Source organism: Mustela lutreola, chromosome X (genome assembly GCF_030435805.1).
Source record: "Mustela lutreola isolate mMusLut2 chromosome X, mMusLut2.pri, whole genome shotgun sequence".
Classification (NCBI taxonomy): domain Eukaryota; kingdom Metazoa; phylum Chordata; class Mammalia; order Carnivora; family Mustelidae; genus Mustela; species Mustela lutreola.
In genome coordinates, this window is record NC_081308.1 from 117,218,207 (window position 1) to 117,362,385 (window position 144,179).

The following is a 144,179-nucleotide window of genomic DNA, read 5'->3' on the forward strand; positions in this document are numbered from 1 at the left end:
CTGCACAACCCACACCCATCCCTGAAAGAGGTGCGCGCAAGCCCGCGCTCTTAGACCCAGCAAGACCAGGCACTCCCAGCCTGGGCCAGCGGGAAAATCTCAGTGAGGATCACTGCTTGGAACCTCTCTGGTGATCTGGAGCTCCCAGACAGCCGCCGCTGCTGTGGTTTTGGGCACAAGCAGAAGATCCTGCGTCCCCAGGGACCGCGACTCGGGAACCTGCTCTGCCAGCGGCCAAGGGGGAATTTATATGGGCTCTGCAGCACCCACAGGGGACCAGGCTGAGGCTTCTCTCTGAGAGGGAGGTCAGGGTGCAGTTTGATTTCCTCTAAACCTACAAAAACCACCAAAAGCAGTCAAGGTGAGAGAAAAAAAAGTGAACAAATATAAAAACCTCCAGAGAACAAAAGCCTGAAAAAACCGGTTTCCTCAGAGCCCACCTCCTTGAGGGGGGTGGGAGGACTTAACTCAGGGAACATCATGGACTGAAAACCCATGTGGCAGGCCCCTCCCCCAGAAAACCAACCAGGAAAGAAAAAAGAAAAAGACTACAAGAGAACAACCATCACTACTTCATAGGACAACTTTTATTTTTAACTCGTTCCCATTATTCTGGTTCATTTTTTTTAATATAGATAATTTTTTAACCTATTTACCATCACAGTGAGATGTCTAGTACATCAAATTCCATAATAACTTCTAACCTGAACTTTTTGATACATACACCTGTTTTTCTTTGCATTTCTATTTTTTTACTTTTTTTAAATTTTAGTTTAGTTTAGTCTAGTTTATTCCTTTTTTATTTTTATTTTCTAATATTCATATAGAGTTAAACTTCAAGGTAACCCCCTTTCCCCAATTAATGCTACCCCTATAGGTAAAACAATTTTTAATCCCCCTTTATTTTAGGAAAGTTGAGTCTTTTAACAAAGATATCAAGATACATCCAGGAAGAATCAAAACAAACTTCCTCACCCACCCTGAGAATTTATAACCACTCTCCCATCTTTTTCTTCCACCAGTGTTTCTGTGTTTTTGTGTTTGTCCTGATAGTATACAAATCTTATACTTGGGGTTCTTTTTGATGACGTTCTTCCTTTATTTGCTTATATATATATTTTTTCTCTTGTCATATACTTTTATCAGTCTTTTTGTTTGTCTGTTTTTGTTTGTCTACTTCATAAATCTTACCTTGGGGCCCATTTAGGCTGAACCTTCTCTTTTATCTTCCCTTTTTTTCCTCTCTCTCTCTCTCTTTCTCTTTCTTTCTTTTTCTTTTCTTTTTTTCTCTTGTTTGGGTGGGGAATCCTGATTTCTCAGAAGTGCTCCAGGGTGCACCTTGACTGCACCATGGTCGATACATCCAGCTACATCCGTTCAGTCATCTCTCACCAAAATGACTAGGAGGAGGAATGCCCAACAGAAGAAAAATACAGAGGATGGGCCTTCTGCAGCAGAGCTAATAGCTATCAACATAGACAATATGTTGGAAAAAGAATTCAGGCTAACAATTATCCAGGCAATAGCTAGGTTGGAGAAAGTCATGGATGACAAACAGAATTGATTAGGGCAGAACTGAAAGCCACAAGGGATGAGGTTCACAATGCTCTCAATGAGTTCCAATCTAATCTAAATTCTCTAAAAACTAGGGTAACTGAGACAGAAGATAGAATTAGTGATCTGGAGGACAAACAGAGAGAAAGAATCAAGAGGAAGCCTGGAACAAACAGCTTGGAAGCCATGAAAACAGAATCAGGGAAACAAACAATGCCATGAAATGTTCCAACGTCAGAATTATTGGAATCCCTGAAGGGGAGGAGAATGAAAGAAGTCTAGAAGATATAGTGGAATGAGTTCATGAAAATTTTCCCAATCTCGTGAATGGAACCAGCGTTCATGTACTAGAGGCAGAACGGTCTCCCGCCAAGATTATAGATTCCAAAAAAAAAAAAAAAAAAAACCATCAAGGCACCTGATAGTCAAATTGAGGGATCATAACTGTAGATACAATCTCTTGAAAGCCGCTAGGAAAAAGAGGTTCCTTACTTACAGAGGAAAGCCCATCAGAATAACATCAGACCTGTCCACAGAGACCTGGCAAGCCAGAAAGGGCTGGCAAGATATATTCAGGACACTAACGGAGAAGAACATGCAGCCAAGAATATTTTATCCAGCAATACTGACATTCAAAATGGATAGAGAGATAAAGAGTTTCCAAGACCAGCAAGGCTTAAAAGACTATGCAACCACCAAGCCGAAACTGCAGGAAATATTAAGGGGGGTTCTATAAAAAATGAAAAATCCTTAGAATAGCATGGAACAGAAATATAGCGACAATCTAAAGAAAGAAAGACTTCAAAGGTAACACGATGTTAATAAAAGCATATCTATCAATAATCACTCTCAATGTGAATGGCCTAAATGTGCCCATAAAACAACACAGGGTTGCAGATTGGATAAAATGACAGGACCCATCTATATGTTGTCTACAAGAGAACCATTTTGAACCTAAAGATACACCCAGACTGAAAGTGAAGGGATGGAGAAGCATCTTTCATGCCAATGGGCCTCAAAAGAAGGCTGGGGTAGCAATTCTCATATCAGATAAATTAGATTTTAAACTAAAGACTGTAGTCAGAGATACAGAAGGACACTAAATAATTCTTAAAGGGACTATCCACCAAGATGATCTAACAATTGTAAATATCTATGCCCCCAATATGGGAGCAGCCAATTACTTAAGAAAACTGTTCATCAAGATAAAGAGTCATATTGATATGAATACACTAATCGTAGGAGATCTTAAGACGCCTCTCTCAGAAATAGACAGATCATCAAAGCAGAAAATCAATAAAGAAACAAGAGCATTGAATGACACATTGGACCAGATGGACCTCATAGATATATACAGAACATTCCACCCTAAAACAACAGAATACTCATTCTTCTCAAGTGCACATGGAACCTTCTCAAGAATAGACCACATACTGGGTCACAAATCAGGACTCAACTGATACCAAAAGACTGAGATTATTCCCTGCATATTCTCAGATCACAGTGCTTTGAAACTGGAGCTCAATCACAAGGAAAAGTTCAGAAGGAACTCAAACACCTGGAAACTAAAGACCACCTTGCTTAAGAATGCTTGGATCAACCAGGAGATCAAAGAAGAACATAAACAATTCATGGAAACCAATGAGAATGAAGACACTTCAGTCCAAAACCTATGGGATACAGCAAAGGCAGTCCTAAGGGGAAAATACATAGCCATCCAAGCCTCCCTCAAAAAAAAAAAAAATTGAAAAATCCAGAATACACCAGCTGTCTCTACACCTTAAAGCACTGGAGAATCAATGACAAATCAAACCAATGCCACACACAAGAAGGAAACAATCAAGATTAGAGCTGAGATCAATGAGGTAGAAACCAGAGATACAGTAGACCGTATCTATGAAACTAGAAGCTGGTTTGTGAAAGAATCAATAAGATTGATAAACCATTGGCCACACTAATAAAAAAGAAAAAAGAGAAAGCCCAAATTAATAAAATCATGAATTAAAAGGAAGTAGAACACCAAGGAAGTAGAAACAATAATCAGAAGTTATTATCAACAGTTATATGCTAATAAGCTAAGCAACCTAGATGAAATGGATGCATTCCTGGAAAACTATAAACTCCCAAAATTGAACCAGGAAGAAATTGACAACGTGAATAGACTGATATCTAGTAACGAAATTGAAGCAGTTATCAAAAGCCTCCCAAAAAACAAGAGCCCAGGACCTGACAGATTCCCTGGGGAATTCTACCAAACTTTCAAAGAAGAAATAACACCCATTCTCCTGAAGCTGTTTCAAAAAAATTAAGCAGAAGGAAAACTTCCAGACTCTTTGTATGAAGCCAGCATTACCCTGATCCCCAAACCAGGCAAAGACCCTACCAAAAAGGAGAATTTCAGACCAATATCACTGATGAATATGGATGCTAAGATTCTCAACAAGATCCTAGCAAACAGGATCCAACAGCACATTAAAAAGATTATCCACCATGACCAGGTGGGATTCATCCCTGGGCTACAAGGATGGTTCAACATTCGCAAATCAATCAATGTGATAGAGCAAATCAATAAGAGAAGAGAGAAGAACCACATGGTCCTCTCAATTGATGCAGAAAAAGCATTTGACAAAACCCAGGATCTGTTCCTGATTAAAACGCTTCAAAGTATAGGGATAGAGGGAACATTCCTGAACTTCATCAAATCTATCTATGGAAGACCCACAGCAAATATCATCCTCAATGGGAAAAAGCCTGCAGCTTTCCCATTGAGATCAGGAACACGACAAGGATGCCCACTCTCATCACTCTTGTTCAACATAGTATTAGAAGTCCTAGCAACAGCAATCAGATAACAAAGAGAAATAAAAGGTATCCAAATTGGCAATGAAGAAGTCAAACTCTCTCTCTTCGCAGATGACATGACTCTTTATATGGAAAATCCAAAAGACTCCACCCCCAAACTACTAGAACTCATACAGCAATTCAGTAACGTGGTAGGATACAAAGTCAATGTGCAGAAATCAATGGTTTTCTTATACACTAACAATGAAAATACAGAAAGGGAAATGAGAGAATTGATTCCATTTACTATAGCACCAAGAACCATAAGATACCTGGGAATAAACCTAACCAAAGAGGTAAAGGATCTGTACTCGAGGAACTACAGAACACTCATGAAAGAAATTGAAGAAGACACAAAAAGATGGAAGACCATTCCATGCTCTTGGATCGGAAGAATAAACATTGTTAAAATGTCTATACTGCCTAGAGCAATATATACTTTTAATGCCATTCTGATCAAAATTCCACTGATATTTTTCAAAGAGCTGGAGCAAATAATCCTAAAATTTGTATGGAACCAGAAGAGACTTTGAACCACTAAGGAAATGTTGAAAAACAAAAATAAAACTGGAGTCATCACGTTACCTGATTTCAAGCATTACTACAAAGCTGTGATCACCAAGACAGCATGGTACTGGCATAAAAACAGACACATAGACCAGTGGAACAGAGTAGAGTGCCCAGATATGGGCCCTCAACTCTATGGCCAAATAATCTTCGACAAAGCAGGAAAATATATACAGTGGAAAAAACAAGTCTCTTCAATAAATGGTGCTGGAAAAACTGGACAGCTACATGTAGAAGAATGAAACTTAACCATTCTCTTACACCATACACAAAGATAAACTCAAAACGGATAAAAGATCTCAATGTGTGACAGGAATCCATCAGAATCCTAGAGTTGAACATAGGCAGTAACCTCTTCGATATCAGCCACAGCAACTTCTTTCAAGATATGTCTCCAAAGGCAAAGGAAACAAAAGTGAAAATGAACTTTTGGGACTTTATCAAGATCAAAAGCTTCTGCACAGCAAAGGAAACAGTCAAGAAAACAGAGAGGCAACCCACGGAATGGGAGAAGATATTTGCAAATGACAGTACAGACAAAAGGTTGATATCCAGGATCTATAAAGAACTCCTCAAACTCAACACACACAAAACAGGCAATCATATCAAAAAATGGGCAGAAGATATGAACAGACACTTCTCCAATGAAGACATACAAATGGCTATCAGACACATAAAAAATGTGGAGAAAGGGGAACCCTCTTACACTGTTGGTGGGAATGCAAGTTGGTGCAGCCTCTTTGGAAAACAGTGTGGAGATTCTTCAAGAAATTAAAAATAGAGCTTCCCTATGATCCTGCAATTGCAGAGTAGAGGTTTTTGTTCCAAATGGAGAAATTTTATCAACAGGTGACCCAGCAATGATTCATTGAAATGGAACTTGAGACTGCCAGTTAACCATTGTGGATTATTCATATGTCTCAATCAACAGATATAAAGGGGGTTTCTGAACAGGCTGGATTGGTAGAATCTATCAAAGGAAATTGAGTTCTTGCTTAGGCAGTGGCCTAGAATAAGTATGTGTGGAATGTCTACCATACTTCCTAATATTCCCATGTTTTGTGGTTAAAGTATGTGGAAAATTACAATAACCCAAATCAGAAAGGACGTCTAAATGTCCAGATCCTTCAGTAAAGGATTAAGTGCCCCCACCACCAGGCCAAGCACCATGACCAGCTGAGTTGCAGTCTCAGGGCAAACAAAATAAAAAATGGGTAGGGGCACCATGTGGCTCAGTTGGTTGGTTAGCTGGTTCTTGTTTTTGGCTTAGGTCATGACTCAGGGTCCCGGGTTGGAGCCCCAGGTCAAGCTCAGTGCTCAGTGGGCAGTCTGCTTGAGGATTTCTCTCCCTCTCCCTCTGCCCCTTCCCCAACTCTCTCTCTGTCTCTCTCTCTCCGTCTGTCTCTCTTTCTCTCTCAAATAAATAAATAAATAAATCTTTTGAAAAGGAAGCTACTGTATTATCTTGATGAAAGTTCATGTCAGAGAAAACTATAGGGATAAAGAGAAATGGTTGGATTCAGGAATTTTTACAATATTTACAGGAGAAAAAGAAAAGGAAAAGCAGAAGAAAAGAATGGAAAGGGGTTACCAATAAGGAGAAGGAAACCAGTAGAGTATGGAGTTTGGGAAGCCAGGAATGTCTCCATGAAGGACAAACTGGACCCCTGTGTCCAGTGTGGCTGAGAAATTAATGGCAGCCTCACCCAAAGCCAGTGACCTTGATGGGAACTACTCCCTTGGCATGGAGGAGCCAGTGGCAGGCTGTCCTGGGTCAAGTCAGGTAGGGGAGGGGAGGATGGGCATCCTCACCATCTTCCAAGGACATGGCTGAGCCACCAGGGTGGGACACTCCCTCCCCTTACTCTCACTGACAGCAGTGCCATGCTCAGCATTCTCTTAGAAGGAAGAGAACTCGTGGGTTCTCCACGATGTTTGTTTGGCTTTCATCCCTGATAGCAGACTCCTCTGCTTTACCAGTCATTATTTCCTGAGAAGCATCAAGGAACAATTTCCATTAATGACAAAAATGCAACCATGCCCAAACTGCATTCTACATTTGTATAGGCAACATGCCTCTGAATCATTTATATGAGTTTTCCTAGGGGCCAAGGTTTACCATGCCTACAAACACTCTGTTCTAGTCAACCCAGCCTAATTTCCATCCAGTCTATGGGGAAAATGGAGGATGCTAACATAGAAGACTATGCTAAGTCAAACATGTTATAATCATAGTTAATCAGAGTGCTTAGGGAATGAGCAGCTCTCATCAACCAAAAGTGGATGAAAACATGATTACCTCTTTGAAGAAGTATAAACCAATATGTGTCAACTCATTAGGGGAAATAATTCCTCTTCTTTGTCCTCTTTTTAGGAAACCATTATAAACCTGTTAACAACAGCCGAGAAGACAATAGTGGAAAGAACAGGCCAAGACTTCTCCTGAACTTAGACATGAAAATCCTAAACAAAGATTAGCAAGTAATATACACTAGTACCTTGAAGGACATAGATCTTGTCTTATTGTGGATGTACAGTGCAGGAAGGCAATATTGGTTTGAAATTTGAAAGCAATATAATGTGTCAGATTAACAAACACAAAAAGGAAAAACTTTATGATGATTTTTATAAATAGGTTAAATTTCAGCACCTATTCATGATAAAACTACTAACAACTAAGAATACAAGGCAACTCCAATGTTTATAGCAGCAATGGCCACGGTCGCCAAACTGTGGAAAGAACCAAGATGCCTTTCAGCGGACAAATGGATAAGGAAGATGTGGTCCATATACACTATGGAGTGTTATGCCTCCATCAGAAAGGACAAATACTCAACTTTTGTAGCAACATGGACGGGACTGGAAGAGATTATGCTGAGTGAAATAAGTCAAGCAGAGAGAGTCGATTATCATATGGTTTCTCTTATTTGTGGAGCATAAGAAATAATACGGAGGACATTGGGAGATGAATAGGAGAAGGGAGTTGGGGGGGAAATTGGAAGGGGAGGTGAACCATGACAGACTATGGACTCTGAAAAACAATCTAAGGGTTTTGATGGGGCGGGGGGGGGAGGTTGGGGGAACCAGGTGGTCGGTGTTATGGAGGGCACGTATTGCATGGAGCACTGGCTGTGGTGCATAAACAATGAATTCTGTTACACTGAAAAGAAATTAAAAAAAAAAAAAGAATACAGGGCAACTTCCCTAATCTCACAGAGCACAGCTACAATAAACAAACAAACAACTATGCTTAATGATGAAATATCAAACAGATTTTCCCCAAGTTTGGAAAAAAGACAAGGATGTCCACTCTATATTAAATAATTTTACAAAGGTCCTAAAAAAGTGCAGTAGCACTAGGAAAGTATAATAGTTATAAAGTTTGGAAAGGAAGAAGTAAAACTGCCATTATTCACAAATGACATTATTCTGTATATAAAATATGCAAAAGAATATAAATTAGTGTTAGTAAGTGAATTAATAAAGTTATTAGATATAATACAAACCACTTTTTCTATTTCTGCAACAAATAATCAGAAAAACATTTTTAAATGCCATTAAAATAGTATCAGTTACATCAAATATCTAAACCTAACGAAATCTGTGCTAAAGCATGGCACAAAAAGTACAAAACATCACTGAAATTCAAAGCTCCAGGAAATGAGGAGAAATACTTCTTTGCATAGATTGAAAGACTCATTAGTAAGACACATTACTGTCGATTCTCCCCCAAATGATCTCTTCCAATCCCGCTTAAGATCTCATCATGTTACTTCCTTTTTTTTTTTTTTTTATTTCTTTTCAGCGTAACTTTTTTTTTTTAATTGACAAGCTGAGGGGTGCCTGGGTGGCTCAGTCGGTTGAGCATCTGACTCTTGATTTCAGCTGAGGTCATGAGATCCAGCCATGAGTCAGGCTCTGCACTCAGTGTGGACACGGCTTAAGTTCTTTCCCCTTGGGGCTCCTGGGTGGCTCAGTGGGTTGAAGCCTCTGCCTTCAGCTCAGGTCATGATCCTGGGGTCCTGGGATCAAACCCCGCATCGGGCTCTCTGCTCAGTGGGGAGCCTGCTTCCTCCTCTCTCTCTGCCTGCCTCTCTGCCTACTTGTGCTCTCTGTTTGTCTCTGTAAAATAAATAAATAAAATCTTTTAAAAAAAGATCTTTTCCCTCTGCCCCTCTCTCCACCTAGTGAGCACTCTCTCACTCTCCATCTAATTCTCTAAAATAAACAAATAAAATAAATCTTTAAAAAAGAAAACATAAAAGCTAATAGGAAAAAGTTACAAATATCAAAAAGCTTAGAATAGACAAAACAATCTTTTGGGAAAAGAACAAAGTTAGAAGACACACCCTAGTAGATATGAAGATTCACTTATAAAAACACTGTAATTCAAACAGTGTGGTCACAGAGCAAGGTAGGGCAAACACACCAGTAGAAGGACAAAGAATCTAGAAATGAATCTGGAAATCTAAAACAGCTTGATTTCTCATACAAGAACCCCTGCAAATCATTTTGGAAAGGAGACAGTGTTTTTAATAAGTCCACATAATATGTACAGGGGGAGAAAATGAACTTTTATTCTTACCTCATTTCATTCCATAAAACTTTATTAGAGATGAATGGGAGATCTAGTAGAAAACTTAGGATATTATCTTCACGGCTTTAAAGTAGGCAGAGATTTTTTTAACAAGGAGAAAAAAAAGCACTAACTAAAAAAAATAGTGTTTAGTTATATATAATTAAATTTAAAACTTCTGTTCATCAAAAAGATGCTATCAAGAGAAAGTAAAAGCAAAATAAATCTGTAGAAGAGACTCAAAATTATTTGCATCATTATAAATTATATACATAAATATATATTTATGTATAAATATATATTATATAAAAATATAGAGATATTATAAAGGACTCAAAATTATATCTATATAAAATTATATATATAATTGGATAAACATTTATATATAAAATACTCATATATTAATATATTTATAATGTCTGTCTAATAAGTAGAAATGACATGTAAATTGTCTATATTTAAATATATTAATCTGTATGTATAATTGGATATATATACCTCTCTCTCCAAAAATTGCTGGAATCTAGAACATATGTAGAACTCTATCAATGAAAAATTTACAATATAAGCAAAAGACCCGAAAAGGCACTTCAGAGAGACATACCCAAGTGGTCAATCCACGGCTTGAAGGTGCTCGACTTCATTAACCAACAGGGACATACAGCTTAGACATAATGAGAGGCCCCTGCACACCCACCAGACTGGCTGAGAGTCCCAACTGCCTGGATAGCAAGTGTCTAGAATGTGCTGTAGCTGGAGGTCTCATCCATTGCTGGACCCAGACTCCCATCTAGATTCCCCCGGCCATGGCTGAAAGGTTAGACAGAAGTCTTTCAAGGCTGAGATAAAGAAATCAAGGAAAATGCAACTGAGCAATCTGGCTTCAGTTGAAACAGGGGAATTCTGGCGATACAAGAAGCATGGACTGATGGAGAGTTTCTTTAAGATGTCGCTGTTTGAGCAACTCAGCCTTGACAACTTGACAACTCAGCCCCACAACTGAGACAGAGCAACCCAGTGACAGCACCTCCCCTCAAAGTGCACAAGAGCACCCAAATAAAACCTCACCCCAAAGACTGAGACAGACCACGCCATGAGGAATCTACCCTGTAAGGCAGAGACAGAGCCCCCCAAGGCCGGTTTCACTCTAGTCTTAAAGCATCGGAGGAACATCACCCCCATAGGAGGGGACAGAGCTCCAGGGAACTCTCCCCAGGACTACGAGTCCCCACCAGGGACCAGCAGAGCACCACGGAAGCCCAGGCCCACCATGGCTGAGACAGAGCACCCCAGGAAAATGCCCCCTCGTGCTGAGCTACACCCCAAGGCGAGTGTCTCGCAGGCTGAGGTAGAAGCCCTCAGGGACAGAAATCCGAGGGCTGAGCTGGTGCAGCCCAGGAAACATCCCCTCACAGAGCTTGAACCGAGAGCCAGGAACCACTCCCCCCGTCCCTCACATAGGACTGAGGGGATCACCCAAAGACATGTCCCCTCGCCAGTGCTGAGAGAATTACGTAAGCAGAGTCCCTCACAGAACTCAAGACACCACCAAGGACTGCCTCTTCTCCAACATGGCTGAGACAAGCTGCCCAGAAAATGCCTCCCCTGTGCTGAGGTCAGAACCTACCGGCATCTCTCCACAGAGCTGAGGTAGATCCCCCTCAGGAAGACACCGCAGCCAAGGGAGAGGCACCCCCAGGGCACAGAGAGAGCGCCAGGGAAAAAAAATCCACACTCCCAAGGTTAAAATCCTGACCTTGTTCCAGGCACCTGGAAACAAGAATGGCACTGAAGTTGTGGTGCCTCTCAGGTGGAACTTTCCAGAAATGTGCCCCCTGGCAGCGGCTGGAAACATGCCCCCTAGGTGGTCTGGGAGCGGTGAGCACAGACAGCTGTCCAGCCAGAAGGTTGATCTATTTATTATTACTGGCCCAGGGAGGTGGAAAGGCAGTTACAGGACTTGAGGTGCTCTGGCCACACTGCCCTGCAGCAGCCCGACCCCCCCGAGAAGCTGTGTGCGGTGGGGAACCAGGTGCTAGAGAAGCTTCATGCCCCCCAGGGGCCAGCTGTACCCGCTGCTCAGAACACAGAAAGCAAGTCTTCCCGGCCACGTCTCAGGTGTCCCTACAGGCAGAGCGCAGTTACATATGCCATGGGGAAAAAAATTATAGGAACTGGAACATTTTTCACATATCAGGCCAGAAGCGTGAGTTTGAAGGTGAGAGGTAAAAAATTAAAAAACCAAAATACTATATTCGCCAAAAAGGAAGAAGGTTATGGTTTTTAGAAATGCAACAAATGTTCATGAGGAAAAATTAAAAGCCTTTGTTAAGCAGAATCTCCAGCAGAAATCTACATTGTACATTATTCCTGGGGGAGAAACATTAGAAGTATTCCACATAAAATCAAAGCAAGACAGGATTTCCCACCACCACCCCTTCTGTCCAACACTCCCTACTGGAACTCCTACCCTGCACCTTCAGATAGTAAATGGCTGTTTGCTCAGCGCGAGCTCTCACACTGGTCAGTGATGGACGAGCCCGGGGGTGGAGTCACCGGGCACGTCAAATAGTGACAAGAGCCTGGGAAAGGAGATTTGCGGGGAGCTCCCATCAGGTTAGTCCCCTCCAGTGGCTGACTGTCGCTGGTGTTCCGAGCCACTGTGGACGCGAGGTCCTTGGTTTCAAGGCCACCGCAGTGCTGAGGAGGGGGCAGTGAGAACAGTGCTGGCGACAACAGCCCAAAGCTCCCCGTCTCTAGCGGGACGGAGCCATCTCTCTTGAGTGAAGGCTCTTCTGGTTGTTGCCAGGCTTGGGTTAACTAGCACGGTTCTGAAACCAGTTAATTAGACAGGATTTGCCCGTGTTCTTGCCTGTATGCTGGAGCGGATTTTCACAGGCCCTGCCTCCACCGACCCTGAAATGCCTCCTCCTATAGGCTACATAGTAAACTAAGTATAAAATCCAGTGCCTGAGACTGTAAATTATTTATGCTGTTTCTCTCTTGTTCTGGAAGGAAACTGGAATAGGCAGTGCCTGCATATCAGGAAGAACTCTCTAGAATCCAGGCTGCACGTATTGCTTCTCTAGCCAACTGGCTTTAGCGAAATCCACATGAGCGTATGCGAATCCCCATTCCGGGAGGCTATTTATTCATTTTTTAATTTTGTGTGACAAATTACCCCTCTCTTCTCGCAGGGTCCTGTAGCTCAGAAGTCTGAGTTCAGCCGAGCTGGGCTCTCGTCTGGAAGATCTGGGGTGGAACGCGGTTCCGAATTCATTCGCATCTTTGGTGGAAGTCAAGTCCTTTGTGCTATCAGACAGATGCTGCATTTCTCGCAGGTTGTTAGCAAGGGCTCAGTGTCACCTCTAGAGGTCACTCTCGGCCCTTTTCATGTGGCTCTGTTGTCTCCAAGGGAGCGATGACACATAAATTCTTAGGTTTCTAACTCCCTGGGCGCAGCCACCAGTTGGAGGACACTGATTCAAAGGCTCAGGAGGGCGGCTGGGCGCTCCCATTCATCCCACTACAAGGGTCAGATGATCAGTTCCATCTGCGAAGTCACTTTTGTCCTGTAATGTGGGAGAACACCAGAGGGCAAAGGTCATGGGGAACATCTTGGAATTCTCCTGAGCAAGAGAAAGAAGTGAAGGTCGCAGGACTCAGAGCCATGGGTTTGGGGCCACTTCCTCGTGCAAAGCCCTCATGGCTTCGGGACCTGCTTGGGCTGATCTTGCACACACCACTTCCATTTGGAAAAGGGTGCTTCTGTGCACACCCACGGCGATGACTTGGTGGGTCAGAGAGCACCCGGGTTAGGACGGACAGCTCAGGTGGCATGGGGACGAGGTGTCCCCTGGTCAAGCCTTCAGTCCTACTAAGGCCAGTAGTAAGCCCAGTGTTATTCCAAAGGACCAGAATGATGTTTTGGTTTGTGCTGGTTTTGGAGCCGGGGTCCTCTAATTTGTTCTGGTTTGGAGCCAGGGTCCTCTAATTATGGACAAATTTGATTATTTCTTGTCCCCAACAGACGGTCACCCTGGTAAAGGGATGCAGGCCCCTTTGGGTATGTGTGGGAGAAAGATAATAACAGAAACTTTTTTAGGGCGCTTCCTTAAGAAGCCTCCCCCTTCATACACGAGCTTTTGGATCTTTGACCAAGTCAGGTGTGGGATTTGGTTGATTCAGGGACTCTTGGTCAGAAGGGGAGTAAGCAGGTGTATGTGGGCAACACATGAGCTACTCCCATGTCAATACGCCCACATCCACTTACTTTGGTCAATGGAAACTACACCAAGTTAATTCATTCAGGACTGCTAATGGCCATGAACCTCGGTAGAGAAAGTTTGGGTCACCCATCAGGAAAAGGATCATCCTCAGAAAAAGTGCCTTTGAGGCTAAAAGAAGGTGGAATGTGGAAGAAGTAATCACATAATCATATGCAGAGAAAAAGGACTGTAATAATGGGTAATTACTTCTTTATATTCATAGGAATTTACTCACATAATATTAAGCAAATAATTTTGGTTTTGAAACCTTCTCATCCCCTTATCTTATAGCACAAGATGTTTTATTAAATTTTTTTCAGTATTTAAAGTACAATATATTAAATTGCGGGGTAAATCAGGTAGCCAAAGAATGAACAAGACAAGAAAATATAGGATTTAGTGCCCTCTTTTAGGGAAGGGTTAGGATTTTCTCAGTTGTAGGTGGGAGAGATTTGTGTCATGTTAGGCAGAAGTGTGACTTTGTCATCGTCTGTAGAGATTAAGTATGGTTTAAGGAGATAGGTATGGGTACCACAATGACAAGGGTATCACTCGTGTCAATGCATCAATTTGGCTAGGCCAAATTACATCACCCGCAATCCCCTTTCCGGGATGTATGTGGTTACAGTGTGCCACAGACAGATTCTTTGAAGATTGGGGATGGTGTCTGAGGGGAAGCAGCAGCCATTTTGTAGCTCCCACGTGTTGCTGTTGATTGGCTGATTCACCTTACCGGGGTGAAGTAGCAGCTGGCCCTGCAATTTCTCTTCTTTCCCCTGGATCTTCCTTCAGCAGCTCTATCTTCTGGGCCACATGTAGGCACTTATCTCCATGCAAAGGGCCCTCCTGGCGTCTGTGGGTTACCATCATCCCCAAGGTCAGAGGAAATGAGGATGAGTACATACTTCGATCTGTCCTTATGCATTCCAGATCATGTTTGTGGGTTCTGGCCTGTTTTTTACTTCCTTACCCTTAGCTGAGGTGACAACATCCTTATAGAGCCTGCTTAACTGCCTTCCACAGTTGTGTAAGGCCAATTTTCTTTAACAAATCTATCGTCTGTCTATCTATCCATCCATCCATTTATATAACCATCCATCTATTCCCCCTACTTTTTCTGCAGCTGGCTGAATGCTAAGGGGTGGGGGGGGGATGACCAAACCCTTATTAATTCCATTATACCACCTGCTTCTAGACTTGTGAGGTTTCCCTCTGTGCTGATATCTTGAACACTGTCCTGTTTTGAAATCCATCTTTTAAACTCACTCTGCTGTTAAGTTCAACATTTTGGGACCAAATGTGAATAAATACCATTGATGACAATGAGGGATGTTTTGAAGTCCAATTCTTATGACCTCTTCTTCATTTTTTAAAAGAAAATGGGGGGCACCACGTGGCTCAGTGAGTTAAAGCCTCTGCCTTCAGCTCAGGTCATGATCTCAGGGTCCTGGGATCAAGCCCCACATCAGGCTCTCTGCTCAGCGGGGAGTTTGCTTCCTCCTCTCTCTGTCTGCCTCTCTGCCTACTTGTGATCTCTCTCTCTCTCCGTCAAACAAATAAAAATAAAATCTTTTAAAAAAAAAAAAGAAAAAAAATGAAAGAAAATGGTATAATTTATTTTTCCATGAAGGAATGACAAATCATAAGAAAGATATAACTAGAAATTTCTCCAGCATTAATGAACTTGTGAAAAACCAGTAAGATGTGTTATTTTTACATATGTAAAATCGAAGTCTTTTTTATGTAAAATATGTGGATATTAATGAGAACACTACCAAATATAAACTTGTGTATAAACATGAAAGGAAAACCTCACTTTATCTTGTTTTTCTTTTAGTGTTTCTTAAAATTATTTATGTATTTATTTATTTTAAATTTAAAAATTGTTCACACTTAAGTTTTATAACACAATGATATATACACATATACATAGTGAAATGGTTATTACAGTCAAGCTAATGAACATCTGCATCTCCTCACATAATTATTTTGTGGGGAGGAGAGGTGAGAGCACCAAAAATCTATTCTTTCAGCAAATTGCCAGGATTTGACACAGTATTAACTGTCATCAGATCTCTAGACTGACTTATCCTATGTAACCCCAACTGTACCTTTTGACAAACTTGTCCCTCTTTTGGTGTTTTAAAAGCACAGAATGTGCAAGTCAGCCTGCACATGGTCTTCCATTCCTATCTGCCTGAGCTGCTCCAACATCATACCTGGAGACAATGTCCTTAAGGGACTGCTTGAGCCAGTTCTACGTAGCAACCAAGTACATTGGTTCATATACACTCGTATATGTGATATACACATATTAAAATCTCTCATTAGTTGTGCTTTTGAGGTTGAAGGCAACTAATACAGATTGGGGTACTGAGAATGGTTCCAAAGGAACAGAATCTTAACAGTGTGTTCTCTGAATTTGTACTGGTTTTCCTGGAATACATCTCTATTTAGACTGGAAAGGCTTTAATATCCTGTTTCCAATGGTAAAGTTGGCACTGTTAGTCCACTACGGGAAGTGGCAAAAATGCTACTCAAATGTTCACCTTTATTACCTATCATTAAGTGCCTATAAAAGATAAGTAAGTCTCTGGGTCACCAAGTATATGATATGTTAGAGTATTTTTGTCAAAATAAGGAGGATTATGAAGAAAAAAAATGGGGTATTATGGAGTTGATTTGTCATTTCTAAATGAACTTCAGAACTTGAGGAAAGAAAAGACTGAGCTCGGGACCTTACAGTCCCAGATCAAGGTCCAGATGAAGCACTTGAGAAGTCCTGTTACAGGCCTGAAAGAAATCGTTTTCTCTTGTAACCATGGGCGCAAAATTTGGGGAATCCAGATCCAAAGTTCAGTCTTTGAGTGGCTGAATTACAACACAAATTAAATTCACAACCTTGCAGGGTCTTTCTGTTAATATTAGGACACTGATTGGGAGACATAGGATGCTGGAAATTGGAGTGAAGATATACAGATGCATGCCGATAAGTCAGGTCCTCAAACCTCTGAATTACGTGAGGTGTCTTTGCCAGCAGAAGCAGCCCTTCCACTCCTACCTGGAGAGCTTATTTCCCTTTTGCCTGAATAAGCTCTAAGGGTCTCACCTGAAATGGTGGCCAGGCAAGGCCCTGCTAGTCTTCCTTTGTAGCTCTTACCATTGCCTCTCACTGCTCCTTAACATATACCTAGACTCGAAGGTCCAGGGGCCAAGACTGAGCGAAAAAACGAGACCCGTGGCAAGATGTGATAGTCACTAGAAGCACGTCACATCTTTTCCAAGAGATACACAGTAGCCTGGGGTAAATGTGTGGGAATGGCTCTGAAGGTTGGGGTAAGGACATGGAAGCAATATAATGCTGGATCTTGTTCACGTGCAAGTTCTTGTGTGGACACATGCTTCTGTGTCTCTTGAGTATGTACCTGGAAGTGAAGTTGCTGGCTATTTTGTAACTTGATGTGTTCTTTTTTTGATGAAATGCCAGCCTGTTCTGCCAAGATGCCACATCATTTCGCATTCCCACCAGCAATGTGGGAAGATTCCAATCTCTTCAGGCCGCTTGTTAAACACTTATTAACGGCTATCCCGGTGGGTGTGAAGTGGTATCTCATTGTGGTTTTCAGTCCCAGCTCCCTCTTGACTGGTATGTTGAGGATCTATTCACAGTTTAAGACTGTAAACATGAGGTCTGCATCGCATTGCTGGGTGTCGGCCAGGGGCCACGGTCAGCTCCTAGGTCCTCCTGCATATCTTCTCACCCTTCTCACATGGACCCTTCTACACTTTCAGAGTGGTAAAGCGTGGCAAATCCTTGACTTCCTCTTCTCCCTGACGGAGAGAGCTGCCTACCTTTAAAGGACTCACCTGCATGGATCAGGCCCAGCCGCAGGACATCTCAGGAACAGTGGATATAAAGAGTTTCTGTCAACTGCAAAAGCCCATCACAGGAGGTTACTGCCTGGGTGGGAGGGGGCTGCAGGGCCGTGGCCGCAGTGAGGACCAGGACGCGGGGGCACTGGAGGCCCAGGTCATGGAGCTGGGGTGCAGTAGGGCGCGGTTGTGGGATGTCTTCCCAGAGAGCCAGGACAGGACAGACCTTGAGCCCTGGCTCCCAGTGGCAGGGGCGATGGCCTCACTGCAGCTGCCGGGGGGGGGGGGCGGGGGGGGCGGGCTGAGACACATGGCGGGGGGGGGCAGGGTGTGGGCAAGCTGAGAACTTTAAGGGCGCAGCCCCCCACGAGCACACCCGGGGTGGGGGGGGTGGGGGGGATGGTGAGTCAGTGAGGGCAGATGTGGGTCCGGCGATGGCTGCATCCACTTCTCTCCGGTCCCGCAAGTGTCTGTCCTGGAGCCATCAGTCATTCCCAATGAGTCTCCAGGCAGTGATCCAGAAAGACTGCTGCAGAGACCTGAAGAATGCAGCTTTGAAGATGGGGTGCTTTCACGCCCAATATCCCCACTCCTTGGGCTACTGGGGGAGGGGCCAAGTTCTCCCAAACCAAACAGCGGTGGGGGAAGCTGCATTTTGTATGGGAAATGGCCAGAAATACTCAGGATGCTGCTGGACTTATGCTTATACTAGACAAGGATCACTACTTACCCTTGGGCTTTTAGCACATCTTCCAAAAGATGGGAGAATAAAAGCCACCAAGAATGTCCTAACTGTGGTGTTCTCTCTCTAGGGACCCAGACCCCCAGGGAGAAGTTTCTCTGGCACTGCTAACAAGCTAAAAATGAAAACTTGGGAGCACAATATAGGGCTGGCCTTGACCCAGGATGCATATTCGAAACTGAGTGAATGCAGACGATTTCTGTACTAATGATGATGATCACTGGGACAGGACAGTATTTGACAGTACCCTGGCTGCCAACACTCTGAAAAATGCGGTTCCTCAAGTTCCTAGCAATTTTCATGTGGAGACAGGTATGCAGCACGAGAAAACCTGTAGGCCATCCACCCAGAATTTTGTCCCCCTTGAATAATAACAAACAGCACATATTTCCAGAAACTCTATCAGTGAGAAGTTCATTATGGCAACCATTTTCCCCACCCAGAAAAGAAGGGTGGGGGTATATTAGGGACCATGAGTTCTGTAAAAGCTACAGTGAAAAATCACAATTACAAAAGCAAAAGTGATAGTCTTCTGTCAGATATTAGTCCAATCAGGATACATAATCGAATAAGAGGTTTTGGGAACTGGTTTCTGCTTTAATACAAAAAAGAAATGATTTTATAAAAGGTTTCCAAATATAAGTAAACTTTTCCAATTATATCTGATTAAGATTTAAAACTTGGGTTTTCATTTGGGGGGTTGTCTTTAATTTTTTAAACATTTTATTCATTTGAGAGTGAGAGAGAGAAACAAGCAGGGGGGAGGTGCAGAGGGAGAAGCAGGGAGCTCAATGCGGGGCTCGATCCCAGGACCCTGAGACCATGACCTGAGCCGAAGTCAGATGCTTAAATGAGAGCCACCCAGGTGCCCCAGGTGGGGGGTTGTATTTTAAAGTTCAACTCCCAACTGCTAAAGGCTATCATTGATGATAAGGGAGGGGAGGGAACACCTTATTAAATTTCTTCCCCTATCATTTTATCTGGAATTTTGTACACTCTTCCACTTTAAAAGCCTATTTTAAGTACAGGAAAATTTATATAAAATTGTCATAGCCGTAAAAAGTATTACAATGAAATTGTTAGAGTATGAATGGAGCATGCTGTTTCACTCTTGACACAGTTGCTTGGAAGGGATTGCTTGACTGCTTTTGGAACTCAAAAAATATGTTTTTTAACACCCTGTCAGAGAGCGTTATTTTCAGTATTACAGATTCCCGTATCATTGTGTTAAAATTTGCCTGTGCTTTGGGACCTTCCTAAAACATTCTCATTTGGAATATATTTGGAGGATAACAAAGTTTAAACATTGTTTTCACCTCAACAGTAGAAATACTGTTGTTTTATCCCTTAATGCTACCAAAATAAAATACTCATTTTTGCAGTAAAAACATCCCACAGCAGTACTCATACTAGTGTTTGAATAACCAGAAGACTGGAATATGTGGGGAGGGGCATAATTCGAATCCTGTCTCCCACACAGGCCAAAAGTGGACAGCAGATGCACTTTGGTCTCATCTGGGACTGCCCTGAAGGACACTGGTGAAAGGTAAACTTCCCAGAGGGAAAATTTTGAGCAGTGCATCTGCTTGTTCACTCTGCCTGGAGGAGAGCTTGCCAAAGGTATGAGTGTATAACCATGCATAGACCGTGTCTGAGTTATTAGCTGAATGGTCAGGCACTTTGAAAATACATGACTGAAAGTTTGTGACAAAAAGGTCTAGGGAAGAGGTATGTGGATACACCCAACTGAATAGACATATGATATGAAGATAAGTGTGTCCCATGGGTGATCAGCAAAGAAAACCTTACTAGGGCAGAAGTTTAGTAATCTGATGCCTAGGGATGCCTGGGTGGCTCAGTCGGTTAAGCTGCTGCTTTTGGCTCAGGTCATGATCCCAGAGTCCTGGGATAGTCCCGCATCGGGCTCCTTGCTCAGTGGGGAGGCTGCTTCTCTCTCTGCCTCTGCCTGCCACTCCGCTTGTTCATATTCTCTCTCTCTCTGACAAATAAATAAATAAAATTAAAATTAAATCTTAAGGGGCGCCTGGGTGGCTCAGTGGGTTAAGCCGCTGCCTTCGGCTCAGGTCATGATCTCAGGGTCCTGGGATCGAGTCCCACATCGGGCTCTCTGCTCAGCGGGGAGCCTGCTTCCTCCTCTCTCTCTCTGCCTGCCTACTTGTGATCTCTCTCTGTCAAATAAATAAAATATTTTTAAAAAATTAAATCTTAAAAAAATAATAATCTGATGGCTACGGGACCCATTGTGTAAATACCCATCAGGCTCTTCCCCAGCAGTCATGTCTGAACCCAGTGGGCTCAACAACTAGGTGGCCAAGTGGCAGGTTGGGATCACCAAAGCTGATCTCACTACAACCATTGTTGAGTGCCTGATCTGCCAGAAGCAGGAGCCACCATGGAGCCCCTGATATGGCTCCTGTGACTGATCAGCCAAATACCAGGTGGCAGGGGCTTCATGGTGGAGCACTTTTATTAAGGAAGGGGCCATGCTTTGTGCTTACTTAAATAGATACTCTGGATATGGATTTTCCTTCTCACCTATAGTGCTTTTTTTTTTTTTTAAAGATTTTATTTATTTGTCAGAGACAGAGGGAGAGAGAGCGAGCGAGCACAGGCAGACAGAGAGGCAGGCAGAAGCAGAGGGAGAAGCAGGCTCTCTGCCGAGCAAGGAGCCCGATGTGGGACTTGATCCCAGGACCCTGGGATCATGACCTGAGCCAAAGGCAGCTGCTTAACCAACTGAGCCACCCAGGCGTCCCCCACCTGTAGTGCTTTTGAGAAACCAATATTTGTAGGGGTGCCTGGGTGGCTCAGTGGGTTGAGCTTCTGCCTTCAGCTCAGGTCAGGATCTCAGGGTCCTGGGATCAAGCCCTGCATTGGGCTCTCTGCTCAGCGGGGAGCCTGCTTCCCCCTCTCTCTCTGCCTGCCTCTCTGCCTACTTGTGATCTGTCTCTTTGTCAAATAAATAAATAAAATCTTTAAAAAAAAAAAAGAAACAATATTTGTAGATTTGAAAAATACCTTATTCACCATCATGGTATTCCAAAGAGCATCATTTCTAAACAAGGAACCCATTTTATAGGAAATGAGTGCAGCTACTGAGCAATATTCATGGAGTTCACTGGTCTTAGGTTTCTCCTCATCCTGAAGTGGAATGGCATCTGGAAGACCTCACTTGTTTCTAGCTAAGTGGCAGTAACTTGAGGATCTGGGGTAGCTAAGCATTTACATGCATAGGTATATGGTACTGTTCCTCTTATCACATGGATTTATGGATCCTGCCATCAAGGTATGGAAACAGGAGTGCCTCTCCTCACTATTAACCCCAGCAAGACAATAGAAAATTTTTGCTTCCTTGCCCCATGACAAAAGATCTAGCTCTTCTGGGCTAGAGATATTCGTTCCAAAGAAAGAATGCTTTCACCAGGAAATAAAACAATGACTACATTGAATGGGAAGTTGAGTCTTCCAGCTGGGCACTTGGACTCCCCAGACTTCTCAATCAACAGGCGAAGAAGGGCTATACTGTACTGGCTGGGGTGACTGAACCTGACCATCAAAGGAAATTGAGTTTCTACTACCAAAGTGCTATGGAGGCATATGTCTGATATGTTTGGACAGCTTCTTGATAGTCCCGTGTTTTGTGATTAAAGTCAATGAACAATGCATGTCTATCACATCATCATGATGTACACTTTAAATATCCTCAGTGGGTTAAGCCTCTGCCTTCAGTTCAGGACATGATCTCAGGGTCCTGGGATCAAGTCCTGCATCAGGCTCTCTGATGGTCAGGGAGGCTGTTTCCTCCTCTCTCTCTCTCTCTCTCTCTCTCTGCCTGCCTCTCTGCCTACTTGTGATCTCTCTCTGCCAAATAAATAAATAAAATCTTTACAGAAAAAAAAAAAAAGAATGAAGGTTCAAAGGGCTCAGTCGGTTGAGCATCTGCTCTTGGTTTCAGCTCAGGTCATAATCTCAGGGTCATGAGACCAAGCCCCCATAGGGCTCTGCACTCAGCTCAAAGTCTGCTTGGGATTCTCTTTCACTCCTTCTCCCCCTCCCCTGCCCCGCTCTCCTGCACATGCCCATTCATGTTCTCTCTCATTAATGAATTAATTAATCCTCAAGGAAAAAAGAATGAAGGCTCAACTCCTCTTCCCAGGCAAAGAATCATGAGGAGCTGAGGAGCAGCAGAGGATAGCAATGGTGAAAGAAGGCACTTGTCAGTACCAGCAGTGTGACCTGCCGTAGACACTAGGACAGTAGTAGGATTTTGCCTGAAGAGTTAATTCCATACCCTTCCTCAAGTGGGAAAACAAATAAGAAAACAAACTATATTTTCAATGGATATTCTTAGGGCCAAAGCCAAATTTTACTGATGGAGAATCACAACATTAAAAAGTTCCATTGTTGGGGCTCCTGGGTGGCTCGACCGGTTAAGCATCTGCCTTCGGCTCAGGTCATCATACCAGGGCCCTGGGATCAAGCCCCACATAGGGCTCCCTGCTCAGTGGGAAGCCTGCTTCTCCCTCTCCCTCTGCCTGCCACTCTGCCTACTTGTGTGTTCTCTCTCTCTCTCTCTGTGTCAAATAAATAAATAAAAATAAAATCTTAAAAAAAAAAAAAAGTCCACTGCTTTTTCTTAACCTCCAGAAGGCAATTCCCTTGAAAGCCACATTCTAGGAAACCAGCAATATCCAACACCATTCTACAGCACAGCAAACTTGTCCTTGTTTCTCACAGATAGTTGTGATAACAGGCTGTTTTTGATGTAATTAACTTTGTTATGAAGATAGCAAAAATTACTTTTTCTAGTACCTTCTCAAGGTTGTGAATCTTTTTTTTAAATTGAAAATAAACAAAAATGTCATTAACCAAAAGATGCCTAAAACATCTATGTTGTGCAAGATGCTGTGGGGGATACAAAAAGGAGCTTACAGTGTACATAGGACTACAAAATGAATTTTCATGCAAAGTTGAAGGATACTAAATCAACACACAAAAATCAATTGCACTTCTGTACACTAACAATGAAAAATCTGAAATGAAAATGAAGAAGACAATTCCATTTATAATAGCATCAAAAAGAATAAAATACTTAGAAGGGTACCTGGGTGGTCCAGTAACTGAAACGTGCAACCCTTGGTTTCAGCTCAGGTCATGATCTCAGGGTCCTGGGATTGAGCCCTGTGTCAGGCTCTGAGCTCAGTGGGGATCCTGCTAGAAAATTTTCTCTCCTTTTCTATCTTCCTCTGTCCCTACCCTTGCCTGTGTGCTCATGCATGCACTCTCTAAAATAAATAATTAATTATTTTTAAAAAAGAATAAAATACTTAGAAATAAACCTAACAAAGAAAGTGAAACATGTGTACATTGAAAACTATAAAACATTGCTGAAACAGGGCACCTGGCTGGCCCAGTAAGTAGAGCAAGTGCCTCTTGATCTCAGGGTCGAGTTCAAGCCCCATGTCGGGTATAGAGTTTACTTTTTTAGGTATTTTTTTAAAGATTTTATTTATTTATTTGACAGAGAGAGAGAGAGAGATCACAAGTAGGCAGAGAGGCAGGCAGAGAAAGAAGGGGAAGCAGGCTCCCCAATAAGCAGAGAGCCCAATGCAGGACTCGGTCCCAGGACCCTGAGATCATGACCCAAGGTGAAGGCAGGTGGAGCCTGAGCCACCCAGGTGCCCCTAGAGTTTACTTTTAAAAAAATGCTGAAAAAAATTAAGATGATACAAATAAATGGAAAGACATTCCATGTCCATGGTTGGAAGATTTAATATTGGTAAGATTCTTGTACTACCCAAAGCAATCAACAATGTAATCCATACCAAAATTGCAACATTTTGTGCAGAAATAGAAAAATTCATCCTAAAATTCATATGGAATCTCAGGAGACAATGAATAGCCAAAACTATTTTGAAAAGTCAGAATCAAACTGGAAGACTCCCATTCCTGATTCTAAAATGTATTACAAAGCTTCAGTAATTAGAACAGTGTGGTAATAGCACACTGGGGGAAGGGGGTACCTGGCTCGTTCAGTCACTAGAGCATGTGATTCTTGATCTCAGGGTCATGAGTATGAGCTTCACACTAGGTTTAGAGCTTACTTTTAAGAAATTTTTTTTAAATGGTATGGGAGGGGCACCTGGGTGGCTTAGTGGATTAAGCCGCTGCCTTCAGTTCAGGTCATGATCCCAGGGTCCTGGGATTGAGCCCCGCCTCGGGCTCTCAGGTCTGCGGGGAGCCTGCTTCCTCCTCTCTCTCTGCCTGCATCTCTGCCTACTTGTGATCTCTGTCTGTCAAATAAATAAATAAAATAAATCTTTTAAAAAATGGTATGGGAAAAACTGGATACCCACATAAAAAAGAATAAAGTTGGGCCCTTATCTTATACCAAGAATAAAAATGAACTCAAGGGTGCCTGGGTGGCTCGGTGAGTTGGGCCTCTGCCTTTGGCTTAGGTCATGATCTCATGGTTCTGGGATAGAGGCCTGCATTGGGCTCTCTGCTCAGTGGGGAGCCTTCTTCCTCCTCCTCCTCTCTCTCTCTCTCTGCCTGCCTCTCTGCCTACTTGTGATCTCTCTTTCTCTATCAAATAAATAAATGAAATCTTTAAAAAATGAACTCAAAATGGATTAAAGACCTAAATGTAAGACCTAAAACTATAAAACTCCTGAAGCTAAACATAGGGGGAAAGCTTCATGACATTGGACTTGGCAATAATTTCCTTTTATAAAAGATTTATTTATTCATTTGAGAGAGTGTGTGTGTGTGTGCAGAGGGAGGGCCCAGAGGGAGAGAATCAGCAAGAAGACTCCCTACTGAGTGTGGAACCTGACTCAGGGTTCAGTCCATGACCCATAAGATCATGACTTGAGCCAAAACCAAGAGCAGGAGACTCAACAGAATGAGCCACCCAGATTCCCCAATAATTTCTTCACTGTAACACCAAAAGCCAAAACAGACTGTGCTGTATGTGGAGAAGGTATATGCAAGGGAGGGAGTTCAGGAGTTCAGTTTAAACACAAGGAATGGGTGGAGTTTTAAAAGTCTCTTAGACATGTGAGTGGAGATACCATGTATGCATTTGAATCTGAGTCTGGAGTTCAGGAGCAAGTTGTAATCTAGAGGTATCAGTTTGGGAGTTGATGAAATACCCATTGTCATATTTAAAGTTCCAAGACTATGTGGGATCATCTAGGGAGAGAGTATATTCAAGGAAAGAAGGCCCAGGATCTGGATTAGTGGCCATAGAGTATTTAGTAGTGGGAATGAAAAGAAACAAGTAGAAAAGGAAAATGAAAAAGAGTCCCAGTAAGGGAGGAAGAAATCAGGAAAATGTGGTTTCTGAAAGCCCAAGGTTTTCATGGAGGATTGAGTGAATGACTGTGTCAAATACTGCTGAGAAGTTAAAGACAACATATAGCCGACACTGGGGAACTGACAAGGACAGTTTCAGTGGAGCAGAGGAAGCAAAACCCGGATGACACTGGGTTAGAGGACGAACAGGAGGTGAGGACATGCAGAGAGCGAGTGCAGGCCCACTGTCCTGTTGAGTCCATCATCTCCTACTGCCACAGAGACGTGCTTCATCCTACCAACTCGTGCAGCAACTCCAAATGGTTGAAGCTTATTAGATTCTTTCCTTTCTACTGGCAAACATGCTCATAACTGTTTCTCAAAGACATAATTACCATCTTCCTTACTATTTCATTAACAGCAAGGCATCCTCTAACTTCTCTTACATGACAAAGGACTGTCGGGTTCTCCAGGATTTTTCATTTTGTTTTCAAGCCCTGAAGCAAACTCATCTGCTTCATTGGTCATCAGTCCCTAAAAAAAAAAGAAATTAAAAAAATTTTAAAAAATCAATCAACATACTCCATCACTGACAAAAATGCAACTGTTGCAAAGTTGGAAAGTCTGCCTATGTGTCTAAAATCATGCATTTGCATCATCAATATAAGTTTTGATCATGCAGCAAAAACTTACCATCCACCAAGAGATGTTCTATTCTCAGAAATGCAACTTAATTTTAATCCAGCCTAAGCGGAATGAGGAGGAAGTGAAAATACAAAGTGTTGTCCAGGGCACCTAGTGGCTTGGTCGGTTAAGCGACTGCCTTATGGCTCAGGTCCTGATCCTGGAGTCCCAGGATCGAGTTCCCCATTGAGCTCCCTGCTCAGCAGGGAGTCTGCTTCTCCCTCTGACTTTCCTCCTCTTGTGTTCTCTCTCTTTCTCTCTCTCTCTCTCTCTCATTCTCTCCCTCTCAAATAAATAAATAAAATCTTTTAAAAAAAAAGTTGTTGTCCAAAGTCAAATATAATAGAGCCATGATTCATCAAAATGTTTGGGGAATGAGTGGCTCTCATCAACCAAAAAGGAGCCAATTACACGATTACCCATTAAAGAAGTATAACCCACTCTGTGTCAACTCTCTTTAAGGGAAATCGTGTGTGTGTGTGTGTGTGTCTTTTTATGTTTTAAAGTCATCATTAATAAAATCAATTACCACTTACCTAATGCTACACATAGATAATGAAGGGTAGGATAGTTTGAAAGTGTAAGTCCCCAAACACAAGGAGATTCAAATATGTCCACCTAGGTGCCAGGCAGAGATGGGTGCTTTTCAATGTTGGAGGATACAGATCAGAAGTATAGAAGGTTATGTTTAAAAAGAAAAGGTTATATTTAAGCTGCTATCATGCAAGGATAATCAAAACTATGCCCCCTGTTATTCAAATAAAATCCCAAGAAACAATTTTTCATACAATTTGCATTTCCCACAGTAGAAGAGTACGAAGAGGGTAAAAGCATTTCGTTGAGCATTTACTATCTGCCAGGTATTATCCTAAATGGCTTACATGAACTCACTTAATCCTCTACAGAGCCCTGTGAACTAGGTCCGATGATCATCCTCTTTGTTATAAATAAGGAAACCAAAGCACAGAAAGATTAAGGGAAACTCTAACTGAAGACTGGGGTGAGGTGGAATACCATCAAGTCTAGTTTCTGTGAGACAAGGATTATTCCCTGTCCTGTGTCTTTGTATCAGTGACCTCTTCCACAAGTCCAGATATAACATATCTCTCCCATCCCCACCAGGGCTGTGATTGAACTCCAGAGAAGAGCCGCCCTTCAGGGCTTAGAAAGAACACCCAAGGAAAAGCACCACCCCTAGCACTGAGTCATGGCACCAAAGTTAGTATCCTCATCAGGACACCCAAGGAAAATCCCCCTACTGCATAGCTGAGATACAATGCCCATGGGAAATCCCCCTCACCCCGACATAAACACCCAAGAAAGAGTGCCACACCTGGGCTGAAATAGAACATCCAATGAAACGTCCTCTCCAGGACTTAGAGAGGGCTTAAGGGAAAAAAATCCACCCCCTCTAAAAGTACTGAAGTCCAGATCTTGTTGGAGAAGCTGAGCTATGACTCAGTGCATGGCAGAGGATTTCTGTGGTGCTGGAAACCCACCCTTTGGAATTAGAGCTGTAGAACCCAAGGCAGAATCCCTTTATCTAGGGCTGAGAGCAAACACTGAAGGGAAAGCCCCTCCCTTAACATAGCTGAGACAGACAGCCTTAGGAAACATCCTCTTGGTCTCCACTTGGACAGGGTGCTCAAGTAAAAACCCCCTCTCCATCTCTAAGACAGAGTCTCCAAGGATGAGCCCCCACCCCAGGGCAATATAAAACCCCCATAGAAGAGTTTCCCTTTACAGAGGTTAGATACAGAATCTAAGAAACAGCTCCAAACCCAGGGCTGAGATGAAGCAATCAGGAAAGGAACTCCCCACTGCATGGCAGATAAACAAGCAAGGAAAGACCCTTGCCCAACATAGCAGAGACAGGGAGCATTCAGGGGAAAGTCTTCCCCCAGGATGGAGTACCAAAGAAGAGATCCTCCTCGCTGGACTCAAATAAAGCCCCCTCATCAACACAACTGAGAGTGACCAAGGGAAAGTTCTCCCCCAGGCCTGAAAGAGTCACCCAAGAAAGACAGCCCCACATAGCTGAAGGCAGAGCACCCAAGGACTGGTCCCCCACCCCATGGCTGATCTATAGTACCCAAGGAAGAGCTCTCCTTCCCAGGGTTGAGAAAGATCAACCAGGGAATAGTACCACCCCCCTGGGCTGAGAATACCCAAGGAAGAACCCCTTCCAGAACAGAGAAAAAGTTCCCAAGGAAGGGTATTCCCATGCCAGGAGTTGTAATCCGTACCTTTTTGAGAGAGACTAGCAGCAACTCAGAGAATGGCAATCAAGCTCTGGTGCCACACCGGTGGAACTTTCTAGAAATCTGCTCTCTGACAGCTGCTGGAAATCTGTCTCAGGGGTATCTGAGGACGTTGCGCACAGAGCTGTCTCACCAGAAGCACTCTAATGCATTACTGCTTTGAAGGGTTTAAAGAGAAGCTGCTGGCCAAGGAGTGCCGCTGGCCACAATGCCCCGTATCAGCTGGGTACTAGAAAAGCTGTGTGGGGAGCAGAGCGTGGTGCTGGAGATGCCTCGTGCCCAGAAGGGGCCTGCTGTATCCGTAGCCCACAACCAGAGAGCAAAACTTTCCCCTGCGATGTCTCTGGCGCCCCCTACAGGCAAACTTCAGTAACAACTGCCACAAGAAAACAAAATTTAAATGAACCAGACAAATTCCAGAGATGGGGCCAAACGGGTGAATTGGGAGCTGAGAGGCAAGAAACCCATAACCAGTACGCTGTATCAACAAAGGAGCAAAGTCATATGATCATTCTAACCAATGCAAAAAAACATTGTAGAAAATGTAGAAAAGTGATAAAATGCAATAACTATTCATGAGGACAAAATCAAAAGTATTTGTTGAAGACTGAATCTACCAGAAATCTACAGTCCACATTATTCCTACTGGTGAAAATTAGAAGTATTCTTTGTAAGATCAAGAACAAGACAAGAGAGGTGCCTGGGTGGCTCAGTCGGTTGGGCATCCCACTCTTGATTTCAGCTCAGGTCATAATCTCATGGGTCATGAGATGGAGCCCTGAATCAGACTTCCCAGTCAGTGAGGAGTCTGCTTGAGCTTCTACCCCTCTGCTCCCTCCTCAAATAAATAAGTAAATCTTTAAAAACAAAATAAAAGAACAAGACAAGAATGTCCACTATCACCATCTCTCTTCAACACTGGACTACAAGAATCCCTAACTTGCACCCTGAGACAATAAAAGATAAATAAGTTATTTAGCTAAACTAAAAACTCAAAGTAGTCTATAGACAAAGAATTTAACAATGAAGCTAGGTGTAACATCAACACATAAAAATTGATTGTATTTCTATATAACAGCCACAAGAAATTCAGGAAAGTACACTTTTAATTTGTACATTTTTAATTTACTGTTAAAATTAGAAAAATTATATAAGGATAGATATATAAAGATAGAAATAGTAGTATGTATGGAATATATACACAACAGAGAGAGAGAGAGAGAGAGAGTGTGTGTGTGTGTGTGTGAGTATGGAATGAATGTAACTAAATGTGTATAAAGTCGATATGTAGATAATTATAAAATGTTATTGAAAGACATCAGAGAATAAATAGGAAACTCAGTGTCCACTTCCTCCACCACTTGATTTAATGTATAAATCTAGCACAATTATAATCTAAACCCCACAGGGGTTTTTATGAAACTTGAGGAGCTGATTCTAAAATTTACATGGAAAAGTAAATGCTCCAAAATAGCCAACACAAAGAACAAATTAGGGGGATCTGCCTTACTATCCCAAGCCTTACTAGCCTTTAGTAATAAAGACAGTGTGCTAGAGATGCAGAGGTATATACATTGAACAATGCAGAGACCAGAAAAATTCTCATGAATAGAAGGACATTTGATGCATTTCAGAGATGTCATTTCAGATCACTGGGAAAAGAACAGACTTTTTTCCTTTGTGTAATACATGGCACTGGGACAACTGGCAATCTTCATGAAAAATAATGCAATTGGGTTTCTTCTTCACACCATATATAAGAAATGAAACAATTTTAGATTAAGTACTTAAACATAAAAAACATGACTATGGAAGAAATTTGGAAGACTTCAAATTAGGAAAAGATTTCTTAAGGAAGACATAAATATTGCTAAACATAAAAGGTGGATACAATAGTATTGGCAATACTCTCATGTTTAAGTTTGATGGTAAGTTTACAAACATCCCTTTTATTAAGTTGCATCTTACATAAATGTCCTATATATTTTGGGGATGGAATTACCTTATAAAGTGTTTGACTGGGAAAAGAAAGACATACCAAGTATGGCAAAGAAGGAGGTTAGGGTCCTTAATAACCATGGAGGAAATAGGGGCACCTGGGTGCTTCATTTGGTTAAGTGACTGACGCTTTGTTCAAATCAGGTCATGATCTTAGAGCCATGAAATCTAGCCCCATGTTAGGCTCCACACTTTGGGCAGAGTCTGCTTGGTACTCTCTCTCCCTCTGCCCCTCCCCGCTGCTCTCTTTCTCTGTCTTGCTCTAAAATAAATAAATAAATCTTTAAAAAGAATAATCATGAAAGAAATAAATCCAACTTTTAGCAGAATTCTAGTCTTACTACCAAACCTGTGGTTTGAAGAAATTTTTATAAAAGTAGGGTTAACATTAAAGAAAATCATAAAAAACAAAAATCCTAGAAAGCTGTATTTTTTTTAATGGGCACCTGCTTCATCCCATGAATGCAAAGATGGGTCATCACTTAAAAAGCTATTCTTATAATTTACCACTTTAATACATAAAAGAAAAAATATATGATTATCTCAATATATACTGAAAAAGCATATGATAAAATTCAAGATTAATTCCTAAAATTTAAAAATGATAATAAAGAGTAAGACATAAGGTTAGCATACAAAAGTCAATTGCTTTCCTAAATACCAACAATTAAAATTGGAATTTGAAATTTATAAAACAATACCATTTGCAACACCACCAAAATAATGAATACATATAAATCAAACAAAATATGTACAGGATCTCTGTGTAAAACCAAAAATCTATATAACAAAGAGATACTCCATGTACACAAATTGGAAGATTCAGTATTAATAAGATTTCAATTCTAACATGATCTATAGATTCAAAGTAATTCCAATAAAAATCTTAGCAAGTTATTTTGTAGTTATTGACAAACAGGCTATGAAGATTATAAGGAAAGATGAAAGACCCTGAATAGCCAACACAATCCTGAAAAATAAGAACGAATATGGAGGACTCACACTACCCAATTTCAAGACTTAGTATAAAGCTACAGGAGTCAAGAGTATAGTATTGATGGAAGAGTATACATATAGATGAATGGAACAGAGCAGACAAAGCAGAAATTGAGCTACAAATATAGTCAACTCATTTTTGATAAAGAAGCAAAGCCAATTCAATGGAGAAAGCATAGTCTTTTCAACAAATGGTGTTGGAACAATTGGATGTTCATATGGAAAAAACGGAACCTAGACACAGATCTTATATCTTTCACAAAAATTAACTCAAAATAGATCATAGCCCTAAATATAAAGTGAAAAACAATGAAATTCTATTTTAAAAAAACATAGGAGAAAACCTAGATGATCTTGGGTTTGGAAATGAGCTTTTATTTTTTACATTTTTTTACTTTAAAATTTCAGTTAGTGAACATACATTGCAATATTGGTTTCAGGAGCAGAATTCAATGATTCACCACTTGCATGCAATACCCAGTGCTCATCATAAATGTCTTCCTTAATCCTCATCATCCATCTAGCCCATGCCCCACCTACCTCCCTCCATCAACCCTTAGTTCTTTCTCTATCATTAAGAGTCTTTAATGGTAGGGCACCCAGGTGGCTAGTTGCTTGAGCATCTGACCTTTGATTTCCACTCAGGTTATGATCTCAGAGTCCTGAGACTAAGCCCCACCTTGAGCCCCATATCAGTCTCCATGCTCAGCGGGGAGTCTGCTCAAAGATTCTCTCCCTCTGCCCCTCCCTCTGCTCTCTCTCGCTCTCTCTCTCTTTAAAATAAATAAATAAATCTTTGGAAAAAAGAGGCTCTTCTGGTTTGTTTCCCTCTCTCCCTTCGGAAATGAGCTTTTAAATTTAAAACCAAAAGCATGATTTATAAAAGAAATTTGCTAAGTTGGACTTCACTAAAATGAAAAACTTCACTGTGATAGACACTGTCATGAGAATGAAAAGATAAGCCACAGACTAGGAGAAAATACTTGAAAAACACACATCTGTATAAGACTTGTATTCAAAATCTACAAAAAACTCTTAAAACTCAACAATAAGAAAACACAACACAATTTGAAATCGGGAAAAAGATCCAAATAGATACTTTATCAAAAGACAAACACAGCTGACAAATAAGCATATGAAAAGATGCTCAACATCGTTTTCATTAGGGAACTGCAAATTAAAATGAGATATCATGGGACACCTGGGTGGCTCACCCAGTTAAGTGACTGACTTCTTGGTTTTGGCTCAGGTTGTGATCTTAGGGTCATGAGATCAAGCCCAGTGTCAGGCTCCACAGCTAGTGAGGAGTCTGCATGGGACTCTTTCCCTCTGTCCCTCCCTCTACTCTCTCTGTCAAATAAATAAATCTTTCTATAAATAAATAAATAAAATAGGATATCACCACACACCTAGTAGAATTGCTAAAACTTAAAACCTTACCATGCCAGCTACTGACAAGGATTCAGAGCAATAGGAACTCTCCTTCATTGTTGATGGGAATGCCAAATGGTATAGCTACTTTGCAAGACAGCTTGGCAATTTCTTAAAAAGCTGAACATAATCTTACCATATGACCCAGCAGTCATGTACCTTGTTATTTACCTAACTAATATGAATAATTATGTCCACACAAAAACATACATGCAAATGTTTAGAGCAGCTTTATTCATAATTGTCAAAAACTGGAGAAGTCCTTCAATAGATGATAGGTAAACAGACTGTGGAACATTCATTCAATGGACTATTACTCAGATATTTAAAACAATGAGCTAAGCCACAGACAGACATGGAGGAATCTTGAATGCATACTGCTAAGTAAAAGAAGCCAGTCTTAAAAGGCTACATAGTGCATGACTCCAGTTATATGACATTCTGGAAAAAGGCAAAATGATAAGACAGTAAAAAGACCAGTGGTAAACTGGGGCCCCAGTTGAACAGGTGAAGCACAGGGTATTTTAGAGCTATGAAATTCCTCTATATGATAATGTGATTGTGGATATATAACATGATGGATTTCTCAAAATCTGCTGAACTATAGGGCACAAAAAGTGAACCCTGGTGTATATAAATTTTTAGAAATCATTTAGGTGAGGGGAATCCCAGGGTAGAAGGCAGAATGTGACAAAGCAATCTAACTGTATTACAGATCTGTGAAGCTAACACACTGAAGGAGAGGGGGTAAATTTGGAAATAAGTGGGGTCTGTAAGTAAATGGCAACCCAACACATAATCACTGCTCTAGTTGGAAATGTTGTCTTCCATGGAAGAACAGGGTAATGTTTCTGAAACTGTATACTGGTTTGTAAGCAATTCAAGTGAGCAGGTAGCAGATGGTGGGAACCAGGTTTCTTAGTGTGGGAGTGGGAGTTTGCAGATCAGCAGGAGGGGTGGTTAGAAAGATTTATGTGGTGATGGATGGAACACCAGTATGAATTTGTGTTTCACTTAATAGAAATACAGAGGTTACATCCAGAAATATTTATATGTGTGTATATGCACAGGTTAGCACACACACATGTATTTTCTTACTCTGTCAGCTCAAAGGGCCTCGAAGCAACAAAACACTGGCAGCACTGGGCACAACTAGGGCCCAGATCCTGGTTTCAAGTACCATCCTTCTATAAGAGGAACTAGGTTCCCTGGAGAAAAGGCTGATTCCAGGACTGGGGAAGGAAGTATACACACAGAGCCTGGGACATCTTGTAGTGCCAGAAGGTGAGGAAGTGGTCAAATAAAACAAAAAAGTCCACAATAATGAGAGTATGTCAAAAGGATACAGGAGCCCAGTGAAAGAGCTCCCAATGTCCAAAACTGGAACAATTTCAACCTCAAAATAAAGTGGTTACATGATAACCTGAAGTATAAAAAAAAAAAAGTCCAGGGGCCCAAACTCATATAAATATATTGTTGAATAAATTAATAAGTGGGAAGGAGAAACATATTTCCTGTGCAGAAGAATGTCAAGTAATTGATGTAGATACTCCATCCTTGAGGAAGTGGACCATCATTCCCTACTCCCTAAGTGTAGGCTACGCATAGTGACTTCCTTCCAAAGAGTACAGTATGGAAATAGGGAAAAAAGAGTAGCTTTACAGTGGAGAAACTTGACAAACACTAACTTCGGTGATCAAAAATAACATCAACATAAGTAATGTTAATAAATATGTACCCTTGATAACAACAGCACACACAATCCTAGTATAAAATGGTAAAGATAGACAAATCCCAATAAAGGAACATTTTACCAAATACCTACCTGACCATTAGTCCTCAAAGCTGTCGAGATCAGGGCACCAGGGTGGCTCCATCGGTTGGGGTTAAGCTTCTGCCTTCATTCAGGTCATGATTCCAGGGTCCTGGGATTGAGCTCCGTGTTGCGTACCCTGTTCGGCAAGGAGTTTGCTTCTCTCTCTCTGGCTACTCCTCCCTCCAACTTGTGCTCACTCTCTCTCTCAAATAAAATCTTTAAAAAAAAAAAAAAAGAGCTGTGATCAGAACCAAGGACCGTGTAAGAAACTGTCACAGCCAAGAAAACCTAAGAAGACATCACAATTAAATGTGATGCAGTATCCTAGATGGAATCCTGGAACACAAAAAGGACATTAAGTAAAATCTGCAGAAACTTGAATAATAACTGTAGTTTATATATAATGTATCAATATTGGGTCCTTCCTTGCATCAAATGTCTCATGGTAACCTAAGATGTTAGCAGTAGGGGAAACTTAGTATGGGTTATATGAGAACTCTGCACCATCTTCCCAATTTTTCTGTAACTCTAAAACAGTTCTGGAAAATAAAGTTTATTTAGGAAATACCATTTTAAAAGAAGAGGTAGGGGGACCATCTAAAATTAGAGACTGGAGAGACACACTAACCAATGTAATTTGCAAACCTTGGTTGGGGTGGCTATGAAAGTCATTCTGGGGACACAAGGGGAAATTTGAATGTAATATTGGATGGTTCACCATTTTCTTCAGTGTGAAAATAGTATCGTGGTTAAATGGGAAATGTCCTCATCTTATAGGACAGTGCACTAACATATTTAGGGATGTCATGGTGTCACAAAGTGTTGATTATGAAATCCACACTTACCATGAACTATTCAGGAGGGGACAAAAGCACATTTGGAGATAACAAAAGCAAAAGTGGAAAAATGTTAGGAATGGTGACTAAATGAAAAGTATATTGGCATTCCTCATATTATTCTTTCACAATTTCCGTAAGTTGGAAATTTTTCAAAATAAAATTTTAGAAAAATATCAGTAGGATTCTAGGAATAGACAAAATGATACTAAGATCCCTCTGGAAATATAAACATACATGAATAACTAGAAAAAGTCCTGAAAATAATAATAATGCAGTATGGACTAGCAATGTAAAATATGAAAGTGTGCAGTAACTTAAAATAATTAAAAGACTGGTAATTTACATAACAGAGTGCAGAGCTCAGAAATAGATCTAAATATACACAGAAATTCAGTGTATGGATGAAGATGGCTTTTCAAATCAGTGTGGGGAGAAAAGTAAGAAAGTGGGGTTGGGATAACCAGATAGCCATTTGGGGAGAAAAATATTGAATCCTTACCTCACTCCTTCTACCTAAATAAAGTCCAAACGAACAAAGATTTAAAGGTTAAAAAAAAAAAACTTAAAAGTACTGGAAAAATACATTAAATTTATTCTTAAATGTAAAGAAGGACTTTTTAAGCAAGGCAGCAATCCCCAAAGCCATAAAGACTGATACGTTTAACTACATAAATAAGTAAATAAGTCTGAGGAAAATACTCTTAGACATATGACAATGGACCAATTTTCTTAGCTTACAAAGCACTCATACAAATCAATAAAAAACAATTCATCTAATAGAAAACAGAACATGACCACACAGTTCACAGAAAATGAAATGTAAGTAATCAATAAGCATGACGCAAGATATTGTTTATTCTGTTTCAGATGATCAAATGTTTAAAAGTTTAGTACCCAGTATCAGCATGGGCCTTGGAAATAATTGTTCTTACAAATTACATGTGGGAGAATAACTGGGCCAAGATTCCTGGAGAACAATTTGGCAATAACTACTTAATTGAAAATGAAAAATACCCTTTGATCCAGCAATTCTATTGCTAAGAATTAACTCCATGGGTATAATCTCATTATATGTGTAAGTATGCTCACTGCAATATGGTTTAGAAGTAATAAAATATTGAAAACCTGAGATCCCATCAGTGTTTCAACATTTGTAACACATTCCTATATTGGAATACCACACAGTCATTAAAAATAATGAGGTATTTCTGTATATTCTGATACAGAAAGATCTTATAAGACACAGGTAGCAAAAACAGCAAGGTACAGAAGAGTGTATACAGTGTGATTTCATTAACAAAAAGTTTTTAAAACTTGCGTTTGCTGGGAAATAATTTTTCCCCCAAATGAATATACAGGGCACTCTAAGCTGGTTACCTTTGGAGAGAGGCATTAGGCACGAGAGAGAAGGGGGCAAGTTTTAATGGCATGCCTTTCTGCACCATCTGATTTTTTTTGTTTTTGCCACATACGTATATCGTCTTTATTTTTCCTTTTTAAAATAATATTTGATTTGTAGGTTATTTTGAGATATTTCTAGGTAGATTTGAATATTGCTAGTGCTATTTTTCAAAATACTCCAAATAGGTGCCAAGTTTTACAAACCAGAACTTCCCCTTGGGTTTTCATCAGACTCTGGATTTGCCCGCTGATGCTTTTAATCATAATGATTTCCCGTTAAGTGTAAAGTTATAACAAATTTGTGATGGAATGATTGGGCACTGCCACTCAAGGACTGAAATTCTTATACCCCAAAGGTCCTTTGATAATTTATAAATATAAATGAGATTACACATTCTATTTCAACTCTAAAAAAAACCCATAAAATTGTAATTCGACTTTACACGTACAATAAAAAGTAAAGTATCCATTGAATTTAGTAGAACAGCATCACACTGGAAAAAAATACAGTCATAAAATTACCTCTTACATTTTTCTGGGGACAGAGAAGCAGAAGAAAATGAGATTTAAAAAACAAAAACAAAAACAAAAACCACTACCAAAAACAGGGTGAGACAATCATTTATTTATTGGACAGGGCAAGGCCATTTAAAGAGAGGAAACATATCCAAAAGAAGGTGTTTAGCTTGGTGTTACAGGCATCGATGTTCACAACAAACAACACTACTCAATACATCATGGAAACAGGCCACATACAACTAGGAAGATGCTGTCATGCCACTCAAAAATAAGCCACAGTGCTTAGGAAACAATCATTAGGGAGTTACAGAGCATCATGGTCTCCAATCCGCCGATCTGCATTTTCTGTGGCTGGGCCACTAGCCCATAGCATTTGGCTGGTTCCCTAGATATTAAAAAGTCTCTTCCTACATTTTAGAGAGCCGTCCAAGAGTGCACACTTCTGAATGTCACTAAAATGGCAGTCAACTGCAGGCTTAACTAGCTCACATCACTACATTTTTGGGGGGGGCGGGTGGGAAACTACTCTAGGTAGTCATGGACTGTCTCAAAGCATTATAAATAAAATTCTGAATTTAATCCATTTAGCACTGTTATGATGCACCCAAATCACCTTTAGTTCTATGGTACATATTGGAAAAAGAAAACAGAAATTCACTGGAGGAAACTGAAGAAGAAATTTGGGAAGCTCACCTGGCCCGAGGTATACAAGCTACTAGCAAAGTTAGACGCACCTGAAAACTATGTCAATTATCTGCCAAATCCTCAGGCATCATTTTTACTGGGACTTTCCTGACTGGGCAGGCAAAGATTTCCATATCTATTCTAGAGACTAGGCAAAATATTATAAAAAGTAGTATATCGTGAGTGCTTGGTTACAAGGGAAAACCATTCAGCCTAAGATTGATGAAGAAACGCGGTTAAGTGTCTGGCCCTCCCTACTCCCCATCTACTGATTTGACAAACCACTTCCTTCCTCAGCGATCCCAGTTCTCAAGGGGAGAAGTTCTCACTCCACACAGAACACAAAACTATACTTGGGAAGCCAGTCACTAAAGATCAGATATTGTACGAATCCATTCATAATAAATGACCAGAACAGGTGAATCGATAGAGGCAAAAAGTAGTTTAGTGGCTGCCCAGGGCTGGGAGGCACTGGGGCAGGGGGATAGGAGAGGCCCCCCGCTAAAGGGTACAGGGTTTCTTTTAGGGGTGATAGAAATGTCCTAAAATGCATTGTGGTAGTGGTTGCATCATTTCACAAATATATGACAAAACCACTGAACTGCACCCTTTAAATGGCTGCACTGAAGGTATGTGGATAATAAAAAAAGGAAGGCAGCCCCCAAAGAGAAGAGGCTCTTTCGAATCAAGTCATACCTGAGGAAATGGCAGGCAAGCCTGATGGGAGGAGCTTGTTTCTCATACAATATTTTGATTTAATTATCATCACATTAACCCCTGAATTCCATTTTTAACTCATTTCTAAATTATCTTAGGCTAATCAGCAGATTTCTAACTTTGTTCTCCATAGAGAGCAGAGTCAGTGTTCCACAGATTGGGTTGGCAAAACAAAACTAATCAACAGTAAAAGCTCAAGGACAAAAGAGTCTCATGCCTTGAGGCTATGTGTTACCCAGCAGAATAGAAGAGCGGAGGTCCATTTCTAATGGGAAAAATGCCATCAAGCAGAAGGGCATCTTACGACTCTTGCAGAAAGAGTATTGCTTTTCAAGTCTGCATAGTTATTCCCTTTGCACCTACACAATTCAAAGAAAGCAATGTTTTCATACCTGCACAGTTCAACAAAAGCAGCCTTCTCTACAAAGAAGCGTTCAGCTCCCTGCAGATCAAAGGGCTAGCCAAATTTCCAAAGCCAAAATTACTGTTTCTTTAAAAAAAAAAAAAAAAAAGTCTACTCTGTCTCCTCATCCTCATCTTCGGCAGCATCCAACAAAGATGGCAAAACTCTAAGCCGGCTAATGAATCCAAAGCTATAAAACAGTTTCTTAAATGACATTAATGGCTTTTCATTGAAGATACTAGTTCCAAATATTTAAAACATATTTGTCCCAATGCCTTTGAAGCCTACCTTTGATGAGAAGTTTCCTTTAGTTTTACTAATTTGCGAGTTTAGTATGCAATAAAATAACAGAGACTTTGAATAAGTTAAACTGGCTGATGACAAGTAATCAGTTTTCTTCAGTGATTACTATTCTACACAGGCAAGATAATTCATGAAATCATGAAGGGTCTTGTGGTCTATCTTCAACTAGTCCTTAACTACTTAATCAATTGGGGAAATTTCTGACAGAGAAATGAAGAGAACACAAGTAGCTTTATACCAAGTTGAATTTGTTAAATATATTTATGACAAAGAATTTCTGACACAAGAATTACTCACTGCACACAGAACCCCAGAGAAGTGATGAAACAAGACAGCCGATGTTAGAAGGTATATGGGAGTGGGGGTGGGGCAAGAAGTCATGAGAAATTGAAAACTGGCAAGCAGCTGCTGAAGCAGAGCCATTTTTTAGGGATCATAAGAAAAACTGATAAGCCACCATTTTGGTCTCTTTAGAGAAGTCCATTTGTTGTTAAAAACCAAAGACTTTTTAACTTTCATTCATGCTGCAAAATGCAGTAGTCACATTATTTCCAAAAGGATCCTAAAAACTCAAGTGCAAAAGAAATCTAAGAAAATAAATAATTACAAAATCATCAACATTTTTTCAAAGAAATGTGCTCAAAACAGTGACTTTTACAAAAGATAGGGTTTGTTTTAAATGGAAAAAAGAATTCTCTCTATGAAAGATCAGACTCATTTCACAGATAACTTATACTCCATTAATGATTTGATTGACAGTGTACGAACAAGGGCCATAGACTTTTTTTAATTAGGTCTGAAAGATCAATATAATATAAATACTGATGATGGGGGGAGTGTTTTATACCCCAAACTCCAATATTCCAGCTCTGTGTCCTGTCCTGTTATGATAATTTGTAAAAATCTTAACGACGCAGTGATTCAAGTTTTCGTAACTTCAATGATGTGTTCGAGGACAATGCATCTTGATTTGAAGAGTTTGCTGTATCCGAAGGCCGGAACAGTACTCGACCACGATGATTAAATACATAAAATGATGGGTGATTCCTTAATGTGTCAAATGTCCTTAAAAGAAAAAAAAAAGCATCCACTTTAGATACACCTGTACAAAAGCCTATTTGAAAACAAGCAGGCTTCTGACGAATTATGAATTTGCTATGGGTTATAGTCCTAACTAAGTTTAAATCCATGAGATCAGGCGACACATAGCGATCATACTGTGTCTCGTGTTTGTTTGTTTGTTTCTGTATAAGGAAAATAAGAAACCTGGAAAAGCAACATAAAGCTCTCAAATCTTTCAGCCACTCCTTCCAAGGTGCCTATGACTATAACACAAATAATCGCTCAGCTTTAATCACTTCTGTAAATCTTAACACTAACTAGCCCATGCCAAATAGTCTTTAAAAAAAAAAAACAGTACATAGATTGTACCCTTGATTATTTTCATTTGGCCCTCACTATTCAAGCAATACGATCATTTCACAGATCTGTTTCCAAGAATCTTTCAAGTACAACAACAAAAAAACCTCGTTTTGGCCCTTCTGTACCTACTGTTGTCCAAACTCATATATTTTGCTACCACCTACTAAATTTATATATTTTGCTACCACCTACTTAATGCCATTCTGTTTTACTTCTTTCTTTCCTGGCCCTTTGCCTATGATTCTTGGTAGACTCTTTGTAAGAACTATAGTGGGTGGTGATAGTAGAGTATCCTTTCTTCTTTCCCAGTGAGCTATGTATAGTCGAAAAAAGTTCACAAACACCTAAGTGTATGGCTTTTAGTACTGGTTTGTTTAAACACTATTTTCCTGCAAAAAAGAGAACTCTGGCTTGATAAAAACTCCAATCTCAAAGCCAGCCCACCTAAAATTCCAAGCATACTCCCACATATAACAGGAAGCCTGACATGTAACTATCTAAAATGTAAACTGAAAAGTAAAAGTACCAAGGGGGTGAGTTTCCTCTAACAAATAAATGTTTATTGTGAACCCTTCTGAGGACACACTGCAAAGGGTTAAAACTGCCAGGCTCAAGAAGGTAGGTAAAGTCCAGAGATGGAATTGAACAAAGCTAAAGAATAACTTTATGAAAGTAGGAAATACGGAAAAGAAAAGCAAGACAGGTTCAAGAAAATAGCTTAGAAGCAGCACAAGAGAAAACAGAAAACAGAATAACAAATATATTGTAATCCAAGAATAGGAAAGGGCCAGAGAGCAGTTTAGGTCACAGTCTAGGCTCAAGTGATAGAGAAAATGGACCAAAAACCCCTATTTTCCCAAAGACTAAGCTGGGACATGCAGATAAAAAGAGGGAAAAATGGAAGGGTGTGGGAGGGGAGGGAAGGAAAAAAGAACGGATGACAGGAAAACATTTCTGAGGGAGTATCTTCCTATTTACCTATTCCCTTCCACCCATCTAACCAATAAATAATTTTAAGCAAATATAACATGACCTCTGAGTCTAATGTCAATCATCTGTCATTCAACTTCCATTTTTCTGTCATATCAAGCACTGCCTCGATATTTTGACCTCATTATTCACACAAACTCCACCATCAAAATGTAAAAGCAAAATCAACTTTTATGTACCAGAAAACATACACTTGAAATTACATAAATGAAATAAAACCCTTATGAATCGAAATGCCTATGAAAAGGGAAAGACTTACTTATTTTTTAGTTCTGAAGTGGCATCCATGTCTTTAAATTCTCCTGCAATATGAACTATACCATAACAGGTAACTGCAAAGGCCAGAAGTGTCTGAAGAACTATCTGTGAGTATAAAGATTGAGATTATCAAATAACATAAAAATATTGTCATAAAAATTTACAATTTTCCCTCCATCTCTTTTTAGCCTCTGACAGGTATTTCTCCCAGATCCTATCAAGGAGTTAGTTCTCGCTTTAAATAATCTGAACTCAGACACAATAAACTCTTCCATAAATTCTGTGTATCAGTGGAAAAATACTTCTAGGTTTTGCTCCAATAGCAAACAGGTACTAAGCTATTCAGAACTCATTTACCAACTGTTACCTGCTTCCAAGAGCAACTAAGAATTTGTTAATGTATTATTGTTAAATATCATTGAGTATGAAAAAGAATACCCCTGGACCCACCACCCAGCTTAAAAAATAAAACTACCAGTACGTTTCAAGTCCCACGTGTCCCTCTCCAATTATATCCTTCACCAACCCCCTCAAAGTTAACTACTGTACTGAACTGCATATTAATCAATTCTTTAAGGCTTTTCTTTATAATTTTACCAGCTATGTATGTACCTCTAAAATGTGTATTGCTTACTTTTCCCCATTTTTGAATATTTTGGGAGATTCATCCCTGTTGTAGTATATCCTTGCAGTCATTCACTTTTACTGCGTTTTATATTTGATTATATGAAAATACCACAATTTATTTATTCCACTGCTGATGGCTCTGTGGGCTGTTTTCTGTGTGTTACTTTTACAATGACAATATAGATATCCTGCAGTAGGTCTCCTGGCACATGGGAGTAGAATCACTGGGGGAGGGTATACCCATGTTCAACTTCATTAGGTAATACCAAAATGTCTTCCAAAGAGGTTGTGCAAGCAAAAACTTGCAATATTTGATATTAACCAACTTGGGATTATAGACAGGCACATTTGATTTTGATTGTGATTTTTCTGTATTTTTCAAATTTCCCAATTTGTAAACAGAAGCAAGCTATATTAAACAGATATAAATGAGGGACACCTGGGTGGCTCAGCCGGTTAAGCATCTACGTTTGGCTCAGGTCATGATCCCAGGGTCCTGGGATCAAGTCCCACATGGAGCTCCCTGCTCAGCGGGGAGTCTGCTTCTCCCTCTGCCTGCTCTGCCTGCTGCTCCCCCTGCTTGTGCTCTCTCTCTCTGAAATAAATAAAATCTTTTAAAAATAATAGTTATAAATGGATATGTGTGTGGTGTGTGGGGGGTAACCTACCACACTGCAAAGGTGATAGGAGAGTGGCTTAATAGTCCCGCCCATCATAACTTTTACTACAGACAACTATAGTCAAAATTAGCCACAAGCTATTACTCTAACTTTCTAAATTAAAACTAACGTCACATGTTATACCAGCTTACACATTCCCACCACCAGTGTACCAAGACCTATTTCATATAATGCAATCACAGGCACCGTGAACAAGAATGTGGCAAATCTGTGAGTTATCATGAAGTTATGTCAAGATAAATAATGTTAAGTCATAAAAGGCTAATTATAAAACTATACATATATACATGTAGATAACTTTTTAAAAGAAAAACTCTTTTGATTAGGTGAAACTATACATAATGTAAATAAAGACTGCTGTTTATGCACAGGGGGTGAGCTGAACTACTGACATGCTCCAAACTGGTGGGAGTAGCAGCAGAACTGCTGAGCAGTGAGGTCACTTGTCATTTTTTATTTTATGGGGTCAGTTTTACTTTTTACACTTATGCTTGATTCTGTTATAAAGAAGTTACTATTTTGTCACTTAAAATCCATTCGAGATAAACAAAATGATGAGTGAAGTTCACAGTCATTTCAGCTTAAAAAAAAAAAAACTTCCTTGTTTTTCTTTACTTTTGTCACCTACATATATGTCCATAAACAATGTTTAGTTTTGCTTGTTCTTAGACTTTACATAAAAAGGAACTTTGCTAAGTAAAATAAAGTCAAATAATCAACTTTTTAAGTCCATCTCAGACTATGAACAGAACAACTTCTAGAATGACTACTTAAACTATAGGTCTAGAAACCAAACAGAAATCTTTTGTTTCCAAATCTTTGGGTTTACAATGAGTGACAAATAGTAAAGTAGTGAACAGATGTTACTTCATGTCTGGAAATTTTTTAAGAGAACAAGAACCAGCAAAAAATTATTATAAGCGATGTGGCTAATTTTTAAAATATATTTTAACGGAATATAAATGACCAACTTACATCTATTGGCAGTGATTCATCTTCCTTTTCTGTTAATCGCATATAAGAACGATCTATAAACCAGAAGCATACCATTAAGGAAATTGTAGCTCATTTTTCTTTCTTAAAATGCAAGCAAATCAATATACCAAAGAAACGGCTGACTTATATGCTACATAAAGTAATGCTAATCCCGGATTCCTCAAAAACCTCTATTTCCTAAGCCAGTCAGCCCGATCTTGAACTATTTTACTTTCATCATGACCTGCTTTGTCACCTTATAAAACACTGTAAGAGTGAAAGGTGAATAAGTAAGAGGAAGAAATACCTAAACGTATTTTTTTTCTTTCGGTACTATGGGAAAACTAGAATCCTCTGAAACTAACAGTTTCTTTCACTAAATGGTCAGAGAAATCACAGTTACTTAAAAACGAATAATCCTACAGAAAATCTCAACTCTGATACAGCACCGCCATCACGTAGTATGAATCAAGTAATATTGGTACAGACATGCTTTTTCCTGAGAGAGTATGTTGGGGCAGTGGTGGAACAGGAGAAGTTCCAGAACATCAATTTCTGCCTCTCTGATTAAATCATAATTCTGCTGCTGCCTTAGCCTCAGAAAGCAGCAAGGTATTAAAGAAAAGGACCAGGATTTGGAAGCTGATCAGCCGGGATCATAAAGCCAGCTCCTCTACTTCCTGTCACTCACTGACTTTATCTCATCAAACCTTAAGCCATTCTGGTGCATTGTAACATGTATCTCAATTTCAGACTGTTGAAATGTAGGAGTGGGAGTGGGAGTGTATCTTGGAATCAAAGAAATACAGTATCTTTCTACTGCCTGTCTGCAACAGTAAAGTGGGGGATAATGGGAAGATTACATTAGATACATGGTAGCCATTCTGCCATAACAAAGTTCATCCCAGCAAAGGTGAGCTTGCCGTAGCACAAAGGTGTGTTATCTGCAGCTACCATCTGACATGACACAATTAGCTTCAAAGGTAAGTATTAGTCTTTTTCCAACATGAGCATTATAAAGCGGTCCCACTGTAGGGACAAATGCCACAAGGCATTCTCATCTCATCAGAAACACAAAAACATAAAATCCTAATTCTAGAAAAACCTGGCACAATCCCTACTTAACAATATGCTGTTGACTTAAAGACCCAAATTGCTGTGAGTGAACATGCAGCCACTCTTAAAAGACAATGTGTTTAGAGACATTCCTAAGTTTTATCTTACAGGTTTAACATTAGGACCGGTGTAAAAGAAACATCAATCCAATACTAAAAATAGGTTTGGCTAACTTCCTACTGTCTGTTCAATTCCTAGCCAGCTTTCTTCTTTGCATGCAGCCTAATCTGATTCGAACAGTACCTCTAACCAGGCATTTCCTCATCTGTAAAATGAAGGGGTTGGACTTCAGTCATCTCCTTGCTCAAGTACTGTAAAATTTTACAGCTGAAGCCAACTGTAGAAAATGACGCAGTACTACACAGTATCCTGATCTCTAGGGTAGTGTTTCTCAAATGAATGTGTAGACAGATCTCCTGGGGATCTTATTAAAATGCAGATTAGGATTCAATAAACTCTGGGGCGGAACCTGAGTTTCTGCATTTCTAACAAGCTCCCAGGCAATTCCCTGGAGGCTGGTCTGCTGAACACCCTTGAGCAGCAAGGCTCTAAGGTATTTCCTTAACCCTCTGTCCCCCACCTCCCATCCCCAGCCTGTCTCCATGCATCCTGACATACTCTTAGCATAGCATCTATAGCACTTTATTGTGATTATTTATTGATTCCACTTGACTTTGAACTCCCTTAGGGCATCACTGTACCTCTGGCACCTAAGCACAGCGCTGTTTCAACTACTTACACAAAACTGAATTTCATAAAGCAGTGTAGCACACAGGCTCTAGAGTCAAACTATCTGTCTTTGAATCCTGGCCCCACCATCATCTCTGTCAGTTTGTGCAAATTTCCCAGCTATGCGTGTCTCAACTTCATCTTTCAAGAGTGATAACAACAGCTACCTCACAGGGCTTTTGGTAGGACTGAATTAGATAATACATGTAAAGCGCTTAGTTCAGTGCCTGGCACACAGTAAGCATTTAATAAGCGTTAGCTATAATATTGTTATCATTAAAGACTGGAGATTTGGAGAAACTGTCACAAAATATAGAAGACCGGGGAAACATGACAACCAAATGTAACATGATACCCTGCTTGATTTCTGGAACAGAAGACTTTATTGGAAAAACTGGTAAAACCCAAAAAAAAGTTTGACTTTAGTTAGTAGTATTATACCAATATCAGTTTCTTAGTTGTGACAATATACCATGGTAATAGATGTTACAATGCAGGACACTGGGTGGGGAGTATATAGTAACTGTACTATCTTTGCAACTTCTCTGCAAAATTTCAAAATAAAAATGTATTTAAAAAATAAAGCTGAGTTTCGATCAGACAAACGTCAATACATGTATGTAAAAAGTAGTTAAAATAACTGGATCATTTTAATTATACATAATAAACAAAAGGTTTTATCTTGAAAAAAATTAGAGCTTTGAAGGAATTCACATTTCATTTTCTACTTTATTCCTAAGATGGAAAGTAATCTAGCAAATGAATTAAGTTCAACTTTGAATTCACTTCCTTCATTTGACTAATTTATTGAGTACCTACTGTGGGAAAACATTGTGCTAGGCACGGAATCACAGCAATGAATAAAATGGGCTGCCCTTGTGGGCTCTACAATCTAAGACAGAGGTTAGCAAACTTTTCCTTAGAGTCAGATAATAGGGACGCCTGGGTGGCTCAGTGGGTTAAAGCCTCCGCCTTCGGCTTGGGTCATGATCCCAGGATCCTGGGATGGAGCCCCACTGTAGGGCTCTCTGCTCAGCAGGAAGCCTGCTTCCTTCTCTCTCTCTCTGCCTGCCTCTCTGCCTACCTTGTGATCTCTGTCAGGTGGATAGGTAAGATCTTAAAAAGAAAAAAGAGTCAGATAATAAGTATTTTGGGCTCTGCAGGCCATACTGTGTCTGTGTCAACTACTCAACTTCTCACTTAGAAAGGAGCCAGACAATACCTAAATGAATGGTGTAGCTGTCTATCAGGAAAACTTCATTGATGGACACTGAAACTTGGATTTTATGTAATTGTCATGGATCATGAAATGATATTCATTTGCTTTTTCCCCCAACAAATTAAAATGTGAAAACATTCTTAGCTCACTGCAAAAACAGGAGAGGCTGCATTTGGCCCACACACCAGTTTGCTGACCCCTGGCCTAGTAGAGAAGGAAGACCACAAAAAACAAATCAGCTGTCTCAAGGCAGCTATACCTCCTCTGCTAGACTCCAAGTTTCTTCTTGATGATACAATAGTATGTGTACGTTAAAGTAGTTTTACTTTATTCTTTTAAACTTCCCAGTGACTCTGTGACACAGAAAAAGCAGGAATTAAAATCCACCTCAATGAAGTCTCAGAGAAGGGACATGACTTGCCCAAGGTCACACAGATTTAGCGGTAAATCAAGTTTTTCAGAACCAGTCCTCCAGACTCCCAGTCCAGTGCTCTTTCTCCTGTAACACAGTGCCCCCATAAGGCAAAGGTCACTTAACTTCTCACTCTACCTGGACAGCCAGGAGCGCCCAAGATGTTGTCCACCTAGTTGTCATGGGACCATGAGCACCCGAAGTCTTCATTCTGACACTTTGCCTGCTCAGCCCCACGCTGGATCTGACATCACCTATCCCGCATTCCCCAAAAGACTGCCTTCCTGGTCACCCCGCAGCCGGAGAGACTCCCTCTTTGCCCACCCTGCAGTCAGCTCAGAGCCCTGTCTCCCAGACACCCTCTTCCCCTTCCACCCCTGCTGCACTCTCAGGTGCCCGTCTCCTCAAACTCAGACTCCGAGCCTTCCACCGGGGAGCCCCACGCCGCTTCTCGAAGTCACCCCCCAACTCTAAGGGCTCAAATGACCATTCCTGGGACACCCGGTCCGACACTCCCTCAGGGTGCTCCCACACACCGCCCCCGGAGTCCCACACAGGAGCGGTCGCTGTCCCCCCGGCACTTACGCTGCGCAGCGGAAAAGGCCGCGTGGGCTAGGGCAAAGAGGCCGACGCCCACCAGCCCCTTCCACAGTGACGGCGCCATGATTCCGGAGGAGCAGCAGCCCAACAAAAGAGGCGAAGGGCGGCGGAGCTGTTCCTTCTTCCACTGGCGGGTGTCCGCGCAGCGCAGAGAGATGACGTCACTGAACCCCTGGGCGCGAAGTGCCTCAGAGGTGGAAAAACCAAAGAGCCGTGAGAAAGCGGAAGCAGGAATGCCGGGAAGAAGGGGAAAGCGACACGGAATAAGGTCCGCGAGTGACCACGAGCCGAGCTTGCGTGCGCTGTCTCTCCGTGGGGGGCGGAGCTAAGCGGAGAGCGTACCGAAGGAGGCGAAAGCGGATCTATGGGGAAGCGGAGCGGAAGGGCGCCAGCGAATGAGCGCGGGCCGCGGGGCAAGGGGCGGGGCCTGAGGAGAGGCCCGGGCGGGGCTGAGGGGCGCGGCTCCGGGAGAGCTGGAGGCGGAGGTTCAAGGCTGGCGGTGCTGGGTCTCTACTCCTCGCTGGGGGGGTTTGTTTGTTTGCTTTGCTTTTCCCTCCAGCTGGGTCCTTTGTTTTCTGCCGGCCTGTCCAGTGCTTCAGCCCTCTGGGAGCCCACACTGCTGAAGGCGGCAAGGTTGTGAAAGCGAGGAGGCGGGTGGGGTGTAGAAGAGAACAACCCGGTATTTGGAACCCCAAGCACGTGGCACGCGTGGGATGCTCCGTAAAAGTTAGTTCCCTTCTCCTTACCTTCAAAAGGTCTTGAAGAAAGACTCGTGTCCGAAGGAGTGTGGTGTCACGCGGGAGGGTTTGTCCTGAAGAGAGCCAGTTTAGGGAGAAATGAAAGGGGAGGAATAAAGGACACGCAAAACGCCAGCCCATCTCGTCTGTCTCCGATCAGAAAAAAAGTGTACTCTCCCTCTTTGATTTGTCTTTGTCTGCTATCCCCTAAAATGCACACAGTCGTTAGTGAGATTCTCCCTTTCTTTCACTCTGCTCTCCTTTGGCGAGCTTACCTCTTCATTCCCACCCCTTCAGCTACCGTCGATAACACCGTAATTCCGAAGAGATATCTTGATCTCAAATGTCTCTCTTTGGCTCCAGACTTGGATTTCCAGACCCGCTAATCGCTTACTTCTATCCTGTGGCACTTCGAACTTAATATGGCCAAGACGGAATTCATCCATTTTTCCAAACTCTGCACGGACTCCTCCTGTGCCCCCTGACTCATAGGCACAGCGTTGTAAGCAGCATGTCACAAGGTAAATGCCCTCAGTCCTGTCAGGATTCTACTTTTGAGCTGCATCAATTTTGCTAACTCTCATATACTCAAACAGAGTTTGCTAACTCTCATACACTCAAAGGACACGCCTTTTAAATTTGCAATCTTACCATTCCTGGCCCGCTTAGCCTGCTCTATCTCTGTATCACCCTCTGAAATATTCTATAATTTACCTGTTTATTATGTTTGTTGTGTTATTATTGTTCACTTTTTCTCTTCCCCCATTGGAATGTAAGTTCCAAGAGGACAAATATTATGTTCATTATTTTTCTCTGCGCCCACTCCAATTCTTTCACCTCTAAGCCAAGATTTGACACGGTACTCAATCAGTGTCAAGTACAGTGTAATGTATTCCTTACAAATGTAGGCGTATTTATAAACCACACAATCAGGAAGAACCAGGAAATAATCTTCCTGTACTTGACAGGAAAGTGCTTCCTTCACCCCAGGAAGTGGCAAAATAGAAAAGGTAGTTGACCAGAAAAAAAAAAAAAAGTCTTAACCCTTGGGTTTAGCTTTGATAATGGTCGAATTTAAAATAGCCTTTCAGATATCTTATTAAATTATCTCTGCTAATATTAATTTATTCAAAGCAGAAAAATCATTAGGTTTCTTAAGGGAGCTGAGGTCTGGTTCCTTTCCTTTGAAAAGATGAGGTTACAGAAAAAAGAGAGAGCCGGTAAGAAATCTGGTATTTCTATAAGCCACCATACATTATCCTAGTCATCAGGGTAGTGGGCAAGCATTGAATTTTGTTTTGTCCACTACAGGCTAAGATACATGCCCCTATTCTCTTCTTTTGAATATCTTACCCATGTGCAGAATGCAAAAGAAACTAGGCTAGTTTCGCATTTTCTAGAAATAAATGGCTAACTCCTATTCAGGGAGTGGGATTTTAATGGTCTCATCTGTAGATTTTAACATGAAGGGAAGCCAAGGTATTCATTCAGAGTCATAGTTACCAAAGATTGTATCATTCAAATAAGTACCTTGGGTCCAGTCACACATTGTTTTCTAGGTTGGAGTTCATTCCAAAGGTGCAAGGTACAGCTAGGGGCAGCACTGTTTTCATGAGTTTTTAGAACAGAAGTCAAACTTCATGTGAAAGAACACTTAAATTCCTAGGTGACCCCAAAAGTGCCTTTAGTTTTCCTAAAGAAACAGTCATTTTCCATATGCACAGAGGATACATGGTGTGGATTTGTTAAAGGCGGGGATAATGATCTCTGAAGCATTTCCAACCCAGATGTTATTTATGAAGGCGCATCACGTCTTCCCAGGATAGTCTGTTGAATAGAGAAAGCACTGCATTCCCAAATTATCTTCAAGTTAATTAATTTGGTTACATGCCACCCAACTAGGCGAGTGACTTCATACATCACTCAGTTGTGCCTCCATTTCCCACACACATTCTCCCTCTTTCCAGCACGCTCTGTCCTTTCCTACCTAGTTCAAAAACCTACTTTCCCTAGGAATACGTTGCTGTTATAGGTATGTGTAAAGGAACATATCTACTGTAGGTACTAAACCTTTCTTCAAACTATTTATACTTATTTCAACCTCCCTGGGTAAGTAATTCTAGAATTTTACTACCTGCTGGGTAGACTAGTATTTTCAACATTTATATTGAAATTGCATCATCTCTTTTTTATTTTTTTACAAAAATGGTGTGTGTTTGTGTAAGAAGTTCAAACAATGAAACCATGTATCCCTCTTTTTTTTTTTTTTTTTTTCTTTGTATCCCTCTTAATGTATTAAGTGGCCCCTTGGCATCTGGCGTTTTGAATCTTCGCGTTTTGAATCTCAGTAAATAAGACTGTGGTTACTTGATTCATATCTTTGAAGACTTGTTTACTGAAAGATTTATACTCCTGTGATTAAAAGTATATGCTTTAGAAACAGATGGGGTTTGAATCCTGGCTTCTCCTTTACTATCTGGGAGATTGGGCAAGTTATTTAACTTAACTGTGCCTCAATTTCCTCATCTGTAAAGTGGAGATAATAATAGTACTTACCTGGTAAGATTGTTCTTAGGATTGAGGGAGACAACACATACAAGTTGTTTAGAATAATCCCACTTGGGGTAGGAAGGGTGCTCCTACTGGCTGGCTCAGTCGGTGGAGCATACGACTCTTGATCTCCAGGTTGTGAGTTCGAGCCCTATGTTGGGGGTGGAGATTACTTCAAAAAAATAAAATCTTAAATAAAAAGAATAACCTCACATGGTGAGTACTCAGTAAATGTTAGCCATTATCATTCCTGCTGCTGCTTCTGTAGAGTCTTCTAGCAATTTTTCCAGACTAAAGGAGCTCTTTATCCCTTTGGTCTTTCTTAAAACATCAGTAGCTTCTCCCCTTTGTTTATTTTAATTGCTCTTCTCTGGGCCATTTCTAGATCTACTAATATCTCTCTTGGGGTTTCATTACCACATCTGCACAAAGTATCCTAGGTTACTTGTCTGGGGCTAAAATGATTATTTATTTCAAGTAGCCTTGACACTGAAAATGACACCAAAAGTCTAATTTGCTGTTTTAGCACATTGAGCTGATAAGTTCAGGAAGTGAACGTAAAACTCTAGCACTGTACTGTGTCCTAACTAATACTGGGGGCTTTTTGTTGTTGTTATTGTTGTTTGTTTGTTTGTTTTAGAGAGGGAGCGAGAATGTGCAAGCATGCACATGGTGGGGGGGAAGGATGAAGAGGGAAAGGGAGAGAGAATCCCAGGCCAACTTTACTAAGCAGAGGGCCAGACACAGGGCTGAATCTCAGGACCCTAATATCATGACCTGAGCCAAAACCCAGAGTGGGATGTTTAACTGACTGAACCACCCAGGCATCCCGCCAACTGATATTTGTGACCTATTCTTCCTCTCACTTTTTTTTTTTTTTTTTTTAAGCAGGCTCCACACCCAGCATGGAACACAATGCGGGGCCTGAACCCACGACCCTGAGATCAAGACCTGAGCTGAGATCAAGAGTCTGATGCTTAAACAACACTTAACCAACTGAACTACCTAGGTTCCCCCTCCCACTTCTTGAATATAGACATTCCTTATACCACTGCCTTAAAGCTGGGTCTCTTTCTACCTTCTGTTCTTTGGAGAACACATGAACTCCTATAACTTCAATATTGCCTATATAGCTCCCACATCTTTCACTGATCCTGATTTCACACCTGAATTGCAGACCCTCCACTTGGATATCCCACCAGTCCCTTAAATCCAACCAGTCCAGAGCCAAGCTGTACCTCCTGCCTCCCATTTTTTTTTAAAGATTTTATTTATTTATTTGACAGAGAGAAATCACAAGTAGATGGAGAGGCAGGCAGAGAGAGAGAGAGGGAAGCAGGCTCTCCGCCGAGCAGAGAGCCCGATGCGGGACTCGATCCCAGGACTCTGAGATCATGACCTGAGCCGAAGGCAGCGGCTTAACCCACTGAGCCACCCAGGCGCCCCCTGCCTCCCATTTTTAAAAAAAAGTTTTATTTATTTATTTTTTGGACAGAGAGAACACAAGCAGGCAGAGAGGCAGGTGGGGCGAGGGGAGCAGGATTCCCGCTGAGCAGAGAGCCCGATGCGGGGCTCGATCCCAGGACCCTGAGATCATGACCTGAGCCCAAGGCAGAGGTTTAACACTGAGCCACCCCGGCACCCCATGACTCCCATTTTAATGTTATTAACACCCCTACATTTTCAGGTTGCACAGGTTTAAAACTTTGGTGTAGTCTTCTAATTGCTTTTTCTCAAGCATTCCCCATCAGTTTCCATGACAGGTTAGTCCTACCTCTGCATGGGCTGCTGAACCCCACCTCCCTTCTCCCTTTTCCATTCCTACTGCATCCAGTCAGTTAAGGCCTCCTATTTTAACCCCCCTACCTTTTTTTTTTTAACTTTTCTAACCTCTTAATCAGCCTCCCCTACTACCCATCTATCTGCATTTCATTCATCCCCCTTTCTGCTGCCAAATTAACATCGGGGAAGTTTTGACCAGGGAAATGAATGAGTTAAAAATGTCTGCAGCATAAAGACCTTCCACAGTATGGCCTCAACTTTGCTTTCTGGCCTTTCCCCCATTTCAGGAGCCAGTTAGTTCAGTGTTTATCAAGCATCTCCAGTGAGCCAAGGACTGTGCTAACCACTGGGCTAAACTTATCTCCACTTATCAGTGATCAGGTATTTACTGAGCACTTACTATGTGCCCAGTACTGGAAAGTCCTCTTTCAGTTTAATCCTTGAACTGAGTCTGTGCTCCTAAGAGAATTTAATGTCATCTGCAAACATGGAGATTTCTTTGGCCCTCAGTTAAATTTGAGAGGCATTCACTGATGCTCAGATGTATTACATTTTTTTAAAAAGATTTTATTTATTTGACAGACAGAAAGAGAGAGCACACAAGCAGGGGCGTGGCAGGCAGAGGCAGAAGGAGAAGCAGGCTCCCCGCTAAGCAGGGAGCCTGATCTGGGGCTCGATCCCAGGACCCTGGGATCATGACCTGAGCTGAAGGCAGACAGTAAACTGACTGAGCCATCCAGGGGCCCCTTAGATGTGTTTTATTGAATACCTCTTTGGATTAGACCTTATGCTACATGCTGTCAGTAAAGAAATAAGTAATGCCCGATTCCTACCCTCAGAATATCTATCCATGACCTGCAGAGTAACAAACATGTAAATCAAGCATGACAGTATTTCAGGAGGGCTAAAAGAAAGAGTTGCCCAGTGGGCTGTGGGAGCTCATACAAAGGGCCCCAAACTCAGCCTGAGGGCATGGAAAGCTTAGTGACCTCTCTACTGAGTTTTGTCAGAGGAGCAGAGGTTAGGTGAGGAAAGGGCTGAAGGACATCCGAGCAGAGGGAGCACATGGAAAGGTACATACACGTATGAAACCACGTGAAGCATTCACGAACCCACAGAGTTCAGAATGGCTGAAGCAAATGATATTTGGGGGAGAAGGGTGGGCTATGAGGGGAAGAAACGGTAAGGAATCGGGGCTCAGGGAGCGTCACGGGTCAGGCCAAGTCACCAGAACTGATGACAGTGGGGTCACTGGAGGTTTTGGAGCAGGGCTGTGCTATATATAATCAGATTTGTGCTTCAAAAAGATCCCTCTAGTAGAAGTGTGGGAGGACAGTTGGTAGAGGCCAAGGCAGAAGTCAGCAAACCTTTCCCGTAAGGGACCAGCCAGTAAATAGTTTAGGCTATTTGCAGATTCTACAGTCTATTTGGCAGCTACTTAACTGTGCCTTGTAGTGCAAAAGCCACCACAGACCATTAGTAAACAAATGGGCACAGCCGTGTCCAATAAACCTTTACTGATGGACACTGATATGTGAATTTCACATCATTTTCAAGTGTCACAAAATGTTCTTTTGACTTTTGTACAGCCATTACAAAAAATGTATAAAACATTCCTAGTTTCAGGCCGTACCGAAATGGGTGCAGACTGGATTCCACTGGCTGTACGTTGCTAATCTCTGGACTAGCAGATGGGAGTGTAGAGAATGTAGGCAGCTCTTTGGAGAAGTTCATTTCTGATGGGGAGACAAAACTAATGTAGTAGTGGAGGCAGGTATAGACAGTGGCCCGTTTCTCCAAAGAGATCTGGAAATGGTTTTGGAGAACAGGAAGAGACAGTCGGCCAGTGTTGTAAGAAATGAGTCATGGGGATAAAAGGCACAGCACAGGAAATATAGTCAGGAGTATTGTAATAGTGTCACATGGTGAGAGATGACAGCTACCCTTGCGGTGAACACAGCATAACGTAGAGACTTGTGGAATCGCTATGTGGCACTCCTAAAACTGATCATGTGACACTGTATGTCCACTAGACTTCAATTAAAAGAAAGCTAGTGGACAAGGAGCCATTGAAGTTGGTGGAGGGAGATGATGGTTGGAGTAGATCCTGGAAGAGGCAAGTAGGAGGTGATGGAATGCAGAGCACAGATTGCAATGTATGTTTCATAAAGGAAGAGGAAACATATCTTTCACTGAGCTTGGAAGGGAGGAAGAAAGGAGGGGCCCCCACAGGATGGCTAAGTAGGTGGCAGGGTAAGGAAGGTGAGGACAATTTTCTTGAGGATCTTGATTTTCGTACGAAAAAGGAGACAAGGCTCAAATTCCAGGTGATTTATCAGTATGGACATTGAATCAGCCGGGATGAAGGCAGGGCTGGGGCGGGGGATGGATGCTGTGACCCAGATGCCCACATCCTCCGTGAATGTACAGGAGAGACGAGGAAATCATCAGGGGACAAGGAATGGAGAGTGTTAGGGCTTAAAATGAGGGCTGGAGGAACAAGGAGCTTGGAACAACAGTGGGGAAGTGAGCTGAATGGCAACCTCTTCAGGCCACAGGATACAGGGCGGGAGTTGCATGTAGGTATTGTCTGTGTGTAAGGGGGATGGTGACACAGCACCGCCTGAAACAGCCACAGAGCACGTGATGTCCTGAGTGAAATTCAGGTAGCTGCTAAAGGAGGACATCTTGGGGACATCAATGCAGCAACTGGTTTGGGTTGAGCGAGGGGTACATTCTCAGGGGAGCCAAAACTCATGGGGATTGGCCCACTTGGTAGAGTTATTGCCCCGTCAGGATTCCTCCCAGAACTGTGTTATAAAGAGGTGTCTGGGTGGTGGTGGTGGTGGGGTAGCTGCTAGGTCACCGGGGCCTGTGGACAGAAGTAAAGTCTGTTGCTTGAAAATATTTGCTTACTGGTCAGGCAAGCAATCTCTGACTTCGAGTTTTTTTTTTTTTTTTTAATTCCAAACACTCAGAGACTGAAAAATGATTTTGTTCTGAGGCAAAACAACCTGAGAGTAGGTGGTTAGGCCTGAAGAAACAGGTAAATGAATTCGGTGGGTCTTCTGGGGTGATCAAGCTAGGTCTGGGGAGGGGGCAGTGGGGAGACTGGGAAGGATCTTCACCTGGGTTTCTGTGTGCACAGGGCAGTGTGGTTAGGCTGGAGGCAGGGTATAGGGGACAGGCAGGCATGAGATTTCTTGGGAAAGTGCAGATAGTCCCAGGTACTAATAGGAGAAAATGGGCTTCACAACCCCTGGGACAGTTCCTGACCTGCTAGGGACAGAATTTGGAGTTGAACAACCTGTTCTAGGTCTTTTTTTTTCCTTAAGCTCACTATCCTCACAGAACTTAAAGAGATTAAAATGAAGAGCCGGTTAACAGGAGGGAATCCAGAATGGGGTAGCTTGGAGTTACCTGGATGTTATTTGTCTTAGCAAGGGGGTGATATAGCATTTAAGAATCAGGAATTCTAGGCAGAATGATAGGAATTGGATTGATAGTACCATTGATAGTATGCAAAATTTGAGAAGGAATTCATGTTTGTAAGGGAGAATCGAGCTCACTTCAAAGCAGTTCTAGTTTTTGAGCTTGGTAGGTCCTTAAACAGGATGTGATCAGTATCCCACCGCTAGAGGCCTGAAGGAAGAGTGACAGGTCAGGGCTGGGATTTGTAGTGCATTCATGTAGAGGTAGAAATGAAAGTCCAGAGAGAACAAAAAGCCCACACAGACTAAAATGTGATTTGATGACAAGTATGGAGAAAATAGGAAGCCACTGTTCTCCAAGAGGTGAGAACTGTGAATCTCTCCGTTTGGGTATGAGGCGTGGAGAGGCTGAGTAGAGAAAATACTCTTGGAGGAAGAGAGATGAGAGATGGTGTCAAAGGTGACTTCCCAGCTGGGGAAATCTGCATTGTAACAGCAGGAAGAAAGGAGCAAGGAGAGAAGGAGAAATGCACCACATCTCAAAAGATTTCCTCTTTAGGAAGGAGAGGAGTGGTTTGAAGCTTGGGTAAGTTTGAGCACACACTGAATCTTCTTTGCGAGACGAACGAGTGTCTCTGTATAGGTTCCTGATGTGAGAAGATGACGTGGGTGGTTTACATATAAGGAAAACCGAACGTACAGACACACTCATATTCCTTGCCTTTGAGTCAATTCTTTCATGAACTACTACAGTGTTGTTTTTTTCCCAGTGAGGACAGAACAAGGAGAATCCGATTTAAATTACAGAGATGGAGTTCTAGGCGTCCCCCAAGGGGACAGCTTCTTATCCAGTTAAGAGACACTGGGGGACAATATTGAGATGGGTTATGAAAGCTCGATTCCGCTGAGAGCTCTAAGAATAGGACCAAAGTAGACCTAGCCCGATCCGCCTCTGCTTGATTAAGCCGAGCTGAGGTTTCTTTTCCAGAAAGCCGTGGGCTGGATGCGACAGCCTTTCGTTCCCTGGAAGCCCCCGAGCGTGCGTATCCGAGGCTGGGGGGAACCGGTGCGGTGGAGGCCCGAAGGGCAAAGGGATGGGGCCGAACCAGCCGGGAGTGTCGCGTCCCCTTTAAGAGCGGCGGCGGTGGCGGCGGCGCGCGCTCCGACGGCTTCCCTGGGGCCCCGCCTCTTTCCCGTGAGCCCTCGGGGAGTGGTCCGACCGCGGGCGGCTGCGGGTGAGGAGCGGGGCGGGGGGCGGGGGGAGTTATGGCTCGGCGCGGCTGGCTGCGGGCGCCCCTCAGCCGCGGCGGTGGTGGCGGCGGCGGCGGCGGCCGCGGCCCCGGTGCCCCTCGGCTCATGCGGCCGTTCTGGTTGCTCCTCGCAGTGGGCGTCTTTGGCTGGGCCGGGGCTTTGGACAGCGCCGGCGGAGCGGCGAGAGCCATGGATGAGGAGATCGTGTCCGAGAAGCAAGCGGAAGAGAGCCACCGGCAGGACAGCGCCAACCTGCTCATCTTCATCCTGCTGCTCACCCTCACCATTCTCACGATATGGCTCTTCAAGCACCGCCGGGCCCGCTTCCTGCATGAAACCGGCCTGGCTATGATTTATGGCAAGTGCCTCAACCCATGTCCGCTCCCTGGCGCTCCCCCTTTCTCTGCCCGCGGCTGCTTCGCCTCCTCTCCTGGCCCTGCTTGGCCTGTGTTCAGCTCCCCTTCTGATTTCTTTCATTTTCTGCCTCGCTTTCCCTCCCACCCCCGTTTCTCAGCCTCATCCCCCCTTTTTCTGCTATGCCCCCCGTTTCTCTGCCTCACCCCATTTCCTCAGCCTCCCCCCTGTTTTTTCTGCTTCTCACCCCCTTTCCTTGCCCGTCCACACCTTTTTTCCCTCCGACCCCACCCCCTTTTTCTTCCTCGCACCACCCCCCGCCCCCCTCCCCCGCCTCTGCCTACCAAGCTTGGGACCCGGGACTGAGGTTGGGAAGGGAGTGGGTGCGGTGTCTCAGATTGGGCTGGGGACTGGGGGAGGGGAAGACAGCGTAGCGATCTATTTCTCTGGGGTGTCCGTTTGTTTAAGGTCCATTGAAGCTGCAGTAGTATCTACCGCTCAGGATCTGGCGTCCTTTTGGAGCCGGCGTCCACCTATACCCATCACCCAGCTCTTGCTACGCCCTGTCCTTTCGAGGTTGAGAATGAAAACGTTACCTCCCTTGTAGCCCAAGTGAACCCAAATGCAGAAAAAGCTACCAGGAAGGCTTAGGGTATTTTTAATGACATCCTGCTTTATTGTACTATGCTCGTAATATCTGATTAGGATACGTGTGGTCTACCGTCCTAATCCAGGCATACCGAGGTTAGGACAGGAAAGAGTTAAAGATCTCCCAGCAGTGTGTTGTACTATACGGTGATCAGGACAGTTCAGCCAAACAGTGTTTAGGAACACCACGCATATGCGGTATGGGTGACTGGTGCCGTAAGGTTATTGATGGATCATTGAGTAAATGGTTTCAGTTCTGGTGTCTTAGTGTGCTTTTTGAGGTTTCTTGTTTATGTATTTTTATATTTTGGTCTTAAGGCAAGAAGGGCAAATCAAACCATGGGCTCACAGGCATTTTGGCCTGCTGGGAGGCCTCGTGAGTGGTAAAGATGCATATTGCTGACTGTCTTAATGTGACTGTGAGAGTAGATGGTTGAAGAGATGAGGATGGACAGACAGTCCTTTCAGTGAAGTCCGTGAGTGAAGATTATCTTCATATGAACAGGCTTAAACTGATGATCTTGCTGAGCTTTGTTTCCCAGACTAGCAAATAGGTAGAAGCAGCCTTGGCACAAAAGAGACATTTCTCCACGACCCCCCTCCCCAGCCCTTCCCAGTAAATACATATGCTCTGGAACGAGCATATGTGCATCTCAAGAGTGGCAAAACAAGGTAGTTGTGTGCATCAGGAAAATACATGAAATCAGACTTATTTTTCATCTGCAAGGTAATATGATTCTAAGCCTGTGTGCAAATATCTCTGCTCCGTAGGATTCTTAGTTTCTAGACATATTGGGTAGTTTTCCTACTTCATATTTTTTTGCATTTTACTTGCAGTGCCCCTTAAGCCACACCTCTCTCTATATATAATTTCTCTGTATAACAACGTATGATTTGTATTTGCTATACTGAATGAACATTTGCTAGTTAGCCAACTATGTACTAGGCACAGAAAATACAAATAAATAGAAGAGCCCCTCCTTCAAGGCGCTTAGCTTCCTTGGGTAGACAGGTCACATAAAGAAAATAATGGCGTCTAGGGACACCTGGGTGGCTCAGTCGGTTAAGCCACTGCCTTTGGCTCTGGTCATGGTCCTGGGGTCCTGGGATCGAGTCCTGCTTGGGGCTCCTTGCTCGGCAGGGAGCCTGCTTCTGTCTCCACCTCTGCCTGCCACTCTGCCTGCTTGTGCGTCCTCTCTCTCTGACAAATAAACGAGTAAAATCTTAAAAAAAAAAAAAAAGAAAAGAAAAGAAAAGAATGGCATCTTAAATTCCGTTAATTGCCAAATGAGTATTATGGTGTTAAAATAAGGAGCTGATCATAGAAGCCTCTTTGCTCCATATGGGGAGAGTATGATGTAGTGGTTAAAGGTGCAGGGCTTTAAACCAGAGGTCCACAATTTTTTTGTGTCAAGGGCCAGAGTATAAATATTGTTGACTTTGTGGGTCACATATGTCTCTGTTGCATTTTCTTCTTTTTTTTTTTTTTCCTTTTAAGAAAGCTAAAGAACATTAAAACTGTTCTTAGCTCTTGGGCCACACAAAAACAAAACCTCACTGTGGTTTGCCAACTCCTGCTTTAGAGTCAGTCCAGGGTTCCTGTCCCACTGTGCTAATTGTTCTATGTGATCTTAGGCAAGTCCCTTACCCTCTTACACTGTCACCTGTAAATTGGGGGAAATGACAGGAGGGTTGTTGTGAGGAAGAAATGTTTTTAGCTTAGTACCTGACCCCTAAGTAAATGTTTAATAAATGATAGCTTTGATACTATTATTATTGCTATTATTCTGCATTTTCTCAGGTCAGGCTCAAAGCATTTCCTTTAATTCATTAGTCTTATAAGTTGAGAGGCAAACACAGGTTTTTTTAGTATCAAATACAAACTTAGAATTGCCCTGTAAATATTTGCTCCTTGGTAGTTGATGTCATTAACTTCCTCTAACTCTTGAGCTAAATTGGAAAGTGGGATTACTGACTACATTTCCTGACATTTCTGGTAGTAAAAGGTTATGGAGTAGCTTAGTGTTAGTATTTTGTGAAGGAAAAACAAGGGTGTCTCTTGTGGAATATCAAGTGGAAAGGTGTTATCTGGGAGTCAGACCTGGGCTTGATTTGCCACGACTTGGCATTCTTTAGCCTGTTCCATTTTCTCAGTATGGCATTGGGGGCTGTGGATAAACAGCCTCCTGACTAACTCCCAAGTCCAGTTTGAGAATAGATGGGATTGGGTCAAAGTATTTTCAGTGCCATAGAAACTGATATTTTCTAATCCTAATTACTGTCTGCCATTTACCTTTTCTTTGACTCTTAGACCATCATAGCTGTTAATATATTAACTTAAGACCTGTATTTTTCTGCTTGACTTTCGGATGAAAATGTTCCTTACTCTGCAACTGTCCAGCCCTCCACGATTCAGCCCACCAATGATTTTACTTCTGTGATGTCAGTTTAGCTACCTAAATCCTGGAAGAATGCTATTTAAAATAAGCCTCTCCTTTATCTTTTTGAGAATCAGGAGTAAAAAAAGAAAAGATTAAATTGTGATCAGTTTCTAGATTGTAATATAGCCTAATTGCTCCAGTTACGAACACAATGTGAAAGCACCCAAGGGTTCTGTTCACTGGGCTAGCTTGCTTAAGAAGCTTAAAAGTGAGTCACCATTAGTAAAAATTGTCAGGGTAGCTAATTGAGTCTGAAAAGTGATCACTCGCTGTAGTGTGTTTACAGATGCTATAGAAAGCAAGAGACAGGAAAGAAATATTTTGCCTGAAACTTCCAGCATCCAGAGTCCTATGCTTAACTGACATGATTCATCAATAAATATTATTGTCTTTGACATATGAGATATGATGGGAAATACAGATATGAGTCATCTTCCCTGCCCACAAAGCACTTAGGATCTAGTGCCTTAACAGATAGTGTTCATTGAGCATTCTAATGTGTTCATTTAAACCCCCTAACAACCTTGTGAGATGGGTACTATTATCTCTCCCATTTTACATATAAGAAAATTGGAGCAGAGAGAGGTTAAATGACCTGCCTGAAGTCACATAATTTGTAAGCATTGAGCCAGGATTCAGACCCAGTCATCTGGCTCAGAAGCCCCATTTTCTTACCCCCTAACCTTATTGCCTTATATTGAAGTGTTAAAACTTAAGTATAAAGATAAACAGTTAGTGTTACCATCACGACATATAAGGAAACTGAGGTTCAAGGAGGGTTTATCGACCCTAAGATCACAGACTAGAACTTGATGGAGCCAGAATTCATGCTTCTGACTTTCAGACTTGTGCTTTTCCTCCTACATCTTGCTGTACTAAATTTCATAAGATCATATATGTAGAGAAATAACACTTAGATTGTAGGGGTTTTGAAGGTAGATTGTGAGGGAAGGCTGTGAGGGAGTAGAGACCTTAACCACTGGAGCAGTTCATTGTGACGTGAGATGTTTAGAAAATTGGAAACTATGGACTCTGAGAAACAAACTGAGGGTTTTAGAGGGAAGGGGTGAGGGGATGGGTGAGCCTGGTGGTGGGTATTAAGGAGGGCATGGATTGCATGGAGCACATAAACAATGAATTTTGGAACACTGCATCAAAAACTAATGATGTATTTTATGGTGACTAACATAACACAATAAAAATTTTAAAATAAATAAATAAGAAAATTAGAGAGGCTTAGGATGCCTTGTGGGAGCTCAGTCTGTTAAGCGTCCGACTCTTGATCTCACCTCAGGTCTAGATCTCAGTCAGAATCATGAGTTCAAGCCCTATGTTGGGCTCTATGCCAGCATGGGATGTACCTAAAAAAATAAAGGAACTTAAGAGAAGCTTTGGAGATAGAAAAACCAGATTCAGTGCTGGTTTTGTCACTTAATGCCAAATACTGGTGGCTAAGTCATTTATCCCCATTTTAGAGATACGGAAACGGTGACTGAGAGGTTTATAATAGTATCTACTACATGAGGTTATGAGGGTCAGATAATACATGCAGAAAGAATTAAGATGGGGATTGATTAGTTCAAGATGCTAAGTGAGAGAATTCCCTCTGAAAAGAGGTTGATCTTTCCCCAGAGTGGGGCTAAAGAGAAATGAGCTGGTGTCGACATGGAGAGGCTTGGAATTGAGACAGCTTACATCAGATGGCCTGTGGCTTCTCCAAAAAGGATATAGTGAGATTGAAGATGTGAGAAGGAGGATAAAGGTTGGAGGAGCTGCTGCAGAGAATGTGCTAGGAGACAAAAAGTTGAATAAACACATGAAAAACTAACCAGAGGTCAGCAAAGACCTTGCCTTTTTTGGTTGTCTTGAAGTCGAATTAGCTTTTTTTTTTTAAGATTTTATTTATTCATTTGACAGAGAGATCACAAGTAGGTGGAGAGACAGGCAGAGAGAGAGGAGGAAGCAGGCTCCCTGCTGAGCAGAGAGCCCGATGTGGGGCTCGATCCCAGGACCCCAGGATCATGACCTGAGCCGAAGGCAGAGGCTTTAACCCACTGAGCCACCCAGGTGCCCCTGAATTAGCTTCTAAAACAAAATCTAACAGCATTCTTCAAGAAGTAGACAAAATGTTATATAATAAATACACGCACATACATATGTGTATATAAATCTCTGTGTACAAACATACACATGTTAATTTGTAGAAATTTTATCAATTTTGACCACATTTGATATCCCAGCAATATTCCTTCCATATTTTGACTATCAGAGTCTTTTAGTGTCATAGCCTGGGAGAATGGGCTGAGACCCATAGAAAACCAACTTCCATTGACTGTGAGCCCCATACAGTGTTGGGACCCTCAATGATACACTGAGTTCTTTATCCCTGGGAGGAGGTCCAGCACATGAGGGTCAGGAATGTGTAGGAAGAGGTGGGACCATTCTGTTTTGTGAAGGATATCTCTTTGAGATTGTATTCTTTGTTGCCTGTTAGTGGTAATTTTACATTTCATGATATCAATATTTTTTTGTGCCTCTGTCTGTGTAGGAGGCTGGAAGTTTCCGCCTTATCCCCGTAACAAAGCACTCTTTTTGTGTACTTCTCTTCACTGAGAATTGCTCTAACTCTCTGATTACAATTTGACCTTTCACAGAACCCAAATTAACTTGAACTATCAACTTTATTCAGAGAAATTCCAATTTTTCAGATGTCTGATGCTGTAATAAAAAGCATGTCAGTTTTTTCCAACCTAAGTAATTATTCTCCTTGCTGAAGTTTTAACTGCCAAAGTGTGTGTTCCAAATTTGTCCAAGTGCTGAGCCCTCCTCAGGGCACGCAGTGACATTTCAGCTTTGAATCGGAGTGCAAAACTGGTGGATACCATTCCTTCCACAGTTGGCCTTAAGGACATGGACAGAATTTGTGCTGCTGTTATCATTATTTGTAGTAGCTTAGCTATGATATTGGCACAGAAATATAAGGGGGGGTATGACTTTTACTGAGCCTTTTGATTAGGAGGCCTTACAGGATAGTAGAGAAAAGAGCTCTTTCTGTATCATGTAGGCAGGGTGACTATGGATCTATAGCCTTTGCTCGTCGAGGTTGTCCTTATCAAACCCAACTCATACCCAACCATCCCTTTCTTATTTTGTATTCTAGAGGTTAGCTACCCTCACAGTGTATCTTTCATTTTTTATAAATAAATGTTTACTTCTTCACTAATTTCTTCCACCTCCCACACCCCACCTCTGGCAACCACCAGTCTCTTCTCTGTATCTATGAGCTTGGTGTTTTGTTTTTAGATTCCACATATAAGAGGGATCATAAGGTATTTGTCTTTCTCTGTATGACTTATTTCACTTAGCCTAATGCCTTCAAGATCCAGCCATATTATTGCAAGTGGCAAGATTTCATTTTTTATGACAGAATAATATTCCATTATGTATATACACCACATTTTCTTCATTCATCCATCCATGGATGTTTGAATGGCTTGGCTATTATAGATGATGTGGCAGTGAAATTTGTGGGTACATATATCTTTTTGAGTTAGTGTTTTTGTTTACTTCAGGTAAATACTCAAAAATGGAATTGCTAGACCATATATGGTGGGTTTTTAACAATTTTTTCAAGGAACCTCCATGCTGTTTTTCATAATGGCTGCAACAGTTTGCATTCCCACCAATAATGCACAAGGGTTCTCTTCTCCACAGCCTCGCCAACACTTGTTCTTTCTTGTCTTTTTGATCTTAGCCATTCTGACAGGTGTGAGGTGATCTCATCATGGTTTTAATTTGTATTTCCCTGATGCTTAATGATGTTGAGCATCTTTTCATGTACCTACTGGCCATCTCTATGTCTTCTTTTTTTTTATTTTTTTAAAGATTTTATTTATTTATTTCACAGAGAGAGAGAGATCACCAGTAGGCAGAGAGAAAGAGGGAAGCAGGCTCCTTGCTGAGCAGAGAGCCCAGTGCGGGTCTCGATCCCAGGACCCTGAGACCATGACCTGAGCCAAAGGCAGAGGCTTAACCCTCTGAGCCACACAGGCACTCTATGTCTTCTTTGGAAAAATGTCTGTTCAGGTCTTCTGGCCATTTTTTAATCACATTCTTTTTTTTTTTTTTTTTTTTTTTTTTTTTTTGCTATTGACTTATGTGTATTTTGGATATTTTTTGTCCTTATCATATATATATATATTTGGGGGGGTGGAATATTAGTCCCTTAGCAGATTTTTGACTTGCAAATATTTTCCTCTTTCATTTATTTTCTTTTTTCTTTATTTTTTAAAAGATTTTATTCATTTATTTGACAGAGAGAGAGCAATCACAGGTAGGCAGAGAGGAAGGGGGGAAGCAGGCTTCCTGCTGAGCAGCGATCCCAGGACCCTGAGACCATGACCTGAGCCGAAGGCAGAGGCTTAACCCACTGAGCCACCCAGGCACCCCTTTCATTTATTTTCAATCTAGGACTTTGTTTAAAACTTTCTAAAAATTTGAGGTCATCATACTGTTTAGCAGTTACTCATTTCTGCTCACTTAAAAAATGTTTGACTGTAAGTTGCCTGAAGGAATCCCTCATCTCTGCACCCTCCCCACTTGCCACATTTGTCCCCCTCCCGCATTTGTCACTTCCCATTCTGGCCTGGCTTCTGCCCCCACTGCTCCACTGGAACGGCCCTTACCAAGCTCACTTGTGAGCTCCTCGTTCCCAAACCCAATGGACCATTCTTAATACCTGTCTTCCTTGACTTGGCTGCAGCATTAGCTAGTTTTCATCAATTCCTCCTCTTCTCTTCCTGTTCCTGTTACTTTTCCTCCTTCCACTCCTTCATCAGCTCCTCCTCCTCTACCAGCTCCTTCACATTGGCTGTTAAATGTTGGGATAAAATCCGGGCATATATCCATAGTCCTCTTCCCATTGTATTTGCTCCCCAGGTAATCTCAAAGGCACCTGACTTCAGCCATCTCCACTTGAGACCCCCTACTTCCTTGAGCTCCAGACCCCACACACTCAACTGTGCATGTTGTCACAGGTACATCAAACTCAACAGGTCTGAAACAGAACTGTATGTTTTCCCTCGTGAACCTGTTCCCTTTCTCACCGAATGGCCCTGCTACCTATCTGGTTGCTCAGGCCAGCTTACCCACATAGTTGCCAAGTCATTTTGGCTCCTCTTAGTCTTTCTCCCAGTCTCCCTTCCTCCTGGTCTACTCAGTCACTGATTCTTGGAAAAATTCATTACCTTCTAAAAATCTGTCTCCATCCCTTTCTCTGTCCTCTTAGATGAAGCTCTAAGCTTAGTGCCTGAAAGACTGCAGTGGCCTTCTATCTGGCCCTTTCAAACCACTGTGGTCTAAAGCAACCAGTCTTTCTAAAATAGAAACCTGATGTCAAGCCCCTGTTTATTTATAACCCTTCTATGACTTCCCTTTGCTTTCGAGATAAAGTCTAAACTCCCTTCCCCAGCTTGCAAGGTCTTTTATGACTCAGCTCCTGCCGATCTTTCACACTCAACTCTGTCACTTTATAACCCAGCCATACTGAACTATGTGTGATTCCCTGAATGGGCTATGTTCTCTCTTCCATGACTGGATGTGTCCTACTGTACCTCCTACATGGAAAACCTCTTCTTTTACTTTGTTTCCTTGCTTAGGTGACACCTCTAGAAAGACTTCCCCACCATCCCACTCCCCCCACATCCCACTTCCCCTGGCTTGGTTAGGTACCGCTTTCTTCTGTTTTTTTTAACACCTCGTGTGTGTGTGTGTGTGTGTGTGTGTGTGTGTGTGTGTGTACACCATACTGTAATTGTTTATTAAGTCTTCTTTCACTAACTATGCTGAGAGCTCCTTGAAGGAAGGACATTGTTTTCATCTCTGAACCCTGGGGGCCTACTCAGCATAGTACTCTAATCACATATATTAAGAGAGTGGCTGGCGGGTTAGTGTGAAAGGAAACAGGGAGGTCAGGTGTAACTGATAGTGGTGTGCGGTACATCTTGGAGTTAAGGGAAGTTCCAGAAGTTTGAGTTCAGTTTGCAGTTGAAATACAGCTATACCGTGGAATATTATTTGACCATGAAAAGGAGTGATGTCTAATACATGCTACAACAGGGATAAACCTTCAAAACAGGATGCCAAGTGAACAAAAGCCAAACATGAAAATTCATATTGTAGGATTCTGTTTATATGAAATGTCCAAAGTAGGCAAACCTATACATAAAGAAAACAGATTAGTGGTTGCCAGGGGCTGGAGTTTGGGGGGGCGGGGGGGAGTGGCTGCTAATAGATATGGGGTTTCTTTTTGGAGCAATGAAAATGTTTTAAAATTAGATAGTGGTGATCAATATATGACTTTGTGACTATACTAAAAGCTACTGAATTGTGTGGTTCAAAGGGTAAACTTTATGGTATGTGAATTACATCTCCATAAAGCCATTATCAGTTTGATCAATATAGGTGTTAGTACCTAGAACATGGTGCACATCTGAATATCAGTATGATGGTCCGTCAGCGTTGGTGGTATAGTGGTGAGCATAGCTGCCTTCCAGTATGATGGTCCAAGTATAATTCTAGCAATACGCTGATGTCATAGTGCTGGACTGAGGACTTCTTTTCCATGTTTTGATTTTGAAGCACATATTTTTATTTATTTTATTTTCATATATTTTTAACTTTTTAAAGATTCTACTTATTTATTTGCCAGACAGAGAGAAAGAGAGCACAGAGAGAGAGCACAGAGAGCACAGACAGAAAGAGAAGCAGGGAGAGGGAGAAGCAGGCTCCTCGCTGAGCAAGGAGCCCAATGCAGGACTTGGGGATCATGACCTGAGCCAAAGGCAGACACCCAACCAACTAAGCCACCAGGTGTCCCAAAGCACATATTTTTCAATTAAAATATGAGCTTTTAGTGGTAGAAGAGCTCAGTTGCTCTTCAAATGCTATTGACATTCCAGTTTGTTAAACGTGTATTATTTGGCTAGCCAGATGCTGTAAGAATAGTTTGGGAAGTGTTGTGTGTTTAACAGTCTTATGAACTGATGGATGGAGGTGGAGGTGGTAAACACATTTCTAACAGGATTATGCTGTCAGGTTGGGACACCTTGGAGCATATTCTGTGTGCAGATCATTTGAAGGTATTTTTTATTTTGTTACATTCCTAATTACCCATTTATATCTTGATCTAGAGATGCAGTGATATATGTTTGTACCCTAGGGAATGTTTTTTCCTCTTGTTCCACTGGATTATATGAATATTAGACTCTTAGATTTGCAAATTTAATACTTCTTTAAAATGTAACTGCATTCGGTTTGGAAGTTGGTTCTGAACCACACAGAGGACTATCATAAGAGTTTTTTTGGTTTTTTAAGATTTTATTTATTTATTTGACTGACAGAGATCACCAGTAGACAGAGAGGCAGGCAGAGAGAGAGAGGGGAGGAAACAGGCTCCCCGTGGAGCAGAGAGCCCGATGTGGGGCTCGATCCCAGGACCCTGAGATCATGACCTGAGCTGAAGGCAGAGGCTTTAACCCACTGAGCCACCCAGGTGCCCCTATCATAAGAGTTTTTCTGTTAACAATCCAAAGGTATGTATGGGGTATAAAAGAAGTAGTCTTTGTCCAGAAGAAGAGCTTATATGGTTCTTTTATTATTTCCAGGTCTTTTGGTGGGCCTTGTGCTTCGATACGGCATTCATGTTCCAAGTGATGTAAATAATGTGACCCTAAGCTGTGAAGTGCAGTCAAGCCCAACTACCTTATTGGTAAATGTTAGTGGAAAATTTTATGAATATACACTTAAAGGAGAAATTAGTTCACATGAACTCAATAACGTTCAAGATAATGAAATGCTTAGAAAGGTAAGTTCTTCATTAAAGGGAATATTTGGATTTTTTTAAAAGTGTATAACTAGTAGCAAAGGAAAGGAAGCCAATAGTGAATTTTTAATGATGTTGAAAATCAGTCTCTTAAAATGGAGAGAAATCTCAATTTGTGTGTGATATAATACGAAGGAAATAGACATCTGTACACTTCATTTTCTGATCGAGGCCAAGTACTATAATCCTTTTTGTTTCATTCTGTGATGTTTATAATTGTAATAAATGGTGACTAGTATTGACTCAAGCAGAATTTATAAGCATTTCTTTCAATTAGCAGATGGTCCTTAGAATTTTATGGTACTTCAGCACGTTGAGTTTATTTGATAATACCTAAAATATTCCATTAATATTTCCATTAATATTCCATTAAAATAAAATTAATATTATTTCTTCCTTGTTTTGACTGTGTTCTATATGGAGGACAATTTAATCTTTCCTTGATTCATAATCTGGCACAATTTCAGGGGCCTCATTCTGAGAACCAGATACTGTACCATGCTGTGCATAAAGCTTTATGTAGGAGGCCGTGCCGCAGTCTCACTGGCACCCCGACATTCCTGGAGCTGCTTCTTCCTGTCCTTGCCATAGTTCCCCATGAAGCTTCTCAGGGCCTCTTTGCTCGTGTCTCCTGTTTGCCGCCCACCCTCGGCCAGGCGCCTCCACTTCTGTCTTCTGCATGGGCAGAACTTGGCTTTCAGAGCTACTTGGTTGTGGTTCTGACCATCCTTAATGCTTTTTACAGTTTTGTACAAGCTTAGTTTGCTTTGCAGCGAGAGTTCTTTCCACCTGTGGAAAATTCCAGTTCCTTAAAAGTTCTGGTAAATGAAGTTTTAGCATGGTTATATGTGTAGTAGCTTTGTGTTCATGTTGGATCCTGCTGCAGCCTTATGAACAGAAAGGGTCATCTGTATGATTATAAGAAATAGATATTAAAAGAAATGGGCCATCAGGACTAGAAATCTTAGTCACACAGAAAGTTCTTGCCATAATATTATGCTGTATACCCCTTAGAGACATTACCTGTGTAAGAAGTCTGTTTCTTTTTGCTGGCAATAATGGTATACCCCCATATTTTGTAGTTTGGGGGTCTCCTGAATTTAAAGCAAAGAAATGTTCATGATATCCCCATTTTTAAGATTTTTTAATGTCATAGTATTTTACTACCCTTTCCCCAGATATGACTTAACTGATTGCTCCAACACTGTCTCCTTGTCGTTTGGTTGAGAAATAGAACGGCTATCCCATATGAAATACTGTTCAGTGACCACAGTAATATTCTTGACTTTCATCAGTTTAACATTCAGTCTTTTTTTTTTCATAATTTGATAATGTAATACAAGGTCTTCTAAGGGAATTCATCTAAAAGAACTCTTTATTTTAACAGGTTACCTTTGATCCAGAAGTATTTTTCAACATATTACTTCCTCCTATCATATTTTATGCAGGATATAGTCTGAAAAGAGTAAGTGCTTGTATATTTCATATATTTTAAACAACTTTAAACTCCGTGGACTTTATCATGTCTGACACTTCAGAAACAGGCAGTTCTTTCCAGCTTTCCCTCCCTTCTCCTCTCCTTGCTGAAATTTATGCCTGTACAAAAATTATTTCTCTTATTTCCTTTAATGAATAATGCATTGAATATTAGCAAAGCACACTAGAATAGAAAGCCTTTTCTTTTCTAAATAATCAGTAAGTATTCTAACACACTGTAACTTTTTCTTTCTTTTTTTTTTTGTTGTTAGAGACATTTCTTTCGAAACCTTGGGTCAATCCTAGCATATGCTTTTCTTGGAACAGCAATTTCTTGTTTTGTAATTGGGTAAGTACTTGAAAATTAAAACACTTTTTATCCTTCAAATTATACTTTTTAAATAATGCAAATTTGATTTATGTAGTATTGTATTCCTGAGTGTGCCTAAGGACCTTTTTCAATAAAACATGTTCACGTAGATAATAAGTTGTTTGAATTCTCCTTAAGGACAAGATATTACCATATTTAAATGAAATGAGTTAAATTTGGGATTAGTCACAAAGTACTACATTAGACTCATCTTATTCTTATAAAATTCTGACTTCTTTAACAGTTCTGATTTTTTCTAAAGTAGAAATGTGTTTATTGAGCAGGTCAATAATGTATGGCTGTGTCACACTGATGAAAGTAACTGGACAGCTTGCGGGAGATTTTTACTTTACAGACTGTCTGCTGTTTGGTGCCATTGTATCAGCAACTGACCCAGGTATGTGTCCATGAGAGCGGAGCTTCAGAACTTAAAGTACAGCATTTTAAAGATTTTTTTAAATTTATTTGACAGAGAGAGGTCACAAGTAGGCAGAGGAAGGCAGAGAGAGAGGAGGAAGCAGGCTCCCCACTGAGCAGAGAGCCTGATTGCAGGGCTCGATCCAGGACCCTGAGACCATGACCTGAGCCGAAGCAGAGGCTTAACCCACTGAGCCACCCAGACGCCCCAGTACAGCATTTTGCTAGCAAAAGCACATATGTGCAGTCCTTCCTTTGGGTGTAGAATTCATAAATTCCCATAGTACTGTACTTCCAATTATAGAGGAAAAAACAAAATTCATGGGTCCTTTTGGCTTAAGCACCCTATTTTATTTTATTTTATTTTATTTATTTTATTCCTTACATTTGCCATTACTGGTCCTCAGCTTGATGCTGTTTAGACAATGGCTCTAAGGCCTTTTCTTCAGAAATTCAGGTTGGTGTCTATCTTTAGTAATTGGGTATTTGGAGAATATGAACTAGATTAGTTAAAATGGGTAATAGTGGTACATTTCCTTTCATGCATTTAGAAGACCAGTTCCCTAAAAACCTTCTGTTTATATTCAGCTATCTGCATGTAAGAATAAGAAAAATAGTTTTTATATGATCATTAGAAGGCAGTTGTGCTACCATTAGTGTGATTTAGCATCATTGGTAGGCCTTACTATACATTAAAGAATTGTTTTTATAAAATCAGCTTTATGGTTATGATATAGTTTTTTAAGGTTTTATTTATGTATTTTAGAGAGAGAGCGCTGGGGTGCCTGAGTGGCTCAGTTGGTTAAGTGTCTGCCTTTCGCTTGGGTCATGATTCCAGGGTCATGGGATCAAGACCCCTGTCGGGCTCCCTGCTCAGCAGGGAGACTGTTCCCTCTCCCTCTCTCCCTGCTTGTGCGCCCCCCGCCCCGTCTTTCAGATAAACGAAATCTTGAAAAAAAGAATGCTTTAGAGAGAGAGCACTCATACAAGCAACTGGGGGTTGGGGGTGTAGGGAGAGAGAATCTCAGGCAGACTCTGCAGTGAGCACAGAGCCCCATGAGGGGCTTAATCTCAGAATCCCGAGACTATGACCTGAGCCAAAACCAAAGTTGAATGCTTAACGGCCCGAGCCACCCAGGCACCCCTGAAATAGTTCTGATATGAACACAGCTGGAGAATGAATACCATTCTATGGAGTTAGGTGGTAATTTTCCTAATACAGTATTGATGAGCCTCACAGTTACTTCATGGTAGCAACTTAGAGAAGATACAGGCTGAAGACCTAGTGATGGGACCAAAGACTGGAGTTTTTGAACTAAGGATGCAAGGTTTCTTTCACTGGGCTTTAGGACCTCAGCAGAGATTTGTTCTGTTTCACTTTTTGCCCTTGTAAGCTAATCATCTTCTTTAACTGTCATGCAGCACAATTAAAGGTAGGATAATAAGCTTATCTCTGAATTCCTGTGTTAACTCTGATAACACAGGGCGTTATATATAGGAAGTAGGAAAATATGTTCTCTACTCTATATGAGATGATTTTATAAAACTCAGAGGGCATTTTACAGAGGCATTTATATAGTTCAGCATTTTTATTTTTATTTATTTTTATTTATTTTTTTAGTTTTTTAGTTCAGCATTTTTAAGACCGAAAATCAAAGTGCTCCTTTCAAGACTATCAATGCTATCCCCTTACTATTTAGAGCTGCTCCCATTATCTGTATGAAGATAAGATGGTTTTTGCAAGGAGGCAGTAGTCTCGATTTTCTGCGTCCTTTTGCTGAGAAGCAAAGCCCTTGGCTTTTCAACATCTATGAGAAATCTAAGTCAACTGGACTGGCTACATTAATTCAACCTTCTGGTCTTGTGTTGGTAGAGGTATTTCCCGAATGGCTCAAGTAAAAGTGTGCTGTTCATATTAAACTGGACAGTTAACATTTCTTCTGAGTTATATAGGCATTTGCCCCTATAATAATTCTGTTATTTGCAATAGAAGGGTGAGCCATGGGTTCTCTTTGCAAAATTCTTCAGCACTGCTTTTGCTCTCCTTTTCTCAGAAAGCTTTTGTGTCAGTATATTCCAAATGAAATGCTTTGCGGTAGAAACTACATCTTTTAAAATGCAAGTTTCCTATTTCGTTGGTTGGCGTGTGAAGGGGCTTTCCCATCTCTGATTAGAATAATCTTTCATGTCTGCTTGGGTTTGTTTAGTGAGTGAGCTGTATGTGACTCAGCAACTAAAGTTATAGTACAACTTCAGCTCATCTGATTTTCTAAGAATTCTCATGGAATTGTTGCCTAGAAGAAGGTTTTATTTTGTTTTGTTTTTTAATCTTCTCAGGTTATAGCCTGGTCATTGGCTTCTTCTTAAGTTAAATATAAACAGCTGTAATCCCGGTCATAAATTTCATCTCAGCCAAAAACCATACTTGTGCTTTCATTTCCTACTGTCTTTGTGTCTGAAATTTTAAGTCAAATAGAAACAAGTTGTAAGGCTCCAAGGAGAAAATGAAGTTAGCTGCAAGAGATGCTTTTCGTAGTAACCCTTCTTCATCAGATTAATGATCACCTGGTCTGTAAGAAGTTCTGTATATATTCTATATGGAAGAGAAATGTGCAAGACAAAGATGATTAGCGTTTGCATGAAACGTGTAGGTCAACTCAGTCCTCCAGGGTTAATTTCAGCTGTTTGTAAGATAAAGGAAATATTGTGGTACACAGTTAGGAAAAAGAGCAGTATTGACAGGAACATACTGAATCTTTAATATGGTAAGAGAATTTGTTGGGATCAGATCCTAAGAGGAAGAGATGAATTTCTAAGTAGCCATCATAATCATCTATGAAGGGGACTGTGTTACATTTGTAATGTCTAAATACTTCTCTGACTCTCTCTGCATGCTAGTGACTGTCCTTGCCATATTCCACGAGCTTCAAGTGGATGTTGAACTCTATGCACTTCTTTTTGGGGAGAGTGTCCTCAACGATGCTGTTGCCATAGTGCTGTCTTCGTAAGTGTTTGTTTTCTTGTTATCTTCTATATTTTGAATATTGGGGTACTAGGAACCGAAAGTTGCTTATTGAATGAAGGACATTACAAATGCAGATGTTTGAAAGACTGAGGCATTGGTTTTTTTTTCCCTCATAAAGAAATACATACTTACAGACAACATGGAAAATGGGGGGAAGAAAAAATGGTATATCCTGCTCACACCTAAAGACAATTACTTTAAAGATTCAAAGCAATGCCTTTTATTCTTGTTTTCTATGCGTGAGGAGTGCTGTTTTTACACAGTTGTGACTGTGGTGTGTATATAATTTTTTATTCTATTTTAACATGATAATGTGAACATTTTCTTTTTTTAATAAATTTTTGGAACACATAAAATATTTACATGGTTCAAAAATCAAAAATGTATAGAGATATAACATAGAAAAGTCATGTTCTTACTCCCATTCTCATCCTCCTGTTCCCCCAGCCCCTTGTATGTAACCATTTTGATTAGTTTCTTGTGTATCCTCATATTTCTTCAACCAAATGCAACCACACATATGAATAAATATTCTCATTTGCCTCTTATTTCTTATTTTAAAAGTAGCATGCTAAATATAGGCTATGCCTAGCTTTCTCTCACATAACTATATCCTGGAGCTCTCTCCATGTTGAAGCAGAAAGTTTTCTCATTCTTGGTTTGCAGCTACAGAGTACCTACCCTGTGTGCTGTACTATGAACTGTTAAAGTTGGTTTACTCAGTCTCCCATTGCTGGAAGCATTAAAGAGTTTTTAGTCCTTTGCTATCCCAAACGATGCTACAGTGATTAACCTTGACCTCACCTGTTTTATACATGCATAGGTATATTCGTTGGATAATTTTCCAGAAGTGAAATTAGTATGTTCAAGAGTAAATACATTTGTAATTTGGTAGACATTGCTACATTGTCTGTCAAAGAGATTATGCCATTTTGCACTTTAACCACTGAATTATGGGAGTGTCTGTTTCCTTATAGCTTCCCCAACAGAATATTTGTCAGACTTTTACTTTTTTGCCACTTTGATGATTGAACAATATCTCATGGTAGTTTAATTTGTATTTCTCATGTTTAACGTAAGCATTGCAGAAATGTTTAATTTTTAGAAGCGGTAAGACAATTACTGAAATGATACTTTAATACTTTAATCTACTTATGGAAGTTACCATACATGTTAGCAGAAGGTGTTTGCTGGTGAAAAAATGAGTGTGAGCCTTAGAGGGACTCAGTCCTGCCAACCCACTCCTACTAAGCAAATATCTAGCCCTGTAGACAGTTGCCTTTATAGGACAGCATCCACCACCCAACAAATAATTACCTGACCCCAAATACCAATAGTGCCAGAACTGAGACACCTTGGTGTTTTAACCAAGCTCACTTGTACATTGTTCTTAACATTGCAGTTGGTATCATCTACTCCTTTGCACTCTACCTCTTTGTCATTATTTATGATAATAAAATTAATATGTTTATAACAATCTCAAAAGGATTTGATGTAGAAAGTAGAACATTCCTGAAATTTTAGCTCTCAGATAACCACTATTAAGATTTTCATTTAGGCCTTTCCATTAGGATATTAACATACATATAAATATAAATATATTAATTTTCACAATTAAAAAATATACCAATTTTATTATATTTTTAAATTTAATTTTGTTTCATTTAAATTCAATTAATTAACATATGTATTATTAGTTTCAGAAGTAGAGTTCAGTGATTCATCAGTTGCATAGAACACCCAGTGCTCATTGTATCAAGTGGCCTTCTTAATGCCCATCACCCAGTTACCCCATTCCCCCACCCCTATATTAATAATTTTTAAACAAAAAAGGCCTAGTACTAAACATACTCTTCTGTAACTTGCTTTTCTCATTTGGACATTTTACTGTGTTAATACTTCTACCATCCCTTTGTATGATAAACCACAAATTTACCTCTCCTGTCCCTTACCGTTTAATGTTCAATGTTTTCTAATACTGTTTTATTGTGAATGGCACTGCAGTGAAAATATTTATGTGTAAATCTCTGTGAATCCTTGTGAGCTTTTCTGTATGATTTTTAGAAGTTGAATTTCTAGGCCAATGGATGTGATCAGTAAAAAATTGAGAGATACAGTCCTATTTCCCTCCAAAAATGTAATATAGGTCTATTTGAAAGCAGTTCCACTACATGTAAAAGGAGCCATAGGTATAGTAATACCCAGGTTCCAGGAATATAGCACAGGGAACTAGTCCAAAATTTGGAAAAAAAGCAAAAATGCTCTTTCACATGTTTATTATGGTAGCAAAAATATTAGAAGTGAGTTTTACATGTCTAGCAGTAGGGAAATGGTTAAACAAATGGTTATATCCATTTGGACCATTCTTGACGTCTTAAAAATCATAAAAGGTGGTGGGACCCTTTATGTATAGATAAGATAGCATGACATTAGAAGCCATTTCATATTTATTAAAATAATTTTTTTAACTTAACTGTGGAGGTATGAAAAAAAACTTGGTGTATATGGTATAGCAAGCCCATTTTCAGCCTGAACCTTAAAAGGTATTGCAGTAACCACAGGGAAAATTCATTATATTCCTGGGAATGTATTTTTTTCTTCTTCTTTTCTTTGACATGACTTGTATGATGTCTTTGAGTCCACTTTTTATAAAAACACTGATATGTCAATTAACTGAGATGAGAACAGATTTACTAATGGTAGGCACTCTTGCCAGACACCTGCTGGCAACAGTGATCTTCTCAGCCACTTCTCTTTCCCAGGGTGACCATTTTAAAAGAAGCATTTTAGACCAGGTTTGGACTTGTAAGTTCAAGATGGAGAGTGTCTCCTGTAATTGCGTGTCTTGGCCACTTGCAGAGTGACTTTCTTTCAAAAGTTTGAGGTAGAGATCCAGCTGAGTAAGCTGAGTGGATTCTAATTCCTTGGATGGACTTTCAAGCCCTTTTCCCTATAAAAGTCTATTTCAGTGAGTGAATAGATGTTAGGCATTGAGCCCATTCTGGTATTCTAAAAGTTGAAAGGGTACTTCAGTCATCTTTTTTTTCCCATAGGAAAAACAAAATGTGACCAGGTTGAGTATTGAGCAGTATTCTTTATATTCTTATGCCTCTGCTGAAAACAAGTGGAATTTTTCATTAGTTTGTTCACATTAGTATGTTAGGGCTTGTAGGCATTCAGTGCTAGGAAGTCTTGAACAGAGTCATAGAAGAATAGTACTGCAGTGTCTTGACACTGGAGAAAAAGGCTCAATCCAACTTCACATAGAAGACCTTAAAACATTCAATCTCCTGAAATTGTCATTTAAAGTAAAAGCTGAATTTTCTTGCTAGCTGGACCCACCACAGGGTGTTTTGGTAACCTTTTGTCCTTATTTTGCCCATTCAAATCAAAGGTTTTTGTCCCCTTTCCCCCGTACCCTCCTCCGGCCCTGATTTCATCTTTTGAGCTCTACGACTCTAGAGAATGTATTTATTTATTATTTTTAAGATAGTTTTTGAAGTAAAAGTTGCTTCTAGAAGTAAAAACGATCTCTTTTTTGTAGCTCAATAGTGGCATACCAGCCAGCTGGAGACAACAGCCACACCTTTGATGTCACAGCCATGTTCAAGTCTATTGGGATTTTCCTTGGGATCTTCAGTGGCTCTTTCGCAATGGGTGCTGCTACTGGGGTGGTAACCGCTTTAATATCCTTTTGTTAATCTTTCCTTGTTAACTGAAAAAGTGGTTGAATACTATATTCCATGGTCTCTCCTGCTCCATAATTGGTGTTGTGGTTACAATTATTTTTTTAAAGATTTTATTTATTTGAGAAAGAGACAGCATGAGAGAGGAGCATGAGCAGTGTGGAGCAACAGGCAGAGGGAGAGGGAGAAGCGGACTCGCCACTGAGCAGGGAGCCTGACGCAGAGCTCCATCCCAGGGCCCTGAGGTTATGATCTGAGCCGAAGGCAGACACTTAACTGACTGAGCCACTCGGATGCCCCTATTTATTTATTTCAGAGAGAGAGAGAGTGGAGGGGGAAGGGCAGAGGGAGAGAATCTTCAAGCAGACTCCCCACGAAGTGTGGAGCCCAGTGTGGGGCTCAGTCCCGGGATCCATGAGATTGTGACCTGAGCTGAAACCAAGGGTTGGGTGCTTACCCGACATCCACCCAGGTGACCCCATTGTGTTATAATTATTAACCTTATAATCAAGGACTTGGTTTGAAAACATTATGTAATCATCTTTACCAATAAATAAAGGAATTTCCTTATTTTGCATTGGGCTCCATGCTCTCCAACTTTCACTACCAGAGTCTAATTAGACACAGTGACTCTCTGGGAGTGAATTTTAAGACTATAGGCTAAATTGATATAAAGATAAATATATTTCACTGAGCCTCTGGGTTTTCTGCACTGCTGTTCATTTGCTCTTTGCTGAGTGGGACAAATAGGAAATGTATGACCATAATGTCAGTTGAACAAAATCAGCTTCCTGGGTTTGGACAGATGGGAGTTCATCTCTGCTCTCAATGGTTTTAACCTTCATTTCTAGAGTGCTTGGCACTGCCACTGATTTGCTATTAGAAATGTTGGGCAAGTCATTCTTGTGCTCATTCAGAAAGCACTCCTTGATTGCCTGCTGCGTGCGAGTTGCTATGCTCTGGGCATCAAAAATGGGCAAGACAGACATGGCCTCTGTCTTCCTGGAGCTTCCAGTATGGGAGCACTGGCCCTTCACCTGTGGGCCCTCAGTGTAGGAGGGTGGCAGGTGGGGACAGCAGGAAAGATGAGTGGGACCAGATGGTCTCTAAAGAGCTTCCAACTCCAAAATGTCTAAGATATTTTCATGTAAAACAAATACTTTTGGGGGCACCTGACTGGCTCAGTCAGTAGAATGTGTGACTCATGACCTCAGGGTTGTGAGTTCGAGCCCTACGTTGAGTGCAGAGATCACTTAAAAGTAAGATCTTTAAAGAAAGTAATAACAACAAATACTTTTTTTCAAGGATCTGTAAGTGTGCTCTCCTTCAGCCTCTCCTTCAGCTTTTTACAGGTGAACTGAGGCACAAATAGATAGTACAAAGTTCTGAAGGAGGAACCAGGACAAATCATACCGCTGTCCCCTTGCAGTCTCCTTGAGGGGAGGGAGAGTATCTTGTTCATCTTTCTGCTGTGGTACACATTTTTTGAAGCAGATGTAGATTTCGTCCTGAGATTTGTCACAGGTCTGCACAGGCCCTTCCCCGGTCAACTAACAAATAATTTTTAGATTCATATAAGTGAGTGACATGCCTCAGTTTCTTCATCATGGAATGCTCTACATCACGGAGGTACTAGGGGATCAAGTAAACATGAAATCTCATGGAAATGCCACGTTCTTAGTAATTGAAAATTGCTATAATTAGGGAAGCTGTCTTGCTTTGAGTTGCAGATTAATAGTCAGAGGGGGCCTGTCGTGTATCTGATTTGTTGCTCGCCTTTCTGACTGTCCTTTATGATGTGGTTTCCAGCAAGGCATGTGATACCCATAAAACAATTGGACTGACAAAACTATGTGACTTCCTCATGGAAGCAGAGACTGCAGACTCCTTGGTACAACACTCCTTTTAAGAAGTCTTTCACTTTGGTGCCTCCTTATTCTGTGTCTTGTGTTAGATTGAAGAACCCTTCTTGCCCTATCATGGTTGCCTTGCCTCAACTTATTTTTTGTAGTCTTACTTTTGTATTATGAGATCCTGTTACCAACCTTGACAGTCTTACGTGACAAAGTTCACCAAATTACGGGAGTTCCAGCTGTTGGAGACAGGCTTGTTCTTCTTGATGTCCTGGAGTACCTTCCTCTTGGCTGAAGCATGGGGCTTCACAGGTAGGATCCTTTCTCCTTTTGATCATCAGCCTTCACAGGGAGTGACTTTGCTAGTCATTGCTTCCACTCGTGGACACATCCTCTACCATTTGAACATACTTGTTAGCGTTGGGATTTGTGCTGTCACTTAGAATATAAAAAAAGATTTTTAATGGAAGTGGTTCCTCTTAAAGTAAGTCACAACTGGAAATTTCAACACTAAGCATATGATCTTCTGTAAAATACAAGCCTCGGTATGGAAGTCAGGAAGTCTCCTTTGATGTGAACTTGGAACTTGTTGTCTTTATAGGTGTGGTTGCAGTGTTGTTCTGTGGCATCACACAGGCCCATTATACCTACAATAATCTGTCCACGGAGTCTCAGCATAGAACTAAACAGGTAAGAGAAGCTTATAATTATAGTTTGTGAATAAATGTTTCCTCCTTGGCAGCAAAACCAAAGTCTGTCTTTACTGAAAAACCATCTTTGGTTGGTTCCAAATGATGTCCACTCGTTTCAGCTCCTCTTCCTTTGATTCCAAAGATAGATGGGATTGGCAGGTGGAAGGGTGGCAGCATTTAAGGTAGAGATAGTTCATCAGAATAGCTAGGGGCCATTATTACTGTGGCTCCGGTGATCAGTTGGCTTCCCTTCCTTGTTTTCCTAATCAAATTGCTTTTAAGAGGAACGTTTTGGAAGTTCACTCAGGTCCGCCTAGAAGGACCGCTGAGTGATAGAAACAAGATACATTTCTGATCTGACTGGCTCTGCTGCTGGGTGACATGGAGATGATCGACCTCCCATGGGCACCTCGCAGCTGCTCTGTTTCCAGGAATGTCAGCTACACCCGTGGTTGGGTTTCACATGGTGCTAAGTGATCGGGTGTGCAGGGAACCTGAAGGGACTTACAGAGGAAATAGGCATAGCGTTTCCTAGTCTCATGGGGCGTTTGGGACAAATGAATGAATGATAGGAAATGTCTGGAATAGAACTAAATGCATACTTGATTATGATTAGATGCCTCCAGTTTTGCCAAATGACTAGAACACAGTGAGATTAGCCTGGAAAGGACTCCCGCTCAAGTGGGAGCAAATGTCCTTATTCTTTTCTTCTTTCTTCTGGGGATACAAATTGAGTATGTGACCTGTGCTTTTTCCTAACTCTTCAAAAGAGTTAGACTTTTTTTCCCCCAAGCATATACGCTGAGGCTACAAATCCCTGTTATGAATTAATTTACTGTACTAAGTGTAGAGAAGAAAATCAGCTGGGGTTTTTGGTATTTTTCTAGACAGTGGAGTGGGGAATTTAAAAAAAAAAAAAAAGGTCTTTTGGTCTTGTTGGTGATTTGAAGCTTGTATAACATTAGAAAAACCCAGACTAATGGAACTTTTAGATAGCATGTTTCAAATTATTTGCCATACAAGAGGTCAGAGAAGTGGGGAAATGGTTTGAGGCTTGCGGAGGCTGGAAAACTATCATCGAAGAAATGGTATACCTAGAAAGATTGGAAGGATTCAGAAAAGCATAGAGAAAGGATAAGAAAAGAAGCTGTGGGGAAACAGTACTGGTAAAGGCAGGAACGAAAAGGTAGCTAGCGTCAGCGAATGGAAAGCCGCACAGTATGACACAGGGGTTGGCACACAGCAGCCAGACCTCCTGGTAAGGTCTGCGGGCTGACGATGATGATGCTGACATTTCTAAATGGTTGGAAACAAAAGAAGATGATTTTGTGACACAGGAAAATTCTTTGAAATTCAGACTGCAGGGTCCATTAGTAGTTTTATTGGCATACTGCCACACTCGTTTTTTTTTTGTTGTTGTTGTTTTGTTTTTAACATGTAGTCTGTGGTTGCTTTTGTGCTACGTTGGTAGAATTGAGTGACTATGACAGGGACCATGTGGCCCACAGAGCCTCAAGTATTTACTCTCTCTCTGATCCTTCATAGGAAAATTTTGCCAGCCCTTGGTATTGTGGTTCAAAGCAGAGAGTCTGTGTTGTTCCAAATCCTGGTTCCACTGCTTGCTGGCTGTGTGACCAGGGGCAAGTTACATAACTTGTCTGTTCTTCAGTGTTGTTATCTTTAAAATGAGGATCACGATAGTACTTACCTCATGGAGTTGTAAGATTAAAACGAGATAATGCTTGTAAAGTCCTTAGCATAGTATCAGGCATATAGTAAAAACCAGATAAAGCTTAGCTATTATGCTTAAACAAATAAGTATAATTATAGCATATTAAGTCATTTAAAGTAAATTAAGTATGTACTTACTTATTTCCATTTTTAATTTCTGTTTTTTTAAGAATGAGGCAAGCCCGGTTTAAAAAGTTTAACTTGCCCAAAGCCACACAGCCAGCAAGTAGGAAAAACAGGCTTCAAGCCAAGGCATTTTGACCCCTGGGCACCTGTTGTTACTTAACCACTACCCTGTTTAGTGGGGCAGAGGCTCGTGTGAATGAGCAGTAGTAGATAACCGTGACAGACGGACGGATGCTGGATTACACAGGGCCTGGGATTCATTCATGCGGCAAGTCAAGTCGCAAGTCTCAGCTCGCTGCTGGGTCAGTAACACTTGCCTGGGCAGTGGTGTGAACGGCGGGGCACTCAGGCAGCCGGGGAGGGGAGGATCACAGGGCTATAACCCGCAAGCCCCTGCTCCCTAAACAAGGGCTAAGACCCACGTGAAAAGTGAAATCACACAAGCAGTTGTCACGAAGCGTTCGGTGCCAAGAGAAAAGAATTTGAACTGCATCTTCCAGCCTAGAAGAGGGAGGTGTCTTCCAACTACCGTATCCAGAGAGACCCAGCGGACGAGGCTGTGGGATGGGGGCAGCAGGATACAGTTAGGGGCCCTTTGCAGTAATTAGGATTTGAGCTTGCTGAAAGCTTTAGACTAAGCCAGTGGCAGGGACAAGGAACCTCCCCATAGGAAACTTGACAGGTTTTGGAGGAGGAGGTGGAAGACAATGACTAAACTTGGGGATTGACAAAGGAAATGATGGGGGGACGTGCGGGGGCAACATTTCTGGCTTTATCTGTGGGACTAGAAATGTCATCCCTACATTTGTTCCCCTCTGAAGCACCTGTTTGAGGGCTATACATGAGCTTTACATATGTGAAGTGTCTACGTTGTTATCTTAGTGATACTCGTGTTTTCAAATTACATAACTTAATGTATTTACTGGACTAACCTTTCAAAATTTCGTTTCAGTTGTTTGAGCTTCTCAATTTCTTGGCAGAGAATTTCATCTTCTCCTACATGGGACTGACACTGTTCACCTTCCAGAACCATGTCTTTAACCCAACATTTGTAGTGGGCGCATTTGTATCCTTTATTATGTGTTCTATTTTGAAAACCTCTTTTCGGTTGAAATTCACACGTGTGTTCTGGAGAGGTGGTTGATAAGAATACATTTAAATATATAAAATTTTCCTCTGAGTAAAACAAAGGAAGAATTGCAACTCTTTTTCCTATTCTATGTATTCTATTCTCTTTTCATCTTGTTTATTACACAAGTAACACGGGTTTAGATGGCAGAAAAAGGTCTCCAACCATTCCAGCAGTCCCCCAAAATAAAACTGTTAGTCCTTTGTTGCTGAAGGGAAGAGAGAGCGCAGATCCTGGGAAAGGGTTTGCAGTCTGCACCGTGGGGCAGTGGCTGCAGGATGGTGAAAGGCTGAAGGGGTCTGCTTTCCTCTGTCTCTGTCTCTGGCTTTAAAAACCAGTCGAATGGAGAAGCTGAGCACATGAAAGCAAGCACTCAGTAGTGCCAGCCTTGGGAGAGGACAGGAGAAAATGGAATCTAACACGTGTGGGGAAGGGTAAGCGTCCAGCAGGAGGAGGCATGGCTCCGCCATTGTTGCAGGAGAGGACAGGGAATGTCAAGATGCAGGTACACACCTGTAAGGTAGAGTTCCTGTCTGATGGCTTCTATTTTTATCTGTAAAGTAGGAGGTGAGAGCATCTGCTGAGAGGGAGGGAAGAGCAGGTGGCCTATCAGTTTTCTATTGTATAACAAAGCACCCTAAAATGTAGTAGCTTAAAACAACAAGCACCAGTTACCTCACACAATTTCTGAGGGTCAGGAATCCAGGAACAGCTTAGCTGGGTTCTGGCACAAGGCTCTCTCCTGAGGTTGCAGTCAAGTTCTGGACTCGGGCTCTCCTCTCTCGGGACTTGTCTGAGGCTTGGAGGATCCTCCCCATCTCACTCACATGGCCTTTAGCCAGAGGCCTTTCTCCAGGGGACCTCCTCAGGGGCAGCTCACAGCATAACTTTGCCCAGAGGGAGCGAGCTAAGAGAGCATGAAGATGGAAGCTGATGTGCCTTTTATAACCTAATCTCAGAAGTGACTGTCATCCCTTTGTCCACATTGTATTGGTCACACTGATGGCCGCTGGTAAGTGTACGCAGGGACTATACGAAGGTGTGAACATTAGGGGACCCTCTTGGAGGCTGGCTCCCACAGGTGATCGGAGTTTTGAGGAGAGGGTTTAGAAATACATGTAGAGAGCGTGGGCAAGCGAGTGAGTGAGTTGACTGAAGAAATGCAGTAGAATTGCCGAGCAGTACTAAGGATGCTTTTGAGTTTGAGGAATAAGTGCGAACAGCAGAATCGGTCTGCCCTGCGGTACTACTTTGCCCAGGAGTACTTGGCTGGAAGCATGGAGAAGAGAGAGAGAGAGATGGGTCCTTCGAGGTTTGGGGTTTAATCAAGTGAGTGCTGTGAAAATGCAGAGAGGGGCGGATGAGTATAGGGTACCAGGAAGAGTGTTACTAAGATGTGGCTGAGAAACGAAGTGAGGAAGGGAGAGGACTGGTTGTTTGAGGGAAGGGTTGAGGGTTCTTTGGATGGGAGGTCCCAGGGAGATGGAGGTGGGGGAGCGATCCAAGGGGGATAGATAAATGTGAGGCATGGAAGCAGAGAGTGTGATTAGAGAGGGGGATATTTGAATTAGTAGTTTCCAAAAGGAATATTTTTAAAAACTACTTCCGAATGAAGTTTCTGCCAAAGAGAGTACCAGGAATATTTTTAAAATTACAACTCTAAGTAGGATCTCTATTAGAAAATAAGGTATTACTGAAATGCCATCCTGTCGTGTTTCAGTCTTCTGGGAATGAACTTCAGGCAAAAAAAGAGAAAACCCTATTAATAAGAGAAGAACCCTAGCTGAAGACTCCCAGGAGATCAGTCCCTTTGTATCCCGCTAGTCTTTGAGAAACTTTGGAGCTGTCAACTGGCTTGATCTCCTATACTTATCCAGAAATGAGGCTAAATATTCTCTATATGTTGAGTCTTCCAGGAATTCAGGTTCCTCAATGCAAAAGCCTACCAGGAATATTGACTTTTAGCAGGAAAGTGTTGTCCTCTTGCCAGCTCTATTAGTTAGGATATAGGCTTGATGCTATGTGACAAGGACCCAAATTAACCAAGGTTTAAACAAGATAGACATTTCTTTCTTTCTTGTGTCAAAGTCTGAACTAGTGTGGCAGCTCAGGGACCCAGGCAGCCTTCTTGCAACCATCCTTCAGGAGTTGCCCTTCTTCTTAGGGGCCAGCATGGCTCTCCCCTGTGTCTGCCAATCCCTTTAAGGACTTGATCCAGAATAGCCACACATCACTTCCACTTAACATCCATTGGGTTACACATACCTGCAGGAGAAGCTGGGAATTCTGTTCTTTATCTAGGTGATTGTGTATGCAGATGAAAATTAGAGGTGAAAGTGAGGAGGGTCTGCTGCTAGAGAGGAAAGGAGGGATATATACTGGGGATATAACTAGCAGTCACTGCCACATTGGCCCATGTGTTTTGTTGTTCTTTTTTTTTCTTTTCTTTCTTTTTTTAGGGACTCACTATATTTGATAACCTTTGCATTCTAGACTAGTTTTAGAAATAAAGAAAAATTGTGAAGATAATATAGAAGGTTCTCCTATACCCCATAGCCAGGTTCCCCTGTTATTAACTTCTCACGTTAGCATGGTACACTCATCACAATTAATGAACCAGTATTGACACATTATCGTTACCTGAAGCTTGTCCTGACACATTATCGTTGCCTGAAGCTTGTCCTTCACGCAGATTCTCAAGAGTTTTTCCCTAATGGCCTTTTTCTAGTCTAAAATCCCATCCAAGATGCCACAGTTCATTTAGTTGTCATGCCTCCTTAGGTCCCAGTTGACTCTGACAGTTTCACAGACTTCTTTTTGATGGTCCTTGATAGTTTTGAAGGGCTGCTACAGAATGTGTCACGACTAGAATTCCTGATGTGTTCCCCATCATTAGACTGGGGTTGTGCCTTATTTGGGAGGAAGATGCAGAAGTAAGATGCCATTCTCATCACATTATATCAAGGGCATATACTCATTAGCATGTGAATAATGATGGTATTAGCATTCATCACTTGACCGAGAGATAGTGTTTATCAGGTTGCACCACTGTAAAGTCATTCATTTTTTTTCCCTTTCTCTATTGTCCCACTTGGAAGGGAGTCACCATCCACAGCAGGAAGTTAGGTTCCACTTTCTCAAGGACAGAGTATCTACAAAATTATTTAGAATTCTTTGTATGGAGGACTTACCTATTCTTCTCCATTTGTTGTTTTATTTTCATTTATATCAGTATGGACTCACTGGAATTTATTTTATACTTCGGATTATAATACATTACTACATTTAAAAATATTGTTGCCCAAACTGTTCCAGCTTTGGCCATCAGGAACTCGTTCAGTGGGTACTTTGCTCCTTTGGCACACTCCCATCGTTGTGTGTTTCGAAATTTTTTCTGAGCACTGCCTTACTTTCTAGGGAAGATGCTTCATGCTCATCTTGTGTATTTCCTGTTCCAACGTCAAATCAACATTTTCCCAAGGATCCCTGGTTCTTTTTATTGGGGAATGGTATTAGAAACCAAGATCTAAGCTGTGAGTGTGTTCAGTGTTACTGGGGTGTCCTGGCTTCTAGGCACCCTCAGCTGACACTGGGAGGAAAGATGTATGTATGTACTAGCTCCTGTATGCACATATACCTATATGTGTGTATGTAATCATCCATATCGCTATTAATCTAAGCATAAGTTCATACTGATGTCTCTAACTCTAATCCATTACCACACGCATCATCCTGGCCTCCTCCTCTTGATGATCCATGAATTCCCATTCCAATAGTGAGAAATCTGGCTCCCACTGTCCACCATCCCATTCCTTTAATTGTTCCAGCATACGTAGGAGCATCAGAATCGTTAACCAGTACTCCCCATGGGAAACAACCTGACCAACAAGCCCATGATGCCTTTGTGCAGTTCCTTTTGCCTTTAGTCTTACAGACTCTGTCCACTTCCAAAGTTACTCCGGTCAACATTCTTTACTCCACCTAGTTTGTTTTTTCTCCTCCCCCAGCTTCCCCTACCTTGTCTTGTTTTGTGTCTTAAATGCTCCTTTTTATCCCTTTTAGAAAATGGGGTGGAGACTGTATCATAAAAATTGTAATTGCAAAGCAGGAGTGTCTACACAGCTAAGTGGGCAAAAAGACATGAGGATTGGTTTGTAGTTCAAACCAGTCTGCATTCCCATTAAAACTTCCTTTTGAAGCAGTGGGGATATGGTAGACTTGGAGGAACACACCTGGGCCAGTAGGAAAATCAATGGTATGAGGGGTTAGAGCTGCCCGTCTGTTTGTTCCAAGGAAGCAAGGGCAAGTTTAGCCAGTATTACTCTCCCTCCCACCAACACTGACTTAAATTAAGATGACTTAACCTATTACATTAATAATCTTACAGTTATTCCAAAGAAGATCAGCTTTTAAAAATGTTTCTATTCATCTAATGAATTTCCTATATGTTAGAGCTGTCCAAGTTGGTACCAGTTAGCCATATGTAATTATTTAAATTTAAGTTAATTTAAATGAAATAAAACTGAAAGTTTAGTTCCTCATCACACAAGTCACATTCAGACACTCACCGTGTTGGGGGCAGATACGGAATATTTTTTGTCATGGCAGAAAGTTCCATTAGACAGCACTCTGTTAGCAAAAGCAAAAGACTGTTAGAGACTGAACTTTTTTTTAAAAAGGTTTTATTTATTTATTTGAGAGAGAGAGCGTGGGGTTGGGGTTGGAGGGACGTGCACAGGGCTCAGTCTCATGACCCAGAGATCATGACCTGAGCCAAAAATCCAGAGATGCTTAACTGACTGAGCCACCCAGGCACCCCAGAGACTAAGCTGCTGAAGATAGCCTTTCCCCGTCTTGAGTGTGTAGTCTAGATAATATTAATAGTAAAATGAAATTAGCCTTAACCTATTAATTTTAGATTGCTATTTTCTTGGGAAGAGCGGCTAATATTTACCCCTTGTCCCTCTTACTTAATTTGGGTAGAAGAAGTAAGATTGGATCAAATTTTCAGCACATGATGATGTTTGCTGGTAAGTTGGAACTTTCCCTCTTGGCCCATTCCACGGAACCACTCACAACACATATGCTAGCTTGATTTTAAACAGGAATGATGTACTAGTAATATGACTCCCTTAAACATTGAAGTTGCAACCTCCAGTAGAAAATTCTTTTTATAGTGTCCCGTTCCCTTCTGTCAGAATTTTTTTCTGTTTTCAAATTCCTGGTTCAGAAATACGTCACATGTTGTAAAGAAGATAAGGATTCATGTATTTTCACACAGAAACCTGTGTGTGAGGGTTTATGGCAGTCGTAGTCATAATTGCCAAAACCTGGAAATAGCCCAGTAGGTGAACCAGTAGGCACACCGTAGGATGTCCATGAGGCCATGGGGTGCTCCTTAGCACTGGAATGCCCAACTGGGGATACATACGCACAGTGCCTGAGAGGCGTTGCGCTGCGTGAGAAAGAAGCCAGTCTCAAAGGGTTCCATTCTCAAAAAGACAAAAGCACAGTGGTGGAGAACAGCTCAGGGGTTTGGCAGGGTAACAGAGAGGTGCAACTAGAAAGATGTAGTACCAAGGGAATTTGTACCAAGGATGTAGTACCAAAGATGTAGTACCAAGGACACACGCCTCTAGCCACTGTCCACACTGTCCCACTTTTTGGGACTGCACGCCCAAAAAGAGTGGATGTCACTGCGTGTAAGTTTAAAAATAAAATTCAAAATATTGCTAAAGGGTCAGCACATGTTAGGATCCTCTACTCATTCTCTGTATCTGTATATACTTTTGTGTGTTAGTATATATTACATATTTGTTCACATGCTTCTGAGTTCTTAGAATGTGCCTTACTTCTCTGAATTTCTGAAGCTCACATTAGTAGTGAGTTACTGAAGAAAGCCTCTTTCGTTCCCTTCCAGGCCTCCGTGGCGCGATGGCATTTGCCTTGGCCATTCGCGATACTGCCACTTACGCACGGCAAATGATGTTCAGCACCACACTTCTGATCGTGTTTTTTACCGTGTGGGTATTTGGCGGTGGTACCACTGCCATGCTTTCATGCTTGCATATAAGGTAGGTAGTGTCTGGGAAGCTCATTTTCATATTAAATTCTAATTTAGGGTTTTTTTTCTTTCCATTATGAGAAAAGTTTAAGCTTTGACAAATGTATAATGTTTTATTCTTCCCTTCTAAAAATTACGTAACCTGTAGTACAGAGAAAATCGGAAATGTGCAAAAGAAAGTTAAAAACCATTGTTTACACTTTGAGGGATGTCCATCCAGATCTCTTGCTATGCATTAACATGTATTTTTAACAGAAAGGGGCAATGCTGCAAGTATTCTTATAAAGCGATTTGTAAACGTAATTATAGCGTGGGCATTTATGTTAGGAAGTGTATTTACATCAGAACTTCATGGCTGCATACACCATAATTTATGTAACCAAATCCCTATCTTTGGGTTTTTGCATTATTTCTTGGATTTTTCTGTTACCATTACCATTTGAGGATTTTGCTCTTAAGTGTTACCATTAACAGCATGAGCATACATAAATGTACACACCACTGTGCCCTTGTTCAATTATTTCCTTAGGATACATTCCTAGGAGTGGCATTGCTTGGTCAAAGGATATGCCTATATTTAAGGCTTTTGATCCATATCACCTGACCAGATAGAAGATGTTTCTTCTCATCTGCAGCATATAAGACAGTCCAGTTTATTCCAATCCTAATCAGATAGCTAGACGTTATCCTTCTCTCTCAACTTTATGATCAGCACTGTCTCTAACCTGACAGTCCAAGGCCAAGATTGCAAGGTCTTAGTGTTAAATTCATACTAGTTAATGTATTCAGTTGGAAAGCTCCCTGTCTCTCAGGAGTACTGCATTGTTTCCATGGATACAGCAGCCTGTGTTGCTAAAGCTTTTGTAGATTTTAGTTCTGTGTTTGGCTGAAACTTCATAGACCTTCTGCTGAGCCTCTAGAATGTGTAGGGTTCATTAGAGAAAACAGTATTTCATGTTTTATAGAATCTGTTCTCTACTTTTTCCATTCTATTATGCCTTTCCCTTAGACATTCTAGAGACTAGCCGGCCCTAAATCACACTTTGAATGTTATTATTGTCTTTATTTCTTTTTACTTTTCAAAATCCTTTATTACCATTTCTGTGCTATTATTGTAAATAATTGCAAATAATGTTCTTCTAATCCAGATCATTACTTCAGGGAGGACCTGGCATTTGTTAAGCACCTACTATGTGCTGGGCATTGGGCTAAGTACATTTCATGTATTCATCTAATCACAATAGCTCCATTTTACAAGTGAGGAAATAGTGGCTTTAAAAGTTTCTAAGTTGTTCAAGGTCATACAGAGAAGTCACAGACGGAGGAGCCTCGGGTCTCACCTCATTTCTTGTAGAACGTGCTGCATCAAGAAATGAAGGTGTTCACTTTTGGAAGGATTAAACTCCTTTCTTGCCTTAAGAGCTTGTAAATGAAGATTCGTCCTTATTCTACTGAGAAGAACAAAATTCCATATAAGATAATTTATGAAAAGTAATGCTCTTCGGTAGAGTCTCAGCATTTCCTTGGACTCAGTTCTCTTTCCTAACAACTCTCCACACAAAATACCCATGCCTACCACTGCCCCCTGAAAAAAAACCCACCTAGAGTTGAATCCTCCTCACCAGATTTGCAAGCCCTTCGGTGCCATCTTGCCTGTCCTGGAGCATAATTTGGCACTTACTTACATGCATTGCCTTACAATCTTAGGTTAGTTCTTACTGTGCTTGGTTGGGGCTTTTTGGCCTCTTTGTGAGCAGGGGCTGGATTTTAAGTTTCCTTTCCCTCTCCCCAGATTTGTCTAGTACAATTTTGAAGCTGCTGAGAAGTCCTTAAATTTAAGATTCATACAGACCGAGTTTTGACTTCGAGTTCTTGCTCCTTCATTCTCCAATTCTGTGGTCTTGGGCAAATTCTTAACTCTTCTTATGCCTCAGGTTCCTCATTTGTAACATGTGGGTAATAGTACCTGCCTCCTTGAGGGTTGCTGTAAGGATTCAGTGAGCTAATGTCTGTAGAGATCTTGGTACAGCATTTCCAATGTACCTTTTATTCATTCATTTGATTAATACCAATTGATCGCCAGCCACGTGCCAAGCACTATTTTAGGCCCTGACTTCGTGGTTCTCAATGGAGGGCTGCAGTTTGGCAATGTCTGGAGACATTTTTGATTGTCACAAAGAGACGGGGCTGCTCCTGGCATCTGGTTGGCAGAGGCCAAGGATGCCTCTAAACATCCTATAGGACACAGAGCAGCACCCCCACAGCAAAGAATTGTCTGGACCAAAATATCAGTAATGCAAAGGGTAAAAGACCCTGCTCTGGAGAGATACAGTGGTAGCAGTAATCTAGAAAAGTCTACACGTTAGTAAGAGAACACAGACAATAAGCCAGCAAACAAATATATGGAGAAAACAATTTAGTGCTGTGATGACAAACACGATACTGTGAGAGCGACTGGGGATAGAGTGACTTTTATATGCAGAGGTCAGATAAGGTCTCTCTGAGGTTCCACTGGAGCTCAGTCTAACTGAATGACAAGAGATGATGAGTTAAACAGTGAGCAGAAAGAAGAATGGTCCAGGCAGTGGGGAACAGAAGTGCAAAGGCCCTGAGGCAAGAGCAAACTTTGCCTGTTTAATAAACTGAGGGGGAAAAAAGCCCACATAGCTGGAATATAGTGATTGAAGGGTGGGCAGGAGCTGAGATGGGCAAGATCCTACAGGGGCAAGGGTTGGCAAGTGTGTCCTGAAAAGGGCCAGATAGTAAATATTCTAGGTTTTGCTGGCCGTATGGTCTCTGTCTCAACTATTCAACTCTAGCGTGAAAGCAGCCATAGATAATGAGTAAATCCCTTGGATTGGCTGTGTTCCATCAAAACAGGAGGCATACAGGATGGGGCCTGTGAGCCGTAGTTCGAGGAGCTCTGCTATCTGGCCTTGTAGGATGTGGGGAGTTTGGATTTTAAAATCCAATTGGAAATCTTCTAGGATTTTAAAGCAAGGGAGTGACATGATCTCTTGGACCATAAGAAAGGATTGCTCCAGCTGTTGTGCAGACAAAGGCTCCTCAGTGAGCTAGAGCCAGCCAGCCAGCTCTTCCTGCGTCCTTTCACGTAGCTTGTGACAGTCACACTTGGCTCCCTGTCATTTCCCGCACAGACTTGGCACTTCTCGGTCTCCGAGCCTTTGCTCATACTGTTTCCTCTGCCTGGACTTCTCCTTCACCCTCACCGCCCCCCCCCCCCAGGAAATAGCACAGCTCAGACGCCTCCTCCCTTTGCCCTGTTCTGTCGGACCCCCTCTTCCCTTTGCTTAACGTGGCCATGGCTGTTACAGCACTTCTGTCAGTCTTGTAATGGCCGAAGAGCCGACTGTCCAGTGGGGGTGAGATGAGGCTTCAGATGCTTTTAAACTCTCTAGCTACATTTCTCATTTAATCCTTGCATCAACTCTGTGTGGTGGATATGGTCCCCATTTTCCAGGTATAAAATTGGGGTTCATCAGGCTGCATAGCCAAGTTCACCCAGCTAGAAAGGAGCTGAGGCCAGACTGGAGCCCGGCCTTCCCCAGAGGCAAAGCCCCTGGGGATTGCGCTCTAGTTGTGTCTGTGCCCCCCACTAGTCTGTGAGCTCCTTGAGGGCAGGTGCTGTGTCTCATTCATGTCTATGCCCTGTGCCTAGCACAGTGCCTGGCAGATAATAATTGCTCTATAAATGTTTATTACACTGAACTGGCTTCCAGTAACATTCCAAGTATTGCAAATGTGCTATCGCCAAGACCACTAGATGTCACTTTAGATGCACAAATGTGTCTAGAGTTCAATACGGCTAAGAAGGTATTAAACAGCTTCTGGACATTTAACAAAGACAAGATGAGCCTTTTGAATTATGAATCTGGTCATGGCCATCTGTTTTCAAGCACTTGACCATGATTCACTCGCCTTCCAGATGAGGTCTTGCATCATTTTCCTCCCTTTAGTGTATTCATTTTCTGGGATGCTACTGCTACAGCTACTCACACTGCTATTTTTCTTGTGTTGTCTGTAGTAGTGACCTTAATCGATAAACATTTGAGCACCTATTGTGTATCAGGTACTGTGCTAGACTCTGGGGCTACAGAGATGAATTGAGACATGGCCTTTACCCTCAAGGAACTCACAGTCTATTTGGGGAGACTGACAGGTAAATAATTATACTCTACTGTGTATTACTATAGAGGAAAAAAGTATTATTATAGAGGAATCTAGAAAGTGCTGTAGGACAGAGGAAAGAATGGTTCCAGCTGCAGGGGTCTCAGAATGGTTCTTTTGGAGCCTACCAAAAGACTAGGAAACACATGAGGGACAGTGCATTTCAGATAGAGGGCAAAGGCACGGAGGCTCGGGAGAGTATGGGTCTGGGGACAGGTGTAGGTGGGGATGGCTAATACAGGGTATATAGAAGAGAATGAGGGGAAATGAGGGTGGAAAGCTAGGTTGGAGTGGCAGGCGTCACTAGTCTTAGAGTCCTCGGTGCCACCCAAAGGGCTTTAGGCTTGGCCCTCTGGGTTATAAGCCACCCTCAAAGTCTTTTGCCAAGTGAGTTCTGTACTTTAGACAGCTCACTCGAGGGGGTATCCTGGCAGTCAGACAACCTTATAGCCAATTGCGACAGACCTCATGAGTCACGGTGAGGCCTGAGCTTGAGCTGTTGGAATGGAAAGGAGAGAAGGATGTGAGAAACAGGGTAGAGAAAGAACAGACAGAGTTGGTGGGAGCTGCTGTTGCGAGAGAGGAGTCCAAGAGAGCTTCCTAATGAAGCTGTTCCCTGGGATACGGAAAGGAATTTTAAGCAGATGAAAGATAATTATGAAGAAGCCAGGCTAATATCTGTCCATTAGCCTGTGAAAACAACTGTAACTGGGCCCTCTCTTCAGTCATCATAACAGAATGTTGCCATGAGAGCTGAGAGGTCCGCAAACACGCAGCTCCCTCCTGGAACTGCGCCGTGCCGGCCTTGTGTTTGGAACTACCCAGTGGTTCCTATCCAGCCTCCAGTGCCCTGCCATTCAGTGAAGAGAATGTTATTTTTCTGAAACTGGTAAGTGGGATTGCAGGAAGAGAATCATTAGTAGACCCTGCCTGCCTCGGGATCCAAGCTGTTGCTAAGGAAAGTAGCAGGAGCCAAAAATCTACACCAACAACCAGAGAGAAGCAAGAAAAGAGTCACCATTCCATAGCTTGTGTGTTGGGGAAAGTAGCAGCCTGACACGGCGCACAGGGGACTAGACCTCATTTTGGCCTCAGGATCTCATTTGCCTTTTGTGTTTCTCCTTTAGGGTTGGTGTTGATTCCGACCAAGAGCACTTGGTAAATATGTGTTTATGTTGTCTCTAGCGTTCCTGTCGAACGTGCAGCCACTCGGAAAGAAATGGCCTACCGTACACTTCATGCCACTGTTATTTAGACTCTGTCCTGTTTGCACCAGTTTTTAACTGACATCATTCCTGGCTTTTCTCACTGCTTGATAGGGACAAAACCAAATTTTAGACAACATATGGTTATCGGGGGTGACAGCTCTCCTGTCTTTGGGCCGGCCTGGGTTTGGCCGTGGAGCAAAACAGTCCCTTAAGCACTCCTAGTTTTCAAGTGGCGGCTCTGGCACATGGAGCCTTTTTCCACTCTGGTTTGCGCATGAAGGCTTGTCTCTGATGTCAGCTCCACTCCAGCTGCTCTTCCTGTGTAACTCTCAAATTGGATGACCAGCAGCTGCCCTTGAGAACCACCTAGAAGCTTTGCGGTCCTTAGCCAGTCTTCCCTGGCTGGTCAGGAGAATGTACTTTCTCGTCCCGTGCCTCTACCTTGGCCAGGTCTCCTTGCTTAATTTTAGGTGTCCTTTTTTCACTTGTTCCTCTGAACCTGACCCTGGTAGGTGCCTTCTCTAGACTGGCCACCCATTTCTGGTGTTTTCCATCTGCTTTTTCATGGTTTCTGAGCACCACTGAATACGTGACTCCATCCTAGACATTAGATGGGAAATCACAGAAATAATGTTTTGAAAGATGGAAAGTCTCTCTTCCAAAACACATTCTTTTTCTTGTCTGAAACAAGCGGTGGTCTGTTTGTCTTCTGGGTGGTTCAAAAAAAAAAATTCTCAGATTCATTTCCTAAATGCTAATTTTGTTAACTGTTGAGTGACGAGTGTGTATGTAATACAGTAAGTACTTGCCTCTTTTGTGGTCCAAACCAGACTAGTTTAGTTTCATGGGCTTGAAATACTTGTGCAAACCAGGCTGGACCAATCCCCATGATGCCGAGCTGCTGGGGTAGTTTCTAAGGGGTAGTAGTTCCTCAGGCCTCCATCCCCGTGTCCCAACAAGAATCAAATATCATACGATTCACCAGACCAGCGCTTGGTCATGGTAAGTCTCCCCCTGCTATGTCCCCTCACAGAGGAGAGATGGGAAAAACAAAACCAGGTAGGTGAGTACCACCTGTGAGATACAGAAAAAAAAAAAAAAAAAACATTTTTCCCTTGCCTTCAAAACCCTGTGGGTGTCTTGCTTTGTTGCATCATGTAGTCAGTATTTTGAGTGTCCACTGGGAAGCAGAGAGGAACGTGTTAGGAAGCACGGAGTATGTGGGGGTTAGAGGTATAGGTGTTTATGTAGAGAGGGGATCATGAGATTTATAGACCCATTGCTCTTCAAAACACAGAGACATACAAACCTTTGTGTACCAGTGTGAATGGAAGTGCAGGTGTTTTTCAGCTCCTGTAAACCCATGCAGTATTCTCAAATATTCTTACTTTGTGTATGTTTGGATACATGTTGAGAGAAAAATTTACTTATTTATTTTGAAGATCATGAAAGACAGGAAAGAACCAAAACCCAGAATCTAAACTCTGTGTCCTTCAGAAAGCCTGGGACCGTGGAACATCCATGCTAGAAAGGGCCTTTGAGATTCTTCACCCCTCACGCTGTGTACACAAAAAAATCCAGGCTCAGGGAGGGTAAGGGACATGTCCAACTAGTTCATGTCAGAGCTGACAGGAACCAGATCACCTAACTGCCCCACTGCTGACTGTACCGCATTACAAATAAGGACCCAGTTTGTTTTTGGAAGCTATTTTAAAAGAGGCCTGCTTGCTTTGTTAGTTTTCCCTTCTAGCCAGTCAGGCTTACCATGGAATTTTTCTGCTTGCTTTCATTTTGGTAGTGTTCTAAGAACATAGCATCTTTGCAGAAGCCCGTTACTTTTGGGACCCATAACAACTCCCAAAGATAGGGATGTCAATGTGATGTTTTCTGTTAAGATGCAATTCACATTGTGGGTGTAAGTCTTGCAGATTTAAGGGCGAATTATCACACATTGATTTTTTTTTTAAATGACAGTAGACTCATAAATCAGCAGGCAGCCTGAGTAATAGAGGTATTCAGAAAAACATTTCAGTTCCGTATTCCAAAGCTGCAGTATACAAGCTATTAAATGTCTAATGCTACCTGTGATAGAGGGTATCTTGTGTGAAGTAGGCTATATTTCCAAGTCTAAAAAGAAATCGTTCTAAATAAATGTATTTTTTTATCTTGGTATATGGATTTATTTCTTTATTATCTGTTTGCAGGGTATCCCTGAAAATGAGAGAAGAACCACCAAAGCCGAGAGTGCCTGGCTTTTCCGGATATGGTACAACTTTGACCATAAGTATCCTTAACTGAGGGGAGAAATGGTAGTGTGAACATGGCCAGTTACAATTTAATGGGATGGCTGTTTTGACTATTCCCTTCCTGAAGTGGACTACAAAACCTACCTTTGGTCTTCCTTTTCCCCTTCAGTGTGGTGGATGGAGAAGGTTATGAGAGACAGTCCCCACAAATAAATCCCTCTGAAAACCCACGAGCCAGCAGGGAGCGGTTAGTGCAGAAGGTAGCTGTGTGATGGGCCTCAGGAGCCCTTATGGGAGACTTTATGGAGCAGTCGCTGTCTTTTACCTAATTCAGTGAATCTTGCAAAAGGTTATTTGCCAGTCCTTGTCAGTGTGCTGGGGTAAAAGAGGAAAGGCTGCCTCAGGGAAAAGCATGCAGATGAGATGAAAACAGAGTCATATTAGATACCGCAGTAGCCAGTGGTGGGTTTGCTTTTCCCTGGCCTGCCAGGACACTAGAAGATTCGCCTATCCACTCAAGGTGCCAGTGTTTCATTGTTTGCCAAATCTCTGTCTTCTATTATAAGTGTTCCTCATAGCGCTGCTTTGGGTTGTGTTATGTTCTATAACCTGTTTAAATCATGCCTTTCAGAAAATACTTTATCCCTTACTATTTATTAAAATCAATTTCTTAGGGGCACCTGGGTGGCTCAGTGGGTTAAGCCTCTGCCTTCGGCTCGGGTCATGATCTCAGGGTCCTGGGATCAAGCCCCACGTCGGGCTCTCTGCTCAGCGGGGAGCCTGCTTCCCCCTCTCTCTGTGCCTGCCTCTCTGCCTACCTGTGATCTCTCTCTCTCTATGTCAAATAAATCTTTAAAAAAAATCAATTTCTTAGGGGCACCTGGGTGGCTCAGTGGGTTAAGCATCTGCCTTCAGCTCAGGTCATGGTGCCAGGGTCCTGGGATCGAGTCGGCCATCGAGCTCCCTGCTCAGCGGGGAGCCTGCTTCCCCCTTTCCCTCTGCCCCTGCTTGTGCGTGAGCATGCTGTCTCGTGCTGTCTCTCTCTCTGTGTGTGTCAAATACATAAAATCTTTTTTTAAAAAAATCAATTTCTTATTTGAAAATTGAACTGGGAAAAGGGAGCATGCAGTTCTTTTAGGCTGAGGCTTATTAGTAAATGAATCAAAACCCGGTTTATGTCCCACCAAAGCCAGTTTGGGAAAACCATGTAAAAAATGGTTCCCTCGCTTTCGACTTGCTGATGAAAGCTTTGTGTATTTAAGAAGAATGCACTTGGCACTTATCATTAGAAGCTACTACTTACTATATTCCATTTGCTAGATTTTTACAATCACTTTTTGTAAGTACTCAAAATGAAAATACTCTATGGAAACAAGAACGCAAGCATATCTGTGGTATTGTATTAAGCCTCCCAGTAGGGAGAGAGATCCTGCCTCTTTAAAATTGTTTAATGATTATGTCATTACTTCTGGCTCCATTATCAGCATTTTGGGTATAAGCCACTCCCATATCTCTTGGGGCTTTTTCTTCCCTCTGATTTAACAAAAATTGTTTAATGTTTCCTGCATAAAATGTTTTGCACATTTTCTGCATAATGCATGTATGAAACAACTAAATAATCCTGATATAGAGAAAGCACAGAATAATAGCTTATTTTTCTGTATATTTTTATAGAAGCAAACACCAAGATTTGAAGCAGTACTGCTAGACTAAGACATGGTAATTTTTTTTTTTTTTTGAGAGAGAGAGAGAGCTAGGGCAGGGAGGGGTGGGGGGCAGGAGGAGAGGGAGAGAGAGAATCTTAAGCTGCCTCCATGCCCAGCACAGAGCCTGACGTGGGGCTCAGTCTCCCGACCTGAGGTCATAACCTGAGCTAAAACCCAGAGTCAGGCGCTTAGCCAACTGAGCCACCCAGGTGCCCCCAAACCCAGTAATTTTAATAGCTAGTGCCCTAGTAGAATTAATCATTCATGATTCTGGATTTCAGGTCCTTTGGGTAGCCAGATTGTTATAATTGAGATACAACTGAAATAATATACCCAAATCTTAAGCTTGCGACCTGTGTATATAGCTGTGTGCTTGCTACCCTTGTAAAGATACAAAGAACATCTCCCGCATCCCCGAAGCTGCCCGTGTTCTCGTACAGTCAGTAGTGCCTTTCCTGCCCCTCCTCCCTCCACAACGGGCACCACTGTTCTGCTTGCTGGCAGATGGATTAGTTTTTCCTGGTTTTGATCTCCATATAAATGGGATCATGTATTGCGTATTATTTTATGTCTTACTTTTTTCACTTAGCAACCTGCAATTTGTCCGTATCATTGCCTATACCAATAATTCGTTCTTTTTCATTGCTGTGTGGTGTTCCAACGTGCAAATATATTACAGGTCTGTTGGTTTCTTTGTTTCCAACCATTCTACTGTTTGATAAACATTTGGGTTGTTCCCAGCTTTTGGCTATTACGAACAAAGTTAAAAGTCCACATATGCATCTCTTAGTGACCGTCAGCACTCATTTCTCTTGGGTATATACCTAGGGGAAAATCTTCAGGCAAGTGTATTGTTCGGCTTTCATAGATGCTGCCAACCAGTTTTCCAGCGTGGTCGTAACCAACTTACATTCCTACCAGCAACTTCAGGGAGTCCCCCTTGTTCCGATCTGCACCAAAACTTGATATTTAATCAATCTTTTAAATTGTAGCCATTTCCATGGACGCCTAGTGATACCAGATGTGATATAATTTGCATTTCTCTGATGGCCAGTTAGATCAAGCATTCCTTCATATGTTTATTGGCTATTTGGACTTCATTTTTTATGAAGTGTGTTTAGTTCTGTTTAGTTCCTTTGCCCATTGTTTAATTGATTTGGCTTACCTTTTTCGTATTGACTTGTAGTTCTTTCTGTGTTCCTGAATTGGGTTCTCTGTTGGTTGTATGTACTATGAATATCTTCCCCCAGTCTTTAGCTCACCTTTTCATTTTCTTAATCCTGTCTTGTAAGGAATAGAAATTCTTCATTTTAATGAGGTTTATCTTACTAGTCTTTTCTTTTGGTGGTTTTGTGTCTTGATAATGCTTTTATATTTCATATCCCAAGATCCTATGTTTTCTCCTAGAAGTGTAATTGTTTTAGCTATCACATTGAAGATTTTGACCCACCACAAAATAATTTTTGTGTATGGTGTGAGATATGGGTCAACACCTACTTTTTTCCCATATGAGTATACAATTAACCCCGCACCATTTATTGAAAATGCCGTCCTTAACCCACTGAATTGGAATGGAGCCTTTGTTGTAAATCACTTGGCCATATGAGTGGAGGTCTGTTTCTGGACTTTCTTCTCTTTTTTTTTTTTTTCACATCAATACCACACTCTATTAATGATTGTACTTTGTAATAAATTCTGCTGTCCATTAGGGGAAGTTCTCTAGGTTTGTTATTCCTTAGTATTGCCTTAGCTATTCTAGGTTCATTGCATCTTCATCTAAATTTTGGAAACAGCTTGCCACTTTCCACACACACACACACACACACACACACATGCACACGCATACACACTCTCACTCACTCATCCATTCACCAAAAAAAACCTGCTGGTAATTCTCTTGGGTTTGTATTAAATCAATAGATGAATTTGGAGAGAACTGATGTCTTAACAATATTGAGTCTCCCAATCTAATAACACAGTATATCCTTCCCTTTCTTTAGATCTTTAATTTCTCTCATTAATGCTTTATAGTTTTCATTGACCAGTCTTGCATATCTTTTATTGTATTTACCATCCCTAAGTATTTGATGCTATTGCAAAAGGTACTTATTTTCTACTTGTTTGCTCTTAATATATAGATCTATAATGGGGTTTTTATATATTGACCTTGTATCCAGCAGTCTTGTCACGTTCGCTGATTATTAGCGAATAGTTTATAGATCCTTTTGTATTTACTGCTTATAAAATCAAGTGAAAAATAATGTATCCTTTTTTCTTTTCTAACACCTTACTTTTTTTAATGTCTTACTACACTGGCTGGTCCTCTCCAGTACAATGTTGAGTATAAGTGATGATAGTGGACATTTTTGTCTTATCCTGACCTCAGGAGGAAAATTTTCAATATTTCACCATTTAGTATGATGTTAACTATAGGTTGTTGAGATAGCTTTTGTCAGGTTAAGGATATCCTCTTTTATTTCTAGTCTCCTGAGAGATTTTAGCATGAACAGGCATTGAATATTATCAGATGCTCTTTCTGCATCAGTTGAGGTGATCATGTATTTAATTTGTTCTCCTTTGATCTGTCATTGTGCTGTTTTCATCGATTGAATATTATACCAGTCTTGCACGCTTAGAAGAAATCCCACTCAGTTGTGATACACCATCCCTTCTGTGTGTCACTAGATTCAGTTTACTGATATTTTGTGTCTGATTTTTGTGTCTATTTTTGGGAGTGATACTGGTTTGTGGGGCTTTTTTGTCATTGTTGTAATGTCCTTGTCAAGCGACTATAGCAAGATAATGCTGGTTTGATGACATGAATGGGGAAGAATTTTTCTCTTTTTCTGTTTTCCGGAGGATTTGTATGTTTTCTTCCTTAAGTGCTGGGAAGACTATACAAGTGAAGTCACCTGGGCCTGGAGTGTTTTCTCTGAGGAGGGTTTTCATTTCTTTAATAGATATAGGACGAGTCCTCATTTTTTTAAAAGATTTTATTTATTTATTTGACAGAGAGAGAGAGATCACAAGTAGGCATAGGGGCAGTCAGAGAGAGAGGGGGGAAGCAAGGCTCCCCGCTGAGCAGAGAGCCCGATGCGGGGCTCAATCCCAGAACCCTGAGATCATGACCTGAGCCGAAGGCAGAGGCTTAACCCACCGAGCCACCCAGGCGCCCCTAGTCCTCATTTTTTTAAAAAAAGGTTTTATTTATTAGAGAGAGAGAGAAAGAGAGAGTGTGCGTGCGCGCGCTCGCGCATGCACACACACACACACAAGCAGGGGCAGAGGAAAAGGCAGAGAATCTCAAGCAGACTCTGTGCTGAGTGTGAAGCCTGGCACGGGACTCAATCCCATGACCCCAGGATCACCACTTGACTTGAAACCAAGAGTTGGACGCTTAACCAACTGAGTCACCACCCAGGTGCCCCAGGACTCTTCTTCATTTTTAACTGAGAACAACCTTAGGTTGTGACTTCAGAAAGTGGGGAATATGTATATGTGTCTTTCTCCCATTTTCTCTACTTTTTTCTTACGATTCCCTCTTGTTTTCTTCTGAGTATCATACCTGTTATCATGTCTGTTTTTATTTTTTGGAAAATAAATGAACACTGAAATGAGGGTCTATAATAGAGGAACTCATGATACATAATTTTTTTAACGTTTTTAGAGTTGAATTTCCTTTGATACGAAGTTTCAACTCATTCAGGATACCAACTGAATTCACAATCAATGATTAAAACCATTTTTGTTACTAAATTCTGCGACTGGAAAATTTCATCTTTTTTCTGACTCTTCCCACTCTTTACTTTCTACCATTTCTCCTTCAGTGCTAAACTGAGAGTGATCCTGTCTTCCCTTTGGGTTTAGTAAAAGAAAAACGGCAATATGACACGGTAGACGTGGTGCAGGGCTTGGAATCCAACCCGTTTGGGTTCATGTATGGGTCCGTCGCTTGCTTCGTTGTGTGACTTTTAGGTGGGTCATTCCTTTCCCTGAGCCTCAGTTTCCATTTCTGTGAAACAGAGATGGTAACAAAATCTCGCTTTGCTGACTCACTGGCATAATGTGGCCACAAAATGAGGCAGCATATGTGAAAGGCCTCCATTGCCTTCGGAAGCAGCAGGTACACCGTGAGGGTGGTGGTGAGCACACGACTTGTTTGGAGTTTGGGAGGAAAGGGGCGTGGTTCTTCCTTAACCCGGGGTGCAGTTATCTGAAGCCCCTGCTGACGCACAGTGGACCTCCTCTCACTACAACGCTCCCTGCCTGCTGCGGGCCCATCGCCAGATGCCTGACCAGCCCCCAAGCTTATGAAGTAAGTTGCTTTTATCCAAAACCTAAGTTCTTCATGAAGTTAAATTTTTCCGCTCTGTGGATACATCACTGGTTCGGTTTTGCTTCACCGGCCTTTAAGGTATAAAATCCATGAGAGGGAATACAAGCCTATTTTGCCCGGCCAGAAAATGCATATAGATACGTATAGAAATCTAGAGATACAATTTCACGGTCTTTGAAACCTCATTTGAAAAGAGATCTAGTGTATTGCCTCACTTACTGTCAGTGATTTTAGTAAATAATTCTTTTTCCACACTGGTTTTCGTTTATTTACAGTATGTGGCCCGAGCTCAGTATTGAATGTGTTATGTTTTCATCTATGAATTAGAGAGGTCACAGTCATGTTGAGAGGATTAATAAAACCATTTTTGATACCCCTAAAGTACAACAGATGGTCTTTTACTTCAAACCCGCCACATTTGGACATCAGGGAGAGTTTATCTGCTGGTGTTCCACATTGCTTGGCAGCAAGAGCATATCTAGATAGAACCTAGAGTCCATATTTTTTTCCCTTAGCTGCCATCATGAGATTGGTGATTCAGCACGTGTCACAACACAGAAAGAAATGACAAATGCTGACAGCCTTTACTTTAAAAATATGAACATCTTATTTTTCAAGTTCTTTTTTTTTTAAAAAAAACCTTTGCTTCCAACCCAACCCTTCCAAAATCATCTGTGGCATCAGATACAGGGCCCAGATTAAGCCCACCACCTGGGCTGATCTGATGGAACAGCTTGAGTAGAGCAACAAGGCCATGGCGAAGCAGTGTAGACAGGCACCGTGTGGTTCCCTATGCCCTCCGCTGGGGTATATTAGAGCAGAGCCCACAGCGAAGGGACGGGCAGAGGAGTCTTAGTAGAGGTAGCACCTACAGGGAGGGGTGCCCTACAGCTCTGTGGGACGTTGAGTCCATGCAGCTTCCTGACAGATTGTGCCCGGGGGTGTGGGGAGCACCCGTGTTATCTTGTCTCTCCCTCCCACATGGCCCAGGCTCTCCATGTCGAGCAGCCTCCCTGTCCTCTGTGCCCTGTCAGCCTACAAGGCCACAGAGGGGCAGCCAGCTTTGTCAGCTCAGTCAGTGAGCCTCAGCTCTTGGATTCCAGAGACCCACTCACAGTCACCGAAAGCCAAGAGTTCCACAACTGCGCATCCTGTGGCCTATAGCAAAATACAACATTGTCATACTTGTTTCCTAGGGCAGCGGTAACAAAGTACCACAGACTGAATGGCTCAACAGAAATGTGTTATCTCATAGTTCTGGAGAAGTCTGAGGTCTAAGTGTGGGCAGGGTTGGTCCCTTCTGAGGGCCATAAGGCTCAGTCTGCTCCGGGCCTCTCCCTAGCTTCTGATGGTTTGCTGCCAGTCTTTGGTGTTGCTTGGCTTGTAGTAGATGAGTTATATAGATCGCTGTCTTCATCTTCACATGACACTCTGTGTGTGTGTGTGTGCGTCCCCAAATTTCCCCTTTTTTTAAAGGACACCCGCCAGTCATACTGGGTCGGGGCCCACACTAATGACCTCATCTTAACTTGATCATCTGCAAAGCCCCTATTTCTATATGAGGTCACAGGTACTCGTGGTTGGGATTTTAGCATCTTTGGGGGGGTAGCATGTAACCTGTAACAACCATAAAACTTAACTTTTAATGTTTTATCACTTGTTAATTAATTAATTAACACCTACTTTTTTAATTATTAAAGTTAACTCTACTTGTGGCCAGCTATTCAAACAGTATGGAATGTACAAAGTGAAAAATCAGTTTGCTCCTTCTCCCACTTACATCCCCCCAGAAACGGTCTTTATTAATGATTTATTGTGTATACTTCCTAGTACACAAGAAGTACGTTACTTCCATGTGTATATATAGCTTTGCACAAACTTAGACAAATGTACATGTGTAGCTTTCTTACTGTTTTATACAAGTGAGATCACAATTGCACCTGCTACTTGCATTTTCACTTAGTGATATATCGTGGCTACCTTTCCATGACTACACAAGACCCATTATCTTCTCTTTATTCATGGCTGCCTAGTATGGCTAGACCAGCATTGATTTAATTAGTCTCCTATGGATAGACCTTTAAGTAGTTTCCTCTCCTTTTTTGTCTCTACAAACCATGTTTATAGTAAATATTCTTGTACCTATGAATTTATCCAAGTATATAAAGGTATATAAAATAGATTTTAAGGGTTAAATTGCTGAGTCAAAAGGCATACATGCATTCTAAAATTTGATAGCTTTTGCTCCAAACCTCACACTCAGCACAGTCCTTAAAGGTGCTGAAGAGCTCTTGCTGGTGCGAAGGCATCCCCGAGCTTTTTTGTTGAATATCGCTCAGCGAGGTGACAGACCCTGGTGGGCCTTCATGTCATACTCTACAGAGCAGGAGGGCCTTACGGTTGGTTAGTAGAATGGGTTTGTTTGGTTTTTAATTCACATGGCTTTGGGTATTTAGGCAAATATTTAGCAACAGCAAATTAAAACTGTTTTAAATTGGTGTTTAACAGTCTCCTCAGTCTGACTCTCTCAGACAAATTTACGATTTTCAAACACATACAACTCAGGAGAGACGGATGTCTGCTGTTTGTATCAGCTCTGCTTCCCTCAAGGAATATTAGTCACAGATTTTTTTTTTTTTTTCCAGATCCGTAGGAGTGTTTAGAATGATTCTTATGCTTTATATTAGAAAAGGATGACTTTCTGATTTTTAAAAGTAATAGGTCCTCAATATAATACAATTTCAGTACAAAAACATAAGAAAATAAAAATCACTAGCAATTTTATCATGCAGAGCTAAAGATCATCATTTTGTTGCTACCCTTCCAAAGTTTTCTATGCATATATAACATTCTTTTATTTACCAAAATGGCATTCTGTGTGTGTGTGTGTGTATTTGATTTTTCCCCTTTTGTAGAACATAATTCATTTAATTCTACATTTTTGGCCACAAAGTCCCATGAGAACCAAAGCTTATTGAGCTGGGAGGCAAGTGTATGGTGAGGTTTCAACACATTGTATCTCTAGGCATTGTTCATACTGAAGTAAAAGCTTGATTTCCATAAATCCACTCATCCACTCAGTGATCCATTGACCTTACATTTGGAGAATACCCTCCGTGTGCCCCAGGCCGTCTGGTGGTTGGACTCAAGCACAGAAGGGGCTCAGAAGCTAGTGTGGGCTGAGAGCAGACCAGTCAGTGCGCGTGCAGCTGTGGTACGAGGGGAAAGGGCAGTCCAGGGCCAGGGCTAAGTGCCGACCACTGGGCAAGAGCACAGGAGGCACACCTAAGCCAGCTTTGCAAGATCAAGGAAGACTTCCAGCAGGAAGGGACTTTCTTTTAAGCCAAGACCTCAGTGATAAGCAGGCTCTAGTCACAGGACGGAGGGCAGGGGAGACAGAAGGGAAGGGAAAGCATGAGTGGTTTGGGTACGTGTCAGCAGTTCGAACGGCAGGCACACGGTGGGGCGGCTGGAGTGGGTGAGGCAGATGCCAGGGCGGGATGGGGTGGGGGGATGGGGAAACGCCTGCGTCACGAGGTGTCTTTAAGCCAAGGTGAGGACTGTGGGCTTTATCCTGAAGGCAGCAGACTAGCCCTGAAGGGTTTTAATACGAGTCCTTGAAAAATTCTTCTCTTGGAAATGTTTCTTGAGTCAGCCACATAGCAATTCTTAAGACTTCTTTTATTTGTATTTAGAACCAGGAGCAATTGAAAGACGATGACTCCGATCTTATTCTCAATGATGGCGATATTAGTTTGACGTATGGGGATTCCACTGTGAACACCGAATCGGGAGCATCCGGTGCCCCTAGGAGGTTTATGGGAAACAGTTCTGAAGATGCCTTGGATCGGGAGCTTGCGTTTGGGGACCACGAACTGGTCATTCGGGGAACACGCCTGGTTCTTCCTATGGATGATTCTGAGCCCCCATTAAATTTGTTAGATAATACAAGACACAGTCCAGCCTAAGCTTACTAATACTCACCTAGTGATTTGTAAAATTTGCACATGTGATTGTGAAGAAATTTGTACTACCTAAAAAGTCCCAGTGCATGTCTCTGAATGTTTAAGCTATATAAATGCTCTTTATATGGCATCGAGAGAATATAAATATCCTGTACAAGGCAGATTGTGAACAAACTATTCTTTTATGTTTCATTGGCTGCACTATGTAGATTGGATCTGTTTTAGAAAAAAAGTTATTTTCACAGTGATGTTGTGTGTTCTGTTAGCTTTACGTCTCAGTTAAAGTACACCAAGTGACAGATTTACTCTTTCTTACACTTACCTGATACTTAACCAGAGAACCAAGTTCTTGTGCCGTGAATTAATTTTGTTTCGTGGGAGGGGAGGGAGAGGAAAGAGGGAGTGTTATCTCTGGGAAAGCCCAGGGACGGAGAGGTTCCTCTGTTGGGAAACTTGTGTTCATTGCTACTGCCTTGGTCGTGACCTTTGTCTTTCCTTTTTCTCCGGTGGCCTGTTGTGGCATTAGAGACTGATGGTGTTCGGATCTTGTCCTGTTGGGAGTTGGGAGTGAAGTGGGGGGGGGGCCTCTTCCCCCCACCCTTGCTATGAAAGAACAGATTCATTGACTATAGCACACTGGTGTTCAGAAAAGAAGGGCTACAAATGACATCCAAGACTGTGTTGCTTTTCTCCCAGACCAAGACCATAGGAAGGAGTCGTATCATCCTGCCAGGCTAGCCAAAGTACGGGTGTACATGGCACAGGGCAGGTGGTTTGCATTGGTGGGGGCCGGGGCAGAGCGTGGGAGCGGAGTCAAGAGAAGCGGGGGGTGCTTCGGAGAGCTCTCTTCCCAGATGTGTAAATATTCCATACCAGATAAGTTTAAATAAGAAACTCAGTGCTGCTTACTTTTGGATTATATACTTTATCTGTATAGCAAGCTTTGTGGTCAGATGTTTTTATATCGATTTAAATCGCTGCTCTTTAGCAGCCAAACAGGAGCAAAATGTAAAATTTTTGAACTTTACTGTGTCTCATTGTCATTCGTTAGTCTGTAGTTGATGTTTAAAGTTAATTTATGACTCCCATGATCGTTCCACACTACATCAAGGTCAGTCGGGGAGAAGCGCACCGCTTTGGAACTCACCGTAAGGGCAGTGTTCCTTTACGTGCTCCGGCTAGACTTGTCTTCCTCTCCATGTTACTTTTTAATATGAAATACCGAAGCTGCCATGTGGGTGTGTGTGGGTGTGGGTTTGTTTTTTCTTTTACAGTTTTCAAGGAAGAGTACTTAGCAACTTCCCATTTCCTACTCAGAGAATGAAAGTAGATTCTATTTTGTAATGCTGAAAAATCCTACAGGTGCAGCGAATGCTTCAAAGGGGGATATGTTCTGATGTGGATCCTGACCTGTTGTTAATGTTTCGGAAGACAAATGGGAACTTTTGTGGGTCTTCCCCCTGCCTCGGGTCTGAGTAGCATTGCCTTAAATCTTAACCCGATTCGCAAACTGACGTGTTTACATGATGTTCAAATTTCCCAGAAAAAGATGTCTTTCCAAACAAAATATGTACTTATTCTTCCCAAGGTGTCTGTACTGTTGCGAACACTCTGAGATTTTAAGGGAATTCTACTGTCGGACTCTTGAGCGGCAGCTCTAACTGTTGGCATAGCCATTTGTTACGTAGTGGTAGCGACTTTCCTGCTATGCAGGAGCCCCGTGACGTGTGCATTCGAGAGGACGTGCGCCTCTTCTTACAGTCTCTCATTTCTTGTTAATGTGTGTTTGAGGGGCTTTGAACTTCAGCGTCATTCACCCATGAAGTTATTCAAGTTGTAAAAGGTCATACACGAAATTAACAACTACCTTTTTTATTCTGTCAGGTTACTGAGCTCACTTTAGGAAAATGGCTGTAAATACTTAGCATGACACAGTCAGTAACTCGTCTCTTTCAGCATGCATCAGACTTTTTCTTAGGGAAACCGATACAGCTTGAGTCAACTAAATCTGCCTTCGTACTTTATCAAAGGGGAACCAAGGCTGCTGTGCTTATATCAGCATCTGGAAGCTTCTCCTCTCCTCTAATCTGTGTGCACATCTCCAAGCAAAGAAGAACCAACAAACTGTGCTCATATACCCGTCGGTTTTCGACACCTGAGTGAACTCGAATGAAGGACAGTCTGAGTTACCATCACGCACAAAGGAGAGCTGCTCTCGGACTTAACTGTTCTGTTCTTTGTGAGCCCTGCGCGTTTGAGTGACTCAAACATTGCATCTTTCAAAGTTATTTTGTAAGGTTCCTTGGCATTTTATCCTCGTCGTCCGTGTTTGGCAATGTGCTGTTAAAGAAATAGACTTAATCTGTATGTATTTTTTCGTTTTCCCTTGGAGTACTTGGACAGATGTTATAGTGGTTTCTTTTAGGAAAATCTGTCATTAAAAAAATTATAGCCTTGCAAATAACCACTCACCGTATTTGAGTCACAGTTTATTCTAGTGAGAAGTAAAGAGTGCTGACTTCATTTATTTTTCTACCTATACACCTACTGGGAAAGCGGGGAAGACTGATGTTTAAAAAAAGAGCAGACAGGAACCTACCAGAACGTAACGTGTGGGGCTGCCAACCAAGGGGCTTACGTGTAAGGATGGACATGTTTGCTTGTGGTCACAATTGGACCATTTAAGAAATAAGACTCAAAGCTCTCAAATTCCATCACACTGATTTGTAGCCTGTTAGCTCGGTAATGGATAATGTCATGAAAATGTCAGTTCCATGATGTGGTGAGAGTAGATTCTGTGTCCCGTTAGGTAGAAAAGCCATTCCAAGTTTAGTTGAAAGCACGCTCACGCAAACAGCCCTTTCCCCAGTTAGAGAAATCTTTCTTTGTGTACCTGAGCAGTTTTATATGTTAGGGTTTGCTCACAGCAACTTTGTCTAGTAAAGGCACCAAGCACACTAGCACTCTGTTTTGTTGCCAGCTTTCTTATTCATGGTCCAGTGAGAGACGCAGGTGGTGGGCCTACACACCCCTCTTTTCTTGAACAAACCATGTTTTCTAATTCACAGATCAAATCTGACATTCGATCTGAGTAAGTACATTGAGTACATTAAGTACATTTGAGCCCCATGTTGGGAGCATTGTTTTCTTGAGTTCACTTAAGTTACTTAAGCTTAGTTTCTTCAACTTAAGTTTATTTAACAAAAAGAGATAGAAGTACTGATGTTTTAACTCCATCAGGCAGTCCTTGATAGGAGGCACCCCACACAGATGATGCAGCGTAAGGTATGAAGCTTGAAATAAATTGGAAATGATAGCAATACTAATTCCCATTTTTTGGAGCCCCTCTTGGATACAGGCTGTGTGTATACATGGTCTTCTTGAAGAGCTGCATTTTAACTTAATCCAAATCATGCTGTGGGGACACATTCTGTTCTTTTCATTTCACAGACGTGGAAGGTAAGGTGCAGGGAGGTCGTCACCCTGCTGGTAAGGGACAGAGCCAGGACTCAAATCCAGGCTTGATCCAAAGTCTAGATTGTTAGCCACTCCTCTAGTGGCTCCAGTGGCGGTCTGCGGGCTAATCCATCTGGAGAACCAGAAGGAGGCTGCAGAAAATTGCGGGCTTCCATTCTGCTGCCCACCACCTGCTTGACATGAGGCCAGGGAAAGGCATGAAGTCTCAGCTCTGTCCCTCCATTCGCTGCACTGTTGGCTGCCAAACACAAGTTTGCCCGACTGGGAAGTTTCTCGAATTCTTAGTGAAGTGCCCTCCTGTGTCCATAAGCAAGGCAGCCTGGCTAGCACCATGCCTCCCCAATCTGCCTTCCACTATTTTCGCCGGAGGGGGGCATCTTTTGTGGCAGAGCATGTGGTCCTAAAGAGTGGCTCTGTGCCCACATAGCATGATGAAGTAGAAAAATCCCAGGCTTTGGAGTTACACAGATCTGGTTTCAAACCCAGGCGCCACTGTTACACAGTGTCAGCTGGTTACTTGACTTTGCTGAGCCTTTCTGCTTCCTTAGCTATAAAGTGAATTCATTCAAGAAATATTTGAGAGCTTACTTTGTGCCACACACAGTGGCTATAGTGCAGACAGTTCTACAACCATCCCTGCTTTCACAGAGCATATGCTACAGAAACACTGATTGCCTTCCAGTAGGGGAATATCTATCTTAAATAATTGGCAAAGAACATAAAATGCAATCGCCATAAAGACTGTGATGGCAGAGTACTGGAGGCTGGGAGAGGGGACTGCTGCCTGCTGGTAGGGGAATAAGGCAGATCGGCAGATCTTCTAATGAAGTGACATTTAAACAGACCTCGAAGCTAAGCAGGGGGTCACCCAGATGAAGGGTGGTGAGGACGAGGAGCAGTTCTGAGCAGAGTGAACAGTGACAACTCACCACCTGTACTCGATCTTCCACACAACATTCATCCAATCAAATGGTTCCTTGAGCGACAGACATACCATGTGCTATGCTGTATACACAGTGAAGAATAAAATTGACACAGGTCACCCTCCTAGCCCTTAATATCCGTATGGAAGACAGTACCCAGCAATTGTAACGAGGGGCACCTCGAAGCCAAACCTACCCTTGTGACTTCCTCTCAGTCAGCCCTTTCGGGCTGCACCTGCTAGGCAAGTTGTGCCCTCTGTTCCCTTGCAGCCTTCAGACATTTGAAAAGAGGAGCTGGTATGTCTTCTGGGCCTTTCTGCTCCCAAACTTACAGCCTTATTCTCTTCCTATCTTCTGGACATGCACCAGGAGTCTGTTGTTCTAGACTTTTTCATGAATGCGCCTGAGCCCATGTTGGCTCTTTGTTTCAGTGGCCACATCTCCCTCGTCTTACAGTGGGTTGACTGTCCCCAGAAAGTCTGGGCGGGCCCCCTGCCCTCACAGAGCTTATATTCCCGGCAGAGCAGGCCAACCACAAATACGCAAAATACGTACAAAATAATTAGAGATTGGGATCGGGGACAGGTAGGGAACACGGTGGAGGGCGATGGGCACGAGGAGCGGCAGGGGAATGTGGGAAGGTTCGGGAGGTAACGTTAACACGAAGGCTTTAAGGAACCAGCCAGGCAGACAGCAAACGGGAAGCGTGGCGGAGAGGCCTGGTTTAGGGTAAATGCTCAGTGAATGTGCTGAAAAGAAGCACAACGTCCTCCTGACCTTTTACTGAGCTGGGTCTGGAAGGCCTTCGAAGCATGGGGCAGGAGAATCGATAGGCCTAAGGCCCTACCCTGCCGGCCACTGGGCACTCTCCGGAAGCCACCTAAACCTCTCTGAGCCTGTTTCTTCCCTCATGAAATGATGCCAGCTGACTGATTCAGTAAACATTCATTGAGCTACTGCCGGCTGCCAACACTGTGGTAGGTGCTGGATTCTGATTCCGGCCCCCGTGCAGCTGCCAGCCATGCTCAGGGGAGCAGATGAAGTGATGTACATCGGAACATTTTGACCAGGATTCCGAAGGCTCTTGAAACTGAGGTTGCATACCCTGTAAGGTTTTGCTGACGAGGTGCTGTATAAGTAAAATATGGAAAACACTTTACAGACCATGATTCGACTCCGGGCTGCTTTTCTTGAAATCTCCCGTTCAGCAAGTTGGAGGGGTCCCAAGCCGTTGCCACGGTGCAGACTGAACTCTTGAGAACTGGCTTAGTTGGGGCTGTCTTGGCTGTAGCCGGAACTCTGTGAGACCCGACAGTTTCTGGACAATTCTGTCTGCCTAGTAAAAGACCTTCTCTCCTTTGCCACACACCATACTGCAATTGTGGCCAGGGAGTCCTGCCCCTGGCGTCTGCCTGGACCCCAGGTCTATTCATTTTCCACTTGGTGCTGGCTGATGGGCGCTCGGGCCCCCTAAGGTGACACGATGTATTTGTGCGAGTTATTTCTTTTGCAGTGATGAAAAAATGCATCGAAGGCTCAGTGAGCACTTCTTGGAAACAAGGTTTAATTTCTCCAGATTTGTTGGAATCGAAGTGGCTTGCTCTGTGTTTAAATACTAATCTTACAAAAATTGCTTGAGAAGGATTCAATTCTTGGTTGCTCTGGGAGTCACGAGGCTTTATGACATGCTTTTTTTTTTTCTTTTATTCATTTCAATTTCCTATACAGCTGTGTTCCCATGTAGCCTAGGCAAAAAGCATGTGAGCTGTTTTTTTCGTCTGAAAAAATCTGGAAGACTTCTGTCGAATTATGGAAGATGCCTATTTTTTGGGTTTTGTTTTTTTAACTGTAAAGCTGGTTTAGTGTGAGAAAGCAAGACAATGGCAACTGGACCCCTCATTGTGCTACAAAATTGTTTTTTTAACACTTGCTTGAAACCTCGACCCTCAAAGTTCCATTTTCTAAGGGGAGCCAAGAGGTTGATTTAAACATTCCGGCCAACCGATCCTTTTGTCCCTGATTTCCAGTCGGCAAACACTGAACATGTCAAATGGGCTGAGCCCTGGGCCAGGCACTGGGACCACAGAGGGGACTCAGTCACAATTTTGATCTCCAGGCCACTGTGGCCCATTAGGTCAAAGCATTGCAATTGTGTGAAAAGCATTAGCAAGGGACTTCAGATGGAATTTCCTCACCCACTTCTGCTTCTTTTTTTTTTTTTTTTTTTTAGATTTTATTTATTTATTTGACAGAGAGAGCTCACAAGTAGGCAGAGAGGCAGGCAGAGAGAGAGAGGAGGAAGCAGGCTCCCCGCTGAGCAGAGAGCCTGATATGGGGCTCGATCCCAGGACCCTGAGATCATGACCTGAGCCGAAGGCAGCGGCTTAACCAACTGAGCCACCCAGGCGCCCCCCACTTCTGCTTCTGATGGGCAGACTAATGGTCCCTAAAGACGTCTGTAGGACATCCCGGGAACCTGTGTCTGTTAGGTTACCTGGCAAAGAGAATTAAGACTATAGGTTGGGTTGCTAACCAGCTGATTTCAAGAGACGGGGAGATTATCCTGGGCCCAGACTAATCACACAGTCTCACAAAACCAGAGACCCTTTCCAGGCCGTGTTCAGAGAAAGAGCTGGGACAACAGAAACAGGGTCAGAGAGATGCTATGTTGCTAAATCGGAAGAGAAAGGAAGGCCATCTCTGGAAGCTGGAAAAGGCAAGGAAGTGGATTCTCCCGTTACAGCCTCTGGAGGGAATGCAACCGGCTGACAACTTGACTTCAGCCCAGTAAAACCAGCTCAGACTTCTGCCCTCCAGAAGCATAAGAGGACAAGCCCCTGAGTCTATGCTAATTTGTTAGGGCCGTAGTGGGGGGCTAACATGCTGCCTTGGAGGGAGAGAGTGTCGTCTCTGTTACTATTTAGTTCTGAATGTCTGGTCTGTGCCAGGCACTGTGCCCGGTGTTGCAGACCCATCACTGAAACAGGTCCACGGCCCACAGCCCAGTGGGGAAGACTAGCAAGTAAAGGGCCAACATGGCACCATGATGGAAGGAAGTCCAGATGGTAAACGCACAGGGAGGGGAAGGATCAGGAGGCTGGGAAGCCTGGGAAGGCCCTGCCGTTCCTATGACTTGAGCACTTACACATTGCTCACTGGTGCAAGGAATTTTTCTGGGCCACCATGCCCACTACATTCCTGGGGAGTGGCAGTATATGGAAGACATTGACCACATTTGGGTTCTAGAAAGATCTCTCTCCTTGCGGATGCAGTAGGAAAGATGGATTATCAAGATGGGGCAAAAGTGGATGCAGGGGTAATGGTTAGAACACCTGGCAGGTGAGACTGCTGGCCCAGGGGAGAAAAAAGTCATTTAGCAGGTAGACTCAGCAGGACTCAGTGACTAACTATAGCAAATGCCTGGGGGGTGGGGCGGGGGGGGGAGGTGGTTACGGTGACACCCTGCCACCTGGAGCTGGGCAAATGAGGGGGCAGAATGACAGTAACTGCAGTTCTAGAAAATACTTTCATGACAAGTTAAGGGATGGAGCTGTCAAGGTACAGAGCTAGGTTTGCCCCTGGATCCTTGAGGTAAGAAAAGACAGAGCCCAGCTGGAAAAGGTGTGGGAGAAGGGGACTGAGGGCCCCCAGCGAGAAAGTTGAGGGAGGATGCCAAGTTTGAGAAACGCCAGCACTTGTAATCCATTCTCCCGTTATAACCCAAGAACATCTGGAGTTTTCTGCTGTGGGTGGTGTCTGGGGAAAATAATTGCTCTAACCCAAGTACAATAGATGGAGGAAAAAATAAATTATTTTCCCTCCTTACAAAAAGCAGAAAGCTTCCGAAGTTCTCAGGGAACGATGGGCGGTGTGATTAGGAATTTTAAAAGTGCGTCACTCTGGATTTCGTTGTATCCTCCACTGGTCTGGCCAGAAGAATGAAAATATATGTTGTGGGTTCGCTAAAATGCAGTCCTTAGCATTTTCTGGGAGGGTCAAGGGCCAAGGAATGAATATTGGATCTGGAGAGGAAGCCACAGCTAGTTTGCCAGACCCTTGCTGATTCCATGGAGGTTGATCTGCGAGCACAGAGCCTGCTTCACCCTGCTTTTCCGCAAAGGTTGTCGCAAGCGTTCTCTAGCAAGTTCCAAGCTCTCTGGTCTGCTGTAGCTTTGCTGAAACGGTCAGTGCTGAAGCTGCAGTCTTTGTGGAAGTTCAAGCCAAATAGCAGGGACTCAAGCTTTTTAAAAAATTGATTCTTGCCTCAATAGAAGGAAATCAACAACGGACAGTGTAACTGACCAACGAAAGCATAGAGGCCTATAGTAAAGTGAAGGAAACATCTGGTTTTGTTTTCTTAAGTTTTATTAATTCATCTGAGGTGTGAGTCACCAGCTCACCCAGCCAATGTTTCCAAAATGGAGTCTTCTTTGCCTCCAGGGTCATTGGGAAAAGTTACTTCAGAACTACCTGGAGAGAACAATGATCTGCAGAGAGGTGTCAGGTTTTGGATTTTTTGGTTTGTTTTTGTTTTTGTTTTTGTTTTTCAATGTAATGTTGGTCCTGATAGATATTTCCTAAAATTGCTTTTATGTTAACTCAGGATTACAGTCCTTCCACAGCAGGATTTAAGTCCTCCGCCCAGAAATTGTAGGACTAATGTGCTGACCTAAAAATGTGCATTAAACTCAGAATCTCACGAAGTATGCCCTTCACACTATAAAGAAAATTTTCTTGGCTCACCTTAGACTTTCCTGGGAGAGGCAGGAGTGAGATGCATAGCCCCTGGAAATGCTGCGGAAGGAGAAAATCAATCTCTCTCTCTCTCTCTCTCTCTCTCTCTCCCTCTCTCTCTCTCTCTCCATCTTTCCAAGGTTTTCTTGAACCAACACCAACCACACCCCACAAAGGGAGCTCAGGTGGAGACACCAAAGAGAGATGATGATGATGGGCTGGGGTCAGACCCTACCGCCCTTGGGGCTGATGATTCTCTGCTCTCACCCACAGCCCTTTGTGACCATCGTTACATTTCCAAGATGGCCAGTTAGAGTTCAAAGTTGGCCTATGGCTACCATCCAGGACAAGCTGACTGGTTGTGGAATGATGGAGCCGGCAACTTTGCTCTCATTACTCTGTACTCTAACCAGCTGAGCTCTACTTTTTCTGACCTGTTGGTAGAGACGTCAGTAGTGGGAGTCAAACCTCTACCTCTCATAGGTGGCTAATTACTTGATTCGATTTGTCATTATTTATTGAGCAAACTTTGAGTGCCTACCCTGGGTACTGGGAATTCAGAGGTGAATAAGGTGAGGTTTGTGCTTGCGAGGAGACCACACATTAGTGATAGAGACAGAGCTGCAGTAAGGGGGCACTAAGTTCAGCTTTAAAGGACACGTTAGATCTCTGAGCCCAAAGCACAGGAGAGAGATCTCGGCTTTGGGTGTGGATGAGATCACCAAGAGAACCCGGTCTGCAACAGAAAGAGTCCTAGAAATAAAATAGGAAATAAACCAAAACCAAACCAGAGCAAACGAAAACCAGTGACATTTAAAGGGCAAGTAGAGGGATGCCTGGGTGGCTCAGTCACTTAAGCGCCTGCCTTGGGCTCAGGTCATGTATTCAAGTTGAACTTGGGGGGTTGGTGAGAAACAGTAAGAAAGTGGTGTGGTTACAGATACAAGGGAGAAAAAGAATTTTCATAAGGAAGGGATGGTCAAAAATGTCAAAAGCAGTCAAGAGGTCAAGTAATAGACCGAAAGGCATCCACTGGGTCCAGGAATATGGAGACATCACTGACCAACAGTGATGGTAAGGGGACGGTCAAAGCAGGTTTAGGAGAGACCCTACTGACAGATGGAAGAGTGAGGGAGAGTGGAACATTCAGGATAACGACCACGTTTTTGGCCCAAGTGAGTGGTGAGTGGTGGGTCCATTCTCCACAATGTGGAACTCAGGAAGAGCAGGGAGAGGGAGAAGGAAGGAGTTCAGGTTGGGACACATTGAGCATGAGGTACGTGTGGCTCTCCAAGCGAGCATGGCCAGGGGGCCATTAGCTAGATGGGTCTGGAGTTTCAAAATCCTGGTTTGTAAATCAAGCAGACTAACATGGCCAGTTTTTTTTTTTCCCCTGTGGGTAACTCCATGCCACTCCATTTTTATTATGCCCCTTTCCAGGATCAGTCACTTAGATTATTTTCTGATTCTCAGTATTTCTCTGCGAGTTCTCAACTGATTTTATTTGAAGCAAAAGCATCTGTACATGTAGTTTCTGTACCACACATTTGGAGCCACTTGTAAGGAAGAACAGAAGAATTTACAGGCAAATTAAGGAGGAGCTGGAACAGCCCCCCTCTCTGTACTAAGGCAATCACCCCCCCATAGCATTGACAGATTACATTAGAACTCTCTCTTGTTGCTCACCTTAGGAAGAAACCAAAGGGTAGCTTTAGATTCTATCTCAATTTTTTTAAAGATTTTATTTATTTATTTATTTGACAGAGAGAGAGATCACAAGTAGGCAGAGAGGTAGGCAGAGAGAGACAAGGGAAAGCAGGCTCCCTGCTGAGCCAGGAGCCCAACATGGGGCTCCATCTCAGGACCTGGAGATCACAACCTCAGCGAAGGCAGAGGCTTAACCATCTGAGCCACCCAGGCATCCCCAGATTCTATCTCAGTTATACAGCAGCAGATGTCGTAATGATGGACAATGACCTGTTCTCTATTAAATAAAGCACAAAGCAGTCACAAATATTTAAATGACGTGACTGGGTTGGACAGGGCCTACCCTGGTCATTCAGGACAGGAATCACAGTGCCTGTCTCTATGCTGTAGATATACTAAGCCCTCGGGTCCTTTTATGTATGAGGGAGGGTCTGTGTCTAGGTATTTCTTGCCAAATTCAGGCTCATATAATTTCCTACTCTAAGATAGTTTTTATGTTGTGTCCCTTGCAGTAAATGAAAACTCCAAGCTTCGTAAAGAAAATGATGTCATTGCCTTGCCCTTTTCTGGATTCCCCATCTGACTGATTGTAGGTATGAGATTGGCTAGAGCAACAGTATAAATGATCAATTTGTGATGCGTCCGGTCCAAGGGGGATGACTTTAACCGTCTGCTCTAACCATACAAGTGATGTTTCCAATAAAAAGTTTTATTAGGTGTTGTCACAGATGTAAATGTTTCATAAAGATACCACTCCAGTTGTAAATCATATACTTGAATTCATACTAAAGTCACCTCATTAAATACCAAGAAAAACTATGTCTTTCACATAAATCCTGGTCTCAAGTGACTTTTTTTAAAAAAAGGAGAAAAGAATGAAAAACAAAACTCAAGCCCCAGCCATCTAAGGCTGAACGTGGGGAGATTGACAGGCATAGGAAAATTCTTTTTTTCTCTGATCTTCTTTTCAAAATTGTATACTCCAAAATATTCATTATCTTCCTATGTTTATTGGACTGTCCCGAGATAATAGAACTGGAGAAATGAGCCACACTCCGACATTAAAAAAAAAACAACTCTGATGTATTAAGGAACAATTTATATACAGTAAAATTTATCATTTTTTGTGTATAGTTCTATGAGTCTTGAAAAACACACAGTCATGTAATCACTACAAGAAGGATACAGAATGTTTTTAATCACTCCAAAAAATTCCCTTGAGTCCCCACACCAGACTCCTGGCAACCACTGACCCGTTTTTCTGTCCCTATAGTTTTGCCTTTTCCAGAATGTCACATAAACAGAGTCATACAGCATGGGCCTTTGGCTGGCGCTCCACTTTCGAAATTTACAGTGTTTTTCAGATAATAAAGATTAGTAATGTTCAGTGTGGGAACACTTAAATGTTTAAGAAACAGGAAGATATAAAAATACTTCCCAAAGACAGCCCTCATTAACATTTCGATGTGTTTCCTTCCCACCGCTTTTGCTGGATATGCACCTGCTCTCCCATGTACAGAAACAAACTATTCTATACAATTGGAATCCCCCCAGTCTACAGGATTTTGCCTTTTTACTTTGTATTTCATAACCTCAAATCATGAGCATTTTCTTAAAGATGAACTGCTGGCGGGTTGGAGGCTTGAGCCTAATCGGCAGGCTCAGGAATGGTGGACAAGAAGGAAAACCCGAATCACCAGGAGCCAGACGAACAGGCTTGTTTGCAAGTTCGGCACCAGCTGCATTTGGTTTCCTGGGCTGCTGAGTTCCGCTTGTTTTCATGAGAGCCTATTTTTTGTTGCTGCGGCTGCTGGCTTTTTCTTGGACTAAAACAGACACGCTTCGCGATGAGCTCAGGACCTGTTCCTCTGGGGCCCGCCGCCCCCCTGTGCTCCTCTCCTGCGGAGAACTTTGCAGAGCCTGTTGGAAGCGCTTATTTTGTCCAGCTCCCCCACTAGATGGTGCGCCCCTCGGGCACGGTCGTCCTGTTTGCCCCTTTCCCCTGTGCCTGAGGCAGATTACTCAGCGAAGAGTAGATGCTTCCTGAGAATGGAAAGAATGAGCAGAACTACGCACCAAGATAAAACACTCCCTCCCCTGGAGCTGTTGCTACCCCTCATTTTTGTTCCTCTTCCGCCTTACCTCCAGAAACACCTCTGGGGGCACTATTTGAGGTGGGCCATCACAGAAGGGGTAGGTTTTCTTTTCGGATGCCTTGGCATTTCTGATTGACAGCTACACAGCCCGGCAAGGTAGCCCACTGCCAACTTCTCCTGGGGAAGCAGGCCAAAGTCACATTGTCCAGGGAGATGCAGAAGGCGGACCTGGCCAGGAGGAAGGAAGAGGCAGGCTGCTCAGAGTCGCCGCTTACGGGCCGACAGAGCCACAAAGGATGGCTTTGTGCTTCCCGCTCTGATGGTTCAGCCCTTGCCCTCTGCCCACCCTCTTCGGGGGTTGGGGGGAAGGAGAGAAGAGGGAAGGCGAGAGAGGACAGAAGTCATACGGAGCTAAGACTATTCTCATTACCCCCTTCGATCCTAATCACTGGATATTTTTCACGTGGAACAGTTGCCGCCCATGTACAGAGTGCCTAATGGGGCCAGGGGCATGGTTAAGCCCCTCACACACGTGGCCCCAATGAAGCCCTACAACAGCCCTCTGAGTGAAGCACTGATATTACCCCTCTTTTCCAGATAAACTACAAACTGAGGCTCAGAGAGGGTCAGGGAATGTCCGAGGTCACACAGCTACTTAGGACGGCGCCTGGGGCCACCAGGAACACTCAGTGGTAGCTGTTATGGGCTTTATCACTATTATTCATCCTAAGCAGTGGCTGATGCCATGGGCTCACAGAGGCCTGCTCAGTGGGCACGAGACTCCCGACCCCCCTTTCTGCCTCTTCGAGACTTGGGAAGGTGGCTCCTTGGGTGGTGGGAAAAATGATGCCATTGCCTGTGTTTGGCTCCTTCTTGGTTCCCACAAATGCCCTGAACATTTTCCATTTTCTGAGTGCTTTTGTGAAACAGCTATGATGTGGTTGACAGTATTTGTAGTCGGAGCCAAGTCAAGCCTTCCTCTGGAGGAGAGCTGGAAGCCTCTAAGGGTCTTGTCAATGTTCACGTAGCCCACAGGCCCCTTCCCAGTGTCCCCCGAGGCTGAGGCTTTCCGGGCAGGCAGCCGCCGAGACAGTGCGCCCATTGACGCCTGCGCCGTGTCTCCGGGTGGGGAAACCGGCACCGTATCGGCCTGGCAGGGCCTTGCCGGGGCATTTCTCCAGCAAACTCTTTGCTGGAGCCTCTGATCTGCTCACGATGCTCTTCGTGGTTTCAGAACTGCCACGGGTGGCTCAAGATGATTCCCCCGCCCCATGTTTTCTGCAGGTTTTTTTTTTTTTTTTTTCCCAGAACCTGGGAGAAACTTTGAAACTTAAAATGACCCCCGTGCCAGAAATCCCCACAGCCTCCAGCTGAGGGGGAGATGAGCACCATATGCTGTTTATAGAAAAATAAATGGCTTCCCCCCAATGAAGCGCACGGGCCTGAATCACTGGCTAACCCCTCTTTTACCTTAGCAGCTGGAGCAGCGGCCCTCTGGATGGGGATACGTCTGTAGAGAGCAGTTTGGCTCCGAAAAGCCCCAGTCTGTTTGTGCAAGAGCTGTGTCTCCTGGGGAGGCAGGTGGCGGGCGGGCCGGCAGCCCCGGTGGGACCAGCAGAAGTCAGGACCGGAAGGCAGACAGGTAGTGCTGGGCCATGACCTGCCTCCGCAAGTGGATTTTCAGAGGGGTCCCTTTGTCTAGTGCTCCCCAACATCATGAGCTCTAGAGATGACAGAGAAGAGGTCTCTTTTCTTGGATTTCAAGCACCAAAGGACTTGGCTTGGGCGATAGCTGTTCTTTCATTTGTTCATTGGTTCATCCATTCATTCGTTCATTTGCCAAGGAATTATTGAGCACCTACTCCCTCCAAGTTCCGATATGGCACGTAGTCTAGCCTCAGGCTCCGGTCCCCAGTGATGACCCAACCAGGCCACTGGGCCCAAACTGAGAGTTTGGAAGTGAGGCAGATGGAAATTCGCCAGCCTAGGCATAGTGAGTCAAGGCATCGCATGCTGCATTTCTGTGGGGGGCCTTTCATTCATTCAACAATTCACGTGTCTACTGTGTGTCAGGTACTATGCTAGGCGCTTGGCTCATGAGAAGGGAGAATCCCAACACGAATCGAAGGGAATCTCAGATAATAGTAGCTGACGCTGTTTGAGTCCTTGCTGTGTGCCGAAGACTATGCCGAGTGCTGTCCATGCCTTGTCTTTTTGAAGCCTCATTCCAGAGCTGGCAAGATGGGGAAACTAAGGCTCAGAGGCCACCCGACCAAAAAGTGGCAGAAGTAAGCTTGAAAAATCCAAGTGAGTCCAAAGGCCTGCGGCTGTTTTGTGCAATCCTGCCTACTGCAGGGGTCAGTCCCCTGTAGCCCATAGTCCAGATATGGCCCATTGTCTGTATTTGTACTGCCCAGAGCTAAGCGTGGCTTTTACATTTTTAAATGGTTAAAAAAAAAATCGAAAGAAGAATGTTTTCTGAAGTGAACATTACATGAGATTCAGATTTCAATGTTGATCGATAAAGTTTTATTGAGACACGGCCACACCCATTCGGTTACACATGGCGGAAGGCCTTTCCTCTGCAACAGTGGAGTCGAGGAGTCGTGACAGAGACCTTATGGCCCGCAAAGTCGAAAATGCTATCTAGCTCTTCACAGGAAGTTTGCCCAACCGCCCTTCCCATCACCTTGCAGGTCACTGGCAGAAAGAAAAAAAAAAAAAAAAAAAAGCAGGTCTCAGCCTGAATTCAGGTGGTTTCCAGAGCCCTGGCCTCCTCTCCCAGTCTCTCCCAGCCTCTTCCCCAGCCACCCAGGGCGAGCTCCAGGGAGCCTCCAATGAACATCTCCATGACGGCTGCCTTTGGGTTATTTTCAGCACTTCTTTCAAGAATCTTTGAGGCCTGGGATATGTAGGGTATTAGGTTTTTCCTCAAATGTTTAGATGAAAATGTAGACAGCAGAGCGAGAATTATTTGTGAACAAAGCCCCGAAAGCAACCCTGTTGGCCTTTGCCGAGAGGTGCCAAATTATCTCAGGCTCCACTGGGAGCTGCCTGCAGGGCCTTATATGGGCATCATCTCCTAACCCGGCCTTGTCTCACTCTGCAGCCTGGCCAGAGCCACTTTTAAGGTTATGTGTGACCATTTCTGGTCTTTCCCTTTGCTCGGGCTGTGGGGGAGTTCACTGCTGCCACACTTGAAGGAAACACGAATGCTGTCAACTCTGTGCCCGTCTCATTTGGACACGAAAGATTACAATTAACCTTTTTTGGGGGGGCAGTCCTCTCCCTTTATGTTTGTCTGAGGGTGAAGGGAAGCATCTTTGGAAGCACTGAAGTGGGGTGAATGTGGCTTCATTATCCTAGCTGTTTCCTGGGATTCACGGGGTTGAAGAGATGTTGACGAAGAGAACATTCACAGAGTGCCTACAGGCCGTGGGTACTGTGTGAGGCATTCCGGGTGGGTTGGCTTACGATACTCAGACCTCACTGCATTCCTTCATTCATCCCACACATAGCTGCTGAAAGCTGGCTGACGTGCCAAGTGCTGTGCTAGGCCAAGGCCATGACAGTGGGTAAGAAGGACGGCCTGTGTCCTCATGGAGCTAACCCACCAGTAGGGAGAAGCAAATCATGCACAAGTCAAGACATATGACCAGTCATTACAGATGGTGTTGAGCGGGACAAAGCAAAAGAACTGTGGGCCAGGACAGAGTCGTGGGGAGACCTACCCGTGACTGGGGAGTCAGGGACAGCCTCTTGAAAGAGGAGACCCTGAAGAGAAGCCCCCTGGAGCATAAGAGGGAGCTGGCTGGGAGACTTCCAGGAGATGGACAGAAAGTCTTGGAATATAAGAGCTCAGTTAAGAAAGTTAACAGAAGGGGTGCCTGGGCAGCACAGTCGGTTGAGTGTCCGACTCGTGGTTTCAGCTGAGGTCAAGATCTCAGGGTCATGACCTCATGGTTGTGCGATCAAGCCCTGCGTCGGGCTCCAAGCTCAGTGCAGAGTCTGCTTGAGATCCTCTCTCTCCCTCTACCCCTCCCCTAGCTTTCTCTCTTTAAAAAGAGAGAAAGAAGGAAAGAAAGAAAGGAAGGAAGGAAGGAAGGAAGGAAGGAAGGAAGGAAGGAAGGAAGAAAGAAAATAAGGTAGGTAGTTAACGGAAGAGCTATGTGAGTGATACAGTTGACGGGAGCTTTGTGCTGAGGAAGCCAAGGCTGTGTATTCTAGAGGCCTTCACCTGGAGCCCTAACTGAGGATAGCCCTGAAAACACAGCTGTGGTTCAAAAGAGAACAGCTGGGCACATAAGGTGTCTCCATGATTGGGCATCTACCCTCACAGAGGTTTCTGGAGTTCTTCCCGAGCACCAGCATGCTCTCTGCCCTGGGGATCCAGAGACAAATCGGACCTCAAGGAGCTCGCGCTCTTTTGGAAGAAATCAGTCAGATAAGCAAATAAAGGACTGGAGAGTGTGGTACATACAATAGGAGAACCATGTGTAAGAGCCCAGGGTAGCACAGAAAGGGGGTGGTGCTGGACACACTTGCGAGGGGCAGGGAACAGCCCAAGGTAACTGAATTTTGAAGGGGAGACAGGACTTCGAGAACAAGGAACCCCAGTGAGCAGGGGGCCACATACCTCTGGGCCTCTGGGGAACGAGAAGCCATTCCGTGCTGTATTTTGGAGCCTGGAGCACACAGCGGAGAGTGGTAGGCACCAAGGTTTCAGCAGGAGCAGGTCACGGGAAGCCCTTGCGGATGCATGTTCGGGATTTGAGCTGCACTAAAGGTAGGTAAACACCAGAAACAGATCTCCCCTGGGGCTCTGCCTCGATAATGCTGCTCTTGTTACCTAATCCTACTGGTTTAGACTCGGTTTTCTAGTAAGCATTTCAAAGGAACAGCCTGATCCCTTTCTAGACAAATTTCATGCTTTTAGATGAAGCTTTCCCCGCCTAAGTACTTTCTACTTTTCTTACAACTTCTCAAAGCATCTACCATATGGTGTTTCTCCCAAGTGAGAGATGATTACCCCTTTATTTGAGGGGAGCTGAAATGAAGTCATCTGTCCACTAGAGTGACAGCTGCAAGTAGAGAGGTGCTCTCCTGCCATCTGGGCCTGGCCCAGTGTGCCTCTTCCGTGGGAGTGACTGTCCCTCGAATCACCGCTTGCTGCCTCCCCTTTGTCCCGGCTTCCCATTATGTAAGAGCGTTTTTGCAGAGATGAGCTCTGGGCTTGTTCTGAATATTTTAGGTGTCAAACATCCTGTTTTTCTGAGTAATGTGACCCTGTCGGTGACCCACTGCATTGCAGAATGACATCATGGGATTAAACTGAGAACGGCTGAAGAGAAGTGATTATGGGAGCCTAGGGACCAAGCTTGTCCCTCTACCTTTCAGCAAGTAGTTTGGAGACGTTCAACGAGAAGTCTGCAAAGGGGTGTTCGCTCTACGGAGAGCAGAGGTCGTGAACGACATACAGCCTGCGAACCAGAGTCGGCCCACAGACCAAGGCCGGGCCGGCTGTTTTTGTAAATAAAGTTTTATTGGCACACAGCCACGCTTGTTGGTTCGGACACCACCTGTGGCAGCTTTTACACTACAAAGGCAGGGTTGAGCCCATGTGACAGAGCCCAAATGGCCCACAAAGCTGAAAATATCTACTCTGTGGCCCTTTCAGGAAAAGTTTACCAACCCTCCCAGCCCCGGAAGAGAGCATGTGAATTTAGTGGCATGTCCTGTTCCCTTCCCCTGCTCCCGAAACACACAGCACGCAAAAAAAAAAAAAAAAAAAGAGAGAGAGAGAGAGAGAGAGAGAGAGATTGATTTTTAACAAGCATCTCAAAGCTTTCATATTTATTCAATGACATCAGAATTTTTACATTTAGTAAATGAGCGTTGTCCTTCCAAGAAGTTCCCTAGGGAGATTGCACACTTATTCCAATGCAGCTGCCAGTGCCCTGGACATCTCAGGGGGCTGCTCCTCAGAGCCCAGCTCTGTGACACCTGAGAACACCCCCTTCACCCTTTTGGACCCAAAGAAGTGTGGCCTTATTGGGACATCGGCCTCGTGGCCATGGATCAAACACTGGCCAATTAAAAAAAAATCAATATAGCACTCGGGCTATCTCAAGGAATTGGCTACAGGTTCTGAATGAAGCAAGTTCCCTAAAAAGCACTCCGTAGAGGATTTCTTCAGAGAAAAAGAGAGAGAGAGAGTGAGTGTGTGGTCAGCCTTACCCAAGGGATCAGGTGTCAGGGTTCTATTTCAGAAACACGTTTTGGGATTTGGGTGTATGTTTTCAGCATTTGGGCCATGCAATTTCTCAGCGGGGGCTTTCTCTCCCCCTGCAGGGACTGCTGTGGGGTGGCGTCAACATTTGGGGGGCTGTCTGGAGTTGGATGGTTTCTGAAAACCACGACATACCTGCTTTCTCCTCTTCCTGGAGCTCATTCTGCCATGGGGATATTGCCTGGTAGGAAGATAACCAGCTTGGGGCGCCTGGGTGGCTCAGTGGGTTAAAGCCTCTGCCTTCGGCTCAGGTCAGGATCCCAGGGTCCTGGGATCGAGCCCCACATCGGGCTCTCTGCTCAGCGGGGAGCCTGTTTCCCTTCCTCTCTCTCTGCCTGCCTCTCTGCCTACTTGTGATCTCCCTGTCAACTAAATACATAAAATCTTTAGGGGCACCTGGGTGGCTCAGAGGGTTAAGCCTCTGCCTTGAACTCAGGTCATGGTCTCAGGGTCCTGGGATCGAGCCCCACATTGGGCTCTCTGATCAGCAGGGAACCTGCTTCTCCCTTTCTCTCTGCCTGCCTCTCTGCCTACTTGTGATCTCTGTCTGTCAGATAAATAAATAAAATCTTAAAAAAAAAAAAGAAGAAGAAGAAGATAACCAGCTCAACAAGTTGCTTTTTGGTGTGTTCTTTCTTCCTGACCGTCTTTCTTTCTTTCTTTCCTTTTTTTTTCCCTAAGAGCCGCTGCCTCCCACACAAAATGTCTGCATTTTCTGAGCTCACAGTCACTTCACTGATTGCTGCTCGGCTGCATCTCAGATGCCTGCCTCCGGGGAGGTGGTGGGGAGTCACTCAGATCCGTGTTTGTACTTAGACTTGCCACGAGCTGGCGTGGAGAAGTACGATCGAATGGATTACTGAGAGGTGAGAAGGATTAGGATAGGAGCCATGAGTCCTGGGTTCACGCCCTGCCCTGGCTCCGAGGGGGTGAGGCTGGGGCTCTCCAACCCACTCTCCATTCCCGAAGAATGGAGATCTAACAGAGATTTCAGACAGGAGGCTCTGGTGCTCTTCAGAGATCTTCTTGCTCCAGGGACCCGAATTTAAACTTGAGCTGTTATGTCTAGCCCTGGATGAGGGGTGGGGCCTGGTCCTCATGTTCCGGAGTCCCAAGGACACCAGGAGTCTCTGACCACTCACCAGAGGCAATGCAGAGGGAGATGCTGGCCGCCCTGTCCCCGCGTCCGCTCTACAAGATTCTGCATTAACGTGTCTGCCTTTCCAAGTATGTCGATCTGGCCCACCTTGACTCTCTTGGGGGTAGGAATGAGGTCTTCTATTGTTCAGGCAGTACGACATAGGGTCTCCTGAACCAGGGCACATAAAGGGCCAAACTGTCCACAGTGGTACAGGAAATAGCAAGAAAATGGGCCTTTGGGGGTTGGGTTTTATCCTTGGAATGTAGTGTTCGCTCTGCTAGTTCTTAATAAGCAAGAGGACTTTGGGTGTGAATCCTCCGAGGGTTGAATCCCACAGGACTTCCAGCCATCAAGCAGCATTTGAGCGAACTTGTGCTTTGTTCATAAAAAGCCTGGCATAGAAAGTCTGGTCCTTGGGAGATGTCCAAACTGGCATGGCTCTCCAGCTAAGGGAGAGGCGGAAGAGAGGCTTTTCACGCGAGAGCTCTTTACTTTTCAGTTTTGACAAAAGGAAGGGGGTGGCTTCAGAAATGTTTGTTGGAAAGCTCAGAACCTCAATTTTGATGTCGAGCAAGGGAGAAGTGATGTTGGCACGGGCTCCGTTTGGGTTCCCTCCTTAGTATTCACGGGAGTGAAGAGCTCCGTTTAGTAGGTTGGACACGTTCCTGTGGACAGAACTCCTGGAGGTGGAACGATGACTTTCTGTTCCTGCTGGTGGGGGGGGGGCTGAAGATGGGGGCCAAGGATGGAAAGCGGGGCCTGTTGGCCAAAATTCCTCTGCACTGCTCTCCAGAAAAGCTGAGACTATTCAAAAGGGCCACCAGACATCCAGGCCATTCTGTCCTGCCCTGGGTCTTACCACTAGCCAATGACATGCTGGTTTCCATGAGTGTTCATGGGACATCTGACATCTGTGTCCCAGGCCTTACCTGTCACTGATTAACCAGCCTCCAGCAGCCACTGGAAGTTTTGAGAACCCACTTCCCGCCAGCCCCTTTTTTTCCAGCCAGTCACGGGGGGAGGCTATTTTTTTTCTTTCCATATCAAGGGTGTGTCCCATCTGGAAATTTTAAAAGAGCACCTTTCATGAGTGCCAGAGGCAGTTCAGGCTAGAAAGTAGGCCCTGGCCCTTAGGAAACCACTGAGGACCCATCTTAGGCCCCAGCTCCGGTGTCATGGGCTCCTCACTTAGTTTACTGCTTCTGCCTGCGGACTGCTGCTCTCCTCTGAGGGTTCCATCTGATTCATTCATTCATTGGTTCATTCATTCCATTCACCCATCATGTATTCATCCAATATTCACCCTACCATGTACCAAGCTTTAACCCAGGCCACCACGTTATGGTGTAGGGCAAAACCAGACAAGGTCGCTGGTCCCATGGAGTATATGTTTCTGCCCGAAAAGATGGACAATAAACAGACAAGCACACACACACGCACAGAAAAGATTCAACAGTGACAGGTGCCACGCAGCAAATAAAAGCAGGGTAATATGGGGGCACCTGGGTGTCTCAGTTGGTTAAGCATCCAACTGTTGGTTTAAGCTTGGGTCGTGATCTCGGGGTCCTGGGATGGAGCCCTGCATGGGGCTCTGTGCTCAGTGGGGACTCTGCTTGAGATTTTCTCTCTCCTTCTGCCCCTCCTGCTCATGCTTGCTCTCTCTCTTTCTCTCAAATAAATGGATAAATCTTTAAAAAAAAAAAAAGAAGAAAGAAAGAAAGTAGGGTAATGAGGAGGTAATGAGGTAGAGTGACTGGGTGAGCATCATCCATGAGGAGATGACCATGGGATGAGACCATGAGGAGATAACCATGAAGCCATGAGATGACCATGAGATGTGAGGATGTGTGGACAGACTTTCTAAAATGAGGGTATAAGGCCGAGCTGGAACAAAGAGCTAACTATGAGCTCGACACCCAGCATACAGAGAGGAACAAGAGAGAAGAGGTCGCTGCTCTCCAGAGTTTCTACTCTAGATGGAGAGACAGAAAAGAGGGAGTTACAATCCAGTTAGATCAAAACTATGACAGGAAGAATATGTAGAGAGCTCTGGAAACACACAGCAAGGGCCCCAAAGGCTGCGTGTGAGGGCCAAAGTGGGCTTTCTGGAGAAAGTGACATGTAAGCTGTGACATGAAGGTCAGCCAGGTCAACAGGGTGAAGGTGAGGTTAAGAGAAGGGGCAACATACTTGAAGGGCCAGTGCTCATAGTGCCTAGGCATGTCTAAGGGACAATGGGAAGTTCCCAGAGCTTGAGGAATGGGAGGGAGTCCTGAGAGGGGGTACTGGAGAAGTAGACCCAGTCATGTTATAGATTTGGGATTCATATTTTGATGATGGTGGAAGAACCACCAAACAGCACTAAGAGAGGGAGAGACATAATCCAATCTGCTTTGAAAAGACTATGGTTCCGGCTGCTATGGGGAAACTGGGCTTTGGGGGAGTGAGAATGGAGGCAGGAAGATCAGTTAGGAGGTGTGTCCAGTTACCCAGGTGAGAGATGATGTTGGCTTAGATCAGGGTGTTGGTTGGAGACGAGATTCACGAGATATTTAACCTGCTCATTAAATATGTGGGGCGCCTGGGTGACTCAGTCTGTTAAGCATCTGCCTTTGACTCAGGTCATGATCCCAAGGTCCTGGGATTGAGTCCCTCCCTGATCAGTAGGGAGTCTACTTCTCCCTCTCTCTTTACCCCTCCCCTGTGCTTGTGCATGTGCGTGTGCTCTCTCTCTCTCCCAAATAAATAAAGTCTTTAATAAAAACATGCTCCTGTGTCTCCTATATTTTTTGTATACTAGAGATTGGATCTCGAGGTTTAACCAGATTTGGGTGTGTGGGTTGGTTGGTTGGTCGGTCTATCTATCTATCTATCTATCTAACTATCCATCTATTATTTATTTATTTGCCAGACCACTTCTGTGGCGGTGTGTGTGCTTACATTGAGAGGTACGAAAAGGTGATAATGCCTCTTTGTGTGATGTTAGCAGCTATTACTAATATGGCTAATCTCATGCATAGATTTCCACTGAGGATTACAATGTGGTGATATTAGAATTCTACCATCCCATCTTCAGTTATTAGCTGGAAATACTTCAATAAAGAGAAATGTCCCCTCATCTACTATATGGTTTTATAGTGGTACCATTTCTGTAGAAAGGCAGGAAGGATGCTTGATTCTCTCCCTCTATTTACCAGTTCTCAAAATAATTAGTTGTATCCTTAGCAGCCTCTAAGGGTGACCAATGATTTCTTCACCATCTCACGCCAGTCAAGCTTTCACACCCATCATCTCACCTTAATGGCTCTGGTCAAGGTCATCAATGATCTGCATGATGTTAAATCCAATGATACAGGCTCAACCTAGGTTAAATCTCAACAGCATCTCACACTCTTATTGAAATTTTTCTTCTCTTTTATTCCAGAACATTCCACTTTCCTGATTTTCTTCCCATCTCACTGACTGCTCTTCAGTCTCCTCTCTTGATTCCTCCTCTTCTGACTTCTTTTTTTAAATTAATTTTTAAGTAATCTCTACATACAACATGGAGCTTGAACTCATGACCCCGAGATGAAGAGTTCTGAGCCAGCTAGGTGCCCCATCCGACTTCTTTTTTTTTTTAATTGAGATATAATTCACATACCATAAAATTTACCCTTTTGTACTGTACAATTAAGTGGGTTTTAGTGTACTCACAGAGTTGGTAATCATCACAATGATCTAATTCCAGAGCATTCTCATCACTGCAAAAAGTAACCCTTATTTATGAACAGTCACTCTCTGTCCCCACCCCCACCCACCCATGAATCTATTTTCCATCTCTTTGGATTGACCCATTCTTTTTTCTGACTTCTTAGCATTGGAGTGCTCTAGAGTTCAGTTCCTCTTCCTCTTTATCTATCCTTACCCTTTGGTGATCTCATCCAGGTCCATGGATTTAAATACAATCCATATACTGATACCACCATCATGGGCCTCTCCCCTGAATTCTCAACTTGATATCCATCTTCCTAATTAGCTTGTCCATACAGATGTCTAATAGACTTCGCAAAACCAGCTGCTGAGCACCTCGAATCTGCTCACCCTGTACAGTCCTCACCTCAGATTATGAAAATCCCATCTTTCCAGTTGCTCAGGCACCAAAACCTTGAAGTCATCTTTGACTCCTCTCTTCCACTCACACCCAACATTTACTAAATCCAGAAATCCTCTTGGCTCTAACTTTAAAACATATCCAGAACCCGACCATGTCTCCCATCCTCCACTGCTATTACTCCTGTCCAAGCTGCCATCATTTCTCATCTGATGATGTCAAGAATCTCCCTGCTGCCACCCTTGTGCTTTCTACAGTTTTCAACCCACAAAAGGATGGTTCTTTAAATATTTAAGTTTGGTGATAATGATGGCATCGTATAGTAAGACCTATTACATGTCAGGCACTGCAAGGCCTCATGTGATCTGGCCCCATTACTTCTCTGACCTCATTTCCTACTACTCTGCCCATCATTCACACCACTCTACACTCTACACAGCCTGCTGTGCTGAACACCCCATTCATGCTTCTGTTTCCAGGCTTTTTAAGTTGCATCCCCTCTGCTGGAAACCTACTTGCCCTAGATATCCTCATGGTTCATGGCTCATGGCTCACTCTTTCACTTCCTTCAGGTATTAGCTCACACACCATTCATTGTCTTAGGTGACCACCTCATCAAAACTTACAACCCCACACTCAATCCTGGCACTCGCCAGTCTCCTTCTCCTGCTATGTTTTTCTCCACAGTAATCATCACCTTCTGACAAACTACTGGCTTTCAGTAGACTAAAGATCCATCGGAGAATAAATTTTGGTTTCTTTTCTTAAAAAAAAATTTTTATATGTTTGAGTCATCTCTACACCCAAGATGATGCTCGAACTCATGACCCTGAGATCAAGAGTTGTATGCTCCACCAACTGAGCCAGCCAAGAGCCCCAAGATTTTGGTTTCTTTATTAACTGCTGTATTCTCAGCCACTAGAGCAGTGCTTGGAAAATAGGTACTCAATAAATATTCATTAAATGACCAAATGATCATACCAGGTAATGCCAATTCACAGACACAAACAGTGCAACTAGACACCCAACAATTATGACCACCAAATTTTCCTAAGAACCCTACAAAGTTGTATTATATCCATATTTTGCAAATGTGGAAACTGGAGAGTTAAGTGAATTACTGAAACTCACACTTCTGGTAAGTGCTAGACTTCCCAGTCAAGCTTCCAGAGGGTCACAGTGTGGCTGCTTCTGCTTCCTCTCAAGGTATCTTGTCTCGAGAGAGTATTCTTCTATGGGTATCTATGAGACTGTTGATGTGAACATGTAAATGGGGCCCAAATAATGATTTTTACATTTTAGAAGTTGTCCAAAAGCAGGCTGTGCTTTGTGGGTTTATTTTCCTTTCATGGGTTTGCATCTTTGAAGCTACAGCCACAAAGGACAAATGTGGTCCTGCTCAGACACCAGAGATGATGGAACTGACACACGCTTGAGTGGGAAAGAACAATGTGACAGGAGTAGAAGATGAATCATTTTCTGGAGTGAAAATTGTGTACAGCGGAGGCAATTTATCATGTCATATCATCACTGAAATTATCTCCCTGCTGCCTGCCAGCCTATCAGAAGATTTGCTTCACTGGCTTCCTTAGTGTTATTTAAGCAAATGAAATGTGTTTGCTTCTAGCTTTGTTTATGCAATTTTTTATACCGCTTTAGTAAGAGAATGTGTTTTAATAACTTTATGTATTTTATAGATAGTCACAGATCGTTATGACAATATTTTTGTAGCCGGATAATAAAATAAGCATTGCATTCTGGACAGGGTCAGATTGACCAACACTTGTTGGCATAATCCTTTATATTTGATGCCAGCTCTGCTAAATTAAATACGGTTAAAGCAAAATCACTTTATTATAAACATAAAGATCTGGTGGGTCTTCCACATGGCCAGACTTGAGTTTTTGGGGGGGAAATGGGAGTGTGGTTGATGGGGATGTTTTTTAAAGGGTAATAAATAAGGTGTTCTCTATGCTGCTTGACAGAGTCAAGATTTTGAAATAGGTGACCCCATAAATGGACTGGAGAGTCTGGACAGCACTTGGAACCGGTCTCTCTCTCTTCTGAAAACATAACACTGGTGACTGATCTTAGCTCTATTCTTTTTTTTTTAAGATTTTGTTTATTTATTATAGAGAGACAGAGACAGTAAGAGATAGCATGAGCAAGGAGAAGGTCAGAGGGAGACGCAGACTCCCTATGGAGCTGGGAGCCCGAAGTGGGACTCAATCCCAGAACTCTGGGATCATGACCTGAGCTGAAGGCAGTCGCTTAACCAACTGAGCGACCTTAAACTGAGTCGCTTAACCAACTGTCGCTTAACCAACCAACCACCTAACTCCATTCTTTTAAAAATATTTTTTATTTATTCATCTGAGAGAGAGCAGAGCAGGGGGGAGGGTCAGAGGGAGAGGGAGATACAGACTTCCCGCTGAGCAAAGAGCTGGATGTGGGGCTCCATCCATCCCAGGACCCTGAGATCATGACCTGAGCCCAAGGCAGATGCTTAACCCACTGAGCCACCCAGGTTCCCCAATCTTAGCTCCATTTTACAGAGGTGACTTGGGGAAGCTGCAACAACCTGACCTTCTACTTCTGGTCCATTTCCAGCTATAAACATTTGATGCTTTATCTTTACGGGGTTCCCCACTGGACACCCCCCCCCACTTGTAAGAGATGGCAAATGGGGAATAGTGGTGCAGCATAGGTATTAACATGTGTCCTTTCTCATGATCTGCAACGTTTCACCTCCCTTCCCCCAATGCCATTCTTTGTTTCTTCACATCTGCAAACAGGCACTGTGCCGCAGCTGTCCTCTGAGCACTAGCCAGCCTGTGGTCTCTGAGTGATTGCCTAAATTCTTCCATCATGGCCAGCTCTGTTTCTTTCTCAGGACCCCTGACATTAAGTGGTCCCTTCTTAATATAGAACGTAGGCAAATGTCCCCATCATGTGCAGGTTTAGCTCTGTCCTCAGGAATAAACAGACCTGCCCTCTTCTGCATGTCAGCCCTTCCAATATTCAAAATGAAGGGAACCTTCCATGTCCCTTTGTTTTTTGTCTCAAGTTCCTCCATATATGCCAGAGTTAATTCTCATTACCATCCTAATTACTGGCCTCTGGGTCCTCTTAAATTTGTTGAGAACTTTTGAATGGCTTTGCATTTGGTCTCTAACTCGAAGTCCAGGTATAAAGAAAACAACGCGTTGGATTCTTGCTCAACATTAAAAACAGTTGTCTTAATTAGGAGGAGTTTCAAGGCTTTGCTTTATTTTCCTAGCTAGGAGTTCTTTTTCCAACTTCATTCTGTCCTACATGACAGAATGAAGATCCAAAGAGATCTGAAAATGATGGGCTAGAACCAAAAAGATGAAACATAACAGAGTTTTTGCTTTTGCTAAAGCAGCTTAAATTACATGCACTTTTAAAATCGCTGACTCATACAGAACTTGTGGTCAACTGAAGCCCCCAAATTTTTCTCCATGCTGCCAGTCAGCTCTTCCTCATGCTCTACTTTAAAACTGCCAGACATTAAAGAGCTCAATTTGTTGGTTTCAACTCATTATTCTGGCCTGTCTGGATCTTATTATTTAAAGCAATTTTATTAAGGTATAAATTAAGTAAAGTGTATGGGTCCTTAAGTGTACAGTTTCACTGTTCTTCACACACACACACACACACACACACACACACACACTTTTAATCAGCACTCAGATCAAGAAATCGAACACTGCCAGTACCTAGAAGGCTTCCAGTCAATAGCTCCCACCCAAGGTAAATAGTATCCTGATTTCTAACAGTGCAGATGAGTTGTGCCTGTTTTTGAACTTCATATAGTACTCCATAGTGTATATGGACCAAAGAAATCATACAGAATGTGCTCATTTGTGAATGGCTTGCTTTGCTCAACCATTGTATCTGTGACATTCATCTATACTCTCGCATATAACAGTAAGTTGTTCTTTGCCATTGCTAAGTAGTAGTCTATTGTGTGGATATGCCATAATTTCTTTATCCATTCTCCTGTGGATGGAAATTTGGGATGTTTCCAATTTCAGACTAACACATTAATGTTCTTATGAACATTCTGCTACATAACTTTTGGTGGATATATGGATTCATATTAGGTATAAACCTGGAAGGATACTTGCTGCGTTATAGGGTACCTGTATGCTTAGCTTTAGTTTATGATGTCAAACAGTTTTAAAATGTGATTGTGGCAATTTAAAGTCTGTGATGACCAGTTTTACGGGCCCTACAGTCCCCATTCAGTCAAATACTTATCTAATGTGTTGCTCTGAAAGTATTTTGTAGATGCGATGAAAATCCGTAAGCAGTTGACTTTTAAGTAAGGGACATTAACCCAGATAATCTGGGTGGGCCTGATTCAGTCAGGTAGAAGACCTTAAGAGCAGAGCTGAGGTTTCCCTGAAGAAGAAATCCTGCCTGCAGATATCATCTTCAGCTCATGACCAAGAACTCCAGACTGAAAGAGGAAGGCTATTGGTCTGTTTCAGACTTGCGTAGCCAGCTTCCACAATTGCATTAGCCACTTTCTTCCCATAAATCTCAATATACATTTCATCCTGGTTTTATTTCTCTGGATGAACCTTGACTGATACAGATTTTGTATCAGGAGGGTGCTGCCACAACAAATGCCTAAACACGTGGAAGTGACTTGGGAATTGGGCAATGGGTAGAAGCTGGAAGAATTTTGAAAAGCATGATAGAAAAATCCTACATCGGTTTGGACAAATTGTTGATAGAAGTATAGGTGTTAAACATTCTGCCAGGGAGGGCTCAGGAGGAAGTCAAGGGCATGGTAAAGAAAGCCTAAATTACCTTAGAGAATTCATATGCCATCATAGAAAGACTGTTGGTAAGATTCTTTATCCTCTTCATTTTTTAAACATAGATAAATCAAAATGTAATTCTAAAAAAATGTTCAAGTGATCCACAGGAAGGCAGGAAAAAGGAAACAAAAAGAACAAAGAGAAAAAAATAATAAAATTGTGGACTTAAATCCTAACATATCAATAACTGTATTACATGTAAATGATCGAAGTATATCAATTAAAAAAAGAAGAATGGCTGAGTGAATCAAAAAACACAACCCAACTCTACAAGAAATCCACTTCAAACATAAAGACACAAAGAGGTTGAAAAAAAGTGTAGGAAAAGATATATTGTACAAACATGAATTTTTAAAAAGTGGGAGTGGCTATGTTAATATCATATCCAGGAGACTTTAGACAAAAATAAAAACTACCAGGTGAAAGGGGAAATTACATAATCACCAATTAGACATAGCGCTCCTAAATGTATTCATCAAACAACAAAGCTTCAAAATACATGAAGCAGAAACTGAAAGAACTGGAAAGATGAATAGAAAATCCACAATTATAGTTGGGAGACTTCAACATCTTACTTTCAGCAATGGGTAGAACAATTAGACAGAAAATCAGCAATGATATTGGAGACCTCAACAAGACCATTAACCAATAGTACCTAATCAACACTTATTGAACACTCCACCCAATAAAAGCAGAATACACATTATTTTCAAGTGCCCATGGAACATTCCCCAAGAACATTCACAAATTTAAAAGAATTCAGATCATACAGAGTGTGTTCTCCAGCCACAGTGGAATCAAACCAGAAACCAAGCAGAAACAAGGAGCCCAAACAGAAAAATCCTCAATGCTTGGAAACTAAGTAACACCCTTCTAACTAATCCACGAGTTTAAAAATAAATAAATAAAAAAGGAAGTCTCAAGGGAAATCAAATAATACATTCCCAAAAATGACAATGAAGTACAACACATCAAAATTTATGGGCCACAGCTACAGCAGTGCCAAAGGGAAATTTGTAGCACTAAATTCACACATTAGAAAAGTTGTCCCAAATCAATAATAAAAGTGCCCGCTCAAATTGAAATGGAAAGGCAAGAACTTAGAATAGCTTAAAAGAGTTTCAAAAAAGGAGTATGAAGTGGGAGGGATCATTCTACCCAATGTAAGTTGAACTACATAACTGTGATCATCAGGACAGTGTGGTATTGGTGGAGAGACAGACACACAAACTGGTGTTTAGCTGGAGGAGGACAGGTATTGTCAAAAAGATTTTCTATTCTTGTAGGCCAGCCTTTTCTAGTCCTTTGGTATAAAGAGGAGACCCTTCTTGGAGATCTTTTCATCTCTGCCTGTTGGTTGTTCCAGGTTACAGGCTTCTGCAGTGCCCATTCCAGATACATGGGAGGCAAAGGAAACCCAGAGAACTCAACGCCATGTCATTCCTGAAGTCTCAAGGTCCCTAGCCAAGTCTGCCATCTTCTTGACACCTTTTAGAGTCTTCATATGTTTGTTTGTTCTGTTGTGTCTAGGGTTTTTTTCATTGTAAATACTATCTTATTAGAGCAGGAAGTCAGATTTCTTTACAGGTTTTTTCTTAAAGATTCTATTTTTAAGTAATCTCTACCCCCAATGTGGCACTCAAACTTAAAACCCCAAGATCAAGAATCACATGCTCCACTGACTGAGCCATCCAGATGCCCCCTGGGTCTTTTTGAAACCTTATTCTGTCATGCAAGTTGTTTAACCATCCCTTCCAAGCTGCATGCTACTTCCAAATTCAACTAACTTTCCCTCTAGTCTTTATTCCAGTTACCAATAAGAGATGTTGAGCAGAACAAGAGGATAAGAAGTCTGCCTCCTGTTTTCTTTCACTGTGGTTTATTCCCAGTCACCTCTGGCCTCTTCTAGTTTCCTGGCTGACACCCCCAATTCTACATATTGGCTCCAATTTGTCTATTCCATGATTATTCTATTTCTGTAAATTTATTCCTGGTGTACCAAAGGAATTCCTATTCCTGTCTTTTCTACAAATTTATTCCTGGTGCACCAAGCCCTGTCAAGTAACCCCTATTTACAGGTCAAGTATATGGAAGAGCTCCTCTTTACATAAAAATAATCTGGCTATACACATTCACACATGAGAACACATTTGACCTAGAAGACATTTTTCTCCCTTCTCGCCACTTTCTTCTTTGAACTCCAGTCAGACCTGGAACACAGAAGCAGCCCAGACTGCCAAGGAAAACCCATCATGGGACATATTTTTTTGTTGCTGATTTTTTTTCCCCAAAGTCTGTCACTTGTGGTGAATTACCATATGTCAGACACTATGTTAAGAACTTCGCATGTACTCTCTACTCCTCACTGTAGTGCTGTGAAGTAGGAACTAGCATCTGAAAACCATTTTGCAGAGAATAAAACTAAGTCATCGAGAAGATAAGTACCTTTTGCAAAGTAACAGAGTCAGAATTCGAACCCAGGTCTCTACAACCAGAGCTCCTGAACTGTTAGTCATGATGTTACCCTTACCTAATGACTTTGCTCCAGAGGGACTTGTCCTTGACTTGGCGTAACCAGCTGACATAACTGGTTGTGCTGATTCACACTAAGCCACTGCCCCACATGGCTACTTCGGCATAATTTCTTTATTCGGGTTTAGGCCAAGCATGGAGCAAGGCCATAATGAAACAGGGAGAAGGTTTGGGGAATTGATTGTGAGGACCAAGGGAGTTTGGTGCCACAGTAATAGTCGAAGCTTGGATTATGAGTCACTGTCCTGTGCTGGTAGGCTTCTTGGGGCACCGTAGGGTCAAGTGCAGCAGAGAGTAAGTAGAGCTCAGTGTTCATCTCAGTTGTCAGTAACAAGCTGTTTGATTTGGGGTGAACTGCTTGGGCCCTCTGAATCTCAGGTTGTCATCTGTGTTGAGATAGTTGGAGTATCACAGAGTACGCACAGGTGTCCTGTGGACTGAATAAAGTCAGCAGATATGTTGTGTTGGGATAGCTTGGTGTTATAAAAAAAATTTCATTTTAAACACCTTAAGGGAAAATATGTGCTTTCCAGATCAATGCAGGCTCCATCATGCTCTCTGTTTCACACCCAGACCCCTGGAAGTGCCTCTTAGTTAACCTGCCACCTCCTGAAGGGATTCTAGGTCTTGACCACTGGCCTGGCTCCTCCATTCAACTTCCTGAAGAGATATTCAGTCCTAATCTTCCATGAATGTTATGTTCATTACAAAATAAACTAAGTCTACCCTAACAGACAAAGCCTGGTGATGTGGAACAAATACTGGACTAAGAACCAGAAGGGTTGGGGTGCCCAGGTGGCTCAGTGGGTTAAGCATCTGCCTTTGGCTCAGGTCATGATCCAGGGTCCTGGGATGGAGCCCTGCATCGAGCCCCACAGCAGGCTCCGCATCGGGCTCCCTGCTCAGTGGGAAGATTGCTTTTCCCCTGCCTGCTCCTCACCATGCTTGTGCTCTCTCCCTTTCCAATAAACAAATAATATCTTTTTAAAAAGAAATATTCAAGGCCCACATCTGACACACACACAACCGAGTATCTCAGAAAGGTCAGCTAACTTCTCTGATTTGGTTTGTTCATCTGTAAGATAACGTGCTCTGCTATGCTCACAGGGTTATTGTAGAAACCAAATAGTATAAATAATATGAAAGAACCTCTGAAATGAAGAGACTTTCCGGATGTGAGGGGTTAGTAATTAGTTACTACTGCTCTTCTGCTAGTAGACACCAGCATAGAAGTGCCTGGTGAAGGGCGTTTGTGTGGCTCAGTCGTTAAGCGTCTGCCTTCGGCTCAGGTCATGATCCCAGGATCCTGGGATCGAGCCAAGCAATGGGCTCCCTGCTTGGCAGGAAGCCTGCTTCTCCTTCTCCCACTCCCCCTGTCTGTGTTCCCTCTCACTGTTTCTCTCACTGTCAAATAAATAAATAAAATCTTTTTTAAAAAGGGCCTGTTGAGGAGCACCTGGGTGGCTCAGTGGGCTGAGCCCCTGCCTTTAGCTCAGGTCATGATTTCAGGGTCCTGGGATCGAGCCCCATATCGGGCTCTCTGCTCAGTGGGGAGCCTGCTTCCCTCTCTCTCTGCCTGCCTCTCTGCCTGCTTGTGATCTGTCAAATGAATAAATTTAAAAAATCTTTTTAAAAAGGGGGGGCCTGTTGATTATGGGGGTGCCACCCTGATGGATGGCTGTAAACATTCTTTTTTTTTTTTTTTTTTTGTCTATTATATGTCTCCCTCCACTAGAATGTAAGCTCCAAAGAGCAGGAGATGAGAGTTTGTCTTTTATGTAAACTGCTCTATCCCCAGTGCCAAGCACAGTGGGGCTCAATAAATATTGAATAAATGAACAAATATATGAATAAATGAATAAATAAGCACACAGTCTGAGCAGAGAAGTAAACATTCAGTTATAGTATAAGCCATGCTATTGGGGCACCTGGGTGGCTCAGTCAGTTAAGCATCTGCCTTCAGCTCAGGTCATGATCCCAGGGTCCTGGGATGGAGCCCCAGATTGGCCTCCCTGCTCGGCAGGAAGCCTCCTTCTCGCTTTCCCGCTGCTCCCTTGCTCCTGCTCTCTCACTCTATCTCAAATAAATAAATAAAATCTTTTAAGAAAAAAATCCATGCAATGATTGCTTGGAGTATTGTGGGGGGCCCTTGTCAGGCTAGAAGGTGGACTGGGGGTAAGAAATATTAATGGAAGCTCCTTGGAGCATGTGCCACCTCAACTGAATGAATAGGACTTTCTAGGTCTAGAAGGTGGGGAAAGGATATTCTAGGAAGATAAAATAATGTTGCAAAGTCCCAGAGATAGACCCAGAGATTTTAGACATTTCAGATAGTTCAGTGTGACAGAAAGAAAGAAATGAGGGAAAGGGGCACCAGGGTGGCTCAGTCAGTTGGGTGTCAGCTCTTGATTTCGGCTCAGGTCATGATCTCAGGGTTGTGGGATCAAGCCCCACAGTGGGCGCCATGTTCTGTAGAGAGTTGGGTTGAGGTTCTTCCTCTCCCTCTGCCCCTCCCCCTGCTCACACTCGCCAGCTCTTTCTCTCCCAATAAATAAATAAAATATTTCAAAAAAAAAAAAAAAAGAAGAGGGTGCCTTGGTGGCTCAGTCAGTTGAGAATCTGGCTCTTGATTTTGAATTGGGTCATGATCCCAGGGTCCTGAGCAAGGACCTGCTTCTCCCTCCCCTCCCCACCTGTGATTTCTCTCACTATCTCTGTTACTGTCTCTCTTTCTCTCTCAAATAAATAAATTTTTTTAATTGGCACCTAGAATCTCATAGGCTTAGAGAACTTTGGTGCAATAGTATTGGGTCTAGATTGTATTGCAAGAACATTGGGCATTATTGGGGAAATTTAAGTGGAGAGAGGCCAAGGCAATGTTAAAGATCTAGGCTTAGCTTCTAAATCAATTATGTCAGTGTGCCTGGGTGGTTCAGTCGCTTAAGCAACTCTTAAGTCCAATTCTTGATTTCAGTTCAGGTCAGGATCTTAGGGTCATGAGATCCAGCTGACATCAGGCTCCACGCTCAGTGCAGTCTGCTTGGGATTCTCTCTCTCCCTCTCCCTCTGCCCTTCCCTCTGCTCACTCACTTTCTCTCTCCCTCTCATAAAATTTTTTTAAAAATCAATTATTTATTCCTATCTTCTCTATGAAGAATAAATTGAAAATAAGATCAAGGGTGGAGGCAGGAGACCAGCCAGAAAGATGCTCTAAATATCCAGGCATGTTATGGAATGCTCTGGCTGCCTAGACTCTGGCTGCCTAGACCCTGGCTGCTCAGTAGTATGGTCTGAGACCCGCAGGACAGGCATCACTTGGGAACTTGTCACACGTGTTGGATCTCGGGTCCCACCACACACATACCTGCTGAATCTGATCTGCATTATGAGAAGATCCCCAGGTAACTGAGGTCTGTATTGAAACTGGAGAAACACTGGCCAAGACCAAACCAGGATGGGCAGGAGGGTATAGATGGGAGACAGCTATTTTAGGTGGAACACACAGAATTTAGCATCTGATGTAGCGATTCTTCTTCAATGAGTTCATTCCTCCATCTGCTGACATTTCCCCTTTTCCATCAGCTAGGGCTCCAAATGACCGCACACTCTCCTGGACTGGCTTCCCACCACAGCTGAATAGCTGGCCTTCATTTCGGATTTGGAGTCATGTGTGGACAGAAAGTTGGTTTCTTTTCAGGAGTCCCAGCAGATGGCCTCTTACGCGGCTCAAAATCAATAAAATGTAAGACAGAACAGTGAAGGCAAATTTCACATTATTTTTTTGTTGTTGTTTTTGCCAAAGCAGATTTAGACTCCAGCTGTTTCAATAATGTCTTTAAATCTCCTCAAAGACAACAGTTGACTTTCATTTAAAAGCACTGGAGGGGAGGGAGGAATTGAATTACCTTGAGAAGTTTGGAAAAGCAAAATGTGATCCCTTGATTCTAGTGGCAAAGCACCAAAGGCATCCTTGCTTCCATTGTGGATACATTTCTTAAGATCGGGAGGTCATGGGTTTCTATAGCTGCTGTTAGAAATATGGCAAATGGTGAGTGGGTTCATCATTAAGTAAAAGAGTCTCCAAAGAAGGTTCTTCCCCATGAATAATAATTCCCACGTGTTATTTTTAGATAGAAACTGACTTCACCCATGAGTCAATATGTTTATTCCTGTTAGATTAGGATGACAGTTACTTCAGCTGCTGACCTCTTGTTTCTCAGTC

At 42.6% G+C, this 144,179-nt stretch overlaps 2 protein-coding genes, 1 long non-coding RNA gene and 1 pseudogene across 8 annotated transcripts; 3 read left to right on the forward strand and 1 right to left on the reverse strand.

Moving 5' to 3' along the window:
- Nucleotides 1-17,677: 17,677 nt before the first annotated feature.
- LOC131821081 (alpha-1,6-mannosyl-glycoprotein 2-beta-N-acetylglucosaminyltransferase-like) lies at nucleotides 17,678-18,946 on the forward strand (annotated as a pseudogene).
- An 18,821-nt stretch (nucleotides 18,947-37,767) lies between these two features.
- Nucleotides 37,768-49,144, reverse strand: MMGT1 (membrane magnesium transporter 1). Its single transcript, XM_059157637.1, has 4 exons — nucleotides 48,804-49,144; nucleotides 44,743-44,795; nucleotides 42,462-42,565; nucleotides 37,768-40,855 (listed from the first exon to the last, which is right to left on the reverse strand). Exons 1-4 carry the CDS (start codon nucleotides 48,880-48,882, stop codon nucleotides 40,696-40,698), a joined length of 396 nt encoding a protein of 131 aa, XP_059013620.1. The 5' UTR covers nucleotides 48,883-49,144; the 3' UTR covers nucleotides 37,768-40,695.
- A 127-nt stretch (nucleotides 49,145-49,271) lies between these two features.
- Nucleotides 49,272-53,166, forward strand: LOC131821494 (uncharacterized). Of its 3 annotated transcripts, XR_009349926.1 has the most exons (4): nucleotides 49,272-49,544; nucleotides 49,919-50,076; nucleotides 52,241-52,321; nucleotides 52,997-53,166. It is a non-coding gene; the product is annotated as an uncharacterized LOC131821494 (long non-coding RNA). The 3 variants fall into 3 exon arrangements; XR_009349925.1 differs by lacking the exon at nucleotides 52,241-52,321 and having other exon boundaries at nucleotides 52,994-53,166; XR_009349924.1 differs by lacking the exon at nucleotides 52,241-52,321.
- Nucleotides 53,167-58,400: 5,234 nt separating this feature from the next.
- SLC9A6 (solute carrier family 9 member A6) lies at nucleotides 58,401-110,579 on the forward strand. Of its 4 annotated transcripts, XM_059157275.1 has the most exons (18): nucleotides 58,401-58,553; nucleotides 58,703-58,927; nucleotides 69,677-69,876; nucleotides 71,282-71,359; nucleotides 71,643-71,719; nucleotides 72,025-72,137; nucleotides 75,056-75,161; nucleotides 78,727-78,873; nucleotides 80,933-81,033; nucleotides 81,323-81,411; nucleotides 84,223-84,336; nucleotides 89,318-89,429; nucleotides 90,320-90,473; nucleotides 94,554-94,643; nucleotides 95,779-95,809; nucleotides 98,064-98,143; nucleotides 104,021-104,126; nucleotides 107,843-110,579. In XM_059157275.1, the coding sequence occupies exons 2-18, from the start codon at nucleotides 58,759-58,761 to the stop codon at nucleotides 108,113-108,115; spliced, it is 2,040 nt and encodes a 679-aa protein (XP_059013258.1). In that variant the 5' UTR covers nucleotides 58,401-58,553; nucleotides 58,703-58,758; the 3' UTR covers nucleotides 108,116-110,579. The 4 variants fall into 4 exon arrangements, with proteins under 4 accessions (XP_059013258.1, XP_059013259.1, XP_059013260.1 ...); XM_059157276.1 differs by lacking the exon at nucleotides 94,554-94,643; XM_059157277.1 differs by lacking the exon at nucleotides 58,401-58,553 and having other exon boundaries at nucleotides 58,572-58,927.
- The last annotated feature ends 33,600 nt before the right edge of the window (nucleotides 110,580-144,179 follow it).

Bases quoted from the DNA above. Each gene is read 5' to 3' on its own strand.
- MMGT1 (XM_059157637.1), bottom strand. From the start codon at position 48,882: ATGGCGCCGTCACTGTGGAAGGGGCTGGTGGGCGTCGGCCTCTTTGCC. The intron at 44,796-48,803 runs GTAAGTGCCGGG...TCTGGTTTATAG, and splicing joins GGCCTTTTCCGCTGCGCAGC to ATCGTTCTTATATGCGATTA. The intron at 42,566-44,742 runs GTAAGTTGGTCA...TTATACTCACAG, and splicing joins ATGAATCACTGCCAATAGAT to ATAGTTCTTCAGACACTTCT.
- SLC9A6 (XM_059157277.1), top strand. From the start codon at position 58,585: ATGGCTCGGCGCGGCTGGCTGCGGGCGCCCCTCAGCCGCGGCGGTGGT. The intron at 71,360-71,642 runs GTAAGTGCTTGT...TTTTGTTGTTAG, and splicing joins CAGGATATAGTCTGAAAAGA to AGACATTTCTTTCGAAACCT. The intron at 78,874-80,932 runs CTTTTGTTAATC...GTCTTACGTGAC, and splicing joins GTGGTAACCGCTTTAATATC to AAAGTTCACCAAATTACGGG.